Consider the following 141,469-nt stretch of genomic DNA (forward strand, 5'->3'; position numbering starts at 1 on the left):
ATTCATACTTCGAGGGATCTCGTTAAACAAGGAGATAAACAACTGAAAAATGGTGTCAAGAACTGGCTGAAACTGGCCAGATTCACTAGGCTCCTCCCTGCCAGAGTAAATAATAAGAGTCCAGCTGCAAAGAAGACTGTCAGACGAACTGAGATGCCAAGATACTGAGCTACAAGACCCCGAGACAAGAAAAACTGCCTGGAAGCAGCAGGGACCTGCCCTGCTTCCTGGAAGAATTTCAGACCAACTGAGGCGGCTGGAAAGGACGCCCTGAACCTGCCTGCAGGCTGTGCAATGCTCTCCAGACTCTCAGCTGTCACCCATGCTGGGGTGGGCCTTGATGACATAGCTGTCTTGAGTCATGTCTGCTCCTGTAAGTGACCTCTCACCCACACTCCTGTAAGGAACTCCAATGAAACTCATTTGGCTTGCCCAGTTGGACTTTGGTGGTCTCCATACTTTGGTGTCTCCTGGGCCTCCCATGTGGGATGAGTTGACTGAGTATGTTTCATCTCCCCAGGAAACGTTTTGTCACATAGCATAATTGGTACCTGAACAGGGAACAACCAAGGTAAGTTGAGGACTGAGTGTGTGGTCCCGGCTAGGGTAGCAAGGCAGACAACTGAGTGGTGTGTGTTGGTGTGCCTTACCGCCATGACAGCAGTTTCATGGTGACCCCTTTGCCTCCTACAAACCCTCACTCAAGGCAGCGCTTCTCTGTGTACCCTTGGCTGTCCTGGAACTCTCTCTGTAGACCAAGCTGGTCTCAAACTTAGAGATCCACCAACCCCTGCCTCCTGAGTCCTGAGTTAAAGGCGTGAACCACCATGCCTGGCCATTGCACGGTTCTTGTTATGGGTAGTGAGACATGCAGCTAAGGCCGGGCCACCAGGATTAAGAGGAATCCCTCAGATAGCAGATAGTTTAGAGGAAATTTTGCAACCCTTGAGAGTACTGCACAAGAGTTAAGACTGTTGGCAAGCAGTGGTGGAGGTTGCCCGGCCACTGTTTCATGTAGTTGGAAATGCATCTGAGGCTGAGAGGGCGGCCGGGCAGGAGCTTGCTTGTGTGAAAAAGCAATGGCAACAAGAAAGGGGAATGCCTGTGGCAGCGCCCTCCGCCTTCCACCCTCCATGTTAGCCTCTGGTCTGGCAAGTAAATGAGATAAACAGAGGATGCCATGGAGGTGCTGGCTTGCTGCTTCTTAGGGTTTGAGGGCTGGAAGAAGAGAGAGTGTGAGCTAGATCTCTGCTCAAAAGCCCTTCCTGGAATCCACAGACTTGGAACCTGTGGGACGATCCAGAGAGTGACTAGTGCAGGTAAAGAGAGATAACAGATGCCCCGAGGGCCTCTCGTTAAACAGAGAGGGTAAAATCTGCAATCCAGCTGCAGATGGAGGCAGTAACACTGGTCCAGTGCAAGAAATTGTGGTGATAATGGGATAGTCAGTGCCTGGGCTGCTGGAATTGGGGGGAACTTTTAGGCAAGTAATGAAAGAGCCAGGCACAGTCTGGCCTGTGAAGCTGTGGGACATGGGAGCAGGTGGGATCTCGCCTCAAGGCAAAGGCTGCATGACTTGAGGCAGTGCTAGAAATCAGTCCTGGTGGTGGACTGACTCGTGAAAGCCATCAGGAATACCTGGTTATCTCCGTCTGAGTCCCCACAAATATCAGGGGCTGGAGGATCAGGGAAGAGGAACAGACATCATTGAGGGAAGTAGGGAGAAGAGGAGCTGTGTTTGAACCCCAGTTTACTGGGCCAGAGAGAACTGTGTTCACGAGGAGTTCAGAGGCTGATCCAGCAAGGACCTCGAGGTTGGTGTGGACCTTTAGTGGCCTGGCTGAGTCCATTCGTGGGGACAAGATCTTTATAAAGTAGAAAAGGCTTTGGCAGACCTCAGTGACTTACAGCAGCATGCAGAGGGAGAGGGAGAGGGAGAGGGAGAGGGAGAGGGAGAGGGAGAGGGAGAGGGAGAGGGAGAGGGAGAGGGAGAGGGAGAGGGAGAGGGAGAGGGAGAGGGAGAGGGAGAGGAGCCTAGAGGAGATGGTAACGTGAAGGAAGAAGTCTGCGTTATTAGAGGAAGAAGTCTGTCTGTGTTATTTGAAGGCAAATGTGGTGGGATTTGTTTTGAGTTCCTGGGGGGGGGGGACTGAGAGAAAGCCAAACTGTGTGCTAAGGCACTTCCAGTCAACTTCCAAGCCTGAGGAGCAGTTCACAGAAGACACCCGAGATGGAACAATACAGGTAAAGATGGCCAAGTCTGTCCCAGGGGTGAGTTATTACCCCCCCAGAATAAAGAGGGTGCATTTCTGTCCAGCAACAGATCATACCAGGGGTGGACATGGTTTGTCGAGTCAGAAACTCCCCAAACAGCAAGGTCTGGTGAATGAGAGGCATCAGCCATTGTGTCAACCCAGGGCCACTCTGACCCAGGGAGAGCAGGGCCATGTTCACCTCTGACCTTGAGTAGGAATGAGCAAATTGAGCCAGACCCACTGAGTTCATCAGTGATAGCTCCGTGAACTCTAGGGTAAGGAAATGTAATGTTTCAGAGACAATGGCTGAGCTTTACCAGGAACTAATTAAGTTAGCACTTCCTGCCCGTGCTTTTTATACAATCTTGATCTATAGAGGAAGCAGTTGATACAAAGGGATGGAACCTTTCCCTGCTGGGTTCGACCTTGCTTTGACTTTAACACCTTCTTAGTTGTGAACCTCTGGGGTCACCTGACACTGCTGAGAACCGGCTGAGCTGATGGCAGACCTTCCGTAAAGCTTTGTCAAGGTGATCTTGTAACCCAGTTTTTATTATAGGACAGTGGTTTGGAATGTCACCTTGTCTTGCACAGCCCCTGGGAAAGTTTTTTGTTATGTAGATGGCATAATGCTAACCTCTGGGTATTTGGCAGATTTGGCAAGCCATTGGAGAGACAAACAGATGTAAGGGTTCTTCTACCTGCCTAATCCTCAGTTAATTATGAGGAGAAGTCGGTTAATACCATAGGTATGGAGTTTAAATTCAAAGGGTATACCCTATATGGGGGGGGGGGCAGTCTCAGGGTCCATAAGGCTATTGAATGAAAACTCCAGTGTCAGGGGTGGGCCACCTTCTGTGAGTTGTCGGCCAGGGAAACCCCTGAGGTCCCACAGACCATAAAGGCTACTACTATTGGTACTACGGTTGGTTGTATACCCAAACTAGATGGTAAGACCCAAAGACTCTACACGTGCTCATTTTTTATGCAGGACAGGGAGACATTAAGCTGGGGGGTGAACTGGAAACTCCCACCCTGCTGCCGGCTTTCATGGCATTGGGCCATGCAGGCTGCTGCTGGAGAACTGTCTCTGAACATTCCTACCAGGCAACAGACTCTGCATGCTAAAACGCTCTTCACTCAAGACAGGATGTGCTTGTTGGTGCAATGGTGGCCCGGCTGTCATAGGTAAGTCCAACAGCCTTCTGGCTGGATTTAAGGCCCACTTCACAAGTAGGGGTTCATATCTGGTATGGTAAGCCAAGACAAAATCCTGGGCTGGGGAGATCATAAGTCCCAATGGGGAAGCAATGTCTGTGGTTGTACTGAATGGATTTGATGTGCCAGTCAAACTGCCCTCTGAACCTGTGCTTACACCCAAAGATCTCGAGTGTTATCAGTGTCAACTCATAACCATTGGTGACGTGGGCATGAACAAGTGGCCACCACTGTGGCATGGTGGCCTATTTCTTAGGGTGGCATCTATAGTCACTCCTTCAAGGCTCACATATCACTGAGGGGAGGGGATGTAAGAACTGGAGGAAGGGGCAGAGTGTTGTGTGACAGTTTCCTCTGAGATCCATCCTTCAGGGGAGCTCCTTTGGCAGAAAGATGGCAAGTAAGGAGATGCACCAGGAAGTCCCTGAAACTGACAGGACTCATTAGGTCTCCCCTGTCAGAGTAAACAGTAAGAGAGCAGCTGCAAAGAAGACACAGTAGGGCCTGTGGATGAATGGCTCTTCTCCGTCATGCATGGAGCTGGCTTGCACTACCCAGTCCCCTGGAAACCTATGGTAGAAGATCTTGAGTCTACTAACCCTGGACTCTCCACATCCACTGGATTGCTTCTACTGCTCTCAGTGGACCCCGTAACCATATGTCTGCTCAAAAATGGCCCAGCACACCTCCTGCTACTGTGAAGCCTCTACCTACAAGATAGGAAAGCATCTAGGATTCCAGACTCAGGCTCTGTGCTTTGGAACGCCCTGCCTCACCTCCCTCTTTCCATCCAGGGAACTCATCTCTCTTAGAGACTGTTAGAGCCAGTATCCTTCATTGATTGGGCTGTGTCTTTTTCACCATAAGGCCAGCACAGCATAGTATGTGGGAGGCCTGGATAGATACAGAGAGAATGAATGAGACACATGGGTAAGGCCTCTAGTCCCTACTGCTGCCTCTGGAAAGAGTAGAATCCCATGGAGTGGGGACTGCCCTTGGCGGACAGAGCCAGGTTGGCACATATCTATCAGAGAATGTCCTGGAGTCTCCCAGTAGGTTTCCTCTTCCTTCTATCTCTTCTGTCTCTGCTTTATGTCTCACCCTTCCTGTACTTGGGAATCAGCTCCGTGGAGTCTTCTGTTCCCTGCGTCTCATTAGTTTCATCCTCAGCTTAACAAATGCAATCAATGCACACTCCTGCCTACAGTTCTGTGCCTGCTTCCCACCATCACTGCAGGTGACTGCTGAGCCAGGCACCCACCGTGTGTCTGTCACAAGGCTCTCTCTCTCTCTTCCAGTCCTGGCAGCAACTTGAAGTTGTATGCGTTGGTGTCCCAGCTACAAAGAAATGGAGATGTTGAGGCTCTGTACTACCAATGAATAGCACATCCTGGGCAGCAAGGAGCCGCCTCCTAACCATAGTGGCCCATGGCTGCCACTTGGAGGTCATATCAGCAGGATATGTTGGCCATGATGCCTTTCTGGCAGGAAAGACAGCACAGTACTTATAACTGTTGGAGGCTTCTGCTGTGGACCAGAATGAGCTCCACAAAAGTGTGTGTGTGTGTGTGTGTGTGTGTGTGTGTGTGTGTGTGTGTGAGAGAGAGAGAGAGAGAGAGAGAGAGAGAGAGAGACAGAGAGAGACAGAGAGAGAGAGAGAGAGATCAGGATGCAAAATGAATAAATTAATTAATTAATGGAGAAAACAAAACAACAACAACAAAAAGAATGGAGCTGTCAGGAGCCTTGGGGAGGAGGCTTTTTTTTTTTTTTTTTTTTTTAAACAGAGGAGGCAAGAGTCTACTGCCCCATAAGCAATGCTGATCCCTGAGGCAGGAGCCGTGGTGTGGATCTGCAGAAGGCCTGGCTGAGACCTAGGAACCTTGATCTGCTTCAAAAACAAGCCCCTGGAAGCCTCCCAAGGTGTGCTCAACTTTAGGGTGTCCTCCGGGAGACACTGCAAGCCGTCTCCTGTGGTACATGCCTTTTATTGGCCATCTGCTCATTAAGACTAGAAATTGTCCCTTCTCATCCACGAGGGGGTTTGCCTGGCAGGGGTGATGCTGGGGACTAACCCAGGGCTTTAGCACACCTAAGCAGGCAGCTGAGCTGCACACTTGGTCCCTACCTGAGTTTCTTTGCAGCTGGTGAGAGTTTTCTTGGGGCCATCTTGACTACATGGTCAAATTCTTGGGCTGTTCTCTGAATGCTATGGTTGGGTCTGTCCTGGTGGGCTGAGCTTCTGGTCCCACAGTTCTGGCCAGAGCTCTCCTACATGGCTTACTGTCTACTTTTACCCCTCCCCCAGATGTATCTTATCTATTCTGTGCCCTCAAAAGCATTCAGGGCTCCCCTTGATGGCACTTCTGTTGCAGATGACATAGCACGTGGCCTCTGTTCTCCTCCCAGCCCAGGGATTAAGATGTGGGCAGTGGCTGAGTTCATTCTATTGGTGGAAACACCTCTAGCCTGAGCAGAATGCCTGGCCAACGACATATCTAGGAAATCTGTAGATGAAGAGCTAGATCCCTGGACAGGTGGACAGCAAAGGAGGGGTGGAGGAGGAGTCTGGGAAGAGAATGGGTCTGTGCTTATAAGAGCTGTCCTGATGCTTCATCTGTGCTGGTGGCACAAGGGACCCTGTAGTCACCTCTTCAGCCTCAGTGCAGCAGCTGGAAGAAAGCCAGCAGCAGAAGTAGGTTTAGCGGATAGAGGTGATGCAGTCTCCAGGTACGATGACATGAGGCACAGGGCAGGGATCCTGCTGTGGGACCGAGGCTCTCCTCAGACACTTAGCCAGTGTTGTGCCTGCTTGCGTGTCAGAAACCTTGCTGTCAGAGTGTCTCCCTTATGTCCCTACTACTCAGACAAGGGTAGAAAAGCCCAGAGAAGCCCAAACCCTGCAGGGTGCCTGCAGACCCTTTGATTTTGCTCCTGGAACTGTGAAGCCTCGGGTGGAGTCACTAGGAGCCAGGTTGGCCTCCTACAGAAGCACCATTGCCGTCTAGAAGAGCCCGGGGCAGTCCTAGGGGTTGCTTGCTCCTTCTCAGCCACTTGCAGCTCCTCTGCACCTCCCTTGTAGGTGTGTCCCCAGCCAGGCTCAAGATCTCCCTGGGTGGTTGGAGGAGGGTGCTTTGGCAGGTGACACCAGCCCTCACTTGGACACGACCTGTCAAGTTTCATTTCCTGGCAACCAGTTCAGAAGGAAGAGCAGCCTCTACCTAGAGTGAAGAGAGCCTACCTTGGCTTTTCCTGGTTTGCTCCATTCCCTCGTTGCTTCTTAAAGCATTTTGCCCCTGCCAGCAGAAGGATGCCAAGAGATGGGAGGGCTGCCTTGACAGGTAGCTCTCTTCTACAGATTCTCCAGGTCAAAGGGAAAGAGAAGCATCAGCGATAGGTCAGAAACCCTACACCAATACTGTCGTAGAGCCCAGTCTGTTCTCTTGCCTCCAGAACAGAGAGGTCCAAGCATGGAGGAGGATAGAACTCCGGGCAGGAGAAGCCCACCGGTAGCGTTTGGGACCAACCATCTAAGCAGGACTGGTCTCCAGGGTCCAGTAGGACACTGGGAGGAGCAAGAACCCTGTGGATAAATGCTAGAGAATGGCGTCCCTCCTCTGGACACGCCTGCTTGTCCTCCCGCAGCCCTGGCGACTCTGGCATTGAGCCATTTTCCTTCTTGGCCCTGGTGGCGCCAGAGCTCAGACCCGCACGCTGCTACGGCCGCCTGCTCTGCACTCCGAGGCTGCACTCCGGGGCCACGCACCATCCTATGGCCCCAGGGAGGGCTAGTGAGCTGTGCACAGTCACCACGTAGTAGGTGCGCCCAGGCAGCTTGGCCTCTAGGGGTTCGCGTGGACAGGAGCCTCCTACTGGACGCTGAGGCACAGTTGCGTCCTTGAAACGACTCGCGGCATCGCCCGCGGGCCTTCAAAACACGTGCACAAGTGGGCTGCGAGGCCACATGCCCAACCTCCCACCGCACCAACAACTGGAATTTTTCCGCCTCTCTAGCCCATGGTCCCCCTCGAGACCGTCCACGTTCGGCGGCCAGGGGCTCAGTGGGGTACACTGGACCCACGCAGCCTCCGAAGCGCGTCTTGCCGCTCTGTAATGACCCCACCACTCTGCTCCCGACTCAGCTCAATGGCCCATGCCTACTATAAGCAAGGCTGGAGCAGCCGAGCTTCTGCAGGTGCGCACAGGACATTGAGCAAAGAATCGCTTGGCGCTGGCTGTTAGGGGAGAGGCGACGAAGGTCGGGAGTTGGGGAGGAAAATCGTTGTTTTTCGCGATGGGGGAGCAGCCCAAGGCTCCCAGTGGCGCGGGCGGGCGCGTCGCTTTGACGCCAGCCTTCTGGGCAAACCCATTTAGTGCTGGGCAGCCCAGGCGAAGCCGAGCCGGGCTCACCCCACCCTCTGACGAGGCTTGGGAAATAGGCGAAGTGGTCAGACTGGTTTCCGGGCCAGGATCAGGATCCACGCGGGCTGGCAGGCATTGGTGGGGAGGATTGAACCCCGAGGGTGGTGTACAGACAGGCCACCCCAGGGTGCTCTCTTTTCGACCACTTGGGGTGCGACGGGTGCAGACATGGAGTTGAGGGAACAGTTTTCAACCGTGGGTCAGTAGACTGGCCGCTCCCCATACACGCTGTTTTGCCCAGCCCCCGCCAGCTGGGCTCAGCAATGTTGGACAAGTGTTCTTCTAACATCGGGGAGCCCCACAGAGCCTGGGCTTTTTGATCTTGGGGGTTAGGGTTGGGTAGAAGAGTCCGTTCTGTCTTACCCTGCAGAAAGACCTCACACTAGCCTCGTGCACCGACCCCCCCCCCCAGCCTCAGTTCCTTCATCTATCACTGTCCCCAGTAGTGGATACTCGGGAAAGCCTGAGGGGTGGGGGATGGGGACTCCCAGAGGGTCAATGAAGGAGGAAGGGGGGTCTCCAGAGCTAGTGTTCATGGCACCCACTGTTCCTCACTAGAAGAAATTCAGCGAGGAGCTAGGACCCCCCCCCCCGGCCCCCCGTGCTTCCTTCCCATTGCCAGGCTCTGGAGACCTGCAGACAGGAAAATGGAGTCTTGAGGAGCAAATTCTCTGTTCAAAAGTAGCTTAATATTTGATTCATAAAATTGACAGGCGCCAGGGTCATGGGTGTTTCTGACCGGAGAAAGGGGTCTCCAACTCCCCTGACCCACCCACGGGTCCTAGGTCTGGAGTCCCAGTGTAGATGCGTCGAGAGAAAGGGCTGAGCAGGCTAAGAGACTGAGGCGATAATATTGTTGTCCCAGAAAATGGAGTTTCTTCGGTCTGCAGGGGCCACTGAGCAGGGGCGAGAATGGTCTGGAACGTCGCCCTTGCTGCGATTTCATTTGGGGCGGCGGGGGGTGTGTGTGTGGGGGAGAAACAGCCCGAGGACCTGAGTTTGTTTCTACTACGGGCTGGAGGGATCAGTGACCCACTCAACCCTATCAGAAAGCGAAGGACTCGGAGCTTTGAGGGTGACGAGTCCTCCTTTCTGTTTCGCTCTGGGACCTTTCCCGCCCCCCCCCCCCAACCCCATTGGACTGGGGCTGGGATGCGGGTCCAGCAGGGCTAGCTGGCTCGGCTGGGGGGGGGGGTGAATGGGTGGGGGCGGCCCCGCCACCCTCGGAGGCTGTGCGAGTGGCCAGCAGCACGCGGACCCTCCCTTGGGCAGGGGCGCCAACCACAGGGGAGGGGTAGGGCAGTGTGCTGGCCCAAGGGGTCACCAGGCTCGCCTGCTTAGCCTGGGTGGGCTGCAGAGGCCCCCGCCGGCCCGCCGCGGCTTTGTCTGCGCAGCTAGTCTTTGGGAAGGCGCCAGCCGGTACAAGATGGCGGGGAAAGGGTGGGATCGCAGGCGCTCTGCACGCGCCGCAGCCCGCTCTACCCGCGCCATGGCGGGGGCGGGCGCCAGTCCCCAAGTCTCCTAGAGTCCCGGGCGCCCCCCTGCCCGCGACCCTGCATTGGCCGGCCGCCGCCTGCGCCTCGCCGAGATCAGCCCGGACCCAGGCAGCTGCAGAAAATGGCTGCCAAAGCGGCGCCAGTCGCCACGCTGCCCCGGGCGGGGGGCGCGCCGCAGTCCTGCACCCTGCTCCCTTCCCTCTACCGGGGACTCTCCGGAAGCCCAGACCTTCGAGGGCTAGGGGGCTTAGGGGCGAATTGGAGGGGGAGGGGCTGCTATCTGCAGGCGAGGGCTTACCAGGTTGGGGGTGACGGAAGACAGTATTGGAAGGCACTTTCCGTGTCCCCACCCCCACCAACATGTCCAGTGTCCTCTTGAGGTCGCAGCGCCCGGGTGGGGAAATGTTAATGGGGCGTTGACCTGGGTGACCGCTTGGACCGCACCCATCTAGACATCGCTACTTCCCCCACCCCCACCCTCCAGACCCTTTGCGCGCCCCTGGTGTTGAAGAGGTCTGGCTAGTTCAAATGCTGCCCGAAGAAAATAAATAAAAATAAATAAATAAAACAAATATAAAGCTGTGTGTGTGCAGACTACAGAACGACCCAAGCCCGGAACTCAGCCGAGAAGATCCGGGTGGATCCCGGGGCGCCATGAAACATAGCCGCGGCGGCGCTCAGCAGGTGCGGAGCACCCACCGCCCTCACTGTGGGCAGCCGCACCCGACCCCGGCCGCCTGGGCACGGAAGGGAGCCTCTGACCCAGAGGAGGTGCTTTTGGCTATGCCACCACTGCTGAGCAGCCAGGCTCAAACACTTATCTTTTGCACCGTGGGGAGCCCAAATCTCGGGGAGGGGCACTGAGGTTGATCTGGGCGCCCCAGCTAGGGGCACGATTTCTGGGTAGTGTCTAAGGCTCACCAAGGAGAGGAGAAAAATTGCCCCTGGAGCTACAACACTGAGGTCTCAGAGAAATAAACGAAAAGTGTGAATAGAGGCTCGGTGGGTGGGGTTGGGCTACAGAGTTAGAACCCTTTGGCCTAGCCCCGCAGATCTGTAGCCCCCTGTTTCCCGGTGTCGAAAGGACCCAGCCTCCCAGCGGACCAGACCGCGCTAGCCTGGGAGAGGTGTGTAAATTTGGGTGTTTGGTTTTTTTCCTATCTGTAATTTTCTCCTACCCCTCCCGGCAACCGCTTTCTCCTTGTCTGTCGATTTCACCAAGCAGTGACTGGGAAACTAAAATTCCAGGAATAAAAAGGCCAGGACCAGAGAACAGGAGCCAACAGGTTAGGGACAGGCGGTTCTAGATTCGGGAGCGGCTTTGCAGCTGAGAGTTTGGGGGTTGTGAGGGGGGAAGAAGCGTGCTTAAGAAAGCATGCCCTTGCTCAGGGAGAAGTTGGAGAACATCTGCTGCTCCGCACTCCTCTACACACCTGGGCGTAGTGACCATGAACGCAGACACGTGGGTTTGGAGATTAAATGTAACCGTCTTCGCTAAACGGGCTTGGGCAGGTGTGGGGTGCCGTGGTTTGTGTGCGAGCGAGGTGGAAGCTGCTATTCAGAAGATACAACCCAGGTTTTCAGGGTTCGAAGACCTCCTTCATCAATGGTAGAGGTCCGAAGCTGGACGCAGACCTGAACCCACTGCTCAAGAGCACCCCCAGTCTCTCCTTAGCATCGAAGCAGCAAATCACCTGCACCATCTGGGAGGGACAGAGCTAGCACTGAAACTGATGGGGCCGCAGAGCTTCCTTCTGCATAAAACAGCCAGGCAGCCACGGAGGGCTAAGCTAAGATCCAGCAGACAGCGATCTCCCCCAATTTCGTACTCATGTTCCCTGGCCGTGCCCACCGTAACCTTCCCTCCGGACCGACCAGGTTGAGGGATTTAAGATGGAATGGGAGTTGTTGTCCCCGAACCAAGAGGTCAGGCAGGTCGTCTTTCCCCGATCCCATGGCCCATTTTTCTTCCTTAGAACCCCACCTGCCTGGTGTTCCTAGAGCAGCTGTCCAGTAGGGGGCATCCCGATAACCGAGCTCGGTCACAGGCAAAGTCCCCAGGGCGCTAGAGCACCCATTGTTTTAGCTGTCACCTTTAGGTGCCTCCTGTTCCCAAGACAGAAGTAGGATCCCCAAGAGGTAGCTCTGGGACCTCGGCATGCCTAGAACACCCGCGGGTACATTAGCGACCGCCCAGGAGGGGCTAACCGGACACCTGTACGTGCGTGCGCGTGCCCGCGCTCCTGCGGATGGGGGAGGGAGCGAAGCGCCCTTGGATCGAGGTCTCTTTTCTGCCTGAATTTGAGGTGACTTGGTGTCTTGTCCCTAGAGAATTAGCGACATAGCGACACCTTCTGCCTCTGCCAGTCCCCACCCCACCGTGGGGCCAGCGCTGGGCACCTGACCTCCAGCCCACAATCATTGCGCCATTGCACTGGGCCAGCAAATCCGAGATTCCCTCTTCTAGCCCATTTTCCCCCATTCGCAGGGTTTCTCGCCCCCTCCTCCGCAACAATTCTCAGGTTTTAAAAGTAACCTTTAAATGAGACATCGATTTATCATTATCATGATTGTATTCAGAAATCCAGCCCGAAGGGACGCCCTGGGAGATGCTAATTTGCTGGTACCCACTGGCTGTTGTGGGTTTGCACACCCCTAGCCCCGCAAGCGTTTTTCTTCCGAAGCTAATTGCTCTGATTAACGGGTGGGGGGCAGCGTCTGAGAGAGGGGCTCTCGGACTGTTCCCAGAGCGCGGTGCGTGTGTGCATGCGTGGACCTGATGCTGCAGAAGCTACTGCGGCAGCGACACACACACACACACACACACACACACACACACACACACACACGCTAGCTCCTCTCCCGCATCCGGGCCTTCCGGCCCATCTCCGTTGCTCTTTGGGTTTGGGGAGGGGGATTTGTGGGGTGGGAATGTGAGCAAAAGGGTGGGGGGGCGAAGAAAGGCCGAATGGACACAAGAGGAGAAGTGACAACGAGGGCGAAGGGGAGGGGGTTTATCAGGGAAAGAAAAATTGGGAAGAAGGTGCAAGCAAAAATGGGGGCTAGGCAAGAAAAAGGGGTGCCGAGGCGAGAGGCCGGGATGCCAAGGGAGAAAGAATGGGAGGGGGCGGGGAGCGGCCGGGGGCGGCTGGCTCCTTTCCACTCGTGAGAGCCCGGTTGCCGAGAGACGCGTCGGCCAATGAGCGCGCACCAGCTCAGCCCGGCGCCTGCCGTGTGTCCTTATATGGTGCGGCCGCTCGGCTGGCGCTCGTGCACATCGCCATATAAGGACAGGAACCTAAATACAGGCTATACCTTGTTCTCCGCTCCCAGCCTGGGCGATCGATGAGGGCGCCGCCGAGCGGCTGCGTTGCGCAGGCTCCCGGAGCTGACGGTGGGAGGCCCGCGGTGGCCGCTGCACTTGGCCAGATGTGGCCGGCCTAGTGGCAGCTCGGCCAGCTGTGGTGTATCCTCCTTCCCGCCAGCTTTCCCTCCCCCACTGGGTTTCAGAGGTGCAAATGCAAATGAATCAGGATTGAAATCTAATTGCTTTTGTTTAAAAAAAAAATTAAAGGAGCGAATCTGTATTGGGCTTAAGGAAAGGCGAGTGGAACGGGTGAGAAGGGGTGGGACGTGGGGATTAAGAATCCCAGGAAACCATGCCAAACGCCTGGAGATAGAGAGGGCTAGCTCTCTATTTGGGGGCTCAGGGCCCCTCCAGATGTCTTCTGAGATTTTGCTTGTCCCTCCGTCATGAGTCCTAGGATCCCACCTTTCCTGTCCCTTGGCTCTAGGCCTATCTGATATCCATGGCCCAGGTTCAAGGGCAAGGGATACATGTGGCTGTTACTAAGAGGAGGCTAGAAGCTGAGCCAAGGGCCTGGTGCCCCGGGAGGCGGGGAAGGCCTGAAGCCAATCAAACTGTGTGTATGGAAGAAGTAAGAGGTGTGGCAATCCCATCCCTTCCCAGTTGTGGAGCTGGCCCTCCTTCCCCGTGACAGCTTGCTGCGGCAGGTCAGGCTCCCTTGAACCTGGTTCAGGGTGTAGGCCACCTAAGCAGGATTGGTGTTGGGTGGAGATGACGAGGTATTTGGCCCAGGTGAACCCTGCTCACACCCTAGTCATCCTCTGAGACTGCTTTGATTGCTGACCCCGGTGCTTCAACAGGATACACCACTTGTGTTCTCTCTACTCAGGCTGGAAGAGGTCTGAGGGGAGGGTGTGAATCCTTAGCCAGGATGCACAAAATAACGGTGTTTAGGCAGAAGGATTCCTATCTGGGAAGAGTTAGCCCAGTCCCCCGACCCCTAGTCTGTGCAAGCTTGAAGGTGTTATACGGTGACACAGATATAGGTAGCTCACCCAGCACCCCCACCGAGTGCAGACTGAGGGCTTTCCCTCCCACTGTTCACAGGAGACACTCCTGGAATGTCCCAGCTCTCCAGTCCCTACTGGTGGGTGGTCTGAGAAAAGTCTGCATGAGACTAGTACTGGTCCTGAGGATATGGTCCCCAGGTGCACATCCCAGAAGCCCTGCAGGTTTTCCTCTCTCTGCAGTTTTGTTTGAGCCTAGCTGGAGCTCCCCCCCATGCCTGGAGATGCCTCAGAGAGAGCCTCACCCTCCACAGAGGCCATTTCCAGTAGCAGGATGCCACCTATAGCACGTACCTGGAATTAGTCCGACTTGAAGCTAGCCGCCAGGAGTACGGAATTGGAGTGAAGATCTATCTCTCTGAGTTGTCCTTTTTGAGCTGGTGGTCTAGCCACCTAGAACTTCCTACTGGACTCTTCCTCCTGCCTCCTGAGCCCTCCGGTAGCTCTTGGCTAGGCATCATTGCATTTTGGAAAGTGAAGCCTGTACCTGGTACAACTTGGACAGGAATATGTTGTCCCCACTAGGAGTCTCCATGTTTAATTTTTCGCATGCTGTTCTGTGTGCCTCCATGGTCAGCAGTCAACCATCTTTGGACAGTCAGTATTCTTTGGAAATTCTAAATACCAATAAACCTCTGGATGCTCTCTTGATGCATATGGAGACCAAGCTGCCCCAAGAGTGATTGTTTGAAATGCTCACGTCAGAGGGAGAAACTGAGATCAGGACCAAGTGCTATCTTCAAAACACCTTAGCAAAGCCAGGGCAGAGCAAGCCTGAGCAGCCCAGAGCAGCCCAGGCTTGGTCAATATGGCATAGGACTGGGGGGACTGGAGGTGGCTTCCCCCTTGGTTCTCAACCAGGCACTCTCTCAGCAGCCTTGGAGAGGAGCTCATTAGCAGGAAATCTTTCTATACCTGGTGCATACCTGTGAGAGTCACCTTGACCACCCCCCCTTCACTTCTAGGTGCCAAATTCAAGTCAAGCCTGCCCCTCGGCTTAATATGCTCCTCAGCGAGGTACCTGCCACTCTGCATCTCTGTTTCTTTTAACACAGTTAAAAAGCTCCCATCAAAGGGCGGCGGGATGAGCAATAAAAGTCCAAGATGCATTAAGCACAGAGCTTAGGATGGTGCAGCCCTCATTCCAGCGATGGGAGCTACAGACACCCACTCTGGCACGCCCTCTTATGTTAGGCTGTATGCCAGGTTTGGGGAATAAACTGTGTGGGCACTGGAACCCAGCACTCCCCAGAGGCTCCCTGGCTAATGTGTTGAGGGGTATCAGCTTCAGCCCTGCCCTTCTGTAATTTCCTCTGGTCCTACCTGTGCCCTCCCTCTCCCTGCTGGCCCCTCCAACAGTACACACACACACACACACACACACACACACACACACACACACACACACGAGTTCCCCCAGAGCATTGGAGCAGCTATGACAGCTCCAGGAGCTTCCCTCCAACGAAAGGAATGTCTGAGAGGTAGCGGTGACCTTGTTGCTTTAGGACACGGAGCCTGGGACCCTTTGGCTCAGCTAAGGAACTTAAAGGTGTGTGAAGAATCCTGAGTTCCGGGGGATTCAGAGCACTTACATCCAGATGTGGAGGAGATCCGATCCAGCAGCACAGTGAGAAAGAATCTGCAGGTCTTAGAGGTGGGAACTTGTCCTGGTGGTTGAGCAACCTAAGTGCTTCTTGGATTCTGTTGAGCTTTGAACCCCACAATTGGGAAGGGCCACCAATCTGCAGAGGGGTACTGGGGAGAGTTCTCAGACTAGTGGGTTAGTATATAGATTCAGAGAGGTCTCAGTGACACACTGACAGGGGTAGAGAAAGTGGCTCTGTCTTGCTCCCCACTCCCCTCAAAACACACACACACACACACACACACACACACACACACACACACTTTGGTGTCCTTTACTTCTGTCATCAAAGCTACCACTTTTTGTCCTGGAATCTCAGTGAGCTTGTCAGTGAGCTCCCATGGCTTCTGGGTGCCCCTAACTCCCAAGAAAGAGCACCTTGGAAGGCCAGACAGATCCAGCTTCTGCCAACTGAGTTCGCCTTTTCCTTCTCTCCTGGGCATCATTGCTGACCAAACTTGAGCAAAGTTGAGCACAAACTTTTCTCCTGACAAGACTCTGAGATTTGAGATTTGTTCTTAACAGTCCTTGGCTGCTGAAAAGCAAGCATATCAACCCCACTGCCTTCTTTGGAACCTGCAGAGCGAACTGGTCTTGAAGCCTTCTAGCTAGCAGCCTCGAGGAACCCTTCATGGATCAACCTTTGGTCTCCCTATCTCTCCCATGGGGTGCTCTTTCTTTTTCCTTGAACTGGGTCTGAGTTAGTTACTTTTCAGGGGCAAACGAACCCCTTGCCCTGGTCCTTCTAGGTCGGGTGGCACCCACAGACAAGGACAGGGTCAGCCCTTGGGCTCGGCTTGATGGAGGTCGGGAAGATAGCTCTGGAGGCTCCGGGAACATTCAGCTAAGAGAACTAGATTATGTGCTGACATAGTCCTGCATCTAAGAGAAATTTCTGGTGCAAGAGAACAGAGCCCTGCAAAACTCTTCTGTCTCCTAACTCTGCTGTTAATTCTTCATAGTGTCCTCTATAATGTGGAGACACTGAAGCTGAAATTCCGACGACCACCATTCAGCTCACTCAGCATTTTTCTGGGTAGGTCAAGACTTGATGGTAGCTTGGAGTTTTTGCTTCCCCAAGGATACTACTACTCTCAGGGAGACGGTGACAATGTTCTCTCTCTCTCTCTCTCTCTCTCTCTCTCTCTCTCTCTCTCTTTCTCTCTCTCTCTTTCTCCCCCCCCAACCCCATCACACCCAAGCTAATAAAGTAGGGCTGTGCCAGCCAAGAAGCCAGAACAAAGATGTCCTAATGTCCTAAACCATCGGGTGCCAAGTCGGAAGCCTCATTTTTCCAGGGACTTACTTGCTCTGCAGATGACCTTTGGACGGTCCTTCTGCTACTCAAAGGACTCATCCTCCCCATGGGCCTCATGTCCTCTGCCTACTTCCCTCATGTTTCCCATCTCACCCTGCACCGTGCCCCTCCTCCCAAGAATGACTTCCTTGCTTGCTCCTAAGGGGAAGTTAAGAATTATCTCTGATTTCTTGTTGTTGTGGGCAACAAGTTTGAGTTGTGGGCATTCCCTTCATTAGACACAAGACTTTCATCTTTTCCGTAGAAGTAGGGGATGGGGAGGCAAAATGACTATTCAGCTCTTTTTCTCTTCTCAGTATTTACTGCAAAGGGGAAGACTATGGAGGGACCGCGTTCCATAAAGGAAAAAAAAAATCTCTTGGAGCCTAGAATCACCCCAAGTGGCCCTAATTACAATTCTGGTCTGAATTCATTATCGTATTTATTTACAGAGTTCACCTCCTACCATTCTTCATATTTAGAAAGATCAAGAAGGTTTTTAATGTGCAAAAGATGTTTCTTCCCATAATGCCCCCATCACCGCCCACACAACCATTTACTCGGCTTTGAGTCTAACGACTTCTGCTGCCACGGTGGAAGAGGTAACTGTCGTTGAGCAAGGAGCGTTCTGACCCAACTTTTCAAAGACTGGGTGGGGAATTGAGCTCAGTCCCTACACACCGCCTTCGTCTTTTCCTGACCGACTTCGGGGGGCCATCCCCTCTGCTAGGCCATTTTCACGCTAAGCGTCTGATTACGACACCCCACCCACCTACCCACCCATCAACAAAGCAAGCTAACCATGTCTTGGGACCACACCTGGATTAGAAACTTCCACCTTAGAAGGGGCAATGGGGGGGGGGGTCATAGGCAGCTCTTACAGTGGCTCCGCCCTTCACCGTTTGTCTCCGGAGTAAACTAAGCTGAGCATTGTAAGATAGAACCTTGAAAAACCCTGAAGTTCGTAGTGAACCTTGTTTCTAAACTTATTCTCTTTCTGGTCCTAAGAGCCCGACATCCTCTATAAAATCAGCTTTTCCTGATTCCAGAATCTCACGGATGAGTCGAAGAAAAAATTAATTTGCCAGTTTGGTGTGTTGTTCCAGATAAGCCATTAATATGCAAATCAGGGAGTTGGGCTCACAGAGTGAATGGAAGCGGTGCGGGTAGACTAGCAGGACAGCCCCAGATGTTTGCATAATTACTTCTGCCCCAACTTCGGGAGTGCAAAATGTCAAGGGAGGAGGCTGTGAGCGTAAATACGGTGCTTCATTCCCGGAATCTGGAATGTGTGGAGGAACCTAGGATTCCTTTCCTTAGAGAAGAAGCGAGGGACCGAGCATCTCTGGCTAGGGCCTCCTGTCAAGTGGGGTCTTCTGGGTCTTTCTCGGAGGACCGAATCCCTGGGAGCGGAAGGGAAGGGTGGGGACGAAGCCATCGCTGGCCCCACAAGTTCTGGTAGCCCCGGAACTTGCGACTGGGCATGCTCCAAGCCGCAGAGGGCTGACCTCGACGCCCGCCAGTGCCCTCTTCTTGTAGGACAACGCTTGGGACCGCCCAACGGAAACCCTGTTCCCGGGTGCAGGCAACGATGCTGAGGAGAGTGTCGGATGCTGAGGTTTTGTGAAGCCCTCTGAGGGATCGTTGCATTTTTTCCGTGGACTCCCGCACTGCTGTCTCTGGTGTTGCCGCCAGCAGGGCACATCCAGAGTTGCCCACCCGGGATCCAGCTGCTCCATGGGTCTTCGGGGGAAACCCAACCTCGTGCGGTCTACTCGTGCTTCTTCGAATGACAGGTTCCAGTACCTTGGTTTTTCCAAAACAGGAAACCGGACTAGGGCTATCTGTGCAAACCACCTCTGAAGGCAGTGGCACTTGTCTGGAATTAACTAGATGGAGGTCTCCGACGCCTGAGAAGGTGTGTGTGTGTGTGGGGGGAGTCACTTCAATTCCTTCCGCTTGGGGGCGAGATAGGAAGAGAGAAAACCTGAAGCTGCAGACTGCCGCATCCATCTCTGAAGCTTTTGAGGACTACACTCAGCTTGTTTGGGGTCTGAGAGTGGATGGGGGTGGTATTTAGACTGCGCCAACGTAGCGACTGAAGTGTCACTCTGGCTAAACTCCACCTTGAGGAGGCTCAGAGGGCTAGGTGTCCTGACCAGTCTTCCAACTCTGTGTTTTCCCATGGGATGGTGGGACTTTCCTACCTTCCTAATGGGCACAGTCACCGGCATAAAGGGGGCGCGCTGGTCGTGACGCATACCAGGGACAATGTTGACTGTGCAACTCTACATTTGGGGTGCTTTGAGCACAGGCTGCTGCCAAAGAGTTGTGTCGTCCCAGACAGCCTAAGAGTCCATATCGCAGGTGGAGAAAGCGGCTTCGAATACGTCCCTGATCTTAGATGGGACTTCTAAGCACTGCATCCCTACAAGACCACCCATTTTGAACTGTTTTGTCGCCTCACCTCACTGCCCCACCCCTTCCTCGCCTCATGGTTCCGCCCTGGAATTGGCCCTGCAGTGCCGCGTCTTAGCGTCCTTCCTAGCTCGTGGGTGGTGGTGCAGCCATTTTATTCTCCGGCACACAGCCGAGCCGCTTCCCCTTCTAGAACAAGGGAGCCTCCGACGTCCCAGGGACGGCTTTCGCAACAAACGCCAGCCAGGCTGCTTTCTCGGGAAAAGGCTGGAGAAGAGGGGAGAGGGTCCGCCCCACGTCGCGCATGCGTGCTGGTTTAGCCGCTGTGCGCGTGCTCCAGCCACCAGGCACTGGGCGCGCGCTGGGCAGGGAGTTAGAGTTTCTCCGGGCTAGCCACCATCCTGGGCAAACCTAAACCGCGTCCAAGAGGTGCGCAGACAGATTTTCAGGAAGGGTGGGTGTCCCTCATTAGCAACTAGCTGCTGCACTGGCCTTAGAAAAGCAGTGATAGCCACAGTTGTAAAAGAGATAAACATTTCTCGTTGTATTTCCCTGAGCTCTTCAGTGTAATCCCGCCTTTACATTGCATGTATCCCATCCTGTGGACTCTGTTCTGCAAGTATGCTAATAATCCTTTTAAAACCTTAGTGAAGACCAGTATGTGTTGGGGGCAGGCCTTTAATCTCAGCACTTGGGAGACAGAAGCAGGAGGCTCTCTGCGAATTCGAGGACAGCCTAGTACATACACACAGTGAGGGCTATGAAGGGAGACCTCACCTCAAAAACAAACAAAACCTTAGTGAGAGTCTGTACATAGTGACACACACCTGTAATCCCTGTATTTGGGATGCTGAGGCAGGAGGATCATAAGTTTGATTACACAGTGGACAATAGCAGAGCCCTGTCTCCAGAGGTAACTGTTAGAAGTTCAAACAGATCAAATAACTTGCCCACACAGGCATACAGCTAGCAAGCAGGCTAGTCCACAGTAGTTTAACTATGAAGATTTCCACCCACAGGCAGCTTCCAATTCCATATGGCTTCCTAGAACCTCTCAATTTCTTGCTGAGGGCTCTGTGAAGGGGCTTGTGCTACCAGCCTGGGACCCAATTTCAAGCTCTTTCTTACCCCCAATTCTTCCTTATAAGCCCAAGGGGAACTGAAATGTACTGAGAGTTTTAAAGCTCCTACTGTGAAGGGCCTGTGAACCCTGTCTTGGGAGTTCCCAGGCAGAGCCTTTGCTATTTGGTCTGCTTATGCCTCAGTTTTACCTTAAGATAGGGACTGGATAGTTGACCTTCCCTGGATGCCCTGAGTGGCTGCAGCAAGAGTTGGGGCCTCAGCAACTGGTCTATAGATGAGCTTAATTTGGGGTGATTTCTTCCATGGAAGGCTCTATGTGTGTGTACACGCGCGCGTGCGCGCACACACACGCGCTAAGAGGAAAATACCAAAGGTTATGTGGCTTCTGGTGTGTGGAGGCCCCAGTCTACAGGTGGTCAGCCCTTCTTGTCCATCACTGCCTATTCTTCTTCGTTCCTAGGAGGAAGTGAGAGGAGACCATAGAACAGAAAGAAAGGTTGGGAATGTTCTGAGAACAACTAGATACTACAGTCAGTCTGCACAGGCTAGGCCTTCGGACATCGTCCAGAGTACTGTGTCACAGCTACCACTTTCCAGCGGCAGGCGGCAATCCACTCAGCAGGCATTCAGGCCTGGCTGTGGAGTCCCGAGGTAGGAGTGGATGGTGCAGGCAGATCCAGCTCCAAGTCGGCAGGAGGTTAGCCACGGGCCACAGGCCCTGCAGAGGCCATGGTACACATGGCCACGCCTCGGAACCACTCTTGCTCACTTCACAACTCCAAATCCGCCCGCGTGCGTGGCCAAGATTGGGCAGGTCCGACGCTTGCCAAGCCGCGCAGTTGAAACGTACCCAAAGAACTAGCCGAGGCCTGGCCTCAGCCTCAAGCTGGAGGACGCGCTGGGGCTTGCTGGTCTGGCCGGATACCCAGGATTCGAGCGCCCAACCAGGCGCGCTCATCTTCCCTGGACCGCGCCAACCTCAGGCTCCTCTCCAGGGAGGCTGAGTCCATGGGCAGCGGACCTAAGCAGGCCTAAGTAGCCCCAGACTCAGGCCTGCTGTGAAAGTCGGGCTCCAGGACAATCTAGGCATCTTCGGCCGGGGCAGGAGAGGGCGAGCCGGCAGTCACCCTGCTCCTAGTAAGAGCTCTTGGTAGAGAAGAGCAGTGGATAGCCCCACGCCCTGGTCACCTAAACCGGCCAGGAATCCGCCCGGGTTGTGGGGGAATGTGGGGGTTGCGGTAGCAGGTGTCCCCCAGACAAGCGGGTGCCTGCATTTCTGTAAACAAAGAAACAGGGTAGTTTCTCTTGAGAAGGGGGTGTGTTAAGAGAATCGCAGACAATCTCCTTCATAAAAATGCGATCTAAGAGCATTTGATTTCCACTTTCACTCCCCCCTGTGTCTCCCCTCCCCGCCCCTACACACTCACTGTCTCCAAAGACACTCAAATTGCAGCCATATGGGCTAAAGTAATAGGAAGCAGTTACCTTATTTACTGCAGAGGCGGCGCAAGCAAACCTGGCAGCGGTGGCTGCGAGAAGTGGGATTAACAGCCTCGGGTTCTTGTTCTTGGAAACTTTTGTTTTATTTAGTTTTGGGAGGTGCACAAGGGAACAGCCGATTATCTAACTTCAAAGGGGGAAGGCCTTGTGTGATAGGAGAAGAGGTGTGGAGAATTGAGCCGGTGGGCAGGGGTGGTTTCAAAAAAGAAGAAAAAAGTGGGCTGTGGGCAAGCCTTTTTCATTGGTTCCGAGGACTGCCCTGAGAGCTGAGCAGCCCAAATCCGCTCCAGACTTGGTTGGAATGAGGGCAGTTGTTAGTGCCCTCTCCTGGAACACACAGGCAGCTTCCTATTCTGACCAAACCAGACCCCAGCTCTGGGCCTGTGGGACTGCAAACCCATTCCTCTGACGTCTATTCCAGTCTCAATGTTTCTAAACTATCTAGGGGAGAGGCCACCCGGAGGTCTGAGATGACACCTCTGAAACACTGTTCTAGTTCCTGTAAGCTTGGAATCATTTTGGGTACATGCAAAGTTAATATCCCACCTCCTCCGAGTCGATCTACTGAAGGACCAAACTCTTCTGAGACAGGAACCAAGTTCCAGAACTCTGATTGCTTTGCTCCTTCCCTTTGCTACGGAATCCAGCTCCAACTTTGCAATGGGCTCCACGGGAACTCCCGGCCTTTCAAAATCAGAGAGCTCCCAAGCACTCATTCTGTCTTGAGCAAGCTATTGGAGAAGAATTACCATCAGGCAGAAAAACAGGAAAATACAGCTAGAAAGCAGTGAAGGGCACTAACTGCTCCATTAGAAGAGGTAGCAAGCGCCGGGACTGCCTTTCTTCATGTAAAACTTCTCAGGTTAATTAGGCAAAGAAATAAAATTTAGGGGATGAACAGAGGAAGAGAAAAGGAAGGAAGGAAGGAAGGAAGGAAGGAAGGAAGGAAGGAAGGAAGGACGGGGGGCGGGGGCAGGAGTGGAAGAGAGCTGGATTTTTCGGTGAAACTGAAACCAGCAGTTGATGACCCTCGCCTGGAGACCCCGGGTCCAAGAAGACTTTGGAGGGCACACACAACCTAGGGACAGAGTTCTCTTCAAAACCCAAGCTGAAGGAAAAACACCACCTTTCTCTTGACAGGCAAACTTCCCAGGGATGGGAAAGAGAGGAAGAGAGCGGATCCCCACCACCACCAACAACCACTGCACACTGGTTTCAAGGTGGCCCTGAAGCCCACTTGCAGAGCCGCGCCCCCCCCCCCCCCCCCCGCTAAGCTCCGGGTGGCCCGACAGCCAACGCCCGCGGCGGGCAGCAGATTCCAAGCGTGGGCAGGCAGAGAGACTAGAGCGACCCGGGCGGAGGGCTAGGGTGGGCTTTCTCTGGGCGGGGAAACCAGACACTTATAGGCGGCTGAGGCCGACTTTATTTTTACTGCCCAAACTGTTGGAAAGTATTTAAGCTTAAACAGAAACAGCTGTATCGCTGGCACCGGCCGACGAAACTATTTGTTACCAGGAATGACTTTTTATGATTAAGGACCCAGGCGTCGGCGGTCTCTTGAAGGCGGCGGGCGTAGGTTGCCCGGACGATCTGGGCATCCTGGATCCCCTGTTCGTTAAGAACCGAAAGGACTCCTCACCTGGAGCACACCTTGTAATGTCTAGGAGTGACGCCAAAAACTGGAACCCGCGACTGTTGAGACAAGAGGAGGCCTGGGGAGTACCGGCGCAGCGGGCCCAACTCGGCGCTTGCCCCAAGGCCAGCACCGGCGGGTACAGTGCGCAGCGCCTTGGACCCGAGGCCAGCTTTGAGCTTTGGGCTTCCTGCCTTTCGAAACAGACTCCTTAGCTCGCTGTTTTCCGTCTCTTCGTCGTTTTTTCTCTTTCTCTCTCCCTTTCCCCCAATCTCTTCTTGGCCAGGAGAAACGGCTTCGAACCAAGTATCAAGTTGATATCGTGATTTAAATAAATTGCGTGTTCCAAGGAGTCGGACTCTGATCTGGAGCTTGGGTGGTAAAATGGAAGTGTAGGGATAGTGGCTGTTGAGTCTCAGCTTCTCAACAGGAGTTACCATGAAGGGAGGAAGGAGAGCCTAGGAGTGAAAGGTCATTGAGTGTACACAGGTGTGCGAGGGACTGGGGCATCCCTGCACGACTCTTGACCCCTACCTGGGACTTGCCATTTTCACGTGGGCGGGACCCTCTGTTCCAGGTCGTACTGGGTACCGCCACACCCCTCAATTTCCACGCCGATGTTTGTCGGGTGTCCTCCATTTACATTGTCTAGAAGAGCCCAAGACAGAAAGTGCACCAGTTCCGCACCCAGGTCTCGAGCAGAACCTCGGCGCCCCCAGCCGCTCACCCCAGAACTAGCTGGTCTCTAGGCTCAGCCTCGATGGTCATAGGCTCCCTAAACCCACCCAGGCTGGGACAGACCTGGCCAGGGTTGACTTCTCTCAGGACTGAGGAGTGGAGTGGGCAGAAACCGCAGGTTAGGTCAGGGACAGAAGCAGGGGTAGGGCAGCTGAGACTTGGGGACAATGAGGATGGAAAGAGGAGGCTCGCGACCCCTCCAGTAGTGTCTCGGTCCAGGATGGATTCAGGCGGTAAACACGGGTCTGCACCAGTTTGCTTTGGGCTTCTGAGCCCGGAGAAGCGCCCACGCCAGCTCGCAGGACCCGGAGGGTGGACGCGGGCAGCGCTGTGAGACTGGAGACCAAGAGCAGGCTCATTGATTTGTTAGCTGGATGGGACTGGTGATGAAGGGAGGAGGGGGCGTTGCCATGGAGACCCAGGGTGCGCGGCCGCAAGGGAGGGGTCAGGGAATTAGTAGGTTCGGCTCTAGCGACTTAAGTCCGGGGGTTCGGGGGCGCGACCCGTTGCGCCCCAGCACCTGTGCATTGTGCTGTACCAGCGGCGGGCGAGGAGGATGGCGCCAGCCAGGGCATTGGCAAGTGGGGAGGGCCTGGGTCTGCAGAGGGGCAGCGCCTGGCTGGCACCTACGCGGGGAGCCCTAAAAGCTCGGCGGATCAAGCAATGCACCCGAGGAACCAACCGCTGGGCAGCTGGGTAGGGGGGTAGGGGCCGGAGCCTAGGGCAGCGGTCACCCTGTCCAGCCGTGCAGACTGACAGCAGCAGGGCACGCCCCGCTTCGCGTCACTTCCGCTGACGGCACCCTCCCCCCCTCACCCCCGGTCTCTGGAGTGGACGGAGACTCCGCCCCCTGGCGATTGGAACGCGGGTCACGTAGCAACGCAGGGGAGACGAGGAGAGGGGCGTGGCCGGGCGTTAGTCCAATCAGCGCCCGCAAAACGGGCCCAGGACGCTTGGCTTTAGCAACGTCGTTAGCAACACGTGGGGCGGGAGGAAGCGCTGGGAGGGGGTGGAGGGAGGGAGAGTGCGTGGGGGAGGGAGGAGAACTGACGTCAGCGGGAGAGTATTATGGGCTGTCGAGGGCTGGCTGCTGCTTTTCTGCTCCTGGAAGCGTCTGAGGGGGGAAGCGGCGAGTCAACATGGAGCTCTCGGCGGTGGGGGAGCGGGTGTTCGCGGCCGAAGCCCTCCTGAAGCGGCGCATTCGCAAAGTAGGTGAAGGGGAAAGCGGGCGGCGGCGCGAGCCCTCCCTCACCAGGGCCCGGGCTCCCTCCCCCTGCTGCAGCCCAGCCTCCCTTCCCCCAGGTCCCAGCAGCGGCCGCGGCCGTGGCGGCGGCGGCTGCTGCTCAGCCCCAGCGCTCTCCTTAGACTTGCAGCCCTGCACAGATTGCATGGATGGGGGGCGGGGTGGGGGATGAATGCCGGTGCATGCACTTTGTGCAGCGTTTCTGCAGGGGTGCTGCAGTGGGCTGGTTCCTTTGGCGGTAGTGTTTGGAGCATTCATTTGGTGCATGCATTTTCGCGTGTATTTCTTGTGTCCTCGTCATGCATCCCTCCCCAAGCACACACATACACACGCATTTTGCCTTTTGCATCCGCAGGGACGCATGGAATATCTCGTGAAATGGAAGGGCTGGTCGCAGAAGTAAGTAGGTTATATGCAATCGCAACCCCACACTGGTATCGAGGAGGGTTCTTTCTTCCTCTTTCCCCCTTCACATTGAAATACAACATAAGGCAGCCGGAAAAGTTGCACACACATACACGCCCTCCACTCCCTCCTCTCTCTCCTGCTCCAGGGACTGATGCCTGATTCTTCCTGGTTTCCTTTAGGTACAGCACGTGGGAGCCCGAAGAAAACATCCTGGATGCTCGCCTCCTTGCAGCCTTTGAGGAAAGGTACAGCCCTTGAGCCCAACCACTCACTAGAACCCATACAGGCTGACTTCTGTGCAGCCAAGACACACCCCCTTCTATCTCTTTTATTTCTTTAGGGAACGGGAGATGGAGCTCTATGGCCCCAAAAAGAGAGGACCCAAGCCTAAAACCTTCCTTCTCAAGGTATGTTGTGTTCTCCAGTGGTGGAGTGTGACATTCAAGGAGGATCTGCAGGGCTTGTAATCCAATGGGTGTCCATACCTTGTGCTTATTTGTTATCTGGGTTTCTTCTGTCAGTGGCAGCATCAAGGGGTTCTAGAGGTGGGACTTAGCTGCACCAGAAGGGCCTTTATTTCCCCTCCAGCCATCCCAAGTAGACCTATAGTGTTATACAAGCAGTCTGTTGGTTGCAAATGGCTGCTTCCAGAAAAATCCTCTTCCTCCTTCCCCAGACTACTACCATAAGCCCACCTCCCCACTCAATTAGAATTTCCCAGGCATCCAGGGAAAGTTGGGCAGTCAAGGAAAAGAGGTCCTGTGGGGGGCGGGGCTCTTCTCCTCACAACGTCTTTCTTCTGCAGGCCCAGGCCAAGGCAAAGGCCAAAACCTATGAATTCAGAAGTGACTCTACCAGGGGCATCCGGATCCCTTACCCAGGCCGCTCACCCCAGGATTTGGCATCTACTTCCAGGGCCCGAGAGGGCCTTCGGAACACGGGGCTACCCCCGCCAGGGAGCAGCACCAGTACCTGCAGGCCAGACCCACCTCGGGACCGAGACCGAGATCGAGAGAGGGACAGGGGTACCACCCGCGTAGACGACAAGCCCAGTTCACCCGGGGACAGCTCCAAGAAACGAGGACCCAAGCCCAGGAAGGAGCTCCTAGACCCTTCACAGAGACCTTTGGGAGAGCCCAGTGACCGGCTTGGAGAATACTTCAAGGGCAGGAAGCTGGATGAAAGCCCTTCTGGGACAGGAAAGTTCCCAGCTGGCCACAGTGTGATCCAACTTGCTCGAAGGCAGGACTCAGACCTGGTACAATATGGTGTGACCAGTCCTAGCTCAGCAGAGGCCTCGGGCAAGTTAGCTGTGGACACCTTTCCAGCCAGGGTGATAAAGCACAGGGCTGCTTTCCTGGAGGCCAAAGGCCAAGGTGCCCTGGACCCTGCTGGCGCCAGGGTCCGACATAGTTCAGGCACCCCAGGCTCAGTGGGGAGCCTGTATCGGGACATGGGGGCCCAAGGGGGAAGGCCCTCCCTCATCGCCAGGATCCCAGTGGCCAGAATCCTGGGGGACCCAGAGGAAGAGTCCTGGAGCCCCTCTCTGACTAACCTGGAGAAGGTGGTCGTCACAGATGTGACCTCAAACTTTTTGACCGTCACCATTAAGGAAAGCAACACGGACCAAGGCTTCTTTAAGGAAAAAAGATGAATTGCTGGGGTGGGGAGCCCAGGACCAGAGCAGGGGAGAGTGAGCTCAAATGGCTTAGTGCTTTTTATTTCTGGGTGACTGTGGCCTCTGGCTGGTCCTGTCCTTCTTCACACACCTCCTCCCCTTTCATTCCTCCTTCCTCAGTTCTGGTTGGAAAATTATCTCTAGAGTTCTATTTTCTATTAGATGTAAATATGTTATTTAAGAAAAAAATATCTAAATATATATATTTCAACTCTTGAAGTTCTTTTATTTAAACAAGGAGAGAGAGAGATTGTGCTTGGGTAGGGCAGACAGACTGAGCTGGTACAGGAGGGGCCCCTGTCCCGCAGGGCACTAGGAAAGTTGGGGTCCTGGGTCCTGGGATTCTGGAGCGTTTGTGGAGGGACTCAGCCCGCCCACCTCCTCCCTCCACTGCCGGATTCCCAATCCTCCTGGCACCGCAACGGGATTTTTGCTCTCCTCCCCATTGGCCAGCCAGGCCAACAAAAGATTGGCTTCCCAATCAGAAAAAGGGGGGTGGGGTCAGACCAGTTTTCTTTTTTCTATTTTCTTTCTGTCTTTATTATTATTATTATTATTATTAAGACGTCTACTAGGGAAAAAGTAACAACTCGGATAACTTTCTCACATGTGTTGTTAAGGGTAGAGAACAGTTGCGAGTGAGTGGGAGGCAGTTCTTGAACCACAGCAGGAGAGTGCACTTTATGGAGGTGTGAGTGCCCTACACGCGGACTGTGTGTATGTGTCATGTGGACAAAAAAAAAAAAAAAGTCTCCGCGTTACCTCAATTCCTTCCCCTACTTTTGCAGTGAGAAAAGAAATCCAGCAAATGTGTTTACATTCCCGAAATGCCAGGATAAATTGGGAGGATTGCGTGTCAGTGCCCAGAGCGCCAGACAGTTGTTTTAGAAGAAAAATATTCGGGTGGACTTTTTCTTTTTGCGTCCTCTAGATTCGCCAGAAGACAGAGCGGCCCCACCTCCCAGGAAGACTTGGACAAGCCTTTCTCGCCGGGGGAGGGTGGGTCTTGCTTTTAGAGGAGTGAGCGGCCGCCAGGCTACCCCGTGGGGCCGGCAACGGGCTGCGCATCAGGCCGGCTGGTCGGGCTGAGCGCGGGGGTCGCAGCCCGAGTGGAACTTGGTCAGGTGGGGCTCTTGTAGCCGATGGGGCTCGGCGGGGTTTCCATCCAAGAATTCGCAGTAGAACTTTAGCGTTTTCCCTCTTCCCCCTTTCTTAAAAGCAAAAGCTGTAATTTATAGTCCTTTTCGATTCTCGATTCTCGGAGTGCTCGCTACGTGAACTCGACGTTCAGACTCTGCCGCAGGGGGCGGGGGAGCGCGAGGTGGAGCCGGGGGCGGCCGGGGACCAGCGGTGCCCCGAGACCATCTGCGCCCCTGGTCCCGGCCCACTCCGGACCGCGCCGCGCGCAGCTCGGACTCAAAAGCACAAATCTGTCCCCTAGCCTACAGTCGGGGCTTCCAGCAGGGATCCTGCGGCCTCTCCGCCCTCCCCGCCCTTAAAGGGCCAGCAGACGCTCTAACTTCCAGGGCTTTTGGAGGGAGGGGCTGGAAGCTCTGCTCCCGGGACAAAGCACAGACTTCAGGGGCTCTGGGCTGGGTTGGAGGAGCTTGGTAATGGGAAGGGACTGTGAGGGACGTCAGCTTCGTCCCCTGCACTCCTGGCTCCTCATCTCCAGCCTCTCAGTCTCTTTCCTCCAGACTTTATTTTATTTTATTTTATTTTTGCCTTTAAAGAGAGGGAGAAAAAGAGGAAAATGGTGTATTCTACGTGTTTTTATTATTTTTTATTATTTTTAAAATCAAACTGCGCCTAAAGAGAAGCCCCTGGAATGGGGATTTTTATCTGCTCATATTTGTAAAACTAGTATTTTCGACTTTGTATAAAAAAGCGCTGTTGCCTGTGTCTGTCTAGATGTCGGCCCTATTTTCAGATGAACCTGTTTTGAAGAGTACATCCGTGGCCTGTGGCCGAGTGGACGTAACTCTGGGACAGGATTTCCCTACGTGGCTACCGACTCCCTTTCTCTTCTCTCCTTCCTCGCTTGCATCTTCCTTCCCTCCAACCTTCCTGATTCTGCCCTCATTGCCCCTCATCGTCCTGCCGTCTGTCCATGGCCGTCGTGTGTGTCTCCTTAGCTCGCTCTTGAGAGGCTGACTTGGGGGGTGGGGTGGGCAGGGGTCTGGGGCCACGTGGCTCAGAGTCTGCAACTGCAGACGGGCGGAGCGTGGGTGTTGGGTTTATGAGTTCTCAGCTATGTATAAATCTCCAATTGATCTCCGCCTCAGCTCCAGAGTGAAAACCTCGGTACCTATCTTGGGTTGTGAATGTGTCTGTATCCAGTATCACTTTTTACGTGTTTAAATATATACTTTGTAAATAGACACGTGTCTTGGTTTCATTATTTATTTATTTCCCAGAACAGGGAAAAGGTAGCCTGGAAGGGCAGGATACTTGCCTCTCTGACTTAGCGTCCCTTACCTCCACCCTCAGACTCTCAAAAAGGGCTGGACTCCCGACAAAGGCCAGTTCCCAACTTGGAAACCCCTCAGTGGCAGCGAGGGGAGATGGGTTGGGGGAGGGAGCTTTCCCGAGAGCTGTCTTCACTGCCGGCAGAACTTCTCTGGGATGCAGGCAGAAATCGGAGACTCCTAAGATACATGTATGCGCGACCTCTGGGCTCTACTCACTCTGAGGGAGGATTCCCCCCAGTGCCAAACACCTTCCCACACCAAACTTCCAAGCACCTGACACCCAGGAGCCTTGCGGACTCACTACTCATGACCCGAGCATGCTCCTCAATGCTGACACAGGACTTGTGCCCCAGACCTCCCCAACCTCGCCAGCGCTCCCCGAAATGCAGAGCCTCCGTCTATTGATTGAGGAATTGAATTCGCGGGTATTGCTAGGCAACCTGCCTACTTGGAGCCGGCGCAGAGCGCGCTGATGTGATTAGTGAGCCGCCGATCCTCAGCCCCGAGCTCCCGCCCCCAGTCCCTATGGCTTCTTGGACCTTAGTGTTCTTTCGGGTAGATACCCCAAGGTTGGATGAGGGGCTGTCGATGGAGACTTAATAGCGTGAGGTGATGCAGGTTCTCAGTCTGCAGACTTCTCATCATCAGAGGGGCGGGGTCGTGAGGCTGCAAAGGCGACCCATACTCCGATTCCCAAAGAGAACCTTACACCGAACCCGGTTCCATCACCGTATTCCAGGGCAGACGTCGCTCCCTTGCGGAAAAAGTTGTAATCCGTGTGAAGTCGTAGAGCCCAAGGGAAGAATATGGACCGGGTCACATTTTTTGCCCTTAGCCCAGTAGGCAGTGGCCAGGCTGTTGGCAGAGCCTTCCCCACCTTCCTCCTCTGGCTCAATGACCTGTGTGGGAGACTCTGGGTCAACGTCTGAGGTCCAGGGTTGCCACAGCTGGTCATTGGGTGTCGAGTACTTTTGGACATTGAGCGGTCAGCTTGTCTCAGACGCCAAGAGGTCTGTTTCTTAGGCCACCTCAAGGTGCTCTAGGCCGGGCGAGCTCTTTGCTGAGCCCTCTGGAGGGCGATGGCCATCAGGGACCCAAGAAGGCAGTGGATGACTGTGTCTGGTGGCTTTAGCAGTAGCCCCTCCCCCAAGTATAGGTTGGAATACCTCACTGACCCTTAGGCATTTCCCGTTTCTTTGGTCACCACAAACTTTAACTCAGAGATTCCTCGGCGAATTTTCTGGGTATATTCTCCCTGAGAGCAAAGACCAGGTGTGGGGACCCCTGGCTCCAGACAGCCTTCGCTCAGACGGATCTCTCTCCATCCGTCCTCCTTGGCAGGACACGTCAGAGCCGCTGCCGGAGCTGAGCCTGGCCCAACACAAACACGGATTGAATAGAATACTTATGGCTCTGCGTAGAGCCGGGTTTTTTTTTTCCCCCTGACTCTTGGATGCTCACAGCACGCGGGTTCTAACGAGGCCCGGTGCTGTGACAATGGTATGCAAACCTGCCCCAGGTCTCTGCGGATGCATCCACGGCTGTTTTTTTCTTTTCACCAAAAAGTCCTGCAGGCCAGTGGTGGCTCGGATATAGCAGGAGCCCAAGGTAGGAGCCCGAAGGGGTTCTCAATGCCACCAAGGGAAATTTGGATGACAGTAGTAAGAAGCAGTAGGCTGAGGTCTGGACTTTAATTCTGTAGGCTGGTGGTTACTCCGAGCAGCAGGGGTTGTAGGCGGTGCAACTGAGTTCCGGACAGCCCAGGACAGCGGGGGATTCCGCCCTCCTCCCCATCATCATTCAAAGTCCAGCGGCCTGAACTTCGTGGGGAGCGCGCGCCCTCTACAGGCGACGGTGTCAGCCCCTGTCCCAAGTACCACCCCTCCCCCTCTCTGGTTCCGGATAGAAGTGAAGAAGGGCCTCTTTTCCTCCTACTCGGCTTAGCCAGGCATCATCTCTGTGTCTTTGAGAATGCCTGGACCTACGCAGGGTGGACAGGAAGGAGGTGGTGACCACTGGCCTAGAACCCAGCTACATCAATAGTATCAGGTATCCTCCACTTGGTGCCAGTAGTACCTATTCTAGGATGGAGGTGGATTGATTAGGTGATCAGACCAGCAGCACAGAAATGAATAAACATCAGTGTAGGCCAGCCCGGCCCCCTCAACTTTGGTCTGGAGACCTTGTCCCTGTAGACACAGGTTTTCAGAGAGTCTAGCTGGCCAATGGGGCCAGCACTTGCTCCTGTTCCTCCAGGACCAGAGGTCTGGGATCTAACTGGCCCTGTTCACTTTCTCAAAAAGAAAAGAAAAGAAAAGAAAAGAAAGGAAAGGAAAGGAAAGGAAAGGAAAGGAAAGGAAAGGAAAGGAAAGGAAAGGAAAGGAAAGAAGGGGCACTGAAGACAACAAAAGGGAAATCAAATCCAGCAACCTGCTTTGTAAGAATCAAGGAATGAGTTTCCTGGGCTGGAGAGATGGCTTAGCTATTCAGACTCAGGTTCAATTCCCAGCATCTACCTGGTCACTCAAAACTGTAACTCCAGTCCCAGGGGATTCAACATCCTCACACAGACATACATACAGGTAAAACACTAATGCACATAAAATAAAAATAAATAAGTTAGAAAAAAGAGTTGGGTTTCTGCAAAAAGGTGTTTCTATCTGTAGTGTTGATCCCTCCTCATAACCTGACATCCAGTTCTGAGTCCCAACAGACTTTCTGCCAGGAGTGGGCCCGTCTTTCCTACACTTCAGAGGAACTATATTCTCCTGAAAGGCCAAAGGAAATTTCTGAATAAAATTAATGCTGAAGAGAGTAGCACAAGTCTTGGGCTGGGGAAGGTTATGTCATAAGCACATCTTCCCTTCCTTATCAGTTGTGGGTAAGAATCAAAGCCTTCACTCAAGGCTTCCTATCCTTCTCAGAGCTTCTGGATATGGTACTGTGGAGATGAGAGTGTTGGTTTACTCTTATGCTCTGTGTGTGTGGAAAAGTGAGTTACTGTGTATCACAGAAGCTCCCTGTGTGGCTGGAGATTTTCATATATATATATATATGTAATCTCCTTGTCCCGTGATGAAGGCACCATCTAGTAATGGCTTCTCACTGTCAGCCAAATTTCTATCCCTGATCAAATCATATATATATATATGTATATATATGACAAATATATATGTATATACATATGAATATATATGACAAATATATATGGATATTCTTGAATATATATGATTATGTATCTATGTGTATATATCTATGAACATGAATAGATTTTATATATATGTATATATACATATATAATGTATATATCTTTCCCATTAAGCCAGGCTTTCTCAAACTCAGCTCCTTGGATATTCTGGGAAGGCGGACTTTTGTATGGTGGACACCTTGTGTGGTTCTGTGGCACTCTTGGTCTCTCCAGGCTGGTAGTAACCTTCATCATGGGAGAAACCTCTCTAGACACTCCTCATGCTTTCCATTCATCATGGTGTTGCTCTTAACACTGTCCTCTTTGTAACCTGAGTGGCTAGGCTATTTCCATTTTTTTTCTTTTTCCTGCCCCTTTCAGCATTGCACCTAAGCCCATGTCCAGACAGGTGCTGTGCCCCATGACAGGGGAAATGAAGATTAGTTTATGTGTATTAGTTACAATGCATACCAGGTTAGAAGTTTAAAAATATATTTATTGACACCAAGAGTCCCCCACACCTCATCATTTACTGTCTTTCCCCTGCAACACCAAGTAACATTAGTCTAAAGGCCCTATAATCTAGGCTAATGTCACTAGAAACCCCTGAACTGTGAGATTCATGTGTATAAACATAGTGACCAGGACATTGTCCTGCCTTACTCCAACCCTCCCCCAGACCACCATGGGCTTCCTGGGGCAGTCATTTCCTTGAAAGCTGGACTGTTCTGTTCTAACATAGACTCTAAGCTTTCCCAGGGCCCACCCTTGCTAACCGCCACATGAAAGCCAAGGGCTCCAGTTCAAAGGAGCATATAAAATGAGTGGCTTAAAAGCAGATAAACCAAGCCAACAACTGATGCTGGCTTAAGTTGAACATTTCCTTCTGGATGAAACCTTGGGACCAGAGCTCTCTAATCAAGGTCAGGATTTGGGGTATACCCAAACAGGGAGCACTCTTTAGTACCAAAGAATTTTATTTTTAGAACCAATGCTTCTGAGGAAGAGGACATACTGGTCACTTTTCCTACTAGGTGTTGAAACAGACAAAAGGGGCTTGTTATCGTAATACTAGGAAGGCTGAGGCAGGACAGCCAGAAGTTCAAGGCCAGCCTAGGCTAGAAGACACGCTATTCTGAAATCCACTTAGCATGAAAATGTAGCACATAACACCTGAATTGTGTCAGATGCCTAGTCACACGAGTGTGTGTGCACCACGCCCCAAGGAGCGGGGGAAGAGAACAGCAAATACAGAACATAAAAACCAACTACTTTATTTATTGGTAAACATGAAAACTTGACTCAAGTGTATAGCACTGCTGCAGCGAGGCTCTCACGCGGGCACACTACACACATATGCTTTGTAACATAGACTGTTGGGGTCACAGCACCAGGGAAAACACATAAGAAGGCAAAGTGGCTGAAAAGATTTGTAGATTTCAACTTTGGGACTGACGTAACCGGTAAAATAAAAGGCACCAAATCGGGGTTTGGAGACCGGCAGCAGGGGGACAAAGGCCAGTCAACCCAGATCCCCAAACAGGGTCACTTGTCAAACAGCTCATGGGACCCCCAAAAGACATGGAGGTGCCTTTAAGGCAGTGTCTGGCACAAAAGCTGCAGACCTTGGGTGAGGCAGCAAAGGATCCTGACTGAGGGCAGGGAGGGAAGCTGATGGCCCAGTAGGCAACCCTTTCTCCCTTGTTACCCACTCCCTGACCCTGAATTCTTCCCAGTGGTAGCTCCTGCTGCCAGTAACACAGCCCCTGGCACATCACAGGCATCTCTCGGGAGCCATGGATATACGTCTGTCCCCAAAGGCACAGTGCTGAGGTCGGTTTGGTTACACAAAGACCATCTTATTTGGTGTGCAGAGTGAGATACTGGGGTGAGGGGTGTGCACTTTGAAAGTGTGGCAGGTCCCAGACACCTCAGCCCACTGTCTGGCTGGTTTTAGAAGGGGAGAAACACATCCCTTCAAGGCAACTGGAGTGAAGCGCCCACACCTGCTGGCTGATCGGTCAACGGCAGAAGTAGGAACAAGTACCACCCAAACTTTTTGGCATCACAGACTCACTGACCAGATTGTCATGGCCCATGGTGACATTCCAGAAGATTCTGACATAGGCCAGCAACCTGACAAGGTAGTTTCAAGACAGCTACCAGGAACAGGGGATGGGGAGAAGGCATTTAGACAGGAGCTCAGAACTAGATTTATCTCCTAAAGACAGGGAATTGGGGCCCCCTGCCAGGCGGGCTGCCACTCTACCCCACCACACAAATGGCATAGGGATATTGCTTTTCAGAGAGGAAGGAAACACAAGCTCCCGTACATGGGAGAGGATTGTCAGGGAAAATGGGACCCAAGACTGGCCCACTCACCAGGCAGGGCTCTGCACTAGGACTATGGAGAATGCTTACGCAGTAGTCTAGAGATGTCCAATCTAGAGAGGCAGCACCTGCATGTCCACACCGGAGCTACCGTGGTGACCTATGGGGCCCTTATAATAAAACTCCAAGTGGTGGGGAAAATTGCTCGCCCAGGACTCCAAGCTCCTCCTTAGCCTGCTCTGGGTTTCTAGCCTGCTCCTCCCCCAAGCCCAGGAGTGTCAGACCTCAGAACTAGGGTACAATTTAGTGGGCCAAAGCAGGGATCCAGAGGGGAACAGGGTCACTTCTCACTGGGGCTCAGGCCTGATTGCAGGAAGGAGGCAAGGAGGACATGACTCTCTCTGTTCCCAAGTCTAGTAGCACCCAGGTACACCTCAGTGCTGGACTCCAAACCCGGGCTGGGCTTTCAGAATTCAATCACAGCTAGAGAGGACACCACACCAGGGATAGAGACCGAAGAGTCCTGCAGAGTCCCTGAGCCCAACGTCACAACTAATTATCCTTTTTAAAATGAAGCTATAGCCTTACTTGCAAAGCACAGAGTGCCTTCCTCACCAGAAAGGCCCTGTCATGGCTGGACTTGGGAAGATGTCCTGCCAGCCTCACCCCCCTCTCCTCGCTGGCCTGAAGAGGGAGCTGTATCAGCAGCTACTCCCCTGATCCACCTCACAGTAGTTGGGTAAGGAGGGGAGGGTCTCACTAGGTCGAAGAGGGACATGTAGAAAGAATGCTTTGCCCAAGCAGGCAGCTCTTAAGTCAGCGGCCACCCGGCTAGGACAGACTGAAGTGGAGGCCCAGAGAGGTAGAATCAGCAGGAAGCCATTTCCCAGCCCTGAGTCTCAGGACAGGGCAGAGCTGGCCTCCCAGGTCAGGCATCAAAGCAAAACCAGAGACTGGAAGGCAGATCTGACTTGGGCAGTGGTCTCAATAATGCCTCAAGTTGAAGAAGCCCACACTGGTGGGAGACTCCTTCACGGTGACGGTGATGAGGTTGGCTGTGACGTCCGTGACAAAGACGTGCTCGATGAGACTGCGGGTAGGTTTCCAGTCCTGGCTGGTCTGGATAGCTACGGACAGGTTCTGCCCAGCACTGGGAAGCGAGGACGAGTCAGGGTCTGAGTCAGAGCTACTATTCTCCTCTCCCGTGCTCATCTCAGACAGCGCAGGTGGCTTTCGGCCTTCTCCGGGGACTGTGTGGCCCTCCTGCCCACTGGAGGCAGCAACACATTTAACGGTGTCCCTCTTGACAGAAGGGGTGGGCAGAGCCGTTGTCTTGCAAGGGAGTTTTTCCCCTTTGTTGGTGTCTGTGGGAGAGTGGGTCATGTTTACTCCTGTGGAGCCACTCCCAGGACCCTTCCCTGTGGCTGGGTTGGTAGCAGGAACAGCCTTGGTGGCTGTAGCATGGCGAGCGAGCAGGCCCACACCAGGCACACCGTTTTTGACGCTCTGTAAGTCAAGGACCTGAAGGCTTAACTCCTGAGTGGGTGCCAGCTGGGAACCTGGAACCCCGGAATTATTCCCTCTCTGCTGCTCTGCAGCAGAACTGCCAGGGGTTTTAGGGACCTTGCTTCCTGAGGGGCTTACCCCTAGCTCCCCTTTCTGCGTCCTCACTTTCAGGTCCAGCCCGAGGCTACACTTGTTGGTAGCCTGGGACTTGAGTGCCAGTCGGCTGGCAGCCTGAACCTGACTCTGGCTCATTCGGTTCATGTAGTGTACAATAGAGCTCTGCCAGCTGATGCCACCTCGGTTGGGGCTCCCGGCCATACCTTTCATCAGACTGGCAAGGTTCTCTGGGGTCGCCATAGTGCTGGGGCCACCACAGGCCTCTTTGGTGTGGGCTTTCAGGGCAGCTAGGCCTGCCACCGGAGCACTGAGCGGAGGGGGTAGCTTGGTGGCTGAGGTCCCCAAATCCTTCCTGGTGGTCTTTAGCACCTTAGTCAGGCTTACAGGTCTCCGAGCTGCCTTCTGTTCTGGGGGTAGAGGCTTGCGTCCCCGCTTCTTTCGAATGGGATCCTTCAGTTCTGGCTTGGCTACCAGGATCTGGGCTTTTTTCTGAGGCACTGGGTGGGTTTCACGTCCCCGGGAGCCCCTCTTGGAGTCTAGGTCGCTGTCGTCGTCGTCGTCTTCTTCGTCTGAGGAAGAGGAGGAAGATGTGGAGGAAGCGGATGAGCTGCTGGATTTGGACTTGGAGGGTGCATCTGGTTCCTGAAAAAACAAGTAGGAATCAACGCCTGCCCAGGCAGCACCAGAGATCCCACAGCCACATGGCACCAGGGCCCTCCAGACCCCAGCAGCCAGGGAGGAATGACCAGTGACCAAGCTTGTGGAGAAGGGGAAAACCCACTCTGGTTAGCACAATTACAGGTAAACTGACCACTGTGTGTAGAGAGAATATCTTGTGTATTATATGGACGCATCACCTGTCATTTTAAAAGCCTATGGCCTGTGGCTTGGGAGGAAAACAGAGTTGAGGCGAGACATCTGGGAGAGAGAAAGGATTCTGGGATGGAGCCAGGAGGGAGATTCACCTTTGCCAGGAAGATGTAAAGAGTCAGAGGCTTGGCACCTGAGAACCAGCCATGTGGCAGAATGTAGATTAGAATGGGTTATTTTAAACTATGAGCTAGTCAGGGAAGAGCTGAGCTATATGACCAAGGTATTTGCAATATACTCTGAATCTGAGTCTTATTTCTGGGAGCACAGGGTGGGAAGGAAGAGCCAGGCCCCAACTTCAACAGCTGTGTTTCTCTTGTCAGCTCTGGTGTTAAGGGCCTTCTTCTGCATCTCAGGTCCTCACATGGCCTGAGGGACCAGCATCTCCCATAGTAGCTTAATGGGGTTGATCCCATCAAACCCTGGGGCCCTATGTTTTCCCAGTAGGCTCCCTAGCTTCACCAACCCACAGAAACTCGTTCTCAGTCAGCAGGAACCCTGTGGCTCACATCCTTCTGCTAGGAGGGAAGATGGTGGAGCCAGGAACTAGGGAATGAAGCCCAAGTAATGAAAAAAGGCACACCCGAGCCTAAGGCCAGAACCCCTTCCCTATCCTGCGTCTGAACTGTCACAGGGAGGGAAGATTCCAAGGCCTTTTGGTGTGTGGAAGGCCACCTGACTGTGGTCACAGCGAGAAGGGTCAACAGGACATCCTGAGGTGCATAGTATCTCTGCTTCTGCCCCTATTTCCTGGCTTGACTGTCAGCTCGGCATGGCCCATTCCGACTTGCCTAAATTATCCTGTTGGTCCATAACTCTTTGACAAACCTAAACACTTACTGAACATTGGCTTCCCTGATGGAGAGTCTCCAAGCCGAGAGGGAGCTGTGCATTACCTACCAAGGCTGCTGCCGCCATCCGGGAGGATGGAGTGCAGAATGAGCTTGGGCAGAGAGAAGCAGCACCCGAGGAGGCCCCAGGGTAGCGCTCGCTCGCTCTCTGTTGCCTGTTGGTGCCATTCACTGGCAGAGGCCTGAAGGGGCAACAGGAAAGAGGCCTGCCGACCTCAACAGCCCCCCCCTCCCGAAGAACTTCTGCCCAGAGCAGCACAGGGGGGTGAGGAGCCAAAAGGAGGAAGCACAAAGCCTGTGGCCACTCACCTTGAGCTTGGAGCGCCGGCTGCAGGAGGACATGACTGTGTGCTTCCTCGGCCTGCCCCTGGGCCTCTTGCCTCTCTTCCGGTTCTGTACCTCCTTCTCATGTTCCCTGGAGACACAGCACCAATCAGCTTTGAGAAGCCCTACTTGCAAACCCTTCTCTGGCTTCAGCCTCCACCCTCCGCTCCCAAGGGATCCCTGCTGTTCTAGCTTGCAGTAGCTTATCATCCATTCTGCAGCAGAGCCTGATCCGATTCTGTCAGATAGCCGTGGGCAGAGGTCCAGACACCAGCTTAGGGGGCTGGCCCACACGGTCTCTGCAGTCAGCCCATTTCACCTGCGTTTGGCTAAAATGGAGCCGAAGACAGGAGGTCAAAGCTGGGAGAACCTTCCTTTGGGTGAAGACCCCACGGAAATCCCAGCTCTCATATCATAAGACAGCCTTTGGGATGTTATGGGTCTAACTTGGTCATTCTCACAAAGCACAGAGCCCACAGAGACTGCCCTCCAGAATGTACTAAGAGCAGGAACCCTCCCCCCCTCCCCCCGTATGATCTGCTAGCCTAGGGGCTAAGGACTCCAGTGTAGCATCTCAGGGCCAACTTGCTTATTTATGTCACCCCGTCCATGCATACCTCAAACACCCCCAGAAGTGTGTTCTTTATGAGAGGAAGAGTGATGTTATCAAGCTCCCAGCAGCCAGGCCTCAAACCCTGCACCTTGGCAGCCCAGGGCTAAGTATGTACACTTAAGAGCACATGTCAACCTCTTATGGAGCACCAGCTGCTCTTCCAGAAGACCTGAGTTCAACTCCCAGCACCCACACGGCAGCTCACAACTGTTTGAGCTCCAGCTCCAAGGGATCTGACACCCTCACAGAGACATAAATGTAGGCAAAACACCCATGCGCATAAAATAAGAATAAGCATTAAAAATGTTCCCCCCCCCTACCATCACACAGGCCTGGCCGCACACACTGGTCCCTTCCTCCAAGCAAACGGACCAATGTGAAATACAATAGCCAAACACCATTTCCATGGAGTCCTGAAGGTGATCTCAAAAAGAAATGGATTGGACCTCCAGAAAAACCCCTACGCTCAAACATCGTCGGTTCTCCAACTCCCCAGATCAAGTTCAAAGGGCAGCTCAGGGCTCTGCTGAGCTCAACACCTGATTCAAGGGGCAGGTGCTCTGCTGAGCTCAACAGCTGATTCTACATCGTGACTCTGACTTCTCTTAAACGCAGCGGCTCCTCCTTGACCAAGGAGTTGACAGTCAGCTCCTAGTGTCCACAGAGAGCATGTGCTGCCTCCCACTGGATATCCCTCTGCCTCAGGATCTTGCTTCACCACCTAAGCTGGTTTCCCTCTGCTCAAGTGCCCTCTTCCCCCAGCCTCTCTAGTAGCAGCAGCTGCAGGTTTGTATGAATAGCACCTGGTCCAAGGGCACCACCTCAATCACAGAGATACATGCCAGCCCCAGACAGTGTGCCAAGCCATCTCCTGTGAGTTTAGAGGACCAAGCCATCAGTCTAACAGAAGGTGAAGACGTTGCTACCCTCCATTTCCAAAGGAACCCAAGCAAGCTCAAACACTCAACACAACCTGCCAAAACTTATCCCTTCCCCACCCCTGTAACAGTGAGAAACACAGGCTGGGCTACCAGAGAACAAGCTTGCTCGACTGACCTCAGCTGGGGAGGCTTCTGAGCAGACCATTCATCTGCCTTTATGGAAAGAGTCAGCTTCTGCAGCTGGAAGGTGTTCCAGCCTTCGCACACATGGTGCTGTGTTCCTGGACCTCTGTTCCTGGACCCCTCTCCCCCAGCCCAATAGGCTCCTCCCAACACTATCTCACACAATCCTAATCTCAGTGAACACCCCCCACACACACACACAATCGGGGGACCTAAGAGCAGAAGCATCAAGTATAATTACAAAAGTGACTTCAGCATTGTTTCACGGCCTGGGCAAAACATCAAACACATGGCTTTGCACCGCAGGCTCCAGGTCCCTCTGGGCCCTCTCCTGCACCACGGCACACCCTGGCAGGGGCAGCGTGACAGGCATGTTTCTTATGACAAGCTTCCAACCTCAAGTGCTATTAGTGCCGACCAAAAGTTACTCCACAGAAAAGGCCAAGAGAAACCGGAGGCTCTCTGGGAGGCCACAGGCTTCCTCACACCACAGCTCCCGGCCAAGTCCACCCACCCAACTCTCCCCTCCTCCAGAGTTCTCACTTCTTCTGGAAGGCCAGAAGCAGCCTCGGGTCCAAGATGTTCTCTTCTGGCTCCCAGCTGTTGTGTCTGGAAAAGCAAAGAGCAGTGCGGGTGAGCAGCATCCAGGTGGGCTGCGGGGACAGCTCCCACATTCCTGCTGAGAGCAAGGGGCACTGTGCAGAGAGGCAGTCCTCTGAGGTCTCAGAAGACCTTAAAGTTAGTTAGCCTTACAGCCTCAAACCCACAGGCAAACTGCCACCTCAAGCCCCAAGCCCCAGCAGGCCACGAGGGGACTCAACAGTCTACACTGGGAGGAAAACAAACCCCAACAAAGAGCAAAGCTGCCGAGGGAATCCCCCGGGCCTGGCCCGGAGCCAGGGAGGGAAGGAAAGACAGGTAGGGGAGGGAGAGCGGGGGGGGGGGGGGCGTGCAGACGGAACAAAGTGGCCGATACCACCGAGAGCGCGGGCAGGGCACCGGGGTTTGGCGAGGTGGTACTGGGAAGGGATGGGGTCCAGGAAGGAGGGTGGCGGGGCAGTTACAAAGGAAGCCCTTTCAGGAGAAGGCTGGGTCCCCTTCCCTCATTGAGAAGAAAGCAAGCGCGGGGCGGGGGTGGGAGTAGGTGGGGGAGCCCTCCCACCCGTAGGAAGCTCAGGTTACAGCAGGATAACTTGGGCAAGGGGAGGGGGCCCGCGTCCCGCGCCTGCCGCGGCCAGCTCCAGGGCGGGGGCGCATGCAACAAATGGGCGCCAGAAGCGCGCGGCGCGGTGGCGGGCCGGGCCCGAGGGACTCGGGGCTGGAGGCTGCTCTGCTCGCTCCCCGTGGGCTCGTAAACAAAGGGCAGCGCCGGTCGGCCGGAGTCCTCTGGGTCCCGAGTCACAGGACTTCCCGCCCGGGCCTGCGATGCGAGGGTTCCCACCCAGGCCCGGAGGCGCGCGCAGGAAGGCGGCCGCGCACCGGAGACTCACTTGGAGGACCAGCCGCGCCACTTGACCAGGTACTCCAGCTTGCCCTGCGGGGAGATAAGAGCGGACTGTGAGCCGCGCACAGCGCCGGGCACACGCGGAGGGCGGGCAGGGGCGCACGCACCTTGCGGAGCCGCTTGCTCAGGATGCACTCGGCGGCGAAGACCTGCTCGCCCACGCTGCTGAGCTCCTCCATGCCGCCGCCCGCCGCGGCCCGCGCCCCGCAGACCCCAGTTCACTGCTGCACACAAAGCGCCGCCCCCGCCGCGCCCCGCCCCGCGCACGCGCGCCGGAGTCGCCCGCGCTGCTCTACCCGCAGCTGCCCGGCCAATAGGCGCGCCGGGCGCGCGGGGCGGGGCGCGCATTGTTCGTGGTGGCCGCCGCGGGGACCGGTCCGTGGGGTTGGGCGCTCTCCGCGCGGTGTCGAGAGGCTGCGTGCTCCGGGAATCCTGGGGTCCGGCCGTTCCAGATCGCACGTCCCTGCGGAAAGCCATTGTTTGGGCCGAGGGAAGCGAAGCGGGGAGCACGCAGCGCTTCCTGCCCCCGCCAGCGAGGGGCGCTGCTCCCCACCAGTCCTCTATACTGCACCCCGAAGCTCCAGGGTCAGGGGTGCAGAAAAACTGGAAAAGTACGGGGTTGGGGAGGGGACGCCGAAAAGCGAGCCTTGAAGCTCTACTTAAGGTTGTGGAGGAAGAATTCAGGTCACTGGAAGAAGATTGAACTCCGAATTCTTAACTAAAGAGTTGTGAAAACCGGACCAAGTTCCCCCGACTTTTAGTGCGCGCGTGGGGACACAACCAACTTGATATTTTTCTTAGTTTATTTCACGATTTTGGTGATGTCGACGTGGGCCAGAGGGGACGGTGTGCAGAGTTGGGTGTAACCTCGGATTCTTGTCACAACTCGCTAGCTCTGCCAGTAAAGTCCTTTGGATCAATTTCCAGGGGTAGAAGTTGGGGTGGCCCCGGTCCTCCCAGGTCGCCAAGGGTTAGGCGCCCTACCCGTTTCAGTTATAAAATTTCCCGCTCAGATATAAATTCCGTTGAACAGTCTCCTTTGTAGGTTTTGAAGCAAGTCAAGCACATGACGAAAAAGGCGTTCTCTCATTTAATAAATAAAATCCAATGACAATTCGCTTTCTGGTTTTGCCTCCTTCTTGGACACAGCTGCGAATCCAAAGTTTCACAATTATAGGAACTTGTCTTCACGTAATCATGAACCTATTTATGAAGGAGAAACTTTTTTTGGTTGTAAAGCTTTCTGCCCTAAGAAACGAACATCGGGAAACCACTGGGTTTTAGGATGTTCTTTAGCTTCGTTGCTGGTTAAATCTGCTTTGGAAAGAGCTTGCAGCTGTTTGCAGAGGGGGCAGGGAAAGAGACAATTTTTTCTTGAGAGCCCAGTGATCGCTCCTTTACGTGCTTGCTTGGTGCAGTAGTGGATGAAACAAGGGGGGAGAGAGCCGTTGCAGTCTACCAGACAGCTTTTCGTCCCTGTTCAGATCAGCTGGGCAATAAATGGTTGTGCTGTACAAAGGTGTGTTTATTGTAATCCTATAAATAGCTGGATCCATTTCAACTGCTGCTCGAGCTTCAGGATTCTACGGAGGTGTCACATTTAACTGTTAGAATTTGCCCGCTTTTCCTGTTTTGGAACACGGTATACCAACACAGTTGCTTATTATTTATTATTATTATTTTTTAAGACCAAAGAACTTAAAAAATACAATTGTTTCTTGTCTGCCGAGAAGTAGCCAAGGGCTTAATAGGAACACATTGGGGAAAAAAAAAAGTCTCTTTACCTGAAACATGTCTATTGTATACCTCATCTGTCCAACTTTGGATACCTACTTGAGGGCGAGAGTAGTTAAAGTAATTAGTTTGGAGAAGCAGATACAACAGACCCGACTGGAATGAAGCCATTGTATCAACGCAGCCAAGGCATGATTCAGAATGTGTGGCATTCCTGACTCACATCTTTGGCACAGTTGGGTAAATTAGACGGGTTCTTTCATTTACTTCATAAGCAGCTAATCGTCACTGACCACGGTGCCAGCGACACTAGCTACTGAAGCAAGTTCTTAGCAACTGTCTGACCAGGTTGGCTCCAGCTCTGGACACCAGGGTCCTCACTGTGTCTATTGACTAGTGCAGAAGGAATGAAATTGAAATTGCATTTCCTTTTAATTGGAAAAAAAAAATTGAACTTCTAATAGCCACCTGAGGCTCACTTACAGGACACCAAGCCAGTTCACAAGAACACAAAGATATGTGTTAAGGGGATTTTAAGTGAGTCAGTCCTAGACCATCTGTGCATATCAATAACTTCAGAACGTTTTCAGAATGGGTAGAAGAGATCGTAGAAATCCAGACCCTGAGGAGTTCGTTCCAGAGCGAGTGTCTTGTCTGGTGCCACTTTTTTGTGTAAACACAACATGGAGAAGCCTTAGGTTTTACTTTTGTTTGTTCGTTTTGTTTTCATTTTCAGGCAGTCCTGTAGATTGAACCCAGGGACTTGAGCATGCTAGACAAGCACTAGGCTGCTGAGCTACGTCCCTGCCCCTGTAGTCACGAGAGGTTGGAATCCTGTTTAAAAAGGGTGAATGTGGGCTGGAGAGATGGCTCAGCAGTAAAAAACAGTGGCTGCTTTTTCAGAGGGCCTGAGTTCCGTTCTCAGTCCCCATATAGGGCAGCTCTTAGTTGCCTGTAACTCTGGGGGATCTCATGGCTTCTAGTGGCTCCCAAGGGCACCAGGAAAACATAGTACACATACATACACATAGGCAAACACTCATACACATAAATTTTAAAAAATCTTTAATATAAAAAAAAGAAGTAGAGGCTGGGGAGAAGTGCTCACCTCTCTCTTGAAGAGTCTGGTTCTGTTTCCAGCAGGTATATATATATACACGCTTGGTTTCACAACTGCCTCTAAGTCCATTGCCGTGGGATTTGATTTGCTCTTCTGTCCCCTGAGGGCATCTGCACACATGCAATGCACATACGCTCATGCAGGTGCACACACATATACATAAATAAAAATAAATATTTTCATTCTTGCTTGTGATTTGAGGATCGGAACTACCCGGGGCAAGGGCATACATGTGGTGTCAATCCACAGTCAGTGGAGATGCTGGGAACTGAGAGCATCCAGTGACCCTGAGCTTGGCAGCTGAAACTCAATCATCTGAGCTGTAATCTTAACAAATGGCTTCCCAGCAGCTCATTTTATCTGAAGATACACGTTTGCCACTATGATCTAAGAGCCATATCTTCCCCGGTAAACCAGGACGTAAGTCACCTCCTCTCCCTCAGGCTTTCCCTAGCATTTGCAAGACTGAGGTGTGACTTCCAGGCTCTCTGTGTCACGTGATGTGGTTTCTGTATATATAATGGGAAAACATTGTCCACACACTCCATACACAGTGCTTTGCCTGTCAGTCAAAATAACCGTGGCCATGATGCTTGCCCAAGTTCACAAGCCTTCAGTCCTTAGGCACAGGATGTAAATATTGACACCCCACCCCCCAACCTCACCCAGCACTCCCTAGGGACAGCCTGCAGTTCTCATTGCTTTGGACACTTCTCAGAACAGGTTGTCTGTCCAAGCGTTCAACTTGGAGACAAGAAAAAGGAATCCAAACTTGCTTCTAGTGCATGCCTGTGACCCTCAGCCTTGCCTGCCCTTTGTCTGCCCAATGCCAATGCAGTATGCGCTGCAGGTTAAGTGTAGCTTGCTCTCTAAAGCCTTCTAAGTGTTCCCAGGGGCAGCCTGTCTCCTGGTATCCTATCTTCCCCAGAGCCTGCCCCCAGGTCACCTAGTCCATCTTAGTACCCAGTTGGAAAACACCCTAATCCTGGGGTGAGGGAGAGCTGAAGGCACACAGCTGTAGAGGTGGGGAATGGAGACTCTTTATAGGAGGTTGCTGTTGCATGAGGGCGGCCATCAGATTCGTTAGTGGCTCTGGTTTTGTGCTATTATAATATTGTTGGGTAAACATCTTTATTCTTGCATACAGTATGTGCTTGCAGAGAGTGTCACGGATGCTGGGCCAAAGGGCGTTCTGCATTTCTTCCGTGTTGTTTATTGTATGTACATCTGTCCCCCCATTTCAGCAACCTTACCAGGCCGGCTTTGGGTTCTCTATGTAGCCAAGGACGGCCTTGAATTCTAGATCCTCTGCCTACCTGGAATTACTAGTGTGTGCAGCCCTGCCTGGGGGCCCAGGGGGTTTCTGAACATAATCGCTGCTTTGCTGGTGGTGTTGGCTGACTCATGCTAACCATGGCCTTGTAACATCGAGTGTGTTGCCTGCGTGAGTGTGCGTGACATCTCTGAATGTCCCAATCCCCTGGAACTGGAGTTACAGATGATTGTGAACCCATGTGTGTGTGCTGGGAACCAAACCCAGGTCCTCTGCAAAAGCAATATGTACACTTAACTGCTGAGCCAACTCTCCAGCCTGCCCCATTTTTAAAATTAATTCACACTTATGAATGTCTCAAATCTAGGGTTAAAGCCATTACATAAAAACAGAAAAGTAGTTTGGGGATTCATGGTGGTATCCCAGTGTATAGCCCATGGGGCACTAACTGTCCTTGCTTGATGCAGGAGGAACTCCCAAACATCTGTCTGTCTGTCTGTCTGTCTGTCTGTCTGTCTGTTTATTGCAATAGAATTTCACTATCTAGCTCTGGCTGCTTTGGACCTTGTTACATAGGCCAGCCTCGCCTCCAACTCAGAACTCTGCCTCTGTCTCCCTAGCACTGAGATTAAAGGTGTGACTACCAGGTGCAGCATCCGTTAGGTTAGAGAGTGGCAGGATTTGAGAGTTGGGGTTGCAGGTGCTGCTTGGAATCATGAGTTCTCTCATTTCCCTTCGTCAGTTGGATTACTTCTTGCTGGGAAGACCTCCAAACACAGAAATGTCCTTTGGACCTCACACATAAGCCGACATCTTCAATCTAGCTGTTGTTGGTGGGTTAGTGTGGAGACAGATAAGAAGAATTCCTCCTGAAATTAAAAGTACCCCTTTGGGCTGTCAAGATGGCTTGAAAGAGACCTGACAACCCAAGTTCAACTTCAGAACCCAGATGGTGGAGGGAGAGAACTGAGTTAACCAAAGTTGACCTCTGATGACAACACATATTATGTACACGTGCACACACATGTGCACGTATGTGTGCACACATATGTTAGTCATTAATAATAATAATATCAAGCTAGCCACATGCATACTTGACACCCTCCGGCCCAACCTTAATTTCTTTTCTGCAAACAGCCAATGAGGTCACCCCTGGCTCCCTTCTGGGCTCTTTGTGTCCTGGCAGGAGCAGGGTCCATTTCTCAGAGCTGCTTCCCGCTTGTTTCTTCTCCCACAGATGGCGGCTCACGGCAGGCCATTCTGTTTCTTGCTTTCGGCTCTCTCAGTATGCAGAGGGGTCACGGCCCACCCAATGGATGGCCTGACCTCGGTCTTTTGAAGCCTCAGTGGGTGACATTTATTCTGGGTCAGATGTCTTATGTTTTCTCTCACAGGGTCTTGAGTGATAGGAGGGGAGCTGCCTCTGAGGTCTAGCTCCTACTGCAGTAATAAACAGTACCCTTTGCATGTGGGCAGGGGCCAGCCTGCAGCTGAGGCAGACCTGAAGACTTGATGGAAATGTCCTTAGTGTCACTCCTTACTTATATGGATGCTTTCTGTGGCCTCAGCACCCCTGGCCTGGGGACAGTTCAGTGGGTCCAAGCACTTGCTGCCAAGTCTCGTGACTCATGTTCAATCCCCAGAGACTCACATGGTAGAAGAGAGAAGAAACTCCTCCCACAAGTTGTCTTCTGACCTCCACGGATGCACCATGGCACATATATGTGTTATGTGTGCACGTGTGCATACAAATATACACCAAAACACAACCACATACCCCTTCTAAATAAAGAAATATAGGGGATGGAGAGATGGCTTAGTGGTTAAGGGGGCTTGCTGGTACTGTGGAAGACTCAAGTTCGGTTCCCAGCACCCATACCGGGTGACTTACAGTTCTCCATACCTCCAGCTTTTCTCACCTCCTTGGACCAGTGCACACACTTCCGTCATACACACATGATTACAAATAAGATAGAATGCCTAAATGAATATAATAAAATGGAAAACGAGAGAGGAAATAAAACGTTCCTGGATTTGGTGCAGCTATGTTTCTAGGTGTGTTTGGGGTATTTTTCTGGCCCGGGAAGCTTTATTTTTATATGCCCTGGCTTCCCGAGCAAGTAGGGTTGTTCTGGGCATCAGCAGTTTGTTCTTTGGATCAGTGCAAACTGCATCGTGTAGTCACTGTGGCTTGTTGGAGGTCTCCCTGAGGTTCTGCTGATGGGACGTGCAGTGGAGTGGCATATTGGTGTGCTCCTGACTGTAGTCTAAAGAGCGAGAAAGCACACAGGACTTGTCCAGAAGGACTCTGCGAGGTAAACTTGGGCTGAGAAGTGGTCATGCAGTGTGTGTACCTAGGGCATCTCCCTGCCAGGCTGATATTTGAGAAGCTGTAGGCATAAGACTCCTGTGGGGATCTGAGCCTTAGTGTCGTGGACCAGGAGAGGTAAGAGAAGAGTGTGAGGACTCCGGCGGGGTCTGGCGTCTCTCAGGTGTGTGTTGTACTGACCAGGGTGCTCTAGAAAGGCAGCTCCCACAGACACACAGTGTCTAGGGGGCTGGATCCAGAATCCCTGAGGAGACAGGCATCTGTAGATGGGCAAGTCCTTTCCACAAGATGGCATCTGCACCCACCTTCTCATGTTTCTCAGCCCACCTCTTTAAAGATATTTATTTCTATGAGCATAAATGTTTAGTCTGCATGTGTGTATGTGTACAACAGGCACATGTTGTTTAGTATGTATGTATGTATGTATGCATGTATGTATGTATGTATGTATGTATGAGGTATGTATTTGTACCCCATGCCTGCGGTGCCCTGGGTGGCCAGAAGAATGTTGAATTCTCAGGAACTGGAGTACAGATGGTTGCGAGTTGCCGGGAATTGAACCCAGGCCCTCTGCAAGAGTAGCAAGTGCTCTAACCACTGCTCAGGAGTGGTTAACCTCCCCAGGAGTTCTAACCACTGAGCAACCTCTCCAGCACTCTTCATTACGTCTCAGAGGTGTTAGTGTTACCTTCTCAACACTGTTACACGGAGGATCAAAACTGTATGTTTTATTCGGGTTTCATGGAGCTTGGGCTAGCCTGGGACTTAGTCTGTAGTGGAGGAGGACTGTGTTAGTCATTTTTTTTCTCTATCACTGGGATAGGACACCATGACCAGGTGTGTCACCCCCCTGGGGGCGGTGCTCTGGAGCACAGACTGCTCAATGGGGACTAGAAGGGAGGGAGTGGAGGTGAGGATGTCTGGGCTGGGGCAGGAGATGGTGGCTGAGAATTGGGGGCTGTGGTGATGTTGCTGTGCAGAGCCCCCTTCCCACCATCCCGACCGGTTCTCCTGCTCCTTCGAGCTGCCCGAGGGTTCGGGGACGTCGACCTGTCTTGGGTGGAGATGGACAGAGGCTCAGCAGTCTCACTGCTGAAGACTGAACACGACTTGCTCTGTCGCAAACCCAGCAAGATGACAAGGCAGGACTTGGTACACTGAGTATGTACTGGGGGATACTGAGTCCCAGTTAGCTGAGGCCAGTGTGTTTTGGGGACAACATGGACCAGCGATGGCATCTGTAAGGACGTTCTCTAGGCCTTGCTTAGTCTTACCCTGTACCTTCTTTTTGTATTTGGTTATCACCAGAATTCTCATAGTAAAACCTAAATATTTTTATTGCTGGGACAGGACATAATTTGCCAGTTAACTCCCCGCCTCCAAAGGGTCACACAGCTACCTTCCTGACTGGGATATCTACCTCAGACCTTTTTCAGCATGAAAATCCCTCAGCATGAAAATCTCCAAGTTTTTTTTTTGGTTTACTTAATTTAATTTAATTTGTATATTATTCTTCAATTCTTCTTGGTTTAAAATCCATCTTATCAGGGCTCAAATCTTCCCAGTGGGGGATTTGGCATCTCCTTAACTCCCCACACCTGGCTCGGAACTGAGAGGCCAAGCTAGGCCAATAAAAACCTGCGGTTTGTAGGTCAACATGGGATGGTTTCGTCCCAAGACAGAGTGTATTTGTGGTCCTAAGCCCTCCAGTCCTCAGTAAAATTAAAAATCAGTTTAAAGGGCCCTGGTAAAGGTTAGTGGATGCTCACATTCTCTGGGTGGGAACGTGAGTGGCTTCGGGGTTTGGGGAAAGTAATTTTCTGAGGAGATTCCAGATTCTTGAAACCACTCATGTCTGTTTATCATGCACCTCTACACAGGAGGATCTCTCGAGAAAGGAGGGGAGTCGCTGGGTGAGCGAGCTCTCTATGTTCTAATTCCATCACTGCAGTGACTCACAGAAGGATGGACAGAGTGCCTGGACCTGGGAGGAATGTGAGTGTCGTTCACGTGAATGTAGCCATTGCAACTCAAGGTTTACATCTTGTATTTTTTTTTGCCCATTTTCATGTGTGTATGCATGTGTGTACATGTTCACATGTGTTTGTGTGTGAGTGTGCATGTTTGCATGTGTGTGCATGTGTGTGCACACGTGTGCATAACATGTTGCATGTATGTGCATACATGTGTGTGAACATGTTTGCATGTGTGTGCATGTGTGCATGTTTGCATGTGTACATGTCTGCAAATGTATGCATGTGTTCGTGCACATGTTTGCATGTGTGCATGTACACATTTGCATGTATGTGCATGTGTGCATGTACATGTTTGCATGTGTGTATATGTTACATGTTTGCATGAGCGACTATGTATGCATGTATATGTGTGCATGTGTGCATGCATGTGCCTGTGTAGATCTGGTTCTAATGTCAGGAATCATCCTTCGTCACGCTTCCATCTTATTCACCGAGGCAATGTGTCTTAGTGAAACCCAGAGCTGATGGGGCTGGTCCCTCTGCTGTTTCTGCTCACTGAGGCTGAAATTACAGGCCGCCATCATGCACACTCAGCATTTCTGGGGGACTCTGCTCCTCATGGGTGTGCAGGGAGTGCCTGGCTGCTGAGCCAGCTCTGAATCTTTTTTCCTAATAAAGGAATTGAAAATATTTAGGTCATTTATTTCTTCAAATTTTGAGAAATTTGGTCTGGCTATGTAGACTAGGTTGGCCTCAAACTCACAGAGATCCTCCTGCCTCTGCCTCTTGAGTGCTGGATTAAAGACATGCACCACCACTCTTGGTGCTATTACATATACACATTTTTTCTTTCTAGTGCCAGGGAAAGAACCCAGGGCTTAAAGAGAAACCTCACAAGTGAAGGGCCCATTACCAGGAGGAATGAAGGGCAGCCTTGTGGAGATCCCTGGGAACAGCCTACCTTTGTGATTATTAACTGTATCTTGAGTCATGCATTTTGCTATCAGTAGCTGTGTTTTTACTGTAGGGCAGTGGTTCTCAACTTTCCTGATGCTTAAACCTTTTCATACAATCCCTCATGTTATAGTGACCCAACCGTCAAATCATTTTCATTGCTATTTTATAACTGTAACTTTGCTACGGTTGAGTCACAATGTAAACATCTGAATTGCAGAATATCTGATATGCGGTCCCTGTGATGGGGGCCGAGACCCACAGGTTGGCCTTATATCCTGGTGAATGTGTTCACATTATTTCTGTGTGGTTTAGCTCATTTTGGAATCCTTCTGGGATGCTCCATATTGATGAAGCATCTCGCTGTGGTCAGGGTTCTGCTGGCTGCAGAGAAACCGATCGCCCGGGCGCGTGGGGCCACGGTCTCACGGGAACAGCACTGCGATGGAGGACTGGCATCATTCAGTGTTGCCTTATGCTCCTGGGCTCACAGTGGTTTCAGAACCCATTGTGACTTCTCTCTTCTCTTCTTGTGTGGATAGATGTGGTTTTGATTAACTAGAAGTTCCTGGATGGGGCTAGGGAGCTGGCTTAGCAGTTAAGAGCTCTTGTAGTTCTTGTAGGGGACACAAGTTTGGTGTCCAGCATACACACCGGGTGCTCACAACTGGGGGATCAGACAGTCTCGTCTAGCCTCTGACAAGCATAATAAATAAATAAATAAATAAATAAACAATACAATGAATCTAACAAGTTACTGGAGGTATGGTGACACATACTTTAAAAAATTCTCTCTCATACCACTGATCCCAACCATAGCTTCCCCCCCACTCTGTCCACTCCTTCCAGTTCCCCACACCGTCCCTCTCTGCCAGGTATCCACCCCCTCCACCCTGGAAAAGAGCAGATCTCCCAGGGGCATCAACCTGAAGTGACACACCAAGATACAGTAAGATTAGGCACTAACAGGAACATCAAACCTGGGTGAGGGAACCCAGTGCGGGGAAAGGGGTCCTAGGAGCAGACAAAAGAGTCAGAGATGCCCCACCCCCATTGTCTGGAGTCCCACAAAAACCACCAAGCCAACACCCATAACATATATGCAGAGGACTCATCACTGGGTCCGTGCAGGCTCAGTCAGCCCCCATGAGCCCTGCTAGTTGATTCTGCAGGCCACGCTCTCCCTACTCCCACGGCTGTTACAGTTCCCCCTCCCCCTCTTCTGCAGAGTTTCCTGAACTCTGAGGGGAGAGAACTGATGGAGACCTCCAACCTGGGCTCTTTCTCTGGAAGGAACTCATACAGACAGGTAACAGGCTTAAATTCATCATTACTGTATTAATGGCTGTAGGAACATGGTCCAAGAAAGGAGTCGTTCCGGGAAATTCTTAGTGCTTGTGAGAAAACTCCAAGAAAACAAGAGTAAGAGTCTTGTGACCACAGTCTCCTCAAAACCACAGAATTGTTGTTCTTGGTCTGTGCTTTGTGCCCTCCTAGGTGTGGGATATCGGAATGAGTTTACTTTAGATTACTCATTACAGTTGGCTCTTATTTGTTTAAATGCCTCCATGGAAAAACATGTTTTAACCACATGTGGTTTGTCCTTGTGATTGGACACTTGACTTGTGTGATTCTTCTTCATTCTCAGAGTATAAATTGTCTGATGCTCTGAATAAATTTGGCTGTTGGATGAGAGTTAGTATGCCTCATTTTTGAAAGATTTATTTATTTATCATAAATATATCCATATATGTGTGCATATACATATATACACACATATATACACACATATATGTATATATACACATATATATACATGTGTGTATATATATGTATATGAATATGAGTGATCTGTCTTCAGACACACCTAGAAGAGGGCATCGGATCCCATTACAGATGGTTGTGAGCCTCCATGTGGTTGCTGGGAATTGAACTCAGAACCTTTGGAGGAGCAGTCAGTGTTCTCAACTGCTGAGCCATCTCTCCTGCCTGTAGTCTGCCTCATTTTTAGGGTCTTTCTCCCAGGTCCCGACTAGAGTAATAAGCAATGATTGACCTCTGTACTGGCTGGGTTTGTGTTAATCTGACACAAGCTGGAGTTATCATAGAGAAAGGAGCCTCCCTTGAGAAAATGCCTCCATGAGATCCAGCTGTAAGGCATTTTCTCAATAAGTGATCAAGGGTGGGAGGGCCCAGCCCATTGTGGGTGGGGCCACCCTGGGCTGGTGTCTTGGGTTCTATAAGAAAGAAGGCTGAGCAAGCGAGGGGAAGCAAGCCAGTAAGTAGCATCCCTCCATGGCCTCTGCATCAGCTCCTGCTTCCTGACCTGCTTGAGTTCCAGTCCTGACTTCCTTTGGTGATGAACAGCAATGTGGAAGTGTAAGCTGAATAAACCCTTTCCTCCCCAACTTGCTTCTTGGTCCTGATGTTTGTGCAGGAATACAAACCCTGACTGAGACAGCCTCTCATTTGAATTTTCTGCCAAGTGCTTTTGGCAGAATGTCCCCCCCTCTCGTCTCTAGTCAGCGTCTAACTCGTTGTGTCCCCAAGGATGACCTTAGACTTCTGATTTTCTGGGCCTGTACTTCTGGAGTGCGGGGTTATAAGTACGCGCTACCACACCTGCTTCTGTTTTGTAGATGTGCTGGGACTTCATGCATGCTTCCCTAACACTCTACTAAATGGAACTAGTAATGTAGCCCTGCCCTAAAATAAACTTTAAAAACCTCACATTTCTTTGTTTGCTTATGTGTTTCTTTGCCAGAGGTGCGTGTGTGGAGGCCAGAGGACAGTTCGTAGGACTTGGAGCTCTCCTTCTACCCTGTGGGTCCTGGGGATTGAACTCAGATCCTTGGGCTTGGCAGCAAGCACCTTTCCCTCCTATCCCACCTTGCCCGCCATAGGTGAACTTTTCTGAAATTCATGTTTAGAAAACTCACTGGGCAGTGGTGGTGCACGCCTTTAATCCCAGCACTTGGGAGGCAGAGGCGGATTTCTGAGTTCGAGGCCAGCCTGGTCTACAGAGTGAGTTCCAGGACAGCCAGGGCTACACAGAGAAACCTGTCTTAAAAGAAAGAGAAAACAAAAACTCAAACTACCTAATTACAACTTCAACGTGCCCACCACCACGCCTGATCACCTGAGTTTAACCTCAGTGACCGCACGGTGGAAGGAGAGAATCAACTCCCAAAAGCTGAGCTCTCCCCTCCACACCGGGCACACATCCTGCCCCCACGTGTGCACACACAGCATCAACAAATGTAAAGGAAATCATCGAAGGAGGAAAATAAGCATCTGAGTGTGGCCCCACCTGAGGAGACTAGCACCCCCACCTGAGGAGACTAGCACCCCTCACCTGAGACTAGCACCCCCCACCTGAGGAGACTAGCACCCCCCACCTGAGGAGACTAGCACCCCCCACCTGAGGAGACTAGCACCCCCCACCTGAGGAGACTAGCACCCCCCACCTGAGGAGACTAGCACCCCCCACCTGAGGAGACTAGCACCCCTCCACCTGAGGAGACTAGCACCCCCCACCTGAGGAGACTAGCACCCCCCCACCTGAGGAGACTAGCACCCCCCACCTGAGGAAACTAGCACCCCCCCACCTGAGGAGACTAGCACACCCCCACCTGAGGAGACTAACCCCCCCCCCAGCTGTGCCTAGCAGGAGGCTGCTGAACACTGTGAGTGGCCAAAGGAAGGGCTGGTTTCTATTTCTATGTCCCCAGAGAAGAAAACACTGCTTTGGGATGGTGGCAAGGTGTCCCCTTCCAGAGGCCAGGAGAATGTTGGAACCAGTGCCCTCCCTCAGCCTCAGCCTTGAGTTCTGCCAGCAGGTGGTACTGAGCAGGCCTGCAGGGCAGCAGCTGGACCAGGAGAGGGTCAGGAGGGGGTAGGGAGGTGTACTGTGCTTGTGGGGGCCAAAGGATCCCTAAGGTAGCAGGTTAAATTGCCTTCCTTAAAAGGAAATGTCCAATATGGAGTCCTAGAAGCCAGGACTGTGACCTTCTTTGGAAAGAGGTTTTCTCTCCATGCAATGCAAGTGAGCATTTGATTGGCTGTCCTGGATGAGGGTGAGCTGGGAACCCAGTGACCAGTGTTCTTAGATGAGAAAAGCAGAGCGTTCGGGACACAGATATGTGGGAATGAAGGCCTGAGCCACCATACTTGGCTCTCTGCCACATATATGTACACACATGTATGTATATATGCACACATATGTACACATGTATATTATATACGCATGCTCTGTGTGTGCACATGTGTGTACATGTGTGAGAAGGCCTAAATTTGGCATTGTCTTTCTTGATCCACAGCTACTTTATTTGTGGAAGAATTAAAGGATCACCAATTGACTAGTCTAGCTAGACAGCTTGTACCACAGATCCCACGTCTCTGCCTCCTGAGTGTGTGTGTGTGTGTGTGTGTGTGTGTGTGTGTGTGTGTGTGTGTGGGGGGCAGCGGCATGCTTTTACATGCATGCTGGTTGGTTTTTGTCAACTTGACACACACACAGACATAACCTGGGTAGAGAGAGTCTCCATCCGATTGGTCTGTAGCCACATCTCTGAGGCATTTTTTTAAAATTGTTAATTTTTTTAATTGTTAAATTGTTAATTTTTTAAATTGTTTTTTTAAATTTTAAATTGTTAATTTTAAATAATTAATTTAAATTGTTACAGGAGGGTTCAGCCCACTGTGGGCGGTGCTATCCCTAGGCAGGCGGGCCACAGCAATATAAAGAAAATAGCTGAGCAAGCCAGTAGGCAGTGCTCCTCCGCGGTCTCTGCTTCAGTTCCTGCTCTGCCTGTTTCACTGACTGTCGTAGTTAAGATCACTACTGCTGTCACTAAAACACCGTGACCTGATTTCTTATCGAACCCAGGACCACCAGCCTGGGGATGACACCATTCATGGGCTGGACCCTCCCCCATCAATCACTAGTTAAGAAAATGTCCTACAGGCTTGCCTGCAGCTGGCTCTTATGGAGGCGTTTTCTTAATTGAGGTTCCTCCTCTCAAATGACTTTTGCTAACATGTATCAAGTTGAGATAAACCAGCCAGCACAGTGACAGATTGCTACCTGGAAGAATAAGGTAAAATAAGCCCTTTCCTCCCCTATGTTATGTTTGGTTAGTGTTCTATCATAGCAACAGAAAGTAAATGAGAATAACACGGGGGGTCTGGGGATTCGAACTCTGGTCCTCATGCTCTGTGGCAAGTACCCCAGTCTCCCAGGCTCCACCATATTTTTATTCATTCTTTTAAAAAATATTTATTTTATTTTTAATTATGTGCATATGTGTGTGGGCGCATGCACACACGAACACAGGTGCCCGTGGAATCCAGAAGAGGATTCCAGATACCCTTCAGCTGGAGTTACAGATGACTGTGCCACCCGATCGATGTCTGATGTGGGTGCTGGGAACTGAACTTGGGTCCTCAGCAAGAGTGGCCAGTGCCCTTAACCACTGAGCGATTTCTTGAGCCCCAGACATATTTTTCAACTGAGAGTCTAGTACCGCTCGGTACCATTGCTTCTGGGTAGTTTGTGACACTGGGGCACTTCCCACCCTTTGTGTGTGTGTAGCTTCTTGTGAAGTGCGAGGACTCTGCCTAAGTTGGCTGGATGTGCAAGACTGAATGGGAATAGATAGAGACACAACACATCCTTGGCCTCTGGAGCAGCCTCAGGGCCCCTCTATCTTGGCAGCATCTCCACCCCTTCCCTGCCGGGAGAACATACTTCTCCCTGGCCCTTGAAGAGTGACTGGTTTCCAGCTGAAAGATCTGTGTTGACAAAGTGCAGACTGGTATTCACCTTCCCTGTGCGTGTTCACGGCGGGTGGGACACCGTGGTTTCACTTAGGGAGAAAACCACCAACATCTGGACAGCAGCAGCTGCTGAGGGCCCTGGATGGGGTGGGATGCAGGGAGAGCTGTCTGTCCCAGGGAAAGCCTCCTCCACGCCCCACTTCCCACCTGGATCAGACTGAAAGGGGGTGGGGCTGAAGCTGTTGGTTCAACCAATGAGATAGCATGAAGCTGTTCCAGCCAATGAGAGAGCAGGCGATCTGGGAAGCCCTCCCACAGTTTGCCAGCCCACATCTGTCTACCCTGCAGGCTCCCTGGTGTGCTGGGTACCTAGCTTCTGCCGGCCTCTCAGACAGTGACCCTGCAGCTCAAAGGTCATGGGTTGGATCTGTCCAGACTCAGTTTATCCTCCCAAGACCTGGCCTCACCTCACCTCATCCCAATCGCCTGTCCTTTTCATCAGGGCCAGAACAAGGACAATCCTCTGACTTGCATTACTCCCTGGGAGAGCCCTGAATCCCTCGTCTGAGCTGGCAAACCCTCGCTGTTCAGCTTCTTCCTAGCCAGGCCAAGACCAACTCCTGCTGAGCCTTAGAGAGAACAAGCAAAGGCCCTTGTGACCTCACAGCTTCCAAGTACTTATGTTTAAAGAGAGGCTTGGAGCCAAGGGCTGAGAGTCTCGGCCAAGGAGGGAGTAGCGGGGCCAGGATGTGGATCCCTCCCTACGCTTTCCAAGGGAAAGGCCAGTTTACACATGGTGGCAGGGTCTGGTGGTTTCCTATAGTATAGGTCCCTGTGTGGCTGTCATCTCAACACTCAGGAGGCTGAGGCAGGAGGATGATTAGCTCAAGACCAGCCTGGGTTACAGAGTAAGACTGTCTCAAAAACCAAAGCAGAGTAAAACAAAAAACATAAGACGGGCCCACCATAAATAACAGAACTGAGGCTGGGGAGATGGTTCAGTTGGTAAAACGCTGACTGCGCAAGCATGAGGACCGAGCTTGGCGTCCAGCACCCACAGTGATGTGTGCCTGCAGGGTCCGTGCTGGGGAGATAGAGAGCGGCTCCTGGAAGCTCATTGGCCAACCAGCCTAGCTAAATCAATGGACTTCCGGTTCATCCAGAGCCTGTTCTGAAAAGTAAACGTGGAAAGGGATTGAGGCACCTGATGTTGACCTCTGGTCTCCACACACACGCGGACATTGATGGGCACATGCACATGCACGAGCACAGGTACATGTACACACAGGAGCACACACCCACCCTCACAGTGCATACACCATATGCAAGCATCTGTACTGACACATGCATATACCACACGCACACATAGCAGAATCATATTTACATTTTAATGTGTTTATGTATGAGATTCAAAAATTATTTCTATTTACTGAATTTCACACACATACATATAGTATACTCATGCTAAAATATATACGCCTTTTAAAAATTAATGTTATTTTTAAGAATATTTTTATTTTACCTATGTGTTTGCTTACATGTATGTATGGGCACTACATGTGTGCAGTGCCCATGGAGGCCAGATGAGGGCGTTGTATCTCCTGGAAATGGAGTTGCAGGTGCTTGTGAGCCACCACGTGGGTGCTGGGAGCCATACCCTGGGACTTTACAAGAGCAGCCGGTGCTGAGCCAACCTCTCCAGCTTCTTTAAAAATGAAAATGTTTTTCTTTTATTTTTGAGATTATAATTTAAGTGCATCACTTTCCCCCTTTCCTTTCCCCTATCCAAGCCATCCCATATATCCCTCTCTTGGCTCTTTTTCAATGTGCATTTATGTACACACACACACACACACACACACACACACACACGCCTAAATATAACCTGCTCTAACCTGCTCAGTTTGTACAATGTCACTCATGTGTATGTTTTCAGAGCTGACCACTTGGTTCTGGATAACCACTTGGTGTGGTCTTCTCTGCTGGAGACTCTTTCTGCTGCTGTCAGCATTCCCCCCCTTGCCTGTAGCTCTTTGTGTAGGGCTGAGGCCTCATGGGCTTTCCCTGTTCACTTTGGCATGTCTATGGATATTGTCCTTGTTCAGCTCATGTTTAGATAGTCATGCTGGTGAGATTTATGGGCACAACTCCTGACATAATGAAAAGAAACAATCTTACAGCAAAAAAAAATTTTTTTAAAAGATACTGTGTTTTCACACACACACACACACACACACACACACACACACACACACACACACACACACACATATATATATATATAAAAGCAATATATGTCCTTGATAGAATATCTTCTAAAAGTGAATCAGCTTACATGTTGAGATTATAAAGGGACGGTGCAGCCTACCTTCACATGTGGATGGTGCAGCCTACCTTCATATGTGGATGGTGCAGCCTACTTTCATATGTGGATGGTGCAGCCTACCTTCACATGTGTATGATGCAGCCTATCTTCAAATGTGTTTTTCTTGTGCCTTCACTCAGATGAAGACTCTGGGAGAATGTTCCGTGGGCCCCAGAGATCTCCTGTGTACTCACCACGCCTCCCAGCCTGCTTTGTGCTTGTGTAGGAAGGTCCTCCATTACTTCCTCTTTGCTGTCCATTTAACTTATTGTTAGCTCTGCGACTCACTAATTTGCTCTCCCCAGGGTAATAATGCACACATTTCCCTGTGGGTACTGAGCTTGGAACCCAAGACCTTCCATGTTCTATATGCATGCTCACCGCCGAGCAGTATCCAAGCCCTCACTGAATGTCTGCCCCACAGATTTGTTCCTTGGACTGTGATGTGCAGTTGGAGGTTTTTAGATCTGGGCTTCCTCCTGAAAATCTGCTCTGCAGCCTGACAGGGGAAAACAAAGGGGTCAGAGTCCGGATGTGAAAATTTAGGGTTAAAGGGTATGTGAAATTTGGGCCAACAGTCAAATGGTCCTTCTAGAAGCTTTTGCCCACAATCATCGGCATTGGGGGAGAGTGCTTGCTTTCCTAGAGCCTCCTCTGCCTCTTCCTCCTCCTCTTCCTCCTCTTCTTCATCCCCCTCCACCTTCTCTTCCTCCTCCTGGTGGGGAGGGAAAGAGACAGGGCCTCAACATGTTGCTCAGTCTGGTCTTGAAATCTCTATGAAGCTCAGCAGGGAATGTGAGTTTTGTCTGCCCCACCCCCACAGCCTCCCAAACGTTGGGGTTACAGATGTGGGTCACCACATCAGCCTCTGTTTCCTATTCTTTGTTGGCGCTAACTTTTATCCAACTTAAAAATAGCTGCTACAGCATAAAGACACACTGATCTGTTTTAAGTTTTAGGAGAAAGGCTAAAACCTTGTTTTCTTTGAGCATTGGGGTTTCATCCTTTGAGAACGGTCAGAAGAGTGTATCCAACCCTTTCACCGCTTTCTACCAGGTCACGCATCTTTTTTCTCTTATATTGGTAACTGACTTAAGTTGTTTTCACATTGCTGTGACCAATATACCTGACAAAAGCAACTTAGTAAGGTGAGCTCTGAGGGTACAGTCTGCTATGGTAGGAGAGAGAGAGAGAGAGAGAGAGAGAGAGAGAGAGAGAGAGAGAGAGAGAGAGGCTGATCCCATCACATCTTCAGTCAGGAAGCCGATGCTCAGCTCACTTTCTCTGATCAGTTCAAGACTCCGGCCCACAGTACGGGTCACCTACATTCAGGGGTTGTCTTTGCTTATTTAAACACCTGCGCAGATATGTCCAGAAGTGGGGGGCCTCTTAGCTCATTCTAAACCCAGTCAAGTTGAAGATGAAGATTAGCCATCAGAGCAGGTGTGTCAGTATCCAAATCCAAGTGTTAATCATGGAAAAAAAACCAAGTAAACAATGTTGTCTTAGGGTTTCCTGCTGTGAGCAGACACCATGACCAAGGCACCTCTTCTAAGGACAACATTTAGTTGGGGCTGGCTCACAGGTTCAGAGGTTCAGTCCATTATCATCAAGATGGGAACATGGCAGCATCCAGGCAGTCACGGTGCAGGAGGAGCTGAGAGTTCTACATCTTCATCTGAAGGCTGCTAGCAGAATACTGGCTTCCAGGTGGCTAGGATGAGGCTCTTAAATTGTACAGCCTCTCCCTCTCCCTGTCCCTCTCCCTGTCCCTCTCCCTGTCCCTCTCCCTCTCTCTCTCTCCCTCTCTCCCTCTCTCCCTCTCTCCCTGTCCCTGTCCCTCTCTCCCTCTCTCCCTCTCTCCCTCTCTCCCTCTCTCCCTCTCTCCCTCTCTCCCTCTCTCCCTCTCTAACTCTCTTCCTCTCTTCCTCTTTCCCTCTCCCTCCCCCCCTCACATATACACACACACACCTATACCAACATGGCCACACCTTCTAATCATGCGACTCCCTGGGCTGAGCATATACAAACCATCACAAGTGTTATGCTGACAATGTGGCACAGGCCATTCTACTAACTTCCTTGGGAGGCTCCATCATGCAACCATGCTGTTCCTTTGCTGGTTCTGCTTCAGTAAGACAACAACCAAAATAGACAGGCTGCTTTCCAGAGCCCCTCACACGGTAGATGTGAGTTTTTAGGAACTACCCAACTGTGCTCATTAAGGCAGCCTCTGGACACCTGTGTGTGGGTAGGCTGCGACAGAGAGGGGTTAGTGGGAGCACCCAGCCTCACATGCAGGGAAACCCATGTGGGGAAACACTGGGCTTTCAAAACTTTTTCTAGGACTCAGTCTCCAGTGGAGCACAATTGGGGAGCACAGTAAGCAGCTGGGATGCAGGCATCCATCTTTTGGATGGGGATCCAAGCCCTTGTGAAAGGACTTGAGGTGGACTGGAGGGATGTCTCAGCTGCTCTTGCAGAGGACTCAGGTTTAGTTACATTCCACACACCCACACTGGGCAGCCCAAAGCTGCCTGTAATCCAGTTCCTGGGCATCAAAGTCCTTCAGGCCTCTGCAGGCTTGGGCACCAAGGTAGTGCATACTGTATGGTGTTTGAATGAGAATGGCCTTCAAAGCTCATGCGTTTGAACACTTGGTCCCAGTTAGTAGAGCTGCTTGGAAGGATCGGGAGGTGTGGTCTTGTTGGAGGAGATGTGTCATTAGGGGTGGGCTTTGAATTTCAAAAGACCACTCCCAGTGTGACTCTCTGCCTCCTGTTTTCAGATCAGGATGTGGGCTCTTGGCTGCTTTTGCTGCCATACCTTTGCTCTGTTGCCCTGCACCCAATTAAATGCTTTCTGTGATAGGTTGCCTTGGTTATGGTATTTTCCTCGTAACGACAGAACAGTAGCTGAGACAAGCAGGCCCTCACACACACACACACACACACACACACACACACACACACACACACACATAAAATTAGAGTAAATATATCCTTAAAATAAAGATGCATGACGTCCAGGATGGGTGGAGCAGGAACATCAGGAATTCAGAGTATCCAGGATTATTCTTGGCTACCTTGTGAGTTTTTCTTGCCTGGGCTACATGAGGCTGTGTCTTAAAAACCCACTCCATCTACTATATCCTAGGAGGAGGAGGGAGAGATGAAGAGGATGGGGAGGAAGGAGGAGGAAGATGAGGACAAGGATGAGGAAGAAGTCTGATGGAGCATTCCCCGTTTTGTTTGTTTGTTTTTTGTTTGTTTGTTTGTTTGTTTGTTTTTTGGTGTGTCTGCCTGCAGTGGAAGTGGAGACTAGACACCAGCCCTGGTGGCACCTTCATCTTGGACTTCCTGTCCTTCAATATCCTGAGTGATGAATTTTTGTCTCTGGTGACCCAATCTGTGGTGTGTTATACAACCCTCACACTGGCTTCTGTGATTGTGCAATCATAAAGGTCTTGTTCTTCCCAAATGCAAAAAAGACATGAAATGTCCATTTTAGCCAAGAGTTTCTACACACACACACACACACACACACACACACACACACACACACACAGAGAGAGAGAGAGAGCGCGCCTTGGAATACTGTCCCCATGGCCTTTCCCATCTGAAATCAGTGCAGCTGTTGATCACGTGACTGAGACCTCTGCGGCTTCCTGGGAACCTGGACTCTGTGATGAGAACTCCACTGCTGGCCTTTGCCACTTTCCTCTCAGGTTCCACCATTGCAGGATTTGAAGGTTTCGTGATAAGGTTTCTGTCGGCCCAGGGACCAAGGGAGAATTGGGCCACATGATTCTCTTGTGATGTTTATCTTTCTCTTACCTTCTGTGATCGCTGACAAGTTCTCTTGATGTCTGGCTCTTTCGATTCTTGGCCAGGGTTCTTTCCTTCCCGCAGGCTCTTGCCTCCTCTACCCTCCTCTGGGCAACTTGTGAATTGTGTCATAGGAAGAGTCCATAGTGCGTAATGTCTGTCTGTGATGCCACAGCCTCCAGCTCAAGGGCAAGCACCTTTTATACTTTTAGATTTATTCTTTTTTTAAGACAGGCTTTCTCTGTGTAGCCCTGGCTGTCCTGGAACTCACTCTGTAGACCAGGCTGGCCTAGAACTCAGAGCTCATTCTGTCTCTGCCTTTCAAGTGCTGGGATTATAGTCCACATGGGCCTGATTCTTATTCACTTATTTCTATGTGTTTGTGTGTGCACTACATGTGTGCAGTGCCCACAGAGGCCAGAAGAGGGCGTCAGGTCCCCTGGAGCTGGAGATACAAATGGTTATGAGCTGCTGTGTGGGACCTGGGCACCCAGCCTGGGTCCTCTTTACTATTGAGCCGTCTCTCTAGTGTACCCCGCCCCCACCCCTTCCTATCTTCTCTCCTCCACCTCAGGCTTCTCTCTAATTTCTTCCATAGCACTTACTCGTATCTTGTAGACTGCCTCAGTTTATCAGACTAACCTTACACTCTCTGTGTAGGAAGGGGAGGGTGATCTTGAACTGGTTCTCCTGCCTCCCCGTGTTAGGTTCTGTGATGACAGGCGTACTCCAGCCTTCACATCTGACTTCACAGAACTCCATTGATAAAATGATTTCTTTTTTAAAATTCAAAATTAATTTGTCAACCACTCAAGCGCAACCCTACAAGGAGGACATGTACGTAATCTAAATTTAAAAGGTATTACTTCCTGTGACCTCTGGTGTTCAGTGGTTAAAAAAACATTTTCCACCTAGTGATTAATGAATTCATTAGCTGGTGGAACATGTAGACGAGCATTAAAATCCTGACATAGGCTTATCATACATAAAATTTAAAAGTTGGTCTCAGCTCTTGGGGAGAAGACTGGCTGGGATTTTTAAAGGATTCTTTTGTCTTGGGAGAATGCCTCCCGAGTTCTGCCGTCCAGTGTGTTTGTTTTGCGGGGTAAACTTTAAGGAAGCCACTTCACCTCGATTCACACGCAGATTCACAGGGGAGATGCCCAGGTGGACCCGTTGAATGCTTTCCCCGAGCCTTGCTGCTTAGAGAATAGAGAAGGAAATGCCAGGGTCGCTTTCTTGCAGCAATGGGGCTGGGTGGAGAGGCAAGACTGGTGATCACAGTAGCAGTCCAGTATCAGGGTGCCAGGCTATAACCCAGAGTATTCATGTGTCAGAGGTGACTCCCGTGTTCATGCACAACAGGTAGAGCGGTCAAATCGGACAGCAAGGCACGTGCCTGTACTGCACATGCACAGATCCAGGTGTGCAACCCTATTCATAAAGGTCTACTTCCTACACTAGACCCTGGGGATGTTTCCAGAGTGCATTCTGGGACGTCAAGATCTGGCTTGCAGATATGCACTGGAGTGTGTGGTGACCAGCATGTGTGGCTAGACTGTGTGGTGTTCAACTTGTAAGATCGTCAGTGCTAGGAGCCAGTATCTAGTGTTTTTTGTGTGTATTTCCGTGCCCAGTGTGTGTGTGGGATAGGGAGGTGCGTGCAACGGTCTGAGCCATGAAGTGCAGTGTGTGCGGGATTCCTGCATTGCATCCGCTTCCAAACCTTGTTTCAGCTCTGGGCTCAGCTCACTTCCAATGTAGTGGTCCAGCCCGGGCGCGGGAACAGGCCGCGGTTACCATGGCAACAGATGCTCCTCCAACCCGGCGCCATCGAGAGCTGCTGCGGCCAAGCGTGGGGAGGGGAGTTGTACATCCAGACCGGCGATGTGGGGGAGGGGAGCCACGTCCCTGGAACCGGGATAAACGGGTTGCTGTAGACACGCCCCTGGGGATCATTTGCAAGCCCCGGTGCTAATAGCTAACGTTATTCGTTGGGCAGCGGCAGGCTTGTGTTTGTGCGTGTGGAGGTACCTGATGTCCCTCTTGCTAGTCGTGTACCAGTCTGTTAACCCTTAGCTCGAGGTTATCACAAGCTTAGGAACCTGCAGATCCTACTACTGGGTCCCCTCCAGAATAAGAAACGGGGATCGATGGGGGGCGATTCTAAGCCGCTGACTTACTGGTTTGTGGAAGGACTCAACTCTATCGCAGCAGCACCTCTAGAGAGAGCTGGCCAGGTCCCACCTGGGATCAAACTCAGAGATGCCTGTCTATCTGGTTAAACGTGCAGAAGTTGGGTGAGACTAATTTCCACCCACCATCCATTCATTCTAGATTGTGGGGTCCTGGCACGCAGAATGCGAAGTACCTGGACACTCAGATCCCCAGGTCCACCCACACTTGGATTCAGAGACGTGTGCGCGTGCCCTTGGTGTGCAGTGTGCGTCCTGCGTTCGCTCTGCGTGTGCTCAAATCTGAGACCTACTGATCCTGGCATCCTGGGTGCTGAGTGTGTGGGGAAGCAGGGGGTTTCCCTGAAGAGAATGATGTCTGAGCCTCAGCATCCCGGTTCTTTTTTCCGAAACCGCCCCGTTCATTTGGAGGCACCCTGCCGATATCCCGGAGGCTGAGTCTGAGCAATCAGAGCTGCAGTAGCTGAGGTAGCTCTCACCCACTGCAGAAGCTGCCTGGGAAAGGCTTTTTTGGCGTTGAGGAGCCCAGGAGCGCCACCTCCTGGCAACAGCTGGCATCATAGAACCAACTCTGAAGGGGCGGGGCTTCTTGACAAAGGGGGCTTTCTGTGTCCCCACTCGGACCACCCAAGTGGGTCCCAGGATGTTTCATATGCTGCTTCCGGTTGACTGAAAGGGTGGCATGCTGTTACCTCTGCCCAGCCATGTCCCTGTGGGTGCGGGATGCGGGGCATGGCTTTGTTTCCGTGGGGTTTGTGCAGAGCCTGAGCTGGGTCAGTGATACTTTGTGCAGAGAGACTCCCCATGCAGTGTTTGGGAACGTGCTGACTTCAGCCTGAGGCAGCCAGGATAGCTCAGGGTAATGGAGCATCTCCATGGGAGCTTGGGGACACGTTTGGATGCTGGCCCTGGGGAGGCTAAGTGCCTCCCTGGAGAGCTTTCGGTGCTGGCTTCCCAGATGACAAATGAGCAGACAGGAACCTGCCTGCTCTGTTATGTGGTCAAAATCGTATTTTAAAGTCGCCTATTTTTCTACTTAAAGTTATTTATTGCCAGGTCTGGCAATAACTAAATAATAATTAAAATAGACATTTTTAATCCCAGCAATTGGGAGGCAGAGAGGCAGGTGGCTCTCTGTGAGTTCCAGGACAGCCAAGGCTACATAATGAAACCTTGCCTCAAATTAATTAATTGCGTATGCGTACACCCCTACTCTTGCTTGTGTGTGCACATAAATATGGGAGCCACAGGTTAGCATCAAATGTCTTCCACCTTATTTTAACTCTTTGATCCAAGGTCTCATTGTATAGCCCTGGCTGTCCTGGAACTCACTATGTAGACCAGGATGGCCTTGAACTCACAGAGATCTTTCTGCCTCTGACCCCCCTTTGCTGAGATTAAAGGCACGGACCACCACTCCAGGCTGCTTTCCACTTTTATTTTTAAGTTACTTCTTTAATCTCTGTGTGTGTGTGTGTGTGTAAGAGAGACGGTGCAGTTGTGTGTGTGTTTGTGTATGTGTGTGTGTGTGTGTGTATGTTCAGAGTGCCACAGTGCACATGTAGAGGTCAGAAGTCACCTCCCAAGGAGTAGATTCTCCCTCAACCATGTGGGGTCTGGGATTTAAACCCAGGCCATCGGTTTGGTGGCAGGCATCGTTCTCCAGTGAGCCATCTTCCCGAACCTTCCACCTTATTTTTTTCTTGAGAGAGAGACACTGTTTGGGTTACAGATTCGAATCACCATTGGTTTGTTTTTTGGTGCCCCAGATCCGATCTCAGATTCTCAGGCTTGGGAAGCAGGCATCTACCCCCTGAGCCATTTTCCTGGCCCCTTAAGTCTATTTTAAAAGGAAACGGTAAGTAATGTGGGTAAGTACATTGTCAAAGGTGATCGTAACCAGGAATGTGGTGCAGGTGAAACAGTTGTATCGCCATCTGGGTGTGGCTGTGTCAGGTGCAGCTGGGACCCCTGCCCTGTGCAGGAATGCTGCTTGACTCAAGAGTGCCAGTCAGAAACTTTCTGCTTCCGAAGCAAGTATGCTTGAAGGAGATTTGGAGGTGGGGACTCAGGGTTTTGGCGTCTGTCACCCTGTCTCTTAGGAAACATTTGCGAACTCTAGCTCTAAAGCACCAAGGCCACCACGAGGCTTGCTTGCTTGTTTGTTTGAAGTAGGCTCTTGCTATGCAGACCAGGTCAGTTTCAAACTTACCATCCTCCTGCCTCAGCCTCCTGAGAGTTAAGAATTACAGGCATGGGCTGCCTCAATGGGTTACAGTCCCTGATTTTACAGATGAGGGAATTAAGACCCAGAGGAAACTTGCCCAGGACCAAGAAACCAGTGACAGTTGGCAAGGGAGTTGGCCATGTTCTGAGTGATTCTATAAGTACCTCAGTCCTGTTCTCCACAGGGAAAGCTCAGCTTTTTAGAAAGAACCTTCAGGACCTAGTGTCTGGGGTAAGAAATGGGGGCATCAACTCTACCTGATCTCCATCCAGGTAGGCAGGCTCCCAGGGAGACTAAAGTGAACTCTGTGATGGGGCTGGGGCCAGCCATAGAGATGGGGCTGGTGTGTGCATGTGTGTGCATGTGTGTGTGCATGTGTGTATGTGTGCACGTGTGTATGTGTGTGCATGTGTGTATGTGTGTGCACATGTGTATGTGTGTATGTGTGTATGTGTGTGCACATGTGTATGTGTGTGCATGTGTGTGTGCATGTGTGTGCATGTGTGTGCATGTGTGTGCATGTGTGTGCATGTGTGTATGTGTGTGCATGTGCATGTGTGTGCACATGTGTATGTGTGTGTGCACATGTGTATGTGTGTGTGCACATGTGTATGTGTGCACATGTGTATGTGTGTGTATATATGTGTGCACATGTGTAAGTGTGCATGTGTGCGTGCTCACACATGCATGCTGGCAATGGAGGTGGGTATGGGTTCCTCTTTTCTAGTAATCTACTTGATGTGGGGGTCAGGAGCCTAAGTCATTCTCCGGCTGGTCCAGTTCCATGCATCCTGGCAGGGAGTTTTATTGAGCCCATTGGGTCCCAGGTGCAGAAGTTAAAGCCATGAGCAGAAGCAGAAAATTGGGGGGGGGGGACAGACCCCCCCCAGGCAGTCTGTCACCTGAGGAGTGTATCTGGTATAGTCATTGTGGGAGTCATTTTAGAGGGAGTCGGGTCTGGCCATCAAAGCCCCTCTGCAGCAGGATGGTGAGGATCCCCTGTTTCCACTGCGTCGAGTACAGTGTAGGGTGCTGTCTTTCACTGGGTAGTGGTCAGTAATCCTTATACAGGGAATCAGCTCCAGACAGGAAGCCAGGCCTGGGGGAGCTTGCCCATTGGAGGCCAGGCTCTCAATATGTAGAATGAATAGGCCTCCCTCTGCAGGTCCTGGCCACCCAGCCCTGGACCGGAGCCAGTCACCCTGACTGTGTTTGCGCTTCCCACCTTGTATGTTTTTGCTGAGCGCTGTGGTCCACAGACAACACTAGCTCCCTGTCAGCTCACAAAGGGCCTCCTCATTCACTTTTCTTTTAGGGCAAAGCCCACCCTTGCACTAAGACCAGCCGGCCAGCCAAAGGGACCTACCCCCAGCAAGAATGAACCGCTTCTGCCATGTTTGGCCACTGTCTTAAGGACTTAGCTATTTATGACGCACTCCTCTGGGCTTTTCTTCCCAGAATGGCTCCTGTAACTGTTTCAAAGTCAGGGTGTCCATAATGGGACTTGTGCGTTTTTTCACAGGGTGCTTTGCTGGAAAACACTCTCCTGTGGCAGGCGTCAGAAACCCACGGCTGTAGATGCTCTGAATAGTCTCACAGAAGACCAGAGCACCCTCCACTGCCCAGCGGTCTGCCCTGTCCAGGCTCAGCCCTACAGGGATGCTTCCATGTGGCCACAGGGGACAGCACTGTTTCCAAGGAGGGCTTGGTGAGAGGGAGAGGGTTGAGGACTGTCTGACAGCTGGTTCAGAGTGGCAAAGCTGGGAAGCTGGTCTTATTGCCAGTTCTATAATGGCCACTGATGAGCTGACTCCTTGAGGCAGAGAGGGTGGCGGTGAGGGCTTTGATAATCCAGGGGGGCTGGGACTATGCTTGTCAAGTTCAGAGCTCGACAGCTTGCTTGCAGCCAAGAGACAGTTTATAAAAACTCCTTGGAAAAACAGGCCTCTTGGTTTGGCACAGGGGAGACAGGTTTGGGGAAGGAGACGAGGCAGAGATGAGGCCAGAGGAGAGCCAACTAGGAGGGTCCCAGAGAGCTGGCCTCTCTGGGGTGATAACTGTTAGCTGGATCCTGGAGGACACAGGCAAATACATGCATGCTGTTTTGGAGGGTGTTACCGAGGCTCTAGACTAGGTGCGTCCAACCTGTGGCCCCCATGAGCAGCAGGCACCCCAGGATAGCGATGAATCCTGCGCAACCCAGAATCATAAACATAACCAAAACATAAGATTTTTTTGTGATTTTTTTTTTTTTTTTTGGTAACTTCATTACGTGGTTCTTGAGTGTGAGCCTGTGAGGGAGAGTGGGGAGCCTTTCCCAGGCCTGCCTCTGGAGTGCACAGACAGAGAAGAGCTGTAGTCTTCTGTTCATTGAGAGTCAGACCATTCAGAGGCAGTGGAGGGCTGAGTGTGCAAGGTGGCATTCCTTTCCCAGTGGCAAGTGTGTGGGTGTTTGGAGAAGACACTGGTGGAAGGACACTGACCTGTGGGGCAGGGATCACAGCACTTAGCTGTGAGTGGAGTCTGCACACTGCTGCCCAGCGCTTCCCTGAAGCAAGAAGGGGCAGATGCTGCAATTCAGGACCTGTGCTTCTTTGTTTTTATCTACAGAGTTGTTTTGCTGACACTGCATGACCACCTCCTAAGGGAAAAAGTCTCTTGTGAGCCTAAATTGCCCAATCGATCTTGCTTCAGCTTTCTTGCCTGAGCGTTTGGGTCTTGGTGTCTGGTGCCCACACCCTAGCCTGCAGAAGAATAAGACTGAGGGTGTGTTCTGCAGACTCTAGCATAGTAGTTGTCACCTCCCTGCCTGTGTGGGGACCAGAACCTCTGGAAGCAGGTTTGGAAATACCAGCGTGTAGACTTAGGTCTGTCACTAATGTCCTGGGATTGGTCAGCTGAGGGCATGCTGGCTTTATCATCCTTACCTCTGAGAGGAAGTTGGGTGAAAAGATCCTTGGGGTCCCTTCTAGATTTAGCATTCCTGACGCCCTTTGCGCTTGTGTGCTGGCTGTGTCCTCTCAGTGGGAGACTGGTCCTCATCTCTCCTTGTCTTTGCCCTCTGGCAAGGGACTCTAATCTGGTCCCATGGTCTAATAAGCCATATGTGCCGATTGCCAGCCCAAGCCACACACTGAGTGTAAGGCTCCAGGGTACAAAATGTTGCTATGGCTTCAAGTGGATGCCTCGCAGTTATGGGAGATGGATCCAGACCAAAACAACTCAGGGTCCCCTGGCCCTCCCCGGGCATCTTTGCATTGAGCATGCTTCTGCCCACTATGGGATCCGAACCTCAGACCAGCCTTTAACTGTCCTTTCTTATGTTCTACAACTAGGATCTGCCCCAGTGCTGAATGCTCAGCCTCCTGAAGGTGCTGTCCTCATCTGTGACCTTAGAGCGTCTCTATCCTTGCCTACTTGAGTGTCTTGTCTGGGCCCCTGGATTGACCCGCCCCCTTCATTGATTTTTGTGCTTCTGCCCCAGATCAGAGCACACTCCACCCATGGTGGCTCCCTTGGAGGCTCAACCTGCACAAAGCACCCTCCCTTGCACGCAGGCGTCCTGCACACAGGCGTCTTGCACGCAGGCGTCTTGTACACAGGCGTCTTGCACATAGGCGTCTTGCACACAGGCGTCTTGCACACAGGCGTCTTGTACACAGGCGTCTTGCACATAGGCGTCTTGCACAAAGGCGTCTTGCACACAGGCGTCTTGCACACAGGCGTCTTGTACACAGGCATCTTGCACACAGGCAGTTTGCACACAGCCTCTCAACCAACTGGCTGCTTTCACTTACAGGATCTTGCCAAGCCCAGAGTGCCTGGGATTTCCTGCTCCCACCTTGTGCTGGGCATGGCTGTCTTTCAGTCTCCTACCCCAGGTTCACCTCCTCAGGGAGGCTGCTTTCAGGTTCAGTGACCCTAGATGTAGCCCTCACCTGCCCCTGCCTGAGGACATCCTCTCTCAGCATCTAGCTCCATGGTCATGGAGGTGGGATGGGTGAGCAATCTCACACTTGTGTCCGTAAGTTACAAACACCAGAGCTAGAGCCGTCTTTTCTTGCCCTCCCTCCCTCCCTCCTTTCTTCCCTCCTTCCCTCTCTCCTCCCTCCCTCCCTCCCTCCCTCCCTCCCTCCCTCCCTCCCTTCCTCCCTCCCTTCCTTCCTTCCTTCCTTCTCTGGTTCTGAGGATGAGCCAGGACTCTGTGCATGTGGCCAGTGAGGGGCTCTACCCCAGAACCACAGCCCAGCCTGGATTATCATGTTCATTGTATGTCCCCAAGCCCCAGACCCACCCTCAATACCCTGGCATTGAGTGAGCTCCTGTTTCATGTTTCTGGAAGAGTAGAATGACCTTCTTCTGCTTTGCCCAAGGGTTATGACTGCACAGAACACCAAAGCAGGCTAGTCTTGTCACCCAGTCATGCTGGGATGTCCTCAGAGTGAGGCTGGCTTCCTGTGCATTCTGGAACCAGCTAGTCTTGTAGTTCTCCTCAAACCAGTTCAGTGTGAGGTTTGAGGTCTGCACTGGAGCTCTGGATGATGGCAGGAAGGAGTGGGTGGCTCTGGGTAGACACTAGGGAGGCATCTGGTGGGGGGGGGCAGTATAATTGTTGCAGAGATGTCCAAGCCTGAGCTGGAAGGGCCCCCAGGACTGGTTCTGTGGCTTCCAGGCTGCTTGGAGTCACCAGCTTGGTAGAATCCAGAAGTGGCTGTGTTCTGCCTCCTGTGCTGAAGGTGGGAGTGGGTGGGTGAAGTGGAGGGAGGGAAAGGGTGAGGATCTGGGAGGTGCTTGTGGGGAGGGAACTTTAGGCTGAGAAGCAGGAAGCAGATGGGCTTCATCCTTTGAGCCTTCTCTGCCTTCTGGGCCTCTGAACTGGATTAAGTGTTGGGGCGTTATACGACCTTGGCCAGACATGTTAGGATCATCATCAATACCACCACCAAGTGGTGCTGACTGCTGAGCGGGAGAGCGGACCCTAGGGAAGACAGAAAGTCTGTGAACTGTCCCCATGGACCCCTAGGCTTCTCTCTTAACACTCCCTTGGGGTGTATGTAGTGCCCTGGTTGAAGGCATGCAAGCTCACAGGCGTGTACATGCCAGCATGGGCTCAAGCGGAGGTATGCCCCTGCCTCACCTGATCGGAGCATGTGTCGCAGGATGCCAGGATGCCCGTCGTTGGGTTCAGGCACAATGCCCAGAAGCTGACACATGAGCTCGTAAACATGGACGCTCTCAAAGGGCTCCACCTCCAAGCCTGCTTTGAAGCTGGGACCCACGGCCCGGAAGATGGTCTTCATGTCCGTGTCTTGGTTGTCGAAGCCGTGTTCACCCTTGTTGAACTGGACATTCACTCTCTGGAGGGAGGGAGGGAGGGGCAAGGCTTCGGGGTCATTAATGAGGCCACAGTGCCCACAGTTCCTTCCTCTCAGTCTTTCCCAGCCTCCCTGTGCGTTGGCACCCACGCTGTTAGGTGACCTTAGGAAACGTTTGCAGTGTGTGGTAAGAGGGGTTCTAGGCTCGTATTAATTCTGAGACCTCAAAGGTGGAGCCTCAGTGAGTAACTGTGGGCCATGTGGAGATCCTGTGACAAAGGCAGAGGTGTTGGCCTGAGACCACGGTTTGGGGTGTCTGTCCATAGGTGTTATTTCTCCTAGATCCGGGGTCTGATGTGGCCTCTATTTCCTGTCCTTTCCCCACCCCCTTGATCTGTGCCACCCTTGAGCCTGGGCTCCCACACTTTACTAAGCACACACACATACATTCACACTCACACACATACACCCTATACCCCTCCCACACCACACAAACACACACATGTATACACTCATACCACACACAGACACACACACTTATACACTCGCCCCCACTCCCACACTCCCACACAGTTCTATACTCATACTATACACTGTACTACACACACATTCACCCTTCCACACTCACACACCACACACACACTCACAGATATACACCCTATACCCCTCCCACACCACACACACACATGTATACACTCATACCACACACAGACACACACACTTATACACTCACCCCCACCCCCACCTCTATACTCATACACAGTTATACACTCACATACACCATACCACACACACACATACCATACCCCCAATCCCCCCTACACTCACACACGCACTTATACAGTCACACACCATACAACACTCACACACTTATACACTCACCCCACCCCCACCTCTATACTCACACACAGTTATACACTCACATACACCATACCACACACACACCACACCCCCACTCCCCTTACACTTACACACACACTTATACAGTCACACACACCACATCACACACTCTCACACATACTCACACACCACACACACACTTATAAACTCACACACATCACACTATACACACTCACACACACTTATACACTCTCATACACCACATCTCACACACACTCACACATACATACTTATACACCCCCCCCCACACTCCTGTTGTACAGTGCTGAGTGTGTCCCTTGGGTGGCTTACATATCACACCAGGGGCTAGATAGAACAGGGGGCCACCCACAGGCTGCAGCAGCCCACTGACCCCGTGGATGACATAGCCGAGGTCACTGTACATGAGCAGGGGCGTGATCCTGGGGTTGTTGGCGTAGTGAAAGGTCTTCGGGAAGTCCTCCTTCTTGTACACGTGCAGCCTGGGGTGGGCGTCCTTGAGGACACTGTAAACCTTCTCCAGCATGCCCTCTTTGGGGATCAGCATCCCATTGGGCCCGTAGTCCAAGAGTTCAAACTCGATGTCCCGGAAGGTGAAGTTGGGGAACTTGTGGAACTCGACCAGGTCGCTGGCATTCTTCTTGACGGTTGTCATGCCGTGGTCCGATGTGATGATCAGGTTGAGGCTGTCTGTGAGGCTGTGGCTCTTGATGCTGTCCCGGAGGTAGCCCACGGTCCTGTCTACCTGTTTCACCATGTCCTTCCTCTCCTGGGAATCAGGGCCATACCTGTGTCCAGTGGAGTCTGGCTCCCCAAAGTAGAGAGTGACCAGGGTGACATTGTCCTCTGTGAACCACTTCATCACCGTGTCCACATTCCCCCTCCACTCTGTCTCGTTTTTGTAGTTGTGTAAGATGCCTTCTTTTCGGCTCATCGTCACATTCTCTCCTTGGTAGCTGACGTTCCCGCCGGGGTAGAAGAAGGAGCCAGTTTTCAAGCCCTGCAGAAGGAGGGGGTCCAGGGCTCCTCATCTTCCCTTGCCCCTCACCCGAACCCACTGGCTCCTTGCCCACCACCTTGAGGCCTTTTGTCTTCTGAAGTGGGTCCTATCTCACAGATTGGGGCAGGAACGGTTCGTCCAGAGGACAAGCACCCGTGTCTGCAAGCACTAACCGAGGCTAGACGGGAAATGTCCCCACGTGCTATGCCCTTCAACACCCCTGCCTCAGGGCCCAGCTGTCCTCGGGCCTCCCTTCAGTCTTCTTCCCTGTCCACTTTGTCCCATGAACCTGCCATCTTCCCATAAATCCCTGCTGCCTGTTCTAGCTGTCCTTGTTTACATGAGCCTGGGGTTCCTGTCCACTCTTCCGTTTTCTCCTCTGGATGGAGGGTCAGGGGAAGCTGAGTTCTCACGTTGGAACTGGAGGACAGCGTGCCACGTGAGAGGCGGCAACCACTCAGTGGAAGTGGAAATGTGGGTGTGGGTTGAGGTGGTTCTTGCCCACCTGGAAACCCTCCTTTTGACCTTACCGATCAAAAGCTTCACATTGCCCCAGGGCAACACAAATTGGGGCGATTTCTGGTTTCAACACTGCACCCCACTTTCTGTTTAATCTTTGGCTCTTTAGTGTCCAGTTGCCCAGTGGCGAAACTGGAAATTGATAAAGGCTGTCTTTCCCCCAGCATTTTCTTATCTACTCTGTGAATGCAATCTTCTCTAGTGCCAATGGGCCTGAGGGCATGGCCTGCTTCCCGCCCCCCTCTTCCCTCTCCCTCCTCTCTTCCCTCCTCCTTATCTCTCTCCTTAATTCCTTCCTTTCCATCTTCCCTTCTTTCTTGATAGGGTCTTGCCTACCCAAGGCTGGCCTCATACTCACTATGTAGCCAAGGATGACCCTGGACCCTGATCCTCCTGCCTCCACTCTCCAAGTGCTGGTTGCAGGTGTGAACCACCATGCCCCACTTTCTCTGGGACTGAGGCGAGAACCCAGAGTTTCATAATGCCAGGCAAGCAGTCTGCCAACCCTTAGCTCTGGTCTCCCTTTCTTGGATAGAACAGAGGAAGTCCAGGACATGAAGGCCTCGGACCATAGCTGAGCCCGATGGCTGCCTGCAGAGTCCCCATCAGCCCTCTCCCCAGCAGCCTTCTATGTTGGGAGGCCAGGCTGCCTGTGCGTGACCTCACTTGGTCATAGCCTCCGTCTCTCTTTGGGCGGGCCATCTTACCTGTCTCTGGGCTGTGATCCAGATGGGTATGCTGCCGTTGTCCCACCACCTCTCGATACCGAGTGTGGCGTGGTAGGGCAGCCTCACCTTGTTGGTGGTATTGAAGAACATGTTGTGGATCACCCCATGGTTCTCAATGTATTTGCCTGAGTGGGGAAGGAGAGGGAGGGGCAGGGCACGTGTGGAGCAAGCCTAGGGAAGGGGCTCGTGAGCTCACAATCACCAGGAAGTCCTGTGGCACACCGTTCCCCTGGGACAGCTGTGGAACAAGCTGTTTATGGCTTGACCAGGAGCCATGAACAGAGGACACCCCAAAGCCCTTATCTAGGCTCTCGGTCTTACTTGGAGGGTCTCCTCAGAGCATTGACCTCTCACCCTTGACCAGGGTGCCACCCCTCTGCCACCTGATGTCCTAGGCCCCTTCCGTCACCAAGGCCCATCCTGAGGCTGACACTCACCGGTGACCAGTGTAAAGTGGCAGGGGCTGGTCATGGTGACAAAGGCAGGAGTCATGTACTGAGCTTTCACTCCTTCCCGAGCCATGGCGTCCAGGTTAGGGGTGTCCACGTCTTGGTCATAGTCCCAGCGGAAGCCATCAAAGGATACAAGGAGTAGCTTGTGTTGCCTTTGGACAGGGGCCCCAGTAACACAAGCTGGGAGGATGGCCAGAGCCACGGAGAGGAGGACAGCTGAGTGTCCCATGACCGGCTCTCAGATGAATAGGTGGCACAGACAGCTCGGGCCAGGAGTGGAGCAAAGTCCCAGGGTCAGACAGGCCTCTTATCCTGTGCATCTTCAGAGATGGGTGGTAACTGGCCTAGACTTTGCACATGAGGGGTGTGTGATGCTGGGTGGCTTTTATCTCTAACGGAGGCCCCTGGTTGTCCTTGTTTGTCCTTTTATTCTTCAGTGTCCTTCCCGGGGAAGAGGGAGCCCTTGGGCTCAGAGCCCACAAGGTAGACTCTCATCTGGAACTAACCCTATAATCCTAGTCTGCACAACTCCTCTGATCTCAGAGAACCCAGCCAGGGGCAGGGTAAGTGGGCCTCTGTCTTGGGGTTTCATTGCTGTGAAGAGACACCATGACCACAGCAACTCTTACAAAGCATTTAACCGGGGCTAGCTTACAGTTCAGAGATTTAGTCTAATATCGTCTTGTCGGGAAGCAAGGCAGCATACAGGCAGGCAGACACGGTGCTGGAGAGGTAGCTGAGAGAGCTACACCCTGCTTGGCAGGCTGCAGGAAGAGAGAGTGAGCCACTGTGCCTGACTTGAGCTTCTGAAACCTTAAAGCCCACCTCCTGTGACACACTTCCTCCAACAAGGCCACACCTCCCATAATGCCCCTCACTATGAGTCTGAAGGGACGGTCTCATTCAGACCACCACAGCCTCCTCTCCATCCACCAATGCTAGGAGGCCTTTGTGGGGTGTGTGTCCCTAGGCAGAACTGGGAGAGGGTCTGCGGCATCAGCTTCTAGGGTCCAGGTCAGCACTGAACCCAGGACCCCAAGTCTTGCCCACAGGGCACCCCAGACTGGGCTCCTTCTCCTTGCTCTTGTAAGGACCTCTAGGGTATGGTGAATCAGACATGGTGGGAGTGGTGGGTGTGAAGGAGTGGATGTTCGGAGTCAGACATGGTGGGGGTGGTGGGTGAGTGACAGCGTATGTGCAAGGTGTGCAGGTTTGGGAGAAAGAATAGGAAACAACTGGGGTGAGTCATGAGAACGTCCCAAATTGCAGATCCACCAGCAGCCTTCCTCCTGACTCCTGCTCCACATAGACACAACTCAGCAAGCGATCACCCTGCATGGTGTGGCACAGAGCCATCAGAAGCCTCTGCCGGGGTTCACTGGCCCCCACCGGACACAGGTTCCCTCTCAGACCTACAGAGACACGATTTCTGAATCCTTCCCAGACATCAGATTTGGTGATGCTTCTGTGCACTGGAGGCTGAGGACCTTGGGGCTACATGACACCAAGGAACTGGGCTCAGAGCAGTGGCTCCTTCCCTGGCAGGGAGAAACTTGTGCGAGGCAGACGTAAGCGGGTGGTGGCTAAGGAGGAACTGTGGGCTGCTCAGGAGAGCACGCAAGGCTTTTAAGCCCACTAGCATTGGGCCATAGCCCTGAGGACTCCTGTGAGACAAATGCCATTTGCTGGGACCTAAAAGATGCGGTAGATAGTGACAAGAAGGCTTCCAGGCAGGGGGATGGACATGAAGGGGAGAGAGTTTCCTGAGCTGAAAGATGGGATGGGGTGGGGTGGGTCTTCAACAACCTATAGACTGTGGAGGGGTCAGGGCCTTACATTGGGCAGAACTTTCAAGCTACACGTAAATACTCTTATACTATATATATTTTTCAGTGGCAAGATGGCTACCTAGAAGAAAGACCCCATATTTCAGCATCCCAAGCAGTGAGGTTTGGCCATGAGACATTATTCTGACCAATAGGGTAGAAGCAAGTAGCCACTTGCTGGTTCTTAGCTTCTTGCTGAGAATTGTCTGTCTGTCTGTCTGTCTGTCTGTCTGTCTGTCTGTCTCTGCCTGCCAGCCTGCCTGTCTGCCTCTGCCAGCCTGCCTGTCTGTCTGTCTGCCTGCCTGCCTGCCTGCCTGCCTATCTGTCTGCCTGTCTGTCTGTCTGTCATCTATCAGACAGGAGGATGAAGATCCATATGGCTGCTCTCTTGTGTTTATCTGTTCTTCCTTCCACAGCCCCTGGATGTGTATCCACCCTGTTCCCTGGCTGCTGCTTCTCTGACAGCCCCAGGAAGCAGGGCACTTCTTCACCTTACAGGTTTTTACTTAACTGCCTTCCTAGATCAGAAAAGGGTGTTGGGGTCCCCTGGAACTGGAATTACAGAGGGTTGTGAACTATCATGTAGGTGCTGGGACCCAAACCCTGGTCCTATGCAAAGCAACAAATGCTCTTAGCTGCTGAGCCAACATTCCAGCCCATTTTTAAATAAACAAAATATTTAGTTATTGGGGGATTAATTGGAGACAGGCTCTTATGTGTCTCAGGCTGGCCTTGAACCTGCTATGTAGCTGGGGATGGCATTGAACTCCTGATTCTCTTGCCTCTACCTCCCACATGCTAGAATTATAGACATGCACCCCCATACCCAGCTTATGTGCTGCTGGGGCATGAACCTAGGCCTTCTTGTATACTAGGCTAGCACTCTACTAAGTGAGCTACATCCCCAGCCACATAAAGCTTTGATTGTATGAGTGTTTTATGGTATGGAGAAGTGGTCCAGTCAGTATAAGAGGTGTGGTGCATTTGTACGTGAACCATGTTGGTGAGTCACTCTGTCGACCCATGTCTGTACTTTATTGATGTTTCCTTAATCTTTACACAGTGTTCTTTGTCCCCCCCACGCAGGACATCCCGTGGTCCATCCCCTCCTGTGGTCCCAAGGATCCTGGCCAGGACCCGTGCATTGCTGAGAGGAGACGGATCATGGTGTGGGGAGGAAGCACAGGCAGAATGTGTGTCTCATTACAGAATCCACTTCAGTCCCAGACACAGCATCCCAGCAGACTCTGACTCAACCGGCTGATCAAGGGCACCGCCCCAGGGAGGGTCAGATGAGCTCCTGCAGCCTCAACACTGTCTCTGGAGCAACGTCACTGTGTGCTACTGGGCTTCAAGACTGGGGCACTCTGCCTTGAAGGGATGGCACTCAGATTTCTTTGAACTTCTGTGGGGATGTTTGCCCCATGCTTATCTATTTGGTCACTCTTTTGTATCTGTCTGGCTCCTGCCTCTGTGCTCTCCAACTCTTTCCCACTGGTCTTTCAGGTATGGCCACCAATGGCTCTGCCAGTGGCTTCTGTACCCAGTTCACAACTCATGAGTGTGAGTGCTTGAGTGTATATGTGCTCACATGTATGTACCTGCCCTGTGTGTGCACCTGTATCACACATACACTCACATATATAATATATAATGTATAATGTATAATATATAATATATGATATATACATATATACATATATGCACATAGATACACACACATATACACACACACATACACACATATGTACATACACCTCTGGCTGGTGTGGATATTTGTTTAAATATTCACATTCTTATATACTTTTGTGTACATACATGTCATATGTATATGTGCCCATATGCATGTTCCTGCTCTGTGTGTGTGCCTACGTGAAACATACTCACTCACATATATAATGTATATATATATGTATGCATGTATGTATATTTACACACATATATACACACACACATATATATATATACATACACACATATGCCTCTGGCTAGTGTGGATATTTGTTTATATATTTATGTTCATATATATGTGTGTATGCATGCATGTTGTATGTATATGTGCCTATATTTATGTTTGACATGAGCATGTGTGCATGCACTAATGTTTATGTATATATTTGTATGTGGGTGTGCATGTTGCACACACTCGTACATAAGGAACACACCGTTATTCATGCTCTTGAAGCAAAAATCTCCTCTCCAAGGGAATAAGAGAGTTTATTCTGGAGCCAAATTTGAGTGACTGTGGCCATGCAAACACAGATTTACGTCACATTTTCCAGTGTGGAAGCAGTTTCATCAAGTTTTTATAGTAACAGACAGAGTCACAAATCAAGATGTTTTTAAAATACGTTGTTTGGTCTGTCAGAGTTGGGGGCACAGCAAAGCTTGGACATCTTAGTTACAGGCCTCAGGTGCCATCTGATGAAGTCCTTAACTTTTGGATTGGTGGGAGCTCGCAGGCTGCTGAGTTAATGCACTCCAGAGGTTTTATCTGCTAGTCCAAGAACATTAGGGCTGCCGCAGAGGTGGGCTATTTAGGGATAGCCCAAGGTAAGTTGTAATTAGGCTCTGAATCTATTCACATTCTTGGTTCAGATCCATCAATCAGCCTTTGCAGATGTAGTTTCTTTCCAAGAATTCTCATGTGCATGTGCGCACACACATATGAGTGTGTGTGTGTGCTCACACTTTACATATACATGTACAGGCGTGTATATTGATATTTGTGTACATGTGTTCACACATGCATGTCCTATGCATATGTGCATAAGCATCTGATATGTGTGCTTGTGCACATGTGTGTGTGTGTGTGTCTCGAGCAGTTCCTTACTCTCTGGCACTCCCAAGCCCAGATGTTTCATGCTCACTTACACTCCTCCAGCCCCTGTCTTAGACTCAGGCATGTTTAAAGAGACCAGACACGGGTCTGGGCTGTTTTTTGCCTCCAGCAATGGCACCTTGAAGTCAGGGATCTGCTCATGTAGCCAGGCCTTCAGCTCAGTCAGCACGTATGAGCCTGGAGAAGCAGAGCCCTGGGCTACCGTGGGTATGGTGTCTGTGGCACACTGTCCTGGGTATGTGATGCAGGGGGCATCTTGGCTGCACTCCTGCATTTCCTGCAAGGACACCCTTAGTGCTCTGAGATCTGATCTCAGGAGCCCCTTGGTCTGGAGACTGGGTGGAACTGACACAAGCCAAGAGACACATGGACTCGGGCCTGAAGAACTACCTCACTGCTAATGGCTGATGGACTTTTTGGTGCTGTCCCTCACAGGCCCAGCTGTCCAGGCAGCACCCTGTTCTCTACAATAGACTGCAAGTGATGACTGTAAATGTTCGCGTCTCTCCCACGAGGCTGAGCAGCACAGTCAGTCCTCAGCTCCTGGCCCAAGGTCTGATACAGGACAGGCCTTTAGTAGAGGCTGCTCAAGGGATTCTGCACGGCCCCCAGATGTGCCCTGTCTGGACCGCTTTGCTCGCTCCTTCTCTGTTACAGTTGGGTCAGTGCTGCCAGAGATCCTGGTGCCCTGGTGACAGGGAGTGAGCCTGTCCCTTCTGTTGGAGGCATACTGGAGCAGGACAGACTCCCCAGACTCCCAATCCAATCTGGGAGGTGGGGAGGAGATGTCGTGGTTGACACAGGTAGTAAAGCAGATTGACTGTGTAACTTAGCTGGAGTAGAAAGTCCCCAAGGAGAGGAAAGACAAATCCCATGTTATTCCAGACAGGGTCTAGGACAAGCTGTTATCTAAATGTCCTTGGGGGAATTCCTGTGGTGCAGAAGGTGTTTCCAGGGACTGTCCTCTTTTGCTTCTGGAACCGGAGTCTGGGGACAGCAGAACCTAGCAGGGACAGCAGGTCTCAGTTCATCACTGTGCTCTGGGGACCAGACCATGCAGTCATCAGGAGGGCTGTGATTTTATGACCATGGTTTTGGAGAGACCCATGGGGGTTGGGGGTGAGGGAGGCAAGTGATTCCTCCCCACTCCAGGCCACCGAGCTGGTGGGTTGGATCTAAGAAAGGCAGCCTCCTCCTTTCTGCCTCTGTACCATTCAGGCTGCTGTCCCTCTCCACAGGCATGGCTCCTAATGCATCTGAGTCCTGTGGCCAGAGCCCTGGAGGTGGCTCGCTGATTGCCAGGCACTGACTGACCTTTGCACTGTGAGGTTTTATTAATGGCCTTCCCACTTTATCAGCTGCTTGCCTTTTATTGCTTCTGAGGGGCTTTATCTCCGCCGCCGCTGCCTCTCCTCCCGGATAAATGAGGATTAATATCTTAACAGGATTATGTGCTGTGGACTCACTGTCTATCCAGGGACACAGGGTGCTTCCTCCTCCCTCTCCGTCCTCACCCACCTCGGGCTTTCTTGGCTCGTTTTCAGGGAGCACAACCACAGTTAGGATACCTATGATTGGTGGAGTGTTTATGGGTGCCTCTCGGTTTCAGACTCTGGGATGGGTGTGTGTGTGTGTAGGAATGGGGGTGTGGGGGAAACAGGGGTGTGGGGGAGGGTCATGCTGGACCCTGAGCACAGGATAAGGTTTCTCCAAGGCTGGGACTTGGAGCTTGATCCTGGGGAAAGATGAGCTTGCCCATTTCTGTCCTTGTTACTCAGGGTTAGGACCACAGGACCTGTGCTGGGACTCTCTACTCTCTGCCTCCGGCTTTAAAGGTGTTGTTCTGAGACAGCGTCTCACGTAGCCACCACTGACCTTGAACTTGCTGTAACCGAGGATGACATTGAGCTTCTAGCTTTCCCGCCTCTACCTCAGAGTGCTGATATTTCAGGTATGAGCCATTATGACCTGTTTTATATGGTGGCTTTTCTTCAGCTGCTTAGAGCACCCTGCCAAGGCAGCTGTCACTAGGGCACACTGCATAACCCCGGGGTAGCCTTGTCTCTGTGTTTTGACTCAGTGATATGTGAAGACCTTCATCCCCAACTAGTTCATGGCCCCAGCTCTGGGATCAGGACATGGATATATCCTGTGGTGGCCTCCTATACCTCAGGACTCGAGAACAGCCTTCTCCTTTTCAGAAACTTCTTTGTTCACACGTAGAGCTCACGCCCCCTGTAAGCTCCTATGTCCTGTGCTTGTGATGTAGCTGCTGTGCCCTAGGCTTGACCCTCACAGCTGGGGAGGATGGCTTCAAGTATGAGTCCAGCCTGGGCTACATAGTAAGTTCCAGGAGGCCATCATGGGCTATAGAATGAGACTGTTTCCAGAAACAAAACAAACTAATAAAAAAAAATACAAAAAGAAGAGAGGGCAGCTAGAGAGATGGCTCGGCCGTTAAGAGCGATGGCTGCTCTTCCAGAGGACTGTAGTTCAGTTCCCAGTACTTCTGTGGCACGGTGGCTCACAACTGCCTGTGACTGCAGCTTCAGGGTATCTGACACCCTTTCCTCGCTGCCTTGAGAACCTGCATCACGTGCACGCATGTGCGTGTGCAGACACACACACACACACACACACACACACACACAGATGCACATGCACACAATAAAAATAAAGAGTGGAGGGCTTAGGTGTAAATGCACACTCTTGCAGGCACTTGTGTTTCAGCAGGGGTGTTGGGGACACGTGTTGGAATGAGTGGTGTGGAATTGGGGGAATCTTTACTCGCATGAGGATCGGAAGGTTTCTTGATTCATCGGCCACAAAAATCCAGCTCAGAATGGATGGGAGACTGGGAGTCCAACCTGAGACTAGATGGTGGCTAGAACGAAGTGTGAGACTCCTTAGGTAGGACGTACGAAATTTAAACAAAATAAGCTATCTCCACCAAAAAGTTAAGTCGCAAGGAAACCCCTGGGCAGAAGTTCAGACTCCCCAGGGCCAGCTCTTCTTGAAACCAAAATATGAGCTCAAGTTTCAATTCTCCCTAGAAACCGCGCCCCTCTGTGTTAGCCAATGGTGGAAGAATGAAACCACGCCAATCGTGTTAGCCAATCGTGGAAGGATGTGAGGCTGAGCTATGTCTTCTCAAAGTGAAGCCCAGGACCCCTCAGGTTAGGAATAAAAACCCACTGGAACCTGGGCTGCTCGCCTGCTGGGTTTGACGAGAGAACACATCTTTCTGCAGAAAAAGATATTCTTGCCTTGATGAAATACTTTGGATTGTATGGACATTTTCTTAAGACTCCAGACCCCTTTTTTATACAGTGGAGCAGGGAAGGAGTTTTTAATAAGACCGCTAAGTACAGGAAGCAAAAGCGAAAGCAGAAAAAACAGGAAGGCAGGAAAAGGCCATTTAAAGTGAAGAGGGGCTTGCATAGCAGGGTGAGGGGCGTCTCATGGGGTGATCTCAGAACTCATAAGGACACACAGAAGATACATTGAAATCGCTGCTAGGTGGAATCCAAACCTCATTAAAACATGGGCAGTGCCCGGCCATGGTGGCCCACACCTTTAATCCTGACGCAGAGGCAGTACCGTCTCTGTGAGTTCAAGGCTGCCCTGCTCTACACACTGAGTTCCAGGCCACCCAGGACTATACAGAGAAACTGTTTGAAAGGGTTGGAAACCTTAACATTATTCACTACCAGGGAAATGTAAATTAAAACCACAAAGAGATATTGCCTCATTCTGGGGAGAATGGCTGTCCTCAGAGACCTAGGTAGCAAGTGTGTGGGTACAGAGAACTTCCAGTTACCTAGCTTAATTATGTGTGCGTGTGGTGGATGTGTTTGTGTGTGTGTGTGTGTTTGTGCACGTGTATGCATGCATGCATGTGTGTGTGCATATGTGCATGCATGTGTGTATGTGTGTATGTGGTAGATGTGGTGTGTGGTAGATGTGTGTGAGTGTGTGTATGTGTGTTAGATGTGGTGTGTGATAGATGTATATGAGTGTATGTGTATATATGTATGTGAGTGCACAAATGTGTGTATGTATGTGGGCACGTGTGTGTGTGCGCGGGCGCACATGTGCCATTACACCATCACGTTCAGAACCCAGACAGGCTATGAAATCAGTGAATATTCCCACAATATCTCTGGTGAGTTGTGTGTGTGTACGTATGCGTGTGCATGTGTCTGTGCACAAGTAAGCAAAAGCCAGCGGTGCCTGTTGAATGTTCTCTGTTGCTTTCTCTCATACTCTCTACACAGGGTCTCTCCTTGAACCTGGAGCTTGAAGTTCTTCTGTCAAGGTGACATCCAGCAAACCCCAGTGTCCTGCTGTCTGTCTACCCCTCCCTCCCTCCCTCCCTCCCTCCCTCCCTCCTTCCCTCCCTCCCTCCCTCCAGCAGCACTGGTGCTACATGCGTGTGCAGCCACAGCTGACCCAGGCTCCATGCCTGCAGAGCATGAACTCCGACCTGCTGAGCTAGCTCCCCAACCACCTCCTCATTCCCTATCTTTATGTAAGATTCCCCAGTTTCTGAGCCTGGAGATTCCTGTACTCCAGCCAGAATGGAGATAAGTGGAGGGAAGTCCAGGAGCCCCTCAGCAAGTGCTATGGTGGGGAAAACACAATATGAGCTGGACTTGGAGGGCAGTGGATGTTGCCATGGTCTCTGGGGACAGATGATTAGTCTTCAGTACCAACTTATAGGGATTTGGAGCCACCTAGGAGACAGACCTCTGAGTGTCTTGAGGGTGGGTGCTCCCAGAGAGGTTTAACCAAGGTGGGAAAACCCATTCTGAATGTGGATGGTACCACCTCATGAGCTGGGTCCCAGACTAAATAAAATGGAGAGAGGCTGGAGGGACAGCTTAGTGGTTAGAAGGACTGCTTGCTCTTCCAGAGTCCCTAGGTTCAGTTCCCAGTACCCACATGGTGGCTTATGGCTGCTTGTAACTCCAGTTCCAGGGGATCTGATGTCATCTTCTGGCCTCTGCGGGCTTTTGTATGCATGTGGTACCTATGTATTCCTATAGGCACACACACATATACATGAATAAAAATAAATAAACAACTTTTAAAAACTCAACAAACTCTTCTTTAATGCCAGGTGTGGTGGTGCATACCTTTAATCCTAGCACCTGGAATGGGAAGATAGATTGACCTCTTAAGTTGGAGGCCCACCTGGTCTACATAGTAAGTTCCAAGCCATCCAGAGTGGCATAGTGAGGCCTTGTGATGGTTTGAATGACAATGGCTTCTGTAGGCTCATGTGTTTCAATACTTGGTCTCTAGTTGGTGGAACTGTTTGGGAAGGATTAGGAGGTGTGGCCTTGCTGGAGGAGGTGTGTTACCAGGGGCAAGCTTTGATCTCTCTCTCTCTCTCTCTCTCTCTCTCTCTCTCTCTCTCTCTCTCTCTCTCTAAAAGACAGTATTTCTCCGTCTAGCTATGGCTGTCCTGAAACTCATTTTGTAGACCAGGCTGTCCTGGGAATTCACAGAGTTCCACCTGCCTCGTCTCCTCAAGTGATGGGATTAAAGGCATGTACCACCACATCCAGGTTCCTTTGGTGTTTCAAAAGACTAGAGTCATTTTCTGAGGTGGATCAGATGTAACATCCCAGTTCCAATGCCATATCTTCTGCCACGGTCCCTGCTGTGATGGTCATAGACTTACCCTCTGAAGCGGTAAGCCCCACACGAACTCTTTCTTCTGTAAATTGCATTGGTTACTGTGTCTTATGACAATGATAAAAAAGTGACTAAAATAAGCCCTGTCTTGATCAATTGGTCCATTCATCAATCAATAGAAAGCAAGCTGAGTACCTGCACTCATCTCTCTGCTTCTGAGTGCCAAGGGTACAACCTGACCATCTGCCTCATGCCCCGTGCCTTTCCTACCACGATGGACCACGCCCTGAACACCTGAATAAAGTAAACCCATCTCTGCTTAAATTGAAAGACCAACCAGGACAGTAGCTAATAGCTTATTCTTGGGATCTGCTTTATTTTTTTTTCCCCTTTGAGGCAAGGTATTACTATGAAGCCCAAACTATTCTTAAGCTTCAGGCCATCCTCCTGCCTCCATTCTGAGTGCTGGAATTATATGTAGGTACTGATATAACCATTTTAGAGGCTCCTTTGTAGGCTTATATTTTTCAAAACCTACTTTAATAAGGATTCTTGAATGCTTCACCCTCCCATTGACCAAAGGTGGGGGAGAGAGGTGGCTAATCGGACAAGGGAGATGTAGACCTGTTTAGAAGTCATTCTTTGGGGGGTTAACCTAGTCTCATTGTCAGCAGTCTAGTCCACTAGAATCAGAAGCAGCCACTCAGTGCAGAAGAAACCTCGAGGCTCCGCCCATGGGCACGTATCCACTGAAGCAGCTGGAACACTCCAGAAGTACGTTGGTGTATCTCTCTCTGTGAAGTCACAATAAGCGAATATCAGCAAAGAAAGCAAGACGAACCAATGCCAGGCACCATCAGTAAAGACCAGTGTCAGCGAAGGCCAACGGAGACCAGCAAAGCAAACCAATGCCAGAGCGTCATCCACTGTCTGTTGGGTGACACTTAGACCCTTTCCAAACATCGTGTGTCCTCTTAAGTGTCTGCTCCAGCAAATCATCACACCAGCGTCACACCAGACAGCGTCCAGGAAAACACCACGTGTCTGTTCTTAGTAAAACATCCTCTTACGTGTCTGCTTCAGCAAAACATCCTCTTATAAGACAGTTTCCAGGAGAAACATCACATGACACAGCTGAGTCCCTGAGGAAACCAGAAATTTCCATTTCACACCTTTTTACTTTAAAATCTTTATTGATTGATATTGGTTGGTTGTATAGGTGCTTTACCTGCTTGTGTCTGTGCAGCACCTGTGTACAGTACCCGTGGAAGCCAGAAGACGACACTGGATTTCCTAGAACTGGAGTTGCTGATGGTTGTGAGCTGCCATGTGAGCGCTGGGCATCGAACCTGATCCTCTGCAAAAGCAACAAGTGCTGTTACCCTCTGAGCAATCTCTGCCAGCAGGGGGCATCCCTTTTAAACCTGTAATCCCCTATCTCCTTTCCAGAGCTCTCTGTGCCAGACCTCTGTGGCCACCAGGCCTCTGTCTGTGGCCTGGCTCTTTGTTGGGACAATTTCACCGTATGCTTACTTCTCTCCACGCCCTCTTTCCCCCAGTTAGCTGTTCCAGACCACACTCCTCCTCACACATGCCTGCCGCCATTATCTGTTGAGGGCTGCCAGCTGCTCATCAAATAAGAATTAGCTCAAAGTCCCAGAGGCTGGTGAGGATGTGCCCAGGACTTTTGCCTTAAAGTGCTGGCGATGGATGGGCTGGACAGAGGCCTGGATCTGCTCAGCTCTGCCTCTGGGACCCTCTGTTCAGCAGGGCCTTCTCCTGGTCTCCAGATCTACTGATCAGTGTCTGGGTGCTGGGTAGAAGTGTGTGTGTGGTTCTGCCTGCACACTCTCTGGGAAGGCTCATTGTGAGAGCTAGCCAAGCTGCTAGCACCCTGCTGACAGAGCCTAGACAGGGATGAAATCCTTCTAGAGGCCACAGATGGAGAATCAAGGGGATCCTAGGAAAGGAGTCTAGGGATGGCTGAGCCTGGGTTTTTTTCTGAACTTAGCCCTGAGTTATCCAAGCTCCACAGACTTGTGTCTGGGGGGTGGGGGTGGGGGAGTCTGAGGATCCTCAGCATGCCTCTGCTGCTTGGCTTTTGGGGGCTCCTCAAGGCATCTGTCTTGTGTTTCTATAGAGAGCAGACAGGTGGGAAAGGCCTGAGCCAGCCATGATGTATGATGAGCTCAGCTCTGGAGTGAGACTTGACTGCCCAGCTTCCCAGCTGCCCTGCGGGAGCCAGAGGCAGGCTGCAGGCCTCTGTTGGGACATGACGGATGTGAAGGAAGTCCTGGGTAGCAGCTGGAGCCGAGGGCAGCAATTTGTACTTTTCCCATAATGCTGCTTGGCCTTCATCCTCGTGCTCAGCCTGTGGAGGACCAACTGGAGCCTCCTGTCCTTCTACCTGTAGGGCCTTTGATGTCCCCTAGAATTTTTCCTCTGGGGTTGCTCATGGTTACTGTTCTCTGGTTCTACTACCAGGAGGTGAGAAAACCTCCATTTTGACTTCTGCTGCTGAAAGTCCACCTTAGGATCTCCAGAGCTGGTCACTGGTCCAGGAGGCCATCTCCCTCCTCTCTCCCTTCCTCTTTTCTTCCTCCTCCTGTCATTACATAGATGTCAGGTCTCAAGCATTCCCTGTCTCCATCTGCCCCCTTCCCAGAGTCATTCTGACCCTAAGACACATGGCAGGTCCTGAGAAGGAGATACTTATCAGTCTAGTTGCCCTGGGATGCCACATTTGCCGGATTCACCCTTATGGGTGTCAGTTTCTTGCAGTGGAGCCTTGTGTGAGGCCACCCTTTTCTGGGGCTCTCCATTCCCTGCATCCGTGGGTTTCCTTTGCCCCTGTGAGCCCGCTGAGGCTGACCTAACCTCTGCCCCCAACCCCATGTGCTTCAGGTGTCAATTTCCCCCTGCATCTCTGATGCTTCAGCGCAGTGACCTCCATGCCCTGTGCTATGCTCTCTGGGAGACTCAAAACCCAGATCTGCACTTCTCTGGCCTTTCTTCAGGTGTCTTGCCATGGTAGCTAAGCTCTGAGGGGTGGTTGTGGAGGGCAAGATGGGTGGGGACCATCCAGGGGACAATGATCAGAGTCTGGGGAATGTCCAGTTATCTTTGCAAGTGCAAGGCATAGACAGTGGGAAGGGTGGGTGGAGCAGGAGTGCCTGATGTTGACTTTGCCTGAAGGCCAGAGGTTCTCTGGGTCCTTCTGATCCCTATGGGCAAAGAGAGACAGTGAAGATACATTGTTACCCTGGAATCTTACCCCAGAGACTCTGGACCTGCTATCTCTAGAGGTGTCTGTTTTACAGTCCTGTGGCTGTCACTTTGTGTCTCAGTAAAGCAGAAGGGATGAGTTAGGACAGATAAGCGGCTACCTTTGGCTTACCTTGTGTAGATAAAGGGTGGCCAGCCCATCATTGACCCACCTATGTTACTGATGGAGGAGAGTTCCTTTAGGAAAATGCTTGGGTAAAGAAACATTTTTTCACCTTGGCCTTGTGGTCATCCTCACGAGGCTTCTTGTTAACAGCAGGCAGTTAAGTAGGACATCTGGTGGGATTGGGGGTGTCAGAGGAAATCGGGGTGACAGGGGACTGAGCTGGGTTGCAGGTGCAAGAGATTGAGAACCTTCACATCCAGCTTCCTCCCCACAACCAGGGATCTCAGTGGTCTGGGTCTCACAGAAGATCATAAGGGAGTTTGAGATAAAGATGTCCTGGCCCCCGTAATCCTGGGTCCTGAAGATATATGCCTTCCTAAAGGCTGACGTTATCACTGTCAGTTTCCCATTTGTGTCTGTTCCAAGTTAGCCAGTCCTGTGACCCACTCTGCTTCTTTGGCACCTCCTATGTGAAGGGCAGGAAGAGACGCAGGCAAAGGGTTTGGGGTGGAAGGGAAGTCTGCATCCCTTAGCATCCATGGCCAAATTAGTTCAGGCTTGGAAATGGACAGATAAGTGACTATTGATGTCAGCCTGTGGGCACTCATCCTGTGATGTCTCTGAGCTCCAGGCTATAGCTGTGTGCCACTCCCCCACTGGACTGAAGGATCCTTCTGCCTCCGTCTCTAATACACCATCACCCCATCAACCCAGTAAAATGCTGCTTTTTTTCCCCTAAAGACTTCCTCAGACAGACTGGCTAGAATTTCTGTTCAAAGACATCACATGCAAATAAAAAACTTTTCTCATCAATTAGAGTTATAGAATTACTCTGAAATACAGCTTAAACGAGGTAAACCTACTTGTGTGTGCATGCATGTGTATGTGTGTGCATGTGTGCATATGCATGTGTATGCATGTGTGTGCATATGCATGTGTGTGCTTGTGTGTGTGAGAGTGCATCTGTGTGATGCATGTGTGTGAGTGCATGTTTGTGTGGATGTACACATGCCACAGTACATGCATGAGGAACTCAGAAAAGCCTTTGGTGTTGGTTCTTGTCTTCCACTTTGAGACTGGGTCTTTCTGCAGTGTTCTGCTTCGTATTCCAGGCTAGCCCACAAGCATCTGGAGATTCTCCTTTGTCCATGTTTCATCTCCTGGTAGTGCTGCTGGAATTATAGATATGTGATACTTTGTGTGGTTTAGTGTGGGTTCTGGGAGTCTCCACACTTTTCTTACTGAGCCATGTCCTCAGCCCTTTTGACAGTTTTCCTTTTTTCTCCTTTAAAAAAAGTATTCATCCGGCACTGGAGAGATGGATCAGCAGTTGAGAGCGCTGACTGCTCTTCCAGAGGTCCTGAGTTCAATTCCTAGTAACCACATGTAATGGGATCTGACACCTTCTTCTGGTGTGTCTGAAGAGAGTGACAGTGTACTCATATATATAAATAAATAATTCTTTAGAAAACTGTCAATTTTTGTGTATATGTATGTTTTACAAACATGACACAGTGGGTGTTTGTGGTGTGTGTGTGATCTCAGGCATTGATTCCCCTCCCACTATGTGGGTCCTGGGATGGAACTCAGGCTGTTAGGCCTGGTGGCCAGCACTGAGCCATGTACACCTTGACTGACATTTTCTAAGGAGAGCTTTGAGCATTCTGGATATTTACAATGGAATTGTTTCACACTAGCTTCCCAGTTTGCTTTTCTATTGCTGTTATAAACACTGTGGCCAAAAGCAACTAGGGGGTGAGAGGGTTTATCCTGTATAACACTTCAGTCACTGAAGAAAGCCAGAGCAAGTGCTGGAGGCTGCCCAAGTGGGCAGGGCCCTCCTATGTCAATCAGCAATCAAGAAAACCCCCTGTGCCTGGAGGCCAGTGAGATGGAGGTAATCCTCAATTTGAGATATCCTCAGGTAACTCTAAGCCGTGTCAAGGTCAGTTGAAGCTAACGTGGAGCTCATTTTCAGAACACGGCATGCATGCCGCCTGTGTTCCTATTACCTATCCCCAGTCATCCTCTCTCTAGCCAGAGGTTTCTGGAATGGCACTGAGGGCAGGTCTTCTTTGACAGTGGTGTGTGTCTGTTTAAAAAAGTATTTATGCTTCTGATCTGAGCCCGAGCACTGAGCAGATCCCGGGCGGCAGCTCTGCACCCAATCTCATAAAACACAGAGGAAGCAGGGCTCCCAGGAGCTCTAACCCGGGCAGTATCTTAAGTAAGGAGACAGCAACACCTGCCCCAAACAGAGAGTAATTGGGGCCCACTGGGACCCAGGAATTCACTCCTGGCCTAGAGCACTGTTTTTTTTCTGGTCTGGCCCTGAGCACTGAGCAGATCGTGGGCCTTAGCTCTAACCCCAGTAGTAACACCCACCCCACACAGTTCTGATACAACCAAGATAATAGCAAAGACAGGCTCCAGTCAGAGACAGGGCAGGTAGCACTAAGGAGATCTGGATGGTGAGCAAGCATAAGAACATAAGCATCAGCAACCCAGGGTACTTGGCATCATCAGAACCTAGTTCTCCCACACTAGAAAGTCCTGAATTCCCCATGTCACCAGGAAAGCAAGATTCAGATTTAAAATCATGTCTAATGATGATGATAGAGGACTTTAAGAAGGACATAAATAACACTCTCAAAGAAATTGAGGAGAACACAGGTAAACAGGTAGAAGCCCTTAAAGAGGAAACACAAAAATCCCTTAAAGAATTACAAGAGAACACAACCAAACAGGTGAAGAAATTGAACAAAACCATCCAGGACATAAAAATGGAAGTAGAAACAATAAAGAAATCACAAAGGGAGACTACCCTGGAGATAGAAAACCTAGGAAAGAAATCAGGAGTCATAGACACAAGCATCACCAAGAGAATACAAGAGATAGAAGAGAGAATCTCAGGTGCAGAAGATACCATAGAAAATATTGACACAACTGTCAAAGAAAATGCAAAATGCAAAAAGTTCTTAACACAAAACATCCAGGAAATCCAGGACACAATGAGAAGACCAAACCTAAGGATAATAGATATAGATGAGAGTGAAGATTCCCAACTTAAAGGGCCAATAAATATCTTCAACAAAACTATAGAAGAAAACTTCCCTAACCTAAAAAATGAGATGCCCATAAACATACAAGAAGCCTATAGAACGCCAAATAGACTAGACCAGAAAAGAAATACCTCCCGTCACATAATAATCAAAACACCAAATGCACAAAACAAATAAAGAATATTAAAGTAAGGGAAAAGGGCCAAGTAACATATAAAGGCAGACCCATCAGAATTACACCAGACTTCTCACCAGATACTATAAAAGCGAGAAGATGCTGGACAGATGTCATACAGACCCTAAGAGAACACAAATGCCAGCCCAGGCTACTATACCCAGCAAAACTCTCAATTACCATAGATGGAGAAACCAAGATATTCCATGACAAAACCAAATTTATACAATATCTTTCCACAAACCCAGCACTACAAAGGATAATAGCAGGAAAGCTCCAATACAAGGAGGGAAATTATACCCTAGAAAGAGCAAGGAAGTAATCCTCTTCTAACAAATCCAAAAGAACATAGCCACACAAACAATGCCACCGCTAATAAAAATAACAAGAAGCAACAATCTCCTCTCCTTAATATCTCTTAACATCAATGGACTCAATTCCCCAATAAAAAGACATAGGCTAACAGACTGGATGCGTAAACAGGACCCAGCATTTTGCTGCATACAGGAAACCCACCTCAGTGGCAAAGACAGACACTACCTTAGTAGAGTAAAAGGCTGGAAAACAATTTTTCAAGCAACTGGTCCTAAGAAACAAGCTGGAGTAGCCATTCTAAAACCTCCAGCCTGAGAATACAAAGGGAGTGACTCATGGCTCCACCTGTATAGGTAGTTGAGGGTGGCCTTGTCAGGCATCAGTGGAAGTGGAGGGCCTTGGTGCCTGAAAGTTTGGATTCTCTAGTGTTGGGGAATTTGAGAGCAGGGAGGCGGGAATGGGAGGATGGTGGGAGCATACCCTCATAGAAATAGGAGGAGGGGGGATGGGATAAGGGATTTGGGAGGGAATGGGAGAGGAGATAACATTGAAAGGTAAATAAATGAAATATCCAATTTAAAAAAACAGATAATAGGTCTGGCAATTGTAGTTGAGCAGTTGAGACTTTTTGTCAACAATTTATTATGGAGATTTCATATAATCCTCAAGGACAAAGTATTGTGGAAGAGGCCCATGGAACTTTAAAAAGATTGGTGAGACATACTGTTGCTGAGACAAAGAATAATGCCAACCTGTGAGCTTGCTGAGTGCCCTGACAAGGGTGTCTGGGGAGCTGTATTGGACATATGTTCCTGACCCACCTTTGCTTGACTATATTCCAGATGGGACAAGCTGCCTTTCCTCAAGTTTTTAGGCCTTGTGGTATAGAGAATCGAAAAAAGAAATTATGTCTCTTGTATTCTTCTTAAAGGTGCCCAGCTATTAGGACTCAATCATGTACTGGTCTAGAAATCAATCCAATATGGGAAATATCAGTCTACTTTTGGAAGACTGGATCTGGACTTTGTCAGAGACATATTTGGAAGTTAGCTGTAGCTCGATATGATGTTAGGATAGAAAAAGATAATGTTGGGACCAGATCTGGATTTCAAACAAGGGTTAGCGCATGTTTTAAGGCTCTTTTAATTTTGTCAAGCTAAAATTGGTTTTGTTTCTTCTACAGTATTTACTATAAGTTGCACTGACTGTATAATTTCCAATTATGTTAGTGTGTTGAAACATGGCATGTCTGCTACAGGGATCTATCAACCAGTTTTTGTCTCACTGCCCTGAGTATTAGAAAACATTGATTCTCTGAAAAAAGCTTGAAAGAGCTGGAAGAAGTGAGTTAGGCTTTAAGCAGAAGCAAGAGGGTAGCAGGCTTGATTATTGCTGGTAAACAGCTTTAATTCCATTAATAGCACCACTGCTTCTGCAATAGCATTGACACAAGGAGTTAAGACAACTATTTTTGTTAACCATCTAGCAAAAAAATGTTATTAATGTATTGAGTATACAAAAGGATTTATATAGGTATCTGGAACAATGGATGATGCTCTATAACCCATTCAAATTATCTGAAGGAGGTTCAGGGTTCAAGAGTTAGGAGCCATCCCAAGTGTCGTGACAAATATCATTGGAGTAGTGTTAATTTTGAAATTCACAATGATAGTTATTATAATTAGAAAAAAGTTTAAAGACACCTGTAGGATATTTGGCATAATTCTAACACCTCCCTGGGTGTGTTAACTTTGCATAGTGAGAATATGAATTTAAAGAATGCTGCTCTGTTGACCTTTGATGCTGCAGATAATGCCGGTAAAATTATACATGGTTGGAGCTCAGTATTTCCATTTTGGACAAACCTCAGTACTGACATTTATAGCTTGATCTGGCTAGCCCTTCTTGTCCTGGGAATACTTTTATTCCTGCCCATTGTGTTTTTTTGTTTGTTTGTTTTTTCCCGAGACAGGGTTTCTCTGTTTAGTCCTGGCTGTCCTGGACTCACTCTGTAGACCAGGCTGGCCTTGAACTCAGAAATCCGCCTGCCTCTGCCTCCCAAGTGCTGGGATTAAAGGCATGCGCCACCACCGCCTGGCCCTGCCCATTGTGTTAAAGCTTATCTTTAACAACATCAACATGTTGGCAGTCAAAGTACATGGCTTAAACCTGAAAATGGACCCCCAGACAGAGTTATTAAATTAACAGGCTGGCAAGCCAAGGACAGGTAAGATTCTTCACAGATCCTTACCAACCTAAGACAGAAGTGCATTGTGTTTGATAATGCATATTCCATGACAGATAAGGAAGGCATTCTTGTCAGAACGACCTAAGACAGGCTCAGTCTTGTTAATGAAATAAAAAAGGGGAAGAGGTGGAAAGCCTTTGGGGCTGCTTGGCAAGAAGCTGACATGGGCCAAGGACAAGGAAAAAGGCTGCTTGGCAGGAATATGACATTGGCCAAGGACAAGAAAGTAGGCTTCAAGCAGGAATCTGACATTAGACTAGAACAAAGAAGTAATTTCAGGTAGGAATCTAAATCATAGGCTACAACAAAGAAGTAATCTCAGGCAGGAATCTAAATATCAGGCCAGAACAAAGAAGTAATTACAGACAGGAATCTAAAATTTAGGCTAGAACAAGGAAGTAGGCTTCACACATGAAAATGACCTTGGGCTAGGACAGGGAAGTAGGCTCAGATACTTTGGTCATCTTGATAAGCCTTTAGAAACAGTGATCACCGTGTTCACGTAACTGGGTTTAACGCCTTGCTTTCTCTTTGACTATTTGTGTTTATTGTCTTGCTTGTTCCTCGACTATTTGCATCTATTGTATTGCTAGACCCTCAACCTAGAACTGACCTTAATACATGCATGCAATCAAAATGGTATAAAAGCATAAAGGAAGAGGGGGTATAGGATAGGGGGTTCTAGGGAGGGGAAATGAGGAAAGGGGATGACATCTGTATTGTAAGTAAATAAAATATCCAATAAAAAAAGAAAAAAGTATTTATTTGCATCTTTTTGCACATCTTAAAGTTCCCAGGTTGGGTGCTCTGAAAACCGTTATAGCTAAGAGAATCTGGGTGACTTCAGGTGAGAAGTAAAAGTCTCAGGCATGCTATGCAGGTCTTCTTCCACCGAGCCACACCCTCAGCACAACCGTCGGAGGTTTCTAGTGTACAGACTTCTACAGGGAAAAGGCTCAGAAATCCCAAGACTGAGAAAGAAACCTCGGAGCCAAGAACAAAATGGCTTTGTTCATTCCTGAAATGTCCACCAGGTGGCGCTGTCCAGCCATCTATCCTTTGTCCAGGTTTTAGACGCTCACACCTAGGCCTGGGCTATCCCACACTATCCCACCTTACTATGCTGGCTCACACCCTCTTGCCAGACTGAAACTACTGGGGAGTAGAGGGTCACTTGTGACCTTTAGGGTGCTTGGGTTTGTTTGGTGAGCCAGCTTAGCTTCTCCTGGTTCCCTTATCCACGCTGTGAATTTTTCTTGTTCCTTTTTTCTTTCTTCCTTCCTTCCTTCCTTCCTTTCTTTTTTGTTTGTTTAAAACATATTTATTAACTGGATGAGGCAGTTCATGCCTTTATCACACCTTTAATCCCAGCACTCAAGAGGCAGAGGCAGGTGGATCTTAATGGACAACCTGGTCTACAGAGAGAATTCCAGGATATCCAGGCAAACAGAGAAAGTTTATCTTGAAAACTAAAATGCCAACCAAACAAAAATATATCTATATTTGATTTTATGTGTATTGTATGTGCACCACATGTGTGCCTGGTGCCCACAGAGGTCAGAAGAGGGCATTGGATCACCTACTGGGTGTAAATTCTCATGTGGGAACTAGGACTTGAACCTGGGTCTTCTGGAAGAGCAGCCAATGCTCTTAACCACTAAGCCACTTCTCCAACCCCTTTATTTACTTATTTGAGTACGTAAGAGCATGCACATGTACATACGTGTCACGGTGCACATGACGTGTCGTAGCGCACATGTGGAGGTCAGAGGACACCTTTTCCCTGGTAGTCTCGGTTTCCATGTTTTTAAAGGCAGGGTCTCTCTTGTTCTACTGCAGGTGGGGAGTGGGGACTGGTTAGACAAGGGAGAGGGGCTGGCACCTTGGACCTGCCCTGTATGGCCTTCTGTGACATTTCCTGGGGAGACATGAATTAACACTTATCTGTTCCAGATACGGAAGGAGTGGTAGACCAAAGTGCGAGTCCACAGAGTCAGATTTGGAACCTACATGTTTATCACACTGCTTTCAGAGCGTGGCTCAGGAGTTGCTTACAGGAACCCGGGGGGACCCCAGAGCAGCTGTGCCATCCAAGTCTGACTCCAGCATGGGTGATGGCTTCCCCAGAGCTGCAGAAAGGGAGTCTTCCTTCTGTTAACTTCCACACTTTGTATCTTCTAGCCCTTCCCAGGACACAGAGGTTATGTGCAGTTGGGGCAGAGTTACATACAGTTGGGAGGGAAGGGAGGCATGGCTGGGCCTCAGGTGAGGCGGGAGTGGCCCTTCTCTCTCTCTCTTCTATGAGGAAATGTCAATAATCTTTTAAGAATTGCCTGAGGGTGGTTACAGCTGCTCTGATTGCCAGCAATGGCTGTCATACTTGGAGGACAGTGTTCTATAACAGGTCTGCAATGAGGACCTGACTGGGCACACCCAGGGGCCATCCCACAGTCCTCTCTGATGCTGGGCTTACATAGGGTGCAGGTGTGATTAAAGAACCCCATTTCTCCCTCCCTCTCCTCCACAGGCAGAATGCCCTGCACAGGCAGTAGTCACGTCTCTGACGTTTTTAGTGAGGAGGGGCCAGGTGGATGCTGTGGGGTGGGGTGCTTCATGTGCAGGAAGACCCCACATAGACCTCCCACACCCCAGAATCTGTACACAGCCTAATCTTACCTTGTCTCCTGTAGCACTCTCTCTTCTGGCCCAGGACTCTGTGAGGCTGCTTGTTTTCTTTGGGGGTTGAGGGGGGAGACCCTGTTGTAGGACACCAGTGACTGGCCCTGACCTCTTGTCACTGGTTTCTGGGCAAATTGTTGGGAACTGTTGTGGAGTTGAGGGTGGGCCTTGGCAGTCCTTTGGGGTTCCTGGTGTCCTTGAACTCTGGGGGGCTTGAATCCCCAGGGATCAATCCCCCAACACACAGCCTCATTAGAAGAGGGTCTTTCAGAATCAGGGTGGAGGGGGCAGAGAGTACACACTGGCATCCTGTGCCCCCTAAGAGCTGCTAGACAGGGACTGGGAGTCACTGAGGGAGATCTGGACATCTGCTATGGCTGGTGACCCTTCTAACCTGGCTGCCTGGGCAGAGGAGGGCTACTCTCTTTGGCTCCCCCTTTTTCTCTCTATCCCTGGCTCTGAGACATTCATCCAGGGCCTTCAGCTGCCATGGAGGCTCATTACCCCCTGGCTGCTCCCCCATCCTGCCCTGTCCCTTGGAGGTGCCAGATGGGGTGGTCCAGGGCAGCCAGGCCTCTGCTCTATTCCTCCCAAGCCCCCAGGGAGCCAGGAGGAGGGCCTGGCAGGGCGGCAGATGGTGAGTTGGGAGGAGGGGCTGCCCAGCAGACGGACGACTGTCAGGACAGATGGCGGGCTGGGTAGGGGTCTGGAGCTCGCCCATCTGTTCCTGCCCCTGCAGGGGCTTTTCTGGGCACCTCCGGCTGAATCAGGATGGGTCCACTGTAAGTTCCTCTGGATGCTCTGTAGAGCCTGGCCCAGTGCTGGCGTTCCTGTCCAGTTCTCACGTAGGGTCACACAGCCCCTCCTAGCAGTCATCTGGGCCTGGACTCTCAGTGCTGGAGGGGACCTTGGGGAAGCCCTGGCGGGGCGTGTGACCCACCCCAGGATGAAGCCTCTGTGGTAGACGAATGTTTGCAGTGGGTGAGCTGGCTTCACAGACAGGCCCTGATGCTGGGAGGCTCCAGGACACCAAGACCCCACATGCCTTAAGATGTTTCCAGGGTGACAAGAATCAGTCTGGCTGCTTCTCAGAGGCGACATTAGAACTAGGAAGGTCCTACTGAGAGGAGGAAGGGAGGAAGAAGGGGGGCTCCAGAGAGCTCTGGGCGGAGACACCACTCTCAGGAGGAAGGGCAGAAGGCCGGGCATCAGCCCAATGTGCAACCACCTCCTTTGGGTACAGTCCTCCATCCAAGAAAAGGAGGGCTGTAGGGGTATCCTGGTCTCTGAGGTGCTAGGGGTAGTTTCAAGTTTGAGGTTCCAAGGTTCCAGTGTTGGCAATCTCCAAAAATACCTTTAAAATTTTTATTTCCAAAAAAAAAAAAAAAAAAAAAACCTTTGCAGAGTTTGTTGGCACATACCTGTAATTCCATCACTCAGGAGGGAGAGAGACAGGAGGATCAGTGGTAGCCTTTGGCAACACGGTGAGTCAGGGGCCAGCTTGCACTGTCTCAAAAAATTCTAAGAAAAGAAAAGCTTCTTCAGCAATGGTTACTGTGGCATGCGCTCAGTTCCTTCTGCCCTGAGAATAGTGGTTTGTGTCCTGGCACCTGCTCCAGGGGCACAGCGAAGGCTTGGCTCCTCCTTTTCACCCACCCCTGGCTCCCCTGAGCAATGCCAGCTCTGGGTCCCCAAGATTCCATCTCCATGTTGAGGGTCTCCTATTACCCCCATGCTCCTGTACCCTTTCCAAGAGTCAAACCACGAGCTGTGTCCTTTCTGTCTCCACCCGGCCTCTGGGCTGCTGGATGGCTCTGGGTGGTGATCCACCATCTCTGAGCTTGATTCTCTCCATTGGGAAGGTCAGACCCACCTCTGGTGGGCTGTTGGGACTAAGCTGAGTCAGCATCCTGGGAATCCCGTGATGTACGTGGTAGAGACTTTGAGCATTTGCTGAGGTTAGTAATGACCTGACTTTTCTTAAATCTCATTTTGTGGAGGAGGGATTTGATTGGCAAGACTGGCTTCATCCAGCGCACCTGCCACCCCCCTCATCCAGTTGTGGGGCACTTCAGGAGCCCTAAGGGAACCATCCCTATAACTTGCCGCCTCACGCTGCCCCCTGGCGGCAAGCCCTGGGCATTGCGGCCGTCACTGCTCTTCATGGATGTTGCTGGATATTTCCCAGCCTTCAGGACTCACCCTTTTGTGTCCGGTGTCTTTGGAGTCCTTGTTGGGGGTAGGCATTAGAGGTTTCTTGTTTTGGAGCTGAAGACCCCTGTGCTGTGCACAGAGGGCGTGTGCTCCACCAGTCAGCCCGTCTCTATTGTGTCGGGCTGCCGAGAACACAGGTACGCAGATTTTTATTCGGACACCTGTGTTATTTGTTAACCTCGTTCTCCTGGTCACTTCTGTGATCTTCTCCGCCTCCACGGGAGCAACGTGGCTTTCTGTCACAAGGCTCTGCCATCCAGCTGTTTACACACGAGGAATCCAAGGTTCTGGTATCTCGGAGCCCTCTTCCCGTGCTATGGCCGTCCTGTCGTGGGGCCTGATGTTCCCCTGCAATCACGGCAGGTGTGGTAACGCCCTTCCCTGTCCCCATGGGCAGCCGCACCTCCTGTCCTCTGTTCCCTTGCTCTTCCCTCCGCTATCACTGCCTTACTTGGAACTCCAGGTGTTCCTGGCTCTGCAGGTGTCCCGTTGGCTGGGGTTGTCCCTTAGCTCTGCTCCCGAAGCCTGGAGAAGCTCTGGAGTCTTCAGGGCTCCGCAGGGGGATTTCTTATTCTTACAGGGAGGATCCCGAACTCCTCTGATCCCGAGGAGTTTGTAGGGGCTGTCTACCTATGGCCAGATGGCCGGGCCACAGCTGGCACAGCGCTCTGCTGTGGTTATAACAACCATAGTGATTCGTAGTCCCATCACACAACGAAGCCCAGACCAGGGTTTGGCAAAGTTGCTCATGAAGAGACCGGCTTTTGGTCCAGGCTATGGGGTTCACTGGTTAGACCTGGTGGGCAGAGTGCTGCTGGGATTTGGAGGACCAAGGGATGAGGGGAAGAGACCCTTGTAAGGTGTGTGGTACACACACACACACACACACACACACATACACAGAGAGACAGAGACAGAGAGAGACAGACACACACACAGAGACAGACAGACAGAGAGACAGAGAGAGACAGAAAGACAAAGTCAGAGAGAGACAGAGAGACAGAGAGACAAAGAGACAGAGAGACAGAGACAGACAGAGACAGAGAAAGAGAGACAGAGACAGAGGGGGGTGTAGGCGGATTACTCCAGAAGTATCCGCCTCCTGTGGCTTCTTCCTATCTCTCCACGCCCCAGCTTCTCTGTGGTACCCTAAGGAAATATGACAATGATACATTTATTTCTCTAAGCAGAGTTCTAGGCTGGGAGTGGCCCTTCCCTCACGTGGGTCTTTGTGGTTCCCGGTTGCTGTAGAAGCAGAGCAAGAGCGTGGCTTCTGTAGGAGGCCTTTCCCTGAAGCCAGAGGCTCTGACGTTTGAAAGCTGTGCACACATGTATACTCTGTCCTAGTCAGGGTCACTATTGCTGTGATGATCCACCAGGACCAAAAGCAAGTTGGGGAGGAAAGGGTTTATTTGTCTTCCACATCATAGTTCATCACTGAAGGAAATCAAGCAGGGCAGGAACCTGGAGGCAGGAGATGATGCAGAGGCCATGGAGAGGTGCTGCTTATTGACTTATTCCTCAGAGTTTGCTCAGCCTGTTTTCTTACAGAACTCCGGAACCCCAGACACAGTAGATGGGCCTTCTCACATCAATCACCAATTAAGAAAACACCCTACAGCTGGTTCTTAAGGAGGCATTTTCTCAATCGAGGTTCCCTCCTTTCAGATGACTCCAGCTTGTTTCAAGTTGACATAAAACTAACCAGCACACACACACATGCAGAAGCACACACACATGTGTATGCTTGCATATCTCCAGGGAGACACATATGTTTGCATATACAAGCCTGCAGGTACACACACACACACACACACACACACACACACACACACCACACAAGCACGCACACAGGCATGTATATACAACAGAAACACAAATGTACATACTCGAATGCACACACATTCATCTGCACAAAGCACGCACACTCGCACATGTGAGCACGTGCACACGCGCACACACACATAGGCACACACACACCCTGAGGCATATCAAGTGGACAGAAATAGTCATTTGTTGCTGCCTATCAGACTGTGGGAAACACTTCCGTGCCTATAACTTTGCTTAATTTTCATGGTCTCCGAGCGAGCCCAGAGGCTAGGCATCCTGTCCGAGGCTACATAGCTGCACAGTTGTCCATAAGCCTGTAGGCACGGCAGAGTGGGGTGCTTGCCACCCATGTTGGTGCAGCGGGAGCTTCCTTCCCAGGAAGGGACTCTCTGAAAGGTTTTGCATGTCTCTCCTGGGACACTGAGCCTGGAGAGAAGCTGGGATTGGCTCATCCTTGTGTGACCGCTCTGCTCTCATCCTGGGCAGCAGCTCCAGGCAGTCTAGCTTGTCCTCTGTCCTGTCTGACTCACATCTTTCCATACGTTCTCTATACTGGCACCAGCAGATGTCAAAGACTCTTCAGGGCACTGCACTCAGATACACTGTACTTGTTTGGCGGAGTCCTGCTGGTCAGCTCTTCTGGTAAATCCACTGCAGGAAGGCACCAGTGACCGGGGGACCCTTGAGCCTTTGTCAAACCTGCAGTTTGCTGGGGCAGCAGAACCTGCTCAGGAGTGTGCTCACAGAGGCTGGGCCACATCCTTAGTTGAGACGTCAGCGACTGACCCCTGCTGTCCTCTGATGAGCCCTTTGCTGTCCGTCCTGGTTAACCAGGTATTGATTGCCGATCAGGCCCTTCCTTTCCATCTCATTTTCAGGGCTAATGGCTCTGCTGCCATTGATCTGTGTTAGGGCGTATCTTGATCAACTGTCTCCTTGTTACACCCAATGGTGTCTAATATACACGGTCTAATCCTGGGTCACAGGTGTCCTTCCTCCCTTCCATCCTCCATAGCATCCCCTACATGCCCGTGTCTGGTTTATCTGAATGGTGATAACAGACCACCTTGGGTGGGGTGGCTTGGAACAGGTATTTGTCCTCTGTGGTCCTGGAGACCAGGAAGTCCTTGACCGAGGTGCCGGTAGTTCCCAAGCCTGAGGAAAGTCTCAGCGTGCAAGATGGCAATTCTTTTTCTCACAGGTAGTCATCAGAAGAGGACCGATCTCTGCACGAAGCTGGTGTGTGTGTGTGAGGGGCGCAGAACATGCCACCTGTCCTCAGGCCACCTCCCTCCACCCCCTCTCTACACAAGTCTTTCTCTAAGTCTGCCCTTCTGGTGCCCCTTCCTCCCCTTCCTGACTGCCAGTCCCCTCTCTCAGGGGTCCACCATCTCCTCCATCTTACAAGGGACAGGGATGGGACTTCTCTTGGATCAGGCACAGAAGGAAGAGGGGGCTTGTCTGGTGGGAGGGCTCTCCATTTCCGGGCCCTCCACCACCCTGCACCCTGGACCTTATATGCAGACTTTCCGTTCTGACCATGTCCAGGAAGACATGTGGCTTATCTATGAGGAGACCCACAATTCCAGGGAAAGACCTGTTCTCCGTGCTCCCATCATGGAGCCGTGTGGAGGCAAGTCAGAAAGACACTTCCTGCTGGAGGTCTCCCTGAGCAGGCAAGGCTCCCCATTGGGCCAGTCCCTGACCCTGCGTCCTGCAGATAGCAGCTTGTCTTGTCTGCCTTTGTACCATTCTAGTTTCTCCTCATTTCCCTGGAAAGCCATGGTGGGCCAAGGACAGATGCTCTAGGTCTGTAGAGGCTGAGTGCTCGCTCTCATGCTCCTTCCATCTCTAGCCTTGGTCCTTCCATTCCCCTCCAAAACTCTGCTTCAAGCCCCACCAAGTCTTGGACGTTAAGACTTAGGTGGGTCTCCTGGGGCTTCCTAGGACTGGAGATTCCCCACAGTCCTGGGTGACTGTATTCAGGGCCTTTCCCTAAACTTTTCTGCGGGGGATTGTGGTAGGGACTCCCAGCCTCTGAAATACATTAATGGTGGCTTATCTACATGCCTCGGGCTCACTCACCTTGTACCCTAAGTAACTGTCTGGGGTCCTCTGTAGGTAGGGCAATGTGGTGGGTCTAGAATGAGTGGGAGAAAGGTGAGCTGGCCCAGGGTAGCAGTAGGCAGGTGGGGGGCTCTCCTCCCCACCCTACTTACAACGCATGGCGGGTGACCCCCTGTTTGACTCGGTTGCTATGTAATTTACCAAACACCTGGAAACTAAGATAACTGGCCAGTGGCTTCCTCAGTAACAGAAGGATGCACTGGGCAAGGCACTGGAGCTAGTGGTCACAGCCCAGGACAAAACGCCTCGGGAGTGCTTCATCAACACCGGTCAGGGGTGTGCGCAATCCCTGGTCTGGAGTGGAGCATGAAGAGTCTCACTGATGGCCTGGGGATCCCGCTCCAAGAACCCCATAGGACTGCAAAGAAGCTTTGCTTTTTAAAGTATTGCCATCAGAGCTCTACCCCAGCAACCATGGCAGTTCCCAGAGCCCCTTGAGAATAGGGGGGTGGGTATGTGTCTCTTGCCTCAGGAGGGCTGTGGCCTTCACCACAGGACCAGGATGCTCTTTTACTGAGTCACAGGGACCCTTGCCAACTCCCCACTCCCTTGGCATGTACTCCCCCCCCCATCTCCTTGCTCCACCATGCCCACCATTACATCATCGACCATGAAATATTTACCTAACGCGGCTTTTTGCAAATATCCCTTCGGTTATTGTCCCTGGGTTGGGAACATAAATTGTGTACCACATGCAGGCTGAAAGGTTGGGTGTTAAATAATACAGTGTGCAAGCCTGTGGGGGCCAGATGCTGCCAGTGTGTGCAGCCTCCCGTGGACAGCCTACCAGGCGGGAAGACCTGGACATGAGATGCCAGAGTCGGGAGTGAGCGAGCCCCCTTTAAGGATGATGGTGGAAGTGACAGTGTCAAAGCTTCCTGCTTAGAAGCAAGCTGCAGGGACCCTGGTAAAAATGAGGAAAGTTTCCATACCCATTCCAGATATCCACCCTACCTCACCCCCACCCCTCCATGGCCTGCTTTTGAAAAGGATATTCTTAACCTTCTTAATGCTGGGACCCTTTACTACAGCCCCTCCTGTTGTGGTGACCCCCAACCATAAATTTATTTTCATTGCAACCTCATAACTGTAATTTTGCTACTGTTACAAATTGTAATGTAAATATCTGTGTTTTACAATGGTCTCAGGTGACCCCCATCCCTGTGAAAGGTTTGTTTGACTTCCAGAGGGGTCTTGACCCATAGGCTGAGAACCACTGTCACAGAAAGACACCTTTTCTTCCTGCCCACCACCGTGCTCTTGTCCTGTGAGGAATGGCTTCCCCACCTCATCTGCCATGCCCACCACCTTTGAGGAGACAGGATCTGATTTAAGCCTTTTGGGGAAGTGATTTGGGAAATGGGGATTATCCAGAGACTTTGGGGACATGGTTTACACTGCCTTGGGGTGGTGTCATTTCCTGCCACTTGGAAGATGGGTGAGGGGAGGTGTGTGAAACACTGGGGGCCTCGAGGGACAGTTCCTTTGATGGCACCATTCTCTTCCCCTCCCCCACCCCTGAGTATGACAGGATGGCTGTGAGGGAGGAGGGAAGAGGGAGAGAGGTGAGGAGAGCGAGGAGATGCGTGAAGACACCTGCACTGCTACTTCCATCTTTGAGGTCCCGGACATCTTTCTTTTGGATATTTGATGACATCCAGAGTGATGGATTTGGTACCACTCCTCCGGGGAGGAGGGCCCTGACTTTGAGATTATCTCTTGACTATGGGAGGCAGTACCCCACAAGCAGCTTCTGAACTCTGGGAAGACTTCTGTGTTCCCCTCCCCAGCTCCAACAGGGATCTAACCTGTTCTCCTGCCCTGTTCAGGACCCTGCCCAGCTCCTGTGGGTTTTGGGGGAGTGTACTGTTCTTTGATCATGCCTGATTGTCCTGGGCCTCAGTCGAGGCCTGTGAGGGTCTGGGTTGGCCATAGCAACGCACCTTGTAATGGTTAATCTTCACTGTCAACTTGACAGGGATTTACAATCACCATGGAAACACAGACCTGGATATGCTTAGGTAATTGTTTCCAGAAAGGTTTAATTGAGTGGAGAGGACCCATCCTGAACGCGGGTGGCACCATCCCATAGGCTGAGGTCCCAGACACTGAGACCGGCCTGTGTCACTCTGCTCCCCGGTTGATGCAAAAAGGGCCGGCTGCCTCAAGTTCCTACCACCACAATGGACTGTCCCACAGGCCAGGAGACTAAGTAAACCCTTTCCTTAAGTTGCTTTTGCTAGCTACTTTGGAGAAACAATGTAAACCTCACACCGAGGACTGCAGCTGTGGGAAGGCACTTACTCCTGGCCCAGAGGCCCAATTCTGTACTTGGGGTGTGGCAGGCTGAGTTCCTGCTCATGGCTCGGGGAGGATCTGTCTGCCTAGTCCGGCTTCAGCAGCTGCTGGCCATTCTTGGCACTGCTCTGCTTGAGGCTGGATCACCCGAGTGTCTGCTCCACCTCCCTGGCCTTCTTTTCTGAGGTTGTTTTCTCTTATAAGGGCACTGTCATCCTGGCCTCACCCTACCCTGAGAGGCCTCATCCTCCGAGATTACATCTGTAAAAACCCCGTTCCCAAATTAGGACACATTCTGAGCTGCAGGGGTTAGGACTTCCACAAGGCAATCTGCTCCATCACAGAGGGCTCCTGTGGTCACTGGGATGGTGACCGAGAACCTTGGGCCCTCTTATCCTTCCTTGTTGGATGAAGGTGGTGTGTCTGGGAGCTGGGAGCCATGTTGTCATCTGTAGGGAGTTCCTGGCCACTGGCTCTGACAGCAGAAGCCATGCAGATCTTTCTGGAGGAGGAAAGATCAGGCCCCCATTTTGGATGGAGCTTCTAGAAGCCTCCTTCCACCCAAAGATGTAAGCATCAATGGCTTTGATAGCTGCAGGCTTGGCACAGCCCCTGTGTGCGGACCCAGCCTCCAGCCTGGCTGGTCCCAGAGTGTTTTACTTTTTTTTTTCCCCTTCCTCTTCATGGTCTCTGTCTTGTGCCCTCCCAGATCCAGCATGGAGTGGGCCTGGGCCTCTGTGTAGTCTGCGGCTCAGAGACTGGGCAGAGAGGGGAGGCGGGAAGCCCAACTAACCTGATGAGGCTGTGGGGTGCTTGTGTCTGCCCTTGTCCCTGAAGGGGGGCTACCTTGGGTCTGTGGCCCGGGAAGCAGACGGCTGCCCTGTGGGTGTGCACCGTCCCACCTGCCAGGGATCTGCACAGAACAGAAGGCGGAGAAAGGGTGACTTGGGCTCTTGTCTCTCCTGAAGCTCAGTGTGGTGGGACCCCCACCTTGTCTTCTCCTCTCTGGCCCTTGATGAGCTCATGCTGGGTTGGTCACAGCACGTTTCTCTCAGTCTCTGCAGAGAGCTGGTGCTGGGACTTCTGGGTCTCAACAGCCACGTGAATAGGCCTCTTAAATTCTCCTCTCTCTTTCTCTAACTACAAGGTCAATAATGCAACCAAGATCTCAGGGGTGCGGGCATGTGGCAAGAAGCGAGGCCTCCTGATCATCCGTCCATCATGTCCTCTTGGAGTCTCAGAAGGCTATGGATTATCCACAGGCCAGGCTTGCCTCATCTGCAGTTTTCATGACTTCTTTCTTCCCACCTCTCTCCCTTCGTCTCTCTTTCCCCCTTCATTCCGCTCCCCACAGCCCCCATTTTATGAGACAGGGTCTCATGTAATAGCCTCTAGGCTGGCTTGGTCTTCAGCCCAACCTGGCCTCAACTTCACAGCAATGCTCCTGCCTCAGCTTCTGTAAGACAGAGAGGCCACCATTTCTGGCTGAGTCCTAGCTTTTGAGAGCCAATTGCACGTCTCTCGTTAGAACTAGCTTTAGAGACACAGTTCTACGGTAGCCGAACACAGGGAGACCTTGCCACTGGCCTGAGGGATGCCATGGTAAGGACCCAGTGAGGCTGCCAGGAGCCTACAGTGGCCTCTGCCAGCTGCAAGGAAGTGGAGACCTGATTTAGGTGTGGCCGCTCATAACTGTTATCCAGCATTCAAGAGGCTGAGGCAGGAGGACTGCTGTGAGTTTGAGGCAAGCCTGAGCTACATAGTGAGTGAGTTCCAGGGCTACAGAATGAGACTCTGTCTCAACAAAACAGTAAACGCAGAGACTGGCAAACCACAAGGAAATGGGTTCTATGGGCAGCCAGTGGGTCTTTCCCCATTGAGCTCTTGAATTCATAGTTCCAATAGGTGTCTGTGTTGTAGCCCATGTGATCCTGAAGCAGAGATGGGCTGGGCTGTGCCCACCCTTGGCCCACGCAGGTCACTCTCAAGATGCCCCCGTGCGTTTAAGCAGAAGGCAAATCCCAGCTTTGAAGCCACATGGCTGCCCACAGACTCTTTCTTTTTCTTTGAGCCAACTGAGACCAAAGTCAGATCCCACACAGGAAGAATCAACATGGCTTCTCGGTATATTCCAGATCTTTGCTTAGGGGGCAGGTTGGACTGATGTCCCCTAAACTGTGGCTCCTCAGACAGGGTTCTGGGGTTCAAGGCAAGATAGGAAGCTACTGAAGTTACTTGATGCATCCTTGGTTTGGGAGATTACATGAAGGGCCCTGTTATCCCAGGACATGGGTCCTCTACGGGTGAGTGGCCAGCATTTGCAAAGACCAACTGCCCCACTTACGGCTGTGAGGTCCAGAGGGACAAGGCCAGACAGGGAGAGTGGTTAAGCTGTTGAGAGCCCTTCTTTGTGACACTAACAGGATGACTAATGGGGCAGGAAGTTGCCTCCCTGGCTACACTAGGTGTGGATGGGTCAGTCTCCTCAGCGAGTACCCCTGAATCCCTGAAGGTGGCTTTCTCCTGCTCATTGGCAGCAGGTGAGCCTTCTCAATCATGCTCATGGCCTGTTGCTGGTTCTGTAGAGCCAGGTGGAGCAGCTAAAGGAACAGGAGTTCAGTCTTGAGACTTAGGGCAGCGGGACAGGAAGGGACTCTGTTTTATCCCGTACCCACAGGCACAGTGGGGGAAAGGTGCGTTTTTTGAGATATATGGGACACAGCGAGAATTTTCACGGACTCTCTCAACGGTCACTATGAACCTCTCAGGTGAGACACTGCCCTGGGCCAGGTGCCCAAGTGAAATTACTGGGATCTCCTATGCAAGCAGAGGCAGAAAAAGTGGAAAATGGCCAGGAGTGCCCAGGCTTGGGGGACATCACAGGTGCTTCTCTGCATGTTGTCATGCATGGGCATAGGTGTACCTGGGTATGCATGGGTGTCAGATGCATACCTTGCTTCTTTCTGTGTCTGAAGAAGAGTTGGTGGGGTGTGTGTGCATGTGTGTGGGGCTGAGGACAGCTTATCATACTCTGTGAACACAGGCTCATGTGAAAAAACTGGTTACGGGACCCAACTTGGGAAGCTGCTGAGTTGGGTCCAGGTGGCTCCATGATGTTCTGGATGCTGAATGGTCCCAAGGCCTAGTGAGGCCTTAGCACAGTGCTTGGCCAGGTTGATGCTCAGAGTCAGACCTGGAGAGCAGGCTCCACCTCACTCCATTGGTTCCTGCTTTCCTCGGGGGGGACCATACACCCCTGCCCCTCTCCCCGGGAGGTTGCCTCTGGTCCTCAGAGTTGCATTAGGGGATAGGTAGGCAGGAGTGGTGGGTGGGGTTCCTGAACCCACCACTGTCTTCTTCCCTTGACTTTGGCTGGTGCCGTCCCTGGGTCACGTAAGGCCTGCCTCACCCTCAATGCTTTCTTGGCCCCTTCTCCCATTCCAGATCCTCAAGTGTGGAGAGGGAGAAAGAATGTGTCTTTGCTCCTTAACCTGCTACCTTGGTCCAGCAGTCCCCTAACTCCAAAAGCAGCCTCTGGGAGTGTCTCTCCCTGGCTTGAATACATGCATGCATGTCTCCATTTTTTTATATGCACTGAAACAAATGCACACATAGAGGCACATACAAGCACTCAGGCGTATGCACATGTTTCTGGCACACAGTTATATATGTGCATACACAGACATGCATACATGCACACAAGTACAAAGGCATGCAAACAAAGACAAACAAGCATGCATACAAGTGGACAGTCACACTGTGCAAGCACAAAGGGATGCATGCACAGGCATGTGGTACATACATGCAGGCACAGAGTACATACATGTCTACAAGTACACAGGCCCACAGAGGCCCATAGGAACACATGTAGGCACATATGTACAAGGTACACATGGGCATGCACAGCCTCAACACATGCAAACACATGCACAAAGGCACACACATGTGCATACATGTGCTTGGAAGCATACATGTACTCAGTACACACATGCATACATACACACATGCATACATACACACATGCATACATACACACAGGCACAGAGGCACACAGGAGCACATGTAGATACACACAAGCATGCACAGACATACAGGTGTATGCAGAAACACAGGCATACGTGGTGCAGAACCTCACATCTGCTCAGGTGATGGCAGACCCTGAGAACAGGAAGCATGACAGAGCCTCAGACCTGTGGTGGGTAGACCCAGCATGCAGGATAACATCCCCCCACACTAGCATAGAGCACAGAACACAGGGCAGCTCGTAGCAACCCAGTCTTGCTGTTGTCATGGAAATCAGAGAGCTTCTCTGTTTCCCTTCTCGTCCTCCCTGCTTTCCCCCACTGGCCTCTGGGAGTGGGACCACATAGGTGCGGCTGTGGGTGGGGCTTCCAGACCTATCCATATCTGTGACAACAGATCCCAGAGGCTGGACACCACGTATTCTGTGTGATCAGGCCTTAGTAGAGAAGGCAGAGGTACCAGAGATAAAGCTTCAAGATTTGAAGATTTGGGTCAGTGAGAGGACTCAGCAGGGAAGGTGCTTGCTGCCAAGCCTGGTTACCTGAGTTCAATCCCCAGGACCCACATGGGGGAAGGAGAGAATAGACTCTCTCACATTGTCCTCTGACTTCACACATGTTCTCATATGCACACACATAAAATAAATGATGTCACAAACATTTTTAAAACATTGCTGACTCCTCACAGCTTGTGGAAACTCGAGTCCTGCAGACTCCTGTCACCTATGTCTGTTTCCACAAGCATGACACGTGAGTGCGCCTAGCTATTCGCAGACGGCAACACAGTCTGGCTGATGGTGAGTGTCTGTGTGGGTGGAGTATCCACGCAGGCCCACCACCCAAAAGTGCTTGCTCAGAAACCAGCCGGTCACTTTCCTGGGAGCTGTGCCTGTGGAGATGCTTGATGTCACACGTCCAGGAGGTTTGCTGCATGTCACCCAGGAGCAGGCGTGTGCTCCCATTCCTGCTGGGGTTGGGATGACGGGGTCTGGCATCTGTGAGCCTGCATGTATGTGCCATGCACACACAGACACAGACACACAGACACACACACAGAGAGGAAGAGAGAGAGCGAGAGAGAGAGAGCGAGAGAGAGAGCTCCTGTCTGGTGTGGGCCCTGGGATAGGGGGAGACAAGAATAGAGAGAGCTGTGGGGAGAGGGGACAGAGGGAAGAGCGCTGCCATGAGGGTACCTCTATGATCTTTTATTACAGAGGTGTTGTGAGAATCCTTTCGCTGGGGGAGACAAACACAGCTCCACTGCTCCACGAGGAACAGGTGAGTTCACTGGGCTCACTTACAGAGCATGGGTGAGGCGTTATTCACAGTATATGGGTGACCCCAAAGCAGCACTGGAAAGTCTTCCTCCAGCATGGATGACAGCTTCCCCATGACCACATGGAAGGCCCGCAGTTATGACAGAACGTCTGGAAATCTCCAGGTACACAGTTACTTACAGATGGCTGAGAAGAGTGGCTGGAATCCCCGGGGGAGGGTCCATCGTCCTTCCCCACCCTCCCCTTCTCTTAGAGAGAATCACCAGCCTACAGACCCACTCCTGATGGGCTCTTACAAGCAAGCTTGCTGACCTGATCAAGATGGCGGCCATTTCTACACTAAAGGTTCACCCAGAGGTTCAGGGCAGTCTGAGTCCTTCTCCAGGGTCCAGGTCACCACCAGGGTCTTTCTAAGGGTATAAACTCTTCCCAGAAGGCCTTTCTGTCCCCCCTGTTACCCTGTGGTCTTACAGGCAGTGCCAGGAGGGCAAGATGAAGACGTGTCGGGAACTTGCTTCAAGGATGACAGTGTGGCAGAATCAGAGTTTTGTTCTGTGCTCTGGGACCAAAAGGCAGGGTGGAATCAGACGTCTGTGCTCTTACAAAGGCTGGACACAGGCGTGTGTCAGGTCCTTACACACATGGGCATCTGCTCCAGAAATGAAACTGACGACTTCTTCCAAGGCCCTGGTGTCCGCCCCCCACCCCCAGCCAGCTATGAGCAGCCCACCGTTTCCACCGTAGGGAAGGTTCCTTGGTGCAGCCCAGTCTCCCTGTCGGGCTCTACACAGTGTCTCACTCAGGAGCTGGTGGAGGAAACTTCCTGGGACCAGCCTGGGTTCAGAAGACAGTCTTTCCTGGAGACTCTACTTACCCTCCAGGCTTGCGAGCAGAGGGCAAGTTTGCAACCCTCTCAGAAGCTTGGGCTGCCTGGTGTCAGAGGTCAGCAGTAAGGGGGCCCAGGAAGTACCAGGGGAAGGAGAAGGAGGGACCCTCAGAGGAGGGGTAACTGGGTCTACAGCTTGGCTGTGATTTTGGTAACATTAAAAATCAGGAGGATATAGCCTCTGGCCCAGTAGACAGCTCTGGCCACCAGAGGAAAGAGGGGTGTGGTCTATGGGGCAGACAAGTCTGTGATTTATTTATTTAAACGTGTGTGTGTGTTTTACATCATACACGTGAAGGTCAGAGAACTGTGGGAGTCCCTCTACCTTACAGGATGTGGGATTGAATTCAGGCTATCAGGCTTGGTGGCAAGTGCCCGTACCTGCTGGCTGAGCCACCCCACTGGTCCTGTGTTTGATCCCCCCCACCCCCAAATCAAAATGGAAGGAAAAGAATTGTGACCCAGAGAGTAGGCCAGAGGAACAAGGTTGTGTAATCTCAGCTGTCACCTTCAGGAACCTGGGGCCTGGTTTAGTGTCCAACCCAGCCTCCTCAACAGGCCCAGTTTCCCCTGCTCAGACTCTGGTCTGTCACTATCATGAGACTCTTCCTTTTATCATGTGGAGTTTGCTGGTGACAGGGTGTGAGCTGCCTCCAAGTTCGGCTGGGCTCTGCTGCCCAACTCCTGCACGCTGGTTCATGTATACCTTTTGTCCCCCTGCTATGGCTGTGGGGTTCACCTTAGTGTCTCCCCACTATCTGCCTCATGTCTCAAAGAGACCATAAGGTAAGTGACATCTGAGTTCACACAGCCCCTCGCAGAGGCTTGCACCAGGATCACCAAACATGGAGGGGACATTTCTCCCTTGCTCCCTTGTCCTTCATGGTTTGGGTGACTACTCATCCAGGGGGAGACTGAATATTGTGTGGCACTTGGGATCACCTGAGCTTTTGGACACATCCCTCCTTTTGTTTGTGCTGTGGCCGGGGAAGCAGGTATGGACAGCCCCTAACTCGCAGGTGGTGCAATGGAGGCCTAGGGTCTCTCTGTGAAGAGCTCCAGTCACAGAGCCGGGGGGGGGGGGGGGGGGGGGGGGGAGATGCGGGGCTCAGAGGTGGCCCGTTTGGCTTGTCTTTCCACGGGCCTGATGCAGCTCCCATAGGCTGGGTGGGCGTATGCACGAGATGGAAAAGCCTGGGAGACATCTTATTCTCCTGCTGGGGCATTTTGTGATTGCTGCTGCCTTTTAATTTCCTGCTTTCTCTCAGGAAGCTGCTGAGGCTGTCACCTCAGCATGTCCCCGCAGCTTGGGGACAGTGGCCTTGAATGCCAGCCCACCCTCCACCTCCACTTGCTGAGCTGAGTTTCCTGGGGGTTGGCAGCCAAAACCGGGCGGCTGCTGTCCAGGAGGTCTGCCGCCTGCCCAGGTGTGCCCTGGCTTCACAAAGGCGGGTGGCCCCTCCTTTCCCACAGGCAGGTCTAGATTTCAATAGGTTGAATAGGATGTACTTGAAAAAGGATTTCCAGCTGGCTAAATTTAGGGCCAGGGAAGAGGTCCAATTCGCAGACGCTGGCTGGCGGTGCGCCCGCACACAACCTCTTGCAGGGGGAGTGAACATTTCCAGGTTCATTCTCGCCTCTCGGTATTCCCCCCCACCTCTTTGAGTTAGGCAAATGAATGCTGATGGCGTGTTGGCCTGAGAGGCATTGCTGGAAGGATTTAAAATAGCCCATTTCAGTTGGGTGATTGCCAGCTCAAGTCGGCCAGGACCCAGCTGACGCCTGCCCGGGGCAGCCTCCCTTACTGGAGTTGTCCCCTTGCCAACAGCCACCCGGCTCCCTGCACCTCTTGCCTGTGGCTGTGGCCAGTTCTCCAGAGTCCTCGGTCAGCCCCATGTCTCATTTGCACCACCACAAACAGGAGCAGGTCTCACCCCCATTAGGCCTGGGACAAGGTCCTGGGAGGTAGGAGACAGCCTTGGGCATGACACTAGACCCCTGGCCTGACAGGAGTGTCATTCTCGAGAAGTGCTGGCTCTGCCAGGCTGGCCGCCATTATGGGGCCAAACCAAGAGTGTCCTGAGCTGCAGTAGAGGGAGGGCTTTGGGAATGTACACCAAGGAAGCCCTGGGTACCGCTCAGGGTGTGTGTGTGTATGTGTGGTGTGCATGGTGTGCTGTGTGTGTAGTGTTGTATGTGGTGTCTGTGCATGTGTGTGCATATGTGGTCTGTGTGGGGTGTTTGTATGTGTGGTGTGTCTTTGTGCAACGTGTGCTTGTGTGTGTGGTATGTGTGCTGTATATGTATGTGTGATGTCCGTGTATGTGTGTGTATGTTGTGTGTGTGTTTGGTGTGTGAATTGTTGTCTGTGCATGTGGTTGTGGTGTGTGTGAGGTGTAGTATGTATGTGTGGTGTGTCTGGGCATATATGTGTATGTTGTATGTGTGTTTGTATTTGAGTGTGGTGTGTGTGTGTGGTGTCTGTGCATGTATGTGTATGTGGTATGTGTCTGTTTGTGGTTTCTGTGTGGTGTGTGTGTTGTATGTATGTGTGGTATGTGTCTCTGTGTGAGGTGTGTGTGTGTGGTGTCCGTGCATGCATTTGTATGTGGTATGTGTATCTGTGTGTGAGTGTCTATGTGGTATGTGTGCTGTGTATGTGTCTGTGTGTGAGTATATGTGTATGTATGATGTCTATGTATGTGGTGTGTGTGTTTGGTGTGTGAGTTGTTGTCTGTGCACGTATGCACATATGTACCCATGAGGGGCTGTGAGCCACACAGGGGAATTTATATTTGGTATGTCATCAGTTGTCACATGACAGTGACTGAGTGTGCTGGAGTGTTAGGAAAATGAAACCCTTACAAAACCCCCAGGAGGAGAGGGTGACGCCCGCTCGATGACTCCCAGAGTGGGACTTCTTGTTTCTTTCTTCTCCCTCTGTTCCTGCTTAGGCTGCAACAGAAGAATAGTCATGGAGACCAGCAAAATCAGCCCCAAAGACTCGGGGCTGACCCCGGCGGGAGCCTGCCCCTGGGCTGGTGGCTCCTCCACTCTGAGGTCAGAGGCCAGAGTCAGTATCACAGAACCGCTTATAGTGCTTGACAGAACCCAGCTGGGCTCAAATCCATGCCAAAGTATGTGGGGGTGACTGGCTGCCATCTAGAGAACGCACTTAGGGTGTCAAGGCTGTAAAGCTGACCCTGGGAGAGGTTGCCCCAGTGACCTCCTTTTTTTCCAGCTAAGCATATCCTAAAGGTTTCCCTCCTTCCCAGTAACACAACCAACCTTGCATCGTAAGCCATGGGTGCTGTTGCCACACAAAGCACCTTCTCACTCCACCCTTTGCTAGCTAGCAGGACTGGGATGTTCTTGGTTCTTGTAGTCTCACATTCTTGCATGGCCCTTGGGCACCTAGAATCAGGATCCTCCCCACAGCACACTGAGGGGCCCCCAGAGATTCTGGGGGGTTACTGAGAAGGCCTGAATCTGAATTGGCAACCCTCTGGAGGAAGGGGGGACAGATGTGGAATTCTTGGGGCTCAGCCTACAGAGTTGACACAATCGTTGGAGAGCATGAACCAACTAAAGGGGTACACAAGCCTGAGGCTGGAGCCCTGGACTGTGGTAAATGGCGCTGAGCGTCCATTGGGAAGCAGGCCCAGTAGTGAGGTGTGGAGGAGCTGCAACCTGAACAATATGAATCACCCAGGAGTGAAGAGGAGCTCAACAAGAACAGCCAATAGAAACAGCACTTCTTCCCAACGTGTTAATTAGGACTCACTGACTGCCAGCAAGCCTTGCACACCAGCCTGAGGAGGTGGCAGCCTCTGAGAAGCCTCTTCAGAACCTTCTGAATGGCCCTGACGACAAGACCCAGTTCCCATCTGCTGGGGCCTCAAGGAAGGCCTTCTGTGTAGCCTGCTCCAAGCCATGCAGGCCCCTCCTCTTGGCCGTGGTATTCGTGGTTTCTGTGGGTTCAGGGATGTGATGTGGACATGGCTGTCACCACATAAACTCCCAAGAACATTCAGAAATGTGGTAGTCTCTGCAGAGCCTGCAAGCTAAGCGCTTGCCAGGCCCCAGCCATCAGACAAGGGCGAGCTCTATTTCAAGGAGCAGCAAGGGCTGGTTTCTTTTAGCCCCAGCCCTTCCTTTCAGTATTACCTGAGGATTAACTGTGCTTAAAGCAAAATAAGAACTCCGACCCAGCCCATGGGGTCCGCCTATGACTACCAGGCGGTGCCTTCTGGGGTCTCTCAGGTAAGGAATTTGCCAAACTCCGGTGGGTTGTTCAACACAGCACGGGAGTGGGTGGGAGGGAAGTCTGGCCATGGGCTGCCCAGAGCTGCCCATTGTGGCTACTGTCCTCTTAGTGACTGGTCAAGAATCTGATGGCCCATCCATCCCAAGGAGGGAAGGGTGCTCATGGGATTCGTTTCTGGGGCTTTCTGTGGGGAACCATGAGGTTGTCTCTGCAGGGAGCTTTGATTATCTTTCTTAGCCCACAGAGGTCCCTCCCCTTCCGCACTCTACTTTTCTGTGGGACTATAGTGAGAGCTTCAGCTCAGGTGCTCCCTCCCCTTGAGACACATAAAGGCCTACGGCGCGTGGAAGTACACTGCGCATGCTCCTTCAGATAGCGTGACACACTGCGCATGCTCCTACAGTTGTTGGTCCATGAGGATGTGCCTGCTGGTCTTCCAGGCCTGGGAGACTCCCTTCTCCCACCCGAGTGCAGCTCATTTTCATCCTAATGAAAGATCTGCATAACACAATTCTAGTAGACACTAGTGGAGAGGTGTATCTAAGTAGGATATAATATAGGTGGACTGGGACTGGCAAGATGGCTTGCCGGTAAAAGTGCTTGCGGCACAAGCCTGCCAGTCTTGAGTTGGATTCCCGCATTGGATCGTAACTGTGACAGGAAAGTACAAACTCTCTGAAGTTATCCTCTGACCTGCGTGTTTGTGCTGGGGAACATGTGTCCCACCCCCTCACACATATTTCATTCACACTCAACGAAAATAACTATTACTTTTTTTTTTTAAATTTTGGGGGCTGGAGAGATGGCTCAGCTGTTAAGAACACTAGCAGCTTTTCCAAAGGACCCGGATTCAATTCCCACACCCACATATGTCAGCTCACAACTGTCTGTAGCTCCTGTTCTGGGGATCTAACACTGCCGCCCAGACAAAACACCAATGCACATAAAAATAAATTAAAAATATTTTGCTTTTGAATTATGCATTAGTGGATGTCTGTATGTGTGCATGTCTGTGTGTGTATGTGTCTCTGTGTGTCTGTGTGTAAGTGTGTGTCTATGTGAGTGGCTGTGTCTGTCTCTCTGTGTGTTTTGTGTGTCTGTATGTGTGTGTGTTAAGCTGTATGGGTCCAAGTGGCAAGGGAGTCCAGAGGTGTCCGGTCCCCTGGAGCTGCAATTGTAAGAGGCTGGGTGCCGGGCAGCAGACCTGCACTCTCCCAGGCTGTGCTGTTCTGTGCTGAGGTGTCAGCACACAAGTCCTCCGCTCAGGCTCCAGTGCTCAGGCGTGCGGCACCCTCGGTCCACCTGTGGACACTTGCGGGTATTTGCAGTGATCTCAGTCCCTATGTTGTTAATGGCACCATGTGCAACATCTCCCCAAGGACTGGGGCTGCTCCCCAGGGCCAGCAGGGCCTGGAGCCGGATGGGAATGGGGAGCTGATGGACAGCCTCCTTGGCCCCAGGCTGGGTTTGGAGACTGATGCTCACTCAGGCTTACCCAGGGCCCTGATGTCTCCCACTAGTGGCTATGTCCACTGGCCTTTAGGCTCACCTGTGACTCAGGCTTCTTTTCTACCTGGAGGTGTGTGCTGCTGGCAGCACTCTCCACAGGTGACTCTGGATGCCACCACACACTTGTATTTTCCAGACCCTGAGGGGGCCAGTGCGGTTGTCCTGCCTGGGAGAAATCGTCACTTATGAGCGTTTTATCCCCAAGGGATCCACTTTAGGACTGGCTGGAAGGGAGCTGTGGTTGTGGACTGGGCTGCAGACCCTCTCTGCCTCTGGGATCCCACTCTACGCCCCCCCCCCCCCCCCCCCCCGTGGCAGGCGAACACTATGGGGGTCAGGGGAGGGGCAGGTGGAGCTTGTGGTGAAAGCTCAGAAACAAAAACACTTTTCTTCTTCTTTCCTCCCTGCAGGGAGGACCCCTGGAGCCACCTGCTTCACCTCCTAAAATACATCAGCATACAGGGGCTTTAGTGCTGGGCCTGTGTGCACAGGGAAGGGCCAGGAGTGCCAGGGAAGGCAGCTTTGTAGGAAAGTGTGAACGCTCAGGAAAGACCTCCACTCTCCACGGCTAATGTGGTTCAGTAGCCACAGCCAGATGATGGTGTGTGTATGTGTTTGTAAGTGTGTGCAGTATGCGTATTGTATATGTGAGTGAATGTCTGTATTGTATGTGTGTATATAGTATGTATGTGTATATGTGTGTATGCGTGTGTGCTGTGTGCATGCATTATGTATGTGTGGCGTGTTTAAGTGTTCTAATTGTGTGTGTGTTTTGTGTGCACGTACTATCTACGTGTGCTCTCTCTCTGTGTGTATTTTGTGCATGTGCTGTGTGTACGTGTATGTATGCTGTGTACATGTGTCACATGTGTGTGTTGTGTGTATGTGTGTGTCTCCCATAGCTTCACAGACAGCAGCGGTGCAGCTGGGCAGAGCAAGGATGATCTGTGGCAGGCCAGTGGCTGGGTGCCAACTCTCAGCCAGGTCTGGGTTGCTCTTATCTGCCTGGTTCTCCTGATGCCAGTCTTCGATAGCACTTATGTGTGTCAGGAGCCTCCTGGGAATGTTCCGTGTGCAGTAATGGCACGCGGCCGGGCGTGGTCACCTCCAGCACCGCCTTCTGGAACCGTGAATGGCAGAGAGTGAGCTCAAGATCCCTAAGTGTGTTCGGGCTAATGGGACTTGCCCTTAAATGCAATCCAGGCAGGTGTCTCTGCTGGTGGGTCGCTGGAGCAGGAAGCTGCTGTAGTGGGGAGGTTACCACCCAGTCTGTGTAGAGGCTGGGGGACAGCTGCCTCCTGGGGACCTCACCCCCCTGATTTCCTCCAAACTCCCCGTATGAGATGTGCTCTGCGATCAGTCCCTCTGTCTGGCATGCCCACCACAGGCCTGGCGAGCTGGGATAGGTAACAGGAAACCAAGCCTGAGCGTGGAGGAACTCTGAAATCAGGCACTGAGGAGTGACAGGGGACATGAGAGGATCATAGCACTCCTGCAACCTGACTTTAGTCTGCATGGCCTCACTCCTGCTCCTCCCCCACTCAGCGCGGAGTCTTCGCACGTTATGCTCAGGCCTTGGCAGTAAGATATGTTTGTCAAGTGACTAAGAGAACTTTGGTGTGACCACACTAGGCTTCCATGTTGTATCCTGTCACCGTCTGATCCTTGCCCTGAGCCTTCTCAGTTCAGGACCATGAGGTGGGATTGGGCCTGCTTATCCTGACTGACATCCTGTACATTCTTTAGAGTCTCCTGTAGTTCCCCAGTTCCTCTGGGGAGCCATCCACTGCAGGTAGTTGAGAGCCTCCTTCAGGGTTCTGCAACCCACAGCATCTGGAACTTTCTGTTGTCATGGTCCCCAGTGCTACAAGCTTCTCTCTCCGGTCAGGGCTGGCTCTGATTTCTGCACCTGATGTGCTTGGCGTAAGTAGGCGGGCACAACACTGGCTTAGGAAGTTAAAGGACACCCTTGGTCGGGGGTAGGTGCTCAGTGCCCTCTCTCCACCCCAGAGCTCACTCTCCTCTGCAAGCAATCAGAGCCCTGGGATAGCCTGTGGTCTCTCTCAGCCTCCCTGTTTCCACCTTCTGGGATCTGGAGGCAGCTTTGGTACTGACTTTAGCCAGGCAGCCGTGGTGGGCCAGCTTTCCTCGTTGCCTTCTGTAGCCCCCACACCAATTTGGATCTCAAGGCTTCATACCACCCAGCCTTCTTGGAATATCTTCATCTAGGGTGAGGCAGTCTGTCTAAAGACCTGTCCCTAGCTGAGCCCGGGTGAAGCAGGGCTCCAGGATGGGTGGAACAGGCACCTAAGCAGGCAGTTGGCATTGTCTACATATCTGGGTATGAACCTTCTAGGCGAGGGCTGTGAGATGGTGGAGTTCAGGCAGGACATCATCAAATGCCAGCTTAGTGACAGACAGGAGGCAGAGCAGCTTCTGGAAGGGGGATGACTTGAGAGCTGTCTGGAGGCTTTTGTTGGGTCAGCAGAAGAGAAAGCAGGCAGGGAGGAGACAGGGGCAGCCTGTGCTAGCAAGTACTGGGTGTACAGTTGTAGCTCCTGGGCCAGAGATGTGCCTCCTGGCTGCTCTGCTCCACGAAGATCAGGTGCTCTACCAGGCTCAGGTGCTCCTTGCTCCTCAGATACTCCATCAACCTCAGGTGTTCTTCCCTGCTCAGGTGCTCCACAAAATTCAGGTGCTTCACCAAGCTCAGCTGTTCCTCTCTGCTCAGACACTCTACTAGTCTCAGGTGTTCTTCCCTGCTCAGATACTCCATTAGCCTCAGGTGCTCTTCTTCCCTGCTCAGATATTCCACTAGCCTCAGATGCTCCACCAGTCTCAGATACTACTTCAAGTTCAAGTGCTTCTATAAGCTCAGGTGCTCCTTCCTGCTGAAGTGTTCCTCCATGCTCAACCTCTATGAGGGGGGCGATTATGTTGACATCCTGAAGTGAGGTCTCTCTGTCTGACTTCTGCTCTCTCCTTCAGGTGTTTTCTGTAGCCTGGGTCTGTAGCTCATTTTTCAGGCTTACTTGCCTTGAAAGCCTCGAGAATAATGGCCCGAATCATAGATATCTAGGCCTGGGCCTAGATATCACCATAAGACTGCATAGTGCCTGCTCTCCTGGCCTCCAGCGCTTCCCTCCAGGTCACACTTCCTGTTGCTAAGGTGACATATTTAGGTTGGGAACCTGTCCAAGTATCTGTCTGCTTGCAACTAGCTGTTGGCAGTCCTGGTAGGCCAGGAATCCTGTACTGACCCAGGATGGCCTGAGGGTCCCTGCTATCTGTGTTCCAGGCACATGGTTCCTTGACTTTGGCTCTAAGTGTATGCTCTTACCTGAGTGTCTTTCCTATCCCCCTGCACATGGCTCATGTAAGCCTGTTCCTGTTAACGGCCTCATGTTCCCTCAGTCTCTGGTTGGGCTGGGCATCCTGGGACCTCTGGTCGTTAGCTGGGATGCCTCTAGCTTCCCTTATCTGCTCAGCATCTCAAGGCCTCAGGTTATTTCTTCTTCCTCTTTCTTTTTTGAGATAAGGTGTCTTATAGCCTAGGCTGGCCTCGAAGTCAATACATATAGCTGAGGATAGCCTTCACTCCTGATCTTCCTACTTCCTCCTCTGGAGTGCTGGGACCGCAGGAGTGACACCATCCGGGTTAACACATCCCTGGGGATGGAACCCAGGACTTCCTGCACAGGGGTGGCACTAACCACACTGGGCTGGGCTCTCTTCGATCAATTGTTAATTCAGAAATGCCCCCCAGGCCAATCTAATAGGGACAGATTCTCATTTGAGGTTTCATCTTTCTAGATAAATCAGGGTTGTGTCCACTTGATAAACGCCAAACAGCACATGGTTCAGTATGTGCTTAGTGTATACTTTAGAACAGTGACATGGGTTAGGGTGTGGCTTGCCTTGCTTGTGCCAAACTCACACACACACACACACACACACACACACACACACACACACACACACGTGCATGCATGCACACATGCATACACACAGACATAGATACATATACCTCCACACAAAGACACACATATATGTACCCCATACAGACACACATATATTTACCTCCACACAAAAAAACACATACATGTACCCCCACACCCAGACATACATACATGTACCCCACACAGAAACATGTACATGTACCCCAATACGCAGACACACATACATGTACCCCACACATAGACACACATATGTATGCATACAAAGAAGGTAAAATGCTGTGCTGTAAATATTTTTGTTAGAATTATAAACAGCAGCAGCATGAGTTCAAGCCTCTTCCGTGCTCTCTCCACTCAGTCAGTGGCATTTCTGGCAGTGTGGGAGCCCTCAGAGGCCATGTTCTGACTTTTCAGATGTGCACTGCTGGGGTTCAGGTTCAGGACCTGCCTCAATTTCTGCAGCCCCCAGCCTTCTCAGGGTCCATCTTTCTTGTCTGTGTCTCCCCAGCTTCTACTCAGCAGCAGCAAGGCAAGGCTTTGATGTTGTTACCCTGTTCTCTGCAAATCCAGACTGACAAAGAATGGATGTAATCACCGTCTCCTAGACCTCAGACTGGAGATGTACCCGGAGGGGCAGAGGAGCGGCCTACAGTTAGAGGGCTAGGCAGTGCTGTGTATCTGAGAGACTTGTCAACTGTAGACAGACCTAGAGCTCTGGAGGCACCAGTGAGCCAGTGAGGGATGAGAAAGGGGTAACCTGGGGCGCTGGGGGGAGGTCCGAAAGTGTCCAGGTTGGGGAGGAGATTACACCCCACTTACTACCCTTGCTTCTCAGAAGTCCTTAGTGAGCTCTGACACTCCCCCCTCTCCACAGAGCGCCCGAGCTGGCTTCATCAGGGGGACAGAGAGGAAAGGCTCTCTAAGTGAAAAGAGACTCTTTAGCTGCAGTGAGAGGCTGGGACCTGATGAGAGGCGACGGATTCAATCTTCCCTGCATCAGTCACCTGGGACTCCACCAGACGCAAACCGATTAGGAAAATTCGCATTGAAAGCCTCGAGAATAATGGCCCGAATCATAGAAAACATTTGGCCTGGAGGGAGGTGGAAATCCTATTTTCACCTAAGCTGCAGTCTTTGGGGATTCCCCACCCCCACCCCGTGTTTGATAACCTTCCCTCCTTCCCAAGACCGATCATTAGACTAATTAGTGGCTAATCAATGTTTAATTAAAACCTAGCCATCAATTACAGGAAGTGCTAGGGCAACTGGAGAATAAAAAATGCATTGCAGGAGGGACCTGGTTCCCCAAGTGGGTACCTGCCTGAGAGAGAGAACGCTCCTTTCTTGTCTGAGTACCTTCTCTGCTCATTCCTCATGGGAGGTCTGGAGGTTTGGAGCCAGCAGGAGAGGGGGGACAAAGAGATGACGGATCACTTTTCCTTCCTGTTCTCCCACCCACCCCAAGAAGGTTTTCTCCACTGTTCTGCTGTGGCTCCTTCCATGTGCCTCCCAAGCCCAAACCCATTGTCCTTTGCCCCTGGGAATCCCTTCTTGGGTCTCCACGTGATGCAGGGAGGGACATAGGCTGTCTGAGCCAGGTGCAGAGAAGACTTGGATGTGACAATCCTTGATCTGGGGCAAGTTGACAAGGGACTTTGAGTAGTCACACCAGTGGGCACACCCTCCAGGTCTATGTCAGTCTCCCCTTTACCTTCCACCCTGTGCCGGTTATTTTTTTGTCTATCAACTTGACAGAGACGCAGGCCAGAGTCGCCTGAGAGAAGAGGAAACTCAAGTGAGGAACTGGCTCCATTGGCTAGGCCTGTGGCTATGTCCAAGGGACATTTTCTTCGCTGTCAGCCTAGCCTGCTGTCTCAAAATACAAGGTGGACAGCTCTTGAGCAATAACACCAGGAGTTGGCCCACATGCACGGGGCGCGCGCACACACACACACACACACACACACACACACACACACTCATTAACGTAGCACAGGGGTTGGTTTCTCTTCAGCAGCAAGGGCCCACGTTGTCTGAGGGCGGCTACGGGTGAGCTGGACTCATATCCTCTCCCTCTCTGCCTCCACTGGGTGCAGGTCACATAGTGTTGGGACATCTTTCTCTTCTGTTTGCCTGATCCTGAAGTCAGAGCTTTGTGGAAACAGCAGAAGGACCGCCCCTCTCCCTCACTCCTGCCCAGGCTGCAGCAGAGAGAATAGCATCCTCCCTGGACCAGCAAAGATTTTTTTCCAGTCCCAGAAAACCACCACCATGTACAGTCTCATCACCCAGGTCCCACCTGAGCACCTGGAAGCCTCCAGAGGAGCCTGGGGGAGCATCAGGTAAGAAGCAGGGTGGGGAATGTTGTTTGGAGGTGTCAATATGGCGGGCATGTCCAGAGAGACAGAACATAGAGACAGCATGGGGGAAAGGGGTGGGTAGAGGCGCCCCACACATGTGAACAGGAAGGAGGAGGTAAAGAATGTGAGGACTCTAAGTCTCCTTCTTGGCCCTTCTCCTGTTTAGGAGCACCATGGCAAACCCTTCCCTTTTATGGTAGTGAACTCTCCCAGACTTTAAAAACCACCCATAGAGTAAGTCTCACACATTTGTGTTGGACCCCAAAGCCCAAGGTCCCTTTCAATGTCCATGGTTTATGAGCAAGCACACGATGTTCTCACCTTTCCCTCCCTGAACAGCAGCAAGTCATAGGGTCTCGGGGTTTTCTGCCTGGAACATTCTGTCCGGCTTTCCTTCTTGTGTTGGATCCATTTGGCAAGAGAAGCTTAAGATTTCTTTTAAAAGGCAAGTAAATGAGCCGGGTGTAGCTCAGTGGTGGTGTTTGCCAGGTTTGTGGGAGACCCTGGGTTCCATCCCAGTTTGATAAATAAAAAACAGGTAGCTTGGTAGCCTCTGGGGTACTTAATGGCAGCCCTGTGCCCCCGATGACCCCTTCCTCACACATTGATGTTGGGTGCTCAAAGAGGCCAGCTCCCAACATTATCGTCATCCTGAGGTCCAGGGATGGCTACTGTGTATGGCTGGGACCTTGATGGATTGCTGAGAGTGGGGGTGGGGAGGCTACTTGGAGATTTAGACCCTGGATGATGTGCTTCCTGGACAGGTGTTATAGAAGGCTATCCGCTGAGTAAAACAGGTGTCGTCTCCATCAAATTAGTTGTATCTGTTTGCAAGTGTCAGTTATTATAGAGCTTGTGGATGGCTGACATTCTCCCAGAGAAGATAGAGACAGGAAGGATCACTGGATCATCACCTGAGATCCCAGGGAATCCTTCCAGGAACTAATGTGCAGTTCTGCCCTAATTGCACAGTCTTGGATGTGGTGTGTGTGTGTGTGTGTGTGTGTGTGTGTGTGTGTGTGTGTGTGAAGGGATAGGCTGGGCAAAGTCAACAGAAGGGCTTCATCTCTGGCTATGGGGAAGCCATCCTCCATGATGTGCCTGGTTTAGGGTCACCCTGGCTATACAGCCTGTGTCCCTTCACTCTGGCCTGTACATAAGCCTAATAAATTCATTGGTTCCCAGGGTAATCTTGGGAATAATCATACATTGGGATCTTACGAGGAGGGATCCAATAGTTGTAAGTGTCCTGCTCTGGTTTCTGTTGCTGTGGTAACGACATGGCCATATGATTTGGGAGAGAAAGGGTTTATTTAATTTTATACAGGTTACATATAGTCTATCATTGCTGGAACTCGAGGCAGGAGCTTGAACCAGAAGTCAGGGAGAAACTCTGCTAAGGGACTTGCTCCCAGACTCATGCTCAGGAGCTTCCTTCTACAGGTGAGGCCACTCACAGTGGGAGGGGCCACTCACAATGGGAGGGGCCACCCATAGTAGGAGGGGCCGTCCACAGTGGGAGGGCCACCCACAGTGGGAGGGGCCACCCACAGTGGGAGGGGCCACCCACATTGACCAGCAACCCAAGATCCACAGACACACTCACAGGCCAATCTGATGGAGGCAATTCTTTAGCTGAGGTTCTTTCCAGGTGTCAGGTTGATCACCAAGAACAGCCAACACAGCAAGAAGAGCCTCTCAATTCCCTGTGCTCCCTCACCCCTACCTTACCCCTACCTCCCCTTTCCCAGCCTCCTCCCCTCGTTTCTTCCGGCTCCATTCAGGTTTGGATACACTTTTCTTAGTTTCTCTCAGCCTGCTCTGGGGGGAAACACCTCCGAAGAGGGCAGAGGGAATGCGTGAAGTCTGTCTGCTCTTGGGCATAAAGTTTTATTAGACAGAGACCTCTCCATTCATTCACTTATCACCAGTGGTTGATTGGAGATTCAAGGGTGGGGCTGGGAAGTTGGCAGACAAGACAGGATGGGTCCCTATGTCCAGCCTACTTATTTCCTGTGTGACCTTCACAGGTTTGCCTGAGCCCAAGGCTATCAGCTCTGCGGCTGAGGCTGCACAGGAAGCTGTGCAGAGATGGACAAGTTGGATAGTTTGTGTAGAGACTCCAGGAAGAGGGGGACAACTTGCCTGTGGGTGCCTCTTGGGCTTCCAGGAGTTAAAGGGCTCTTCTGAGGTCTTTTGAGAAGATCGAGAGGAGCTGAGGCAGATGGGGTCAGTTAGCTCAGTGAGTGGAGAGAGCCGGAGAAGCTCCCATGATCCTCTGTACCTGTGTGGGGTTACACAGTGCCAGCTAAGTCAGGGGTGGAAGGCTTGAGGACAGGTTTGGAAGTTCTGTCAGCTGACCTTTCCTGAGATCAGCCTCTGTACACAGCTTGACTCTCCTTCAGGGCATGGCTCATGTGTGGACATCTGTTACCTCAGTGACACGCAGTGCTCATCTGCTTCCCCAGTCCTTAGTCCCACCTCCAGATCAGGGCAGCTATGGCTCCTTCCAGAGATTCTTCTCAGAGCTCTGCTGGAAATCACGTCCAAGACGATGAACCCAGTAGGCACAGCTGCCCCTCAGTCTATCCTGTGTCACCTGGGCAGCATTGTGCTCTACCCTTCTAACCCTGTGGCCAACTCAGTATGTGTGGATTCCTTCTCAGGCTGAAGTGTAACCAGGGTCTGCTGAGTTCCGGGGTGCCTTCTCTTGTGTATCTGTAGCTTCACTGAGATCCGGCTCCTGTGCCATATGCTGTGACATAGACATCAGAACGGTGCCTCTCTCCTCTGCATGCTGAAATCCTCATTCCTAAGAGGGTAGAATCCTTGAGAGTAGGATTGTCGTCCATCACAGGATGCCCGAGAACAGAGTGTGGTGTCGTCTGCCTGCAGTGCCAGCATTAGGAGGTTGCCGTTGGAGGGTCTTGAGTTCAAGGTCATCCTGAGCTACATAGGAAAAGCTGTCTATAAATTAAAAAAACAAGGGTATATAGTTCAGTGGCAGACCTCTCTTTCTGTCTGTCTGTCTGCCTCCCATCTTGTTTGCATAAATATGGTGTACATACATGTGGTATGCACACCTGTGTCCATGACCAGAGGCCAGAGAAGGATGCTGAGAGGCTGTTCTATCACTTTCTACCTTATTCACTTGAAAAGAGGCCTCTCACTGAGTCTGGCATAGGGTTGGCAGCCGAGAAGCCCCAGTGATCTCCTGTCTCTGCACCTGCCAAGAGTGCTTACAGGTGAGTATGCAGTCATGCCTGACTTTTTACATGGATGTGGGGATTTGAACTCAGGTCCTCTGTTTGCACAAGTACTATGGTCCACTGAACCATCTCTCAGCCCACTGAGCTGTCCTCAGTAGCAGAAGTCTTACCTAGCATAGGCAAGACCATGAGTCCCATTCCCAAATTAAAAAGCCCTCTGGGAGCCCAGGAGCCTTCGAAGGTTCCCCAGGGCCCTGAAGGGCCCTCGAAGCTCTTTGCCCCACGCACCACTTGTGATGTGAGGGGGCTGCCGTGGAGAAGCCACGTTCCCCTTGGTCTTAGATTTTAAGTCCCCAGACTTCATGAGATACATTTGTTGTTTATAAGCCACCCGGTCTGTGGCATTTTGTTCTAGGAGCCTGAAGGACAAAGTCTTCACAGGGTTCTCCCCTTGAATATGCCTGTCACCAAGCCACCATCCTTAGTGTCAGTGCAAGTCATTGCCCAGAATAGTATTCTTACTTCCATGCTCTGGTCCTGGAGGTCACTCTATTTTCTGTCTCTGTGGCCTTCCCTGGGATGGAAACTTCTGGCACTTAGTGTGAGGATCCTAAGGTTTGCGCATGGTTTTAGTGGGGGCAATCCTATATTCCTTTTTATGACTGAATAATATCCCTTTGGAGTGTACTACCATGTTCAATAACTTTCAAATATTACCCGTTGGGATTATCAATAATTTAAAAACAGGAAAATATATACATATTTTAGCTTCACAAGTCACACATGCTCTGCGACTGTTCCCCTTCATACTATAGCTCAAGCCACTTAGCTTGTGAGTGAGCGAGCCAAGGTCACATTGAGTCATAGGGCTCCATTGACAGGCAGAGGGTAGCTGCGTTGATCTTTGGGCCGTCATCTTGGACACATAGGTTAAAGGACTGACTAACGGATGTGTAAGCCTCCTGTCTTCCACACACATCATGTGACCTGTACCCAGAGCTTGCGGTTACTCAGGTGCTTCTCTGTGACAGTCATTGCCGTTCCTTTTATCCTGGAGTTAGTAATGCCTTAGGATTTTACACACCCACTGTAACATATCTCTCCATGCAACCTTGCATACGGTCAAACCTTGCTGGCCTCTTTTTTTCTCCCTGTATCAGATGCCCTGAGGTCCTCGGGTGGGGACCCTGGCACCCTTGGTCTGCCACCTAGGCCGCTGTTTTCTCCAGCAGTTTCAACTTTTCTGTCATGGTCAGCCTTGCTTGGTGACTTAACTGGATCTGAATCAACCAGCAGACACACCTCTGAGCAGATCTATGACTTCTCAGAAAGGTTTACCTGAAGGGGAAAGACCCCAAGACTGAAAGGGGTAGGAGGAGAATGCTGGTGCTCTTGCTTCTGCGTGTTGTCTTCGATCCTTGCTGAAGTACATCTGTGCTGTGCCCCCCATCCCCAGCTGCAGCTACTGCTGGCATCAGAACCCAACCTCCTCAGTCTTCCAGCCTGGACCAGTGTCTCTTCAGGAACCCTCACCCCACCTTCACACCTTCACAGGACTGCAGAGGTACCCAGGCTCATGGATTGAATATCTACGGAGTTCTCAGCCTCTCCAGTGTGAAGGCAGCCATTAATGGTTCCGCTCCTCTAGAAAACCCTGGCTGAGATACTTTCTAATGTTGTTTTAAAGTTACTTAGTTATTTTTATGTTTGGTGGTTTGCCATGAGCGAGTCAGAAGAGGGAGTCAGATGCCCTAGAACTGGAGTTACAGATGGTTGTGAGCTGCCATGTGGGTGCTGGGACTTGAACCTGGTTCCTCTGGAAGAGCAGCCAGTGCTTTTAACCACTGAGTTATCTCTCTACCCTCAGTCTCTAGTCTTGGTGCAGCGCGTTCTCTGAATATTTCCTGGGGTTACTCTTCTGTCGCATCAGTTCAGGCGTGTTTCCACTGACTTTGCCTAAGCTCCTGCAGGGCTTGTTCTCTAAATCCAGATCTACTTACTTTAGACAGGCTCAGAGCCATGGAGACTTTGAGTCAAGTTTTTTTTTTTTTTTTTTTTTTTTTTTTTTTTTTTTTTTTTTTTTTTTTTTCTGGAAGCTTCTGTTTTGGGGGTTCTGTTCTTGGAGTCATCATCCCAGGGATGGCTTGTATGTGTCTTATGTCAACAGGGTTCCTGTGCTAGAGGCTTGGTCCTCAGTGTGACAGTGTGGAGGTGACTGAGGTGCTGAGGTCACAACTCTAAGATATCATGGTTCCTGGGGACTCTGGTTAGTTTGTTTCCCTGCTCTCCAGCTCCTGGTCTTTGCTAAGGTATCAGGGTTCTCACCCTCCCCCCCCCCAGTCCTGGTTACTTTGTTTCCCTCCTCCCTGGCTCCTGATTTCTTCTAAGCTAACAGTCCCCACCCCTGATCCCTGATCCCTGATCCCTGATCCCTGATCCCTGCCTTGGGATCTTTGTTTCCTTGCTCTCTGACTCCTGGTCTCTTCTGTGTGTCCCCCTCTCCCCCCAAGTCCCCTGCTTTGATTCTTCCTCCATGAAGCCACATGCTGAGGGCTTAGCTCCAAACTAAACCAACCCCTTCTCTTTAGAAAGTACCCAGCCTCCAGTTTTTCATTAAAGCAACAGGGGTAAAAACCCAATACTCTGTGCCCTTATTTTCATTTTTGGATGCTGAAGACTCACGCCTTTCAGTTGTAGGACATTTTCTGGTATTCTTTCTTTGATAATTTTATCCTCTGTCTCAGTACGCTTTCTGGAATGTCTATCTGTCAGATGTTGGACCTCCTGGCTCCATAGTCTAACTCTTTAATTAAAAAGAAAAACAAAATCCAATTCCTATTGTATACGTCTTTGCTTTTGTTCCGTGTTCTGGGAACTTTCTCAAGTTTTCTTTCCCCTCAATGCTTCTATTGACTTAAATTTGCGATTGCATTTTTAGCCTTCCCAGCATCCTCCTTCCGGTTTCATGGATGTGCCATCGTTTCTGTGTGATGTTAATGATAGATTCTTTTGAAGCCTTCTCCTCTTTGCAAAGCATATAGCCGCCCGTGTCATCTATTATTATGTCATAGATGACCTCCAAACAACAAATGGCTTTCTCTCCTGGTTTCCATGGCCAGGATCTGGCGGGGCAATGCGGGTGGCTCTGGTTCAGGGTCTCTTTGCAGCCAGCATGTTAGCCAGGTTTGACGGGGACAAGGGATCTGCTTCCAAGCTCAGTCACTTGGTTGTTGGCAGAAGGCCTGGGTTCCTCACCACATGCGCCTCTCCATATGGCTGCCTGACATGGAAGTTGGCGTCCCTCAGAGGGAGTGATCCGAGTGGGGGAGGGGTGAACCAAAATGGAAGCATCTCTTGGAACTCTTGTCTCAGAGGGGCACATCATCCTTCCCCCCATGTTCTTTTGGCCACACAGCCAGCCCAGAGCCAGAAGCCCTGCTAGGCACGAGTGCAGGTAGGCAGCCATCATAGAGACTGGCCACATGGTATTTTCTCCTGCTTGCTGCTCATGCGGGAGGTTTTTCTCAAATATCCGGTCATACATCTATCTCTCATGTTCAAGAGTGGTTTGTCAGGCTGACCTGAGGGAGAGCCTGGTGGCTGCTGACATGGCCTTTCCAGAAGCTGACCCTGACATAGGATTTGGGGACAGGCAGTTTACTTGGCGTGGACAAGCAATTCACAAGGATGTGGACGTGGGTCATAAAGGGCGTAGTACTGATGGTGCCTGTGTGACAGTTGGCCCTGCAGGGACCTCTGAGTGGCCCATGTCTTATACCTCAGGGTTGCCCCACGGGTGGTGGTGGAGCTGGAGGGTGTGCTCCAATTGAACCCATTCATTGACTTGGGGTAAATCCTGAGACCCTTTGCAGGAGGGCGGAACAGCTATCGGAGATCTGAGGCAGTTCCTGCCAGTGGAGACTGGAGTCGCAGCTGATGTACAGTTGTGCACAGAAGTGGCTCAGAGCCACAGTGACGATGGGCTTCCTGCAGGTCAAAGGGTAGACGTTTTCTTTGTGACATATGTCAAGCTATTTGTAGGTTTCTTACCCAGGGAAGATGTGTACTCAGATCAGTGACCTGGGAGTGGCTGCAGATCTGGTTCTGAGTTGGAGTTGGCAGGGAGAATGGCAGGAAGCTGCCACTTTGGGCAGAAACTCCTGTTCATGCTTGTGTTCAATGCTGTGTTTGACCCCCAACTCTGTGAGACTGATATCAAGCACTGTACCCCAGACCTGCTTGGAACCCCCCACTGTGCCGACTCTGGCAGCATGGGAAGGCAGGACTGGGTCCCTCAGGTGATGGTGTGTTGGGAGAGACTGGGGGTCTCTGGACTCCACAGTACTGGTTGCCCTGCACCATTCTAGGTTTGGGCCAGCGTGTTCTAACGGCTTATGCCCATTCAGTGCTCCTTCAGGATGTGTGTGACCCTGTGGGGAGGTGGCCGAGAGCTGACTCAGCCTGAGGTTTCCCAGCATCTGCTGGTGGCGGTGTGGGAAGCAGCTATGTTTAGAGATGTGACTCTCTGTGCAGAGGTACTTGGCCTCCTCCCTGGCACTTGTTTGCATTAACCAGAGACACGGGTTCCTCACTTGTCTCTGCACCAAGACCTAGTCCTGTCATGGGAGGGGAGCACTAAAGAACACTGAAGGTGTAATGGCTATTCCTGCTTGTCAGCTTGACTACATCCGGAATGAACTACAATCCAGAAATGGAGGACACCTGTGATCCAGATCTTGAGGCTGGAAGACACAGGCTTCTGACCCAGATCTTGACATGGGATGATGCACTCTTTTGGTCCATATCTTGAGGCATAGTGGCCATGAAAAGCTTAGGTCCAGGCAAGGTAGTACACGCCTTTAATCCTAGGAGACTGAGGCAAACAGATCTCTGAGTTCAAGGCCAGCCTGGGACAGAGTGAGTTCCAAATCCAGGCATGGTGGCACACCCACAGGTGCACACTCAGAGCACACAGGCATGCATATACCCACGGGTGCACACTCAGAGCACACAGACATGCATACACCCACGGGTGCACACTCAGAGCACACAGACATGCATACACCCACAAGTGCACACTCAGAGCACACAGACATCCATAGGTGCATGAGCTACCTGACCCAGCTTCCCCTGCTGGGGCCTGATGCCATTATCTTGCACAGGGCCCCACTTTTGCTAAGATAAGGACTGGGCCAAGCACTGGATAAGGGGGAGCATGAATCACATAAGCAACTGGGGCAGAACATGTTTTTTTTTTTTTAATTAAAAATATATTTGTATTAAATTAATAAAATATTACTTTGAGGAAAAATAAGTTTCTATGTGTCTCTCTGTGTGTGCAAATCTGCATGTATGCATTGGATTCCTTGGGGCTGGAGTGGTGGATCCCTTGGGGACTGTGGGTGTTGGGAACTGATCTCAGTCATCTGCCAGAGCAGTGTGTGCTCTTAACCAACCCTGTCAAGAGTCCTCAGTCCTCCACCCACCAGCACCCTCCCACCTCTGCTGACTCAGTTTCTTAACTTCTTTATATTGGACAGTCGGGAAGGCTCTATGAGACTCAGTATTCCCCCAAGGTAGGGGCAGGAGCTTCTGTTACTTGCTGACATGCATCCCCATGTATTCTGAGCAATACCTGGGACATGCAAATGAGTTCAAATGCATCCCAGTTTCCTGCACATGTGACAGAACACAGGAGTGGGGGGTGGTTGGGTCAGAGTGGAGTCATTTCTGCACGCAGGTTCATAAGAGACAGGCAGAGGCTCCTTTATACAGGAGTGTCTGGGTGGGCAGGTGGGAGACAGATGCTGAACTCCCTGGCCAGTGAAAGGGCAGAGGGGACTAGAGGGAGAAGACGGAAATGGAGATGGAGAGAACCAGGAGGCAGGGCTGGAAGAGCCTGGGTGGCCGGGGGTAGCAGTAAAAAGATAAAGTGCTTTTCACATCTGTAGGAATTGAGGACAGCAAATTGTAGAGCCTTTGAACTCTGGCAGGTGTGTCTCATGCTGTCTGGACACACACTTCCCCTCGTATCAGCTGCAGCTGACTCTGGGTCCCCTGACCAGGCTCCAAGTCTCATCCCACAGCAGATATGGCCCCCCTTGGTGCTGTCAAGTGAGGCATTCCCTGCAGGAGGCTGGGGGATTCTGGAAGGCTGTTAAGTGGGTTACAGGGACCTGCATGGCACCAGGAGAGGCTGATGTGTGCTTGGGTTCCTAGAAGACATAGGGTTTGAAGTAGGAGCCTGAGAGAAGGGGAGGCAGGAAGAGAGGGGCTAGTTGTGGGGTGCTGAGCTGACCGTAGACCCATTCCTGGTCCTCTCCTCTCCTCTCCTCTCCTCTCCTCTCCTCTCCTCTCCTCTCCTCTCCTCTCCTCTCCTCTCCTCTCCTCTCCTCTCCCTCTCCCCTTCTTTTTTCTCTCTCTTTCTGTCATGTTTCTATTCTTTTTTTTTTTTTTTCGAGACAAAGTTTCTCTGTGTAAGCCTGGCTGTCCTGGAGCTCACTCTGTAGACCAGGCTGGCATCGAACTCAGAAATCCGCCTGCCTCTGCCTCCCAAGTGCTGGGATTAAAGGCCTGTGCCACCACTGCCCAGCCATGTTTCTATTCTTTTTCTCTTCTCTGCCTTCCTTGTCCTCTATCTTGTCTCTGCTTTTCTCTCACCTCTCTTCACCCTCTCTTCTCTCTCTGTCTCTCTGTCTCAGTCTCTCTGTCTCTGTTTCTCTGTCTCTCTGTCTCTGTCTCTCTCCTCTCTCCTCTCCCACCTCCCCTGTGTCTGCATTTCCTTCTTTCTGCCAACCTCTCTACACTTTGCTCTCTCTGGCACCCAAGCCTCACACATGCTAGGCAAATGTTCTTCCATTTAGCTGCCTCCTCCACAGCCCATTTTCTCCAGGTCTCCTGGGCAGACAAGTCTTTGGCCAAGAGCCCCGAAGCCCATGAGTCCATGTCCCCTGCCCCGTGCAGGCACTGTGGGGTTTTGCTCTTCAGAGGGTTTTTGCCCCAACTAGTGTGCAGATACAGATGTGTGACCACATTCAGATAATCTGAAAACATCTCTCTGGAGCATGGCTCTTCACCAACTCCAGCTCACAAAGGCTGACCTCAGAGACTCTGGCTGTATAGCACCGGGAGTCCTGGCCTCCTTTGCTTGGTGGCTTTGAATCACACCAATATGAGACAAGAGGTGTCAGTTGACCTCACAACAAACTGGATCCTAATATCAGCTATGTGGGTGCCCTCTGTGCTTCCATGATGAATCTCAGTAGACTGTGGACCCAGAGTTTGGGAACATTCCTGGCTGGTAACGCCCCTGACTGCTGTTGCTATTGAAAAGTGCCTGCTGGGCTCTTCTGGGCTCTACCTGGAAGCCTCCTGTGCCTCTCTCCTCAGCTGGCTTGAATCTGTGTGTTCTCATTGTGATGATACAACTGTGGCCAGTATGACTTGCTGGACTCTGTCTTTCCAGCCAGTCAGGCCCTGGATGATGACCTGGGTCACCTCAGACTTGCAACCAGGTTAGTCAGCTTGTCTTTCTGGGCTCTGTGAATCAGAGTAGCAAATTAAGACAAAGGATGAAGCTATGGGAACCATAATTGGTAGCCTCCTGGCCAGAAGCTGAGGCTAGATCTCAATGGGTCAGTCTTGGTGACTGTGCCCTTGACCTGTGTGCTCCAACTCAGAACTGGACTGGACTGGAACAGAGCTGCTTTAAGGTTTACCCTCAAGACCCCTTTGCCTAGGTATATAGGTTTATAACATAGGTGTACAAATCAGACACCTGCTGGCAATAAATTATAAAGAACCATATTTTAAAACAATTCTTGAGGGGGTGGGTGGGAGAGTTGTCCCAGTGGTTAAGAGCGTGCACTGCTCTTTCAGAGGACTTGAATTCAGTTCTCAGCACCCACACTGGGCAGCTCATGGTCTGTAACTCCAGCTCTAGGACATCTGACATTTTTTTTTTTTCTGTCATTTCCAGGTACCACACTCATGTGCATATACAGGTAAACACAAATAAAAAAATAAAACAATTCTTTGGGCATACATAAAAATTTTAAACCATTTATTAAAGATGAAATCAAATTTGCATGCTAATGAGATGCATGTGCTTGTTTTATTTTTACATAAAGAATCAACTCCAGGATGAACATAACACATCTTGAGTGTTTTTCATAGTTGATCGATATTTTGATTTTAGAATCATCAATGTAGAGAATAAATCTTTGCAAAAAAAACCCACACAGCATAAAATAGTGGAAGTAGGTTAGATGACATGTCAGGAATTGTTGCAAATTCAGTTCAGTCTCAAGTCAAAATTCATTTTAAGCTCCTCCTCCTTCTCTTCCTCCTCCTCCTCCTCCTCCTCCTCCTCCTCCTCCTCCTCCTCCTCCTCCTCCTCTTCTTCTTCATGTGTGCCTGAAACTCAAGTTAACAACTCACACAACAAACTTACAGGACAATTTCTAAAGTCAAAGTTTCTAACACCATACAATCCAAAAATCCAACTTGACACATGCTGGGGAAGAATAGGAAGAGATACTTTGTATTCCGTAATTAAACCATTGTGTTTCTATAAGAGTAGAAAACCTCGTGTGTTCAGTAGATCTTGATGCATAAAGCAGTCATGAATCTGAGGGCAGGTGTTTTGAGCTATGTTTGTTGGCATTTCCTGGTGTGGTGGCATGACCTTCAGAACAGAGGCCCCAATGAAGTCACAAGATTCCACATAGGCCACACTGCAGGAACATCTCAGATTCCTCAACACATGTGAGTTTGAATTAATTTGGGTTCAGAAAGCTTTACTGTTACTGTTTTTGTGACCCCATGTCTTCAGTTATACAACCCCATGTAGCAATGACCCACAGCTTAGAAGCTGGCTTCAGACTCACAATCTAAGAATCCCAGCTGCCCACCCTCAGGTGCTGGGCTTATTGGCATGCACCACCATGCCTGACTAGCTTGAAGTATTTTAAAGGATCTCTTTTGTCTTATTAAAAATGTGTTGTTTAAAGTCCAAATACCTGGGATGTGTTCTGTCTCCTTCTGTAATTAACTAATTTAATTCCAGGTGACCAGTAAACATATTCAGTAAATTTCAGGCATTTGAAACATATGATATCTTCTCAGAATGACCTGCTTTGGTTTGGGAAAGATGAGACTACATGGTTGATTTAGTGTTTCCTGAATCTCTGGGAGCTCTCCCTGGTTGCTGGTGATGTCTTAACTTCTTTTCTGCAACAAAATAGCCTAGCAGGACCAGAGGTGGTAGTCCACATGGGAGGCAAATGCAGGTAGGTCTCTGAGTTTGAGGCCAGCTTGGTCAACATGGTTAGTGAGTTCCAGGCCAGCCAGGGATACACATTGAAACCCTGTCTCAAAGACAATGAAACAAAATTGAGTTCATTCTGATTTTATTTATTAAGTTTTTCTATTTGGTTAATTAATCTAGCTAAGAATTGTATGTTTGTTTATTTATTTATTTTTAATGAAAGGATTCTTAATCATGGGGCTGGAGGGGATGGGTCAGCGATTAAGAACACTTGCTCTTCCAGAGGACTGGGGTTTGATACCCAAGATCCATATAGGTGCTCGGAATCACCTGTAATTCCAGTCCCAGGGGATCGGATGCTTTCTTTTTATATTTTACGTGTTTTGCCTACATGTATATTTGTGTGAGTGTGTCAGATCCTCTGGAACTGGAGTTACAGACAGTTGAGAACTACCATGTGGGTACCAGGACATGAACCTGGGTCCTCTGAAAGAGTAGCCAGTGCTCTTAACCACCGAGCCATCTCTTCAGCCCAGATATCTTCTTAAATAATTTCTTCCTTTATTTCGTGAGGGAGAGCCTCTCACTGCTCCTGGAACTCACTGGAACTCACTGCCTCTCAGTGCTGCTATTACAGGCATATACTGCTACCACACCTGGCTTTTTACATGAATATCTGGAGATCTGAACTCAGGTCCTCACCGTATGATCTCCACAGTCCCTGGAGAACCATCCTGTCTTTTGTTTGGAGAATTTAATCTGTTCCCTGTAATGTGATTATCTATAGTTAAGCCACACAACTGTTCCTTTATCGTTTTCTGTCCTTGCATTTCTTTGATTTTGGCTCATTCCTCACTGTCTTCCTCTGAGTTCCCAAGCATTTACTGTACATCATGTTACTCTCTGTGTTTATTTTTCTTTTATTGTTTTCTGTGTCCACTATAGTTTTCCCCGGGTGGTCAGTGTTTTCTAAAGCATCATGTAACAGTCTATTTCAGGCTGACACTAAGCTAATTCAGTAAATACCAAGACTATGCTTCTGTCTATTCTTTAAACTATTTTTTTTTCAAGACAGGGTCCTTCTGTGTAGTCCTGGCTGTTCTGGAACTCACTCTATAGACCAGGTTGGCTTCAAACTCAGAAGCCTGCTTCTGCTTCCCCAGTGTTGGGATTAAAGGTGTGTGCTACCAAACTGCCTGACTTTAAAACTATTCTTAGTTAAAAACAAACCCAAAACTTTGTATCAACTAAGCATTTTCTTGTAGTAAAAGCATTTAACACAGAGAAAGTTAAAAAATAGCATGTGGAGAGATGGCTTAGCAGTTAAGAGCACTGACTGCTTTTCCAGAGGTCTTGAGTTCAATTCCCAGCCACCACATGGTGGCTCACAACCATCTTTAATGGGATCTGATGACCTCTTCTGGTATATCCAAATATATTAATGGTGTACTCATATACATAAAATAAATAAATAAATCTTTTAAAAAGAATGGAGACCAAGAACATTCTGCCGTCTTCTTCTCTCAGCTCCCCAACTCCAAAATTTATCTGTAAAATTTCTATATATTTTCTCAGAACTTTCTACACACATGATGTTATGTATATATGTTTATACGCATAGGTGTAACCATATTTCTTTTCTTTCTTTCTACATGGGACTTCATATGTGTTATTCTGGAAGTTTCTGTTTGTTTATAATTTATTTCAGAAGACAAAGTGTCCAATGTACAATGTTACCCACCATCTAGAACAATCATAGTACAGTCATATCATGCTCTTCAGTTTGGCTTCTGCTGATGAACTTATCCTCTCTGTGGTTTTCCTAGAAAGTATTATGTGTCCATGCCTACCCACCTCTTAGCCTTCTAGTGAGGTTAGGTCAGAGGGAGAGGTTCATGGAAGTGAAATTATCAGGCCGAAGGTATATGAATCTAAAAATTGGTAGGCCATCAAATATTCCTTCCACAAAAGATGCTTACCAATACACAGCCAATCTGTTGTTGATCAGAGAGTTTCCTTTTACTGAGGTGTTGAGGTTTTTAACGTATTTATTTATTTATTATGTCTGTGTGTAGGTGTGCACACATCCCACACATGTGTGGCAGCCAGGAAACAACTTCAGGGAATCACTAAGTGGACCCTGGGGATTGAACTCAGGTCGTCAGGCTTGGCAGCAGGCTCCCCTTCCTGCTAAGCTGTCATGTTGGTTCCTTTACTGAGGTCTTAGCCTGTACTGAGTAGAGGTAAATTCAATAAGAGTGTTGCTGCCTGTCAGGTGACTTGAGTGACTTGAAGGATCGCTGCCTGTGTGATGGTTGTTTGTATCTTTCTATCGAATGGCTGCTCTGTTGGTTATCTTTTACTTATTAATTTACCAAGACTTTTGTTTATGAAGGAAAAAGAACGTTGCTCCATTTGACACACTTATTCTACCTTGTGGATTTCTGACTTGGTCTGTAACATGTGCGTCTCTATATAAGAGTGTAGTAGTATTTGTTCTTCAGTCAAAAGTCCTTTGTGTGTGTGTGTATGTGTGTGTGTGTGTGAGCTTTTGCTTGTTTGTTTGTTTATTTTTTGCTTTTTGGAACCTTTAAAAAGCATTCAGATTATTGCCATGCGAGAGTAACATCTCTAAGCTTCTGGACTCATACTTTGCATGAGGCAGGCAAGAGGCAGGAGGACCCTTGTATGCACATGGCTGGGGAAGCCCTTGGGTGCCAGGCCTAAGAGCTTACTGGCTCCTAAGCTGCCAGGGGAGCCTCTAGGGACAGACAGTAAGCTTGCTACATGCAGTCCTCAAGCCTCTCCTTCTAGGCTTGAGCATTCAGCCTGAGGGCTGGTGATACCTGGACGTTTCTTCTCCAGCCTTTACCTTTCTGAGCCTTAACCTGTATCATCAGCACCTTGAGCTCAGGCCTCAGTTATGGTAGTAGACATCTTTAGCACCCAGAGAACCTGGAGTGCTTACCCAGGTCAATGCCAATTTACAACAGAGGAGATGGTGGTCCAGGGACACAGATGCTGGGTCTTCTTGAGCCCAGCTGGCTTGCTAGAGCCCCTGGCTTCTCTGTAGCTTGGGTCTGAGTTGGTCAGTTGTCCTGAAGTCTCCCTGTAGATGATCGTGCCTCTGCCTTTGTGTTACCATGGC

General features: G+C 51.1%; 3 protein-coding genes and 2 long non-coding RNA genes across 5 annotated transcripts; 1 reads left to right on the forward strand and 4 right to left on the reverse strand.

The window, feature by feature from the left end:
• Positions 1 to 19,785: 19,785 nt before the first annotated feature.
• Positions 19,786 to 24,851, reverse strand: LOC143442587 (uncharacterized). Its single transcript, XR_013110860.1, has 2 exons — positions 22,255 to 24,851; positions 19,786 to 21,484 (listed from the first exon to the last, which is right to left on the reverse strand). It is a non-coding gene; the product is annotated as an uncharacterized LOC143442587 (long non-coding RNA).
• A 264-nt stretch (positions 24,852 to 25,115) lies between these two features.
• On the forward strand, positions 25,116 to 27,627 carry Cbx8 (chromobox 8). Its single transcript, XM_034506055.1, has 5 exons — positions 25,116 to 25,287; positions 25,678 to 25,721; positions 25,910 to 25,975; positions 26,071 to 26,137; positions 26,536 to 27,627. Exons 1-5 carry the CDS (start codon positions 25,219 to 25,221, stop codon positions 27,382 to 27,384), a joined length of 1,095 nt encoding a protein of 364 aa, XP_034361946.1. The 5' UTR covers positions 25,116 to 25,218; the 3' UTR covers positions 27,385 to 27,627.
• Positions 27,628 to 34,324: 6,697 nt separating this feature from the next.
• Cbx2 (chromobox 2) lies at positions 34,325 to 42,498 on the reverse strand. Its single transcript, XM_034504178.2, has 5 exons — positions 42,354 to 42,498; positions 42,233 to 42,276; positions 41,286 to 41,351; positions 39,051 to 39,156; positions 34,325 to 37,662 (listed from the first exon to the last, which is right to left on the reverse strand). The coding sequence occupies exons 1-5, from the start codon at positions 42,423 to 42,425 to the stop codon at positions 36,382 to 36,384; spliced, it is 1,569 nt and encodes a 522-aa protein (XP_034360069.1). The 5' UTR covers positions 42,426 to 42,498; the 3' UTR covers positions 34,325 to 36,381.
• A 29,681-nt stretch (positions 42,499 to 72,179) lies between these two features.
• On the reverse strand, positions 72,180 to 77,246 carry Enpp7 (ectonucleotide pyrophosphatase/phosphodiesterase 7). The gene is made up of 5 exons (XM_034507404.2): positions 76,903 to 77,246; positions 76,445 to 76,590; positions 74,592 to 75,218; positions 73,162 to 73,381; positions 72,180 to 73,002 (listed from the first exon to the last, which is right to left on the reverse strand). Exons 1-5 carry the CDS (start codon positions 77,144 to 77,146, stop codon positions 72,920 to 72,922), a joined length of 1,320 nt encoding a protein of 439 aa, XP_034363295.1. The 5' UTR covers positions 77,147 to 77,246; the 3' UTR covers positions 72,180 to 72,919.
• Positions 77,247 to 88,164: 10,918 nt separating this feature from the next.
• Positions 88,165 to 101,651, reverse strand: LOC143442589 (uncharacterized). Its single transcript, XR_013110863.1, has 4 exons — positions 101,301 to 101,651; positions 98,143 to 100,619; positions 88,457 to 88,585; positions 88,165 to 88,370 (listed from the first exon to the last, which is right to left on the reverse strand). It is a non-coding gene; the product is annotated as an uncharacterized LOC143442589 (long non-coding RNA).
• Between the last annotated feature and the right edge of the window lie 39,818 nt (positions 101,652 to 141,469).

Source organism: Arvicanthis niloticus, chromosome 6, assembly GCF_011762505.2.
Source record: "Arvicanthis niloticus isolate mArvNil1 chromosome 6, mArvNil1.pat.X, whole genome shotgun sequence".
NCBI classification, from domain to species: domain Eukaryota; kingdom Metazoa; phylum Chordata; class Mammalia; order Rodentia; family Muridae; genus Arvicanthis; species Arvicanthis niloticus.

Excerpts from the sequence above, each read along its gene's own strand:
- Cbx8 (XM_034506055.1), top strand. The coding sequence starts at position 25,219 with ATGGAGCTCTCGGCGGTGGGGGAGCGGGTGTTCGCGGCCGAAGCCCTC. Across the intron at positions 25,288-25,677 it reads TGAAGCGGCGCATTCGCAAA|GGACGCATGGAATATCTCGT; the intron begins GTAGGTGAAGGG and ends TTGCATCCGCAG. Across the intron at positions 25,722-25,909 it reads TGGAAGGGCTGGTCGCAGAA|GTACAGCACGTGGGAGCCCG; the intron begins GTAAGTAGGTTA and ends GGTTTCCTTTAG.
- Cbx2 (XM_034504178.2), bottom strand. The coding sequence starts at position 42,425 with ATGGAGGAGCTCAGCAGCGTGGGCGAGCAGGTCTTCGCCGCCGAGTGC. Across the intron at positions 42,277-42,353 it reads TGAGCAAGCGGCTCCGCAAG|GGCAAGCTGGAGTACCTGGT; the intron begins GTGCGTGCGCCC and ends ATCTCCCCGCAG. Across the intron at positions 39,157-41,285 it reads CTTCTGGCCTTCCAGAAGAA|GGAACATGAGAAGGAGGTAC; the intron begins GTGAGAACTCTG and ends CTGTGTCTCCAG.
- Enpp7 (XM_034507404.2), bottom strand. The coding sequence starts at position 77,146 with ATGGGACACTCAGCTGTCCTCCTCTCCGTGGCTCTGGCCATCCTCCCA. Across the intron at positions 73,382-74,591 it reads TCGGCTATGTCATCCACGGG|AGAGTGAATGTCCAGTTCAA; the intron begins GTCAGTGGGCTG and ends CCCTCCCTCCAG. Across the intron at positions 73,003-73,161 it reads GCGACACATGCTCCGATCAG|GGTCCGCTCTCCCGCTCAGC; the intron begins GTGAGGCAGGGG and ends TGTCTTCCCTAG.